A 111594-nucleotide genomic window follows, 5' to 3' on the forward strand; every position below is an offset into this window, starting at 1 on the left:
ATTAATCGATTAGTTGAAAGTCGATTTAGTTATCCCTAGTATTTTGTTGGAAGAGTGGTGAGAGAAATCAAATGAAAATTTTTTGGTGAAGGAAATAACAATTTGATTTTTTTAATTCTATAAAAGGTAAATAATTAAGAAAAAATATATCGAAAAAAAGAAAGAAATGTCACCTTTCGATAAGCAGCAGTGTATTGTGTATGAAATTATCAACGAATTTTTTTCGTGTGGATAAAGTTATGTATATGAATTGTGTGCTTTTGTTGTCCGCCGTCGTTTGTTGTGCTGCATAGCCGTCTCATCTCATGGGCGAAACATAATTTCACATGAATCCAGTTACAAATTCATTGCCTAATTTTGGTTATAAACCAAAATAGCAAGGGAAAATAATAAGTAATTAAAGAAAATAATAATTAAAAGTATTTAATAAATTAAAATAAAAGAAATCAAATAAAAAAATATAGTGTGAATATTTGATGCAACCTAAACCTAACCTTATCAACAAAACTCCACCAAACTCACGAAAAAAAACGCGTCTCGTTTTCGGTCTCATAACATAACAAAAAAAAGAATTCGTTCGTCCAGAAAGAAGATGAGAAAAATGTACCGATATCCTCCTTGTGTGTATGAATGGTATGGTGATGATGATGAGATGGTGAAAAGAAAATAAACAAACGACAAAATGAATGAAGATAATAAAATGCTGCTGCTTCTTCTTCTTAGTTTTGTGTGATATACATACAAATAAGAAATCAGGAATGACAACAAAACAAACTAAATTTTGTTGATGTTGTTGTTGCTGTTGATTTGTTCCGTCTCTCCACCATTTCTTAGTTGCGCTCTTCTTCGTCTCTCTCTCTCTCCTAATGTTGTATCTCGTAAGAGCGAGCCATCGCCGTTGTTGTCATCGTGCAGTGTTGTGTTGAGCAGGCGGCCGGCCGGCTGTAGTTGTTTTGTTACGCGACGAATGTTTATTTCTCAATTTCAAAAAAAAAAAAAAAAAGAAAAATATTTTCAAATACCAAAAAAAGAAGCAAACAAAAATCTACAAAGTAACTAAAAATAAATACAAGTGTTTGTTGGTGTTTAGTCATTAGTCAAATTTGGCTATTGATCACCACGAAATGAAATGAAAGAAAAAAAAAATAACACGAAAATGTTTCTTGTACAACAGTCGTAAAGCAGGCGGTCAGACAGACATCGACCAAATGTGTTTGCAGTGAATGTGTGTAAGATTAAAGTGTATGTATGTGTGTGTTTATACCACCAACCAACAAAAGGAGACAAGTCGATAAACCAACCGACCTATACCTCGCCTTCCGTTTTGCCTTTTGAAATTATTTTCGGTAACATTTTAAACTATGTCCCGACCGACCATTTAAAAAATATTTGACCACAAATTGTCATGTTCGCCGGCGCTGCTGCCGCTGTCGCCGCCGTTATTTGTGTGTTTGTGTAACGAACGAACGTCCTTCTATTGGCGTTAGTGTGTGTGTGTGTGTTTGGTGGCCGTAGTGTAGTATTTTGCAACCGGACTTAGCCTAATTAGATTTTGTGTTGTGTGCACAGCAAAGAGAAAACACATGTGAGATAATTGATTGAAAAAGAAGAGGAAGAAATAATAATGATTTGAGAAAAATTATACACGAGAATTATGTGAAAGAAAACAAAATTGTGTTTGAATTGGAAAGTTAATTTAATTGTGTATTTTAAAGTCTGCAAAAAATATTTGAATAAAATTATTTTAAAATGTTTATGTGTAAAATAAACAAATCATATGGTTGCAAATTTACATAAGGAATGGTAAATTAAGGAACAACTCTAGTTTAGTAAAAACGATCAAATTTTTCTGAAATTTTTTCCAGAGGTAGGTATTTTTACCCTAATTATGGGGATATCTTTTTTTCTTGGGGGACGTACCCGGTTACCCGGTTATTTGACCCGGAAGTTCGGGTACGGGTACCCGGTTATATCCGGTTCTACGGATCCGGTTAATATAATATGGGTATCATTTTAAAGGTTATAAAAATACCTTTCCATTGAGTGGTAATATGATGGGGTTATCTCAAACCATTTTGGGGATATAGTCAAAAAACTGGGTTTTGGTCCCCGATTTTTTTGAAAAACTCCCTAAAAGTCGAACTTGGGTCCATTATAGTCCCTCTCCAAATAGGACTCAAATGATAGACCACAATTTGCCCTTTCCAAAATGGTGCGATATGTGGCTGTATCTGTTGTGGATCAAAAGATATGGGCCTTAGAACCCTATAAAACAAGGAAAATCTTTCTACATGACAGAATCTCCTTTTAAATAGCATGGTGTTTTTTGGGTGACCGGCCTTCGGCCGGGGATTTAAGACTTTCTCCTATGGACAGATGCCGACACCGGCTAACGCGGCAGAAACTCCTTCAAAATAGAATATTTTTTTGTGTAGCCGGCCTTCGGCCGGGTATTTAAGACTTTCTCCTATGGACAGATACCAACACCGGCTACGCGACAGAATCTCTTGTTAAATGGAATATTTTTTTGGGTGACCGGCCTTCGGCCGGGGACTTAAGACTTTCTCCTATGGACAGATGCCAACACCGGCTAGCGCGGCAGAAAATCCTTCTAAATGGAATATTTTTTGTGAAGCCGGCCTTCGGCCGGGGATTTAAGACTTTTTCCTATGGACAGATACCAACACCGGCTACCCGACAGAATTTTCTTGTTTTTGTAGGGTTCTAAGGCCCATATCTTTTGATCCACAACAGATACAGCCATATATCGCACCATTTTGGAAAGGGCAAATTGTGGTCTATCATTTGAGTTTGGGTTAGAGAGGTACTATAATGGGCCCAAGTTCGACTTCTAGGGAGTTTTTCAAAAAAATCGGGGACCAAAACCCAGTTTTTTGACTATATCTCCAAAATGGTTTGAGATAACCCCATCATATTACCACTCAATGGAAAGGTATTTTTATAACCTTTAAAATGATACCCATATTATATTAACCGGATCCGTAGAACCGGATATAACCGGGTACCCGTACCCGAACTTCCGGGTCAAATAACCGGGTAACCGGGTACGTCCCCCAAGAAAAAAAGATATCCCTATAATTAGGGTAAAAATATCTACCTCTGGAAAAATTTTCAGAAAAATCTGATCGTTTTTACTAAACTAGAGTTAAGCCTAAATTAATGTACATATTATTTTCGATCGCAACTTTTTTGTGGATAAAACTCCATGTACATTAGAACTTTTTACCGGGTTAACCTACTTTATTAGGATTTATTTGACATATATGCAAAGGAAATGACAATTGAAACCCACTGGGTTAACGAAATCCGGTTAAATGTAAACGTACTGTAAGGTGTGAACGAAGGAAATAAAAAAAAAAATTAATTAATAAAATAATAATTAATGAAAAGTAGAAATGTAATAATTCAGATATCCCATTAGGTATGTTTAACATAATTATGGGGATATATTTTTTTCAGTGGGTTGTGGAACCGATTTTTTATTGATAAACTCCCTAAAACTCGATACCATTTCTGTTATCTGTCCTTGGGGATATTTTCAAATCCCTGGCAGATGACCGGCTAGCCAAAAAACGATTCCATTTAACAGGAGATTCTGTTAAGTAGTCGGTGTTGGATTCTGTCCATAGGAGAAAGTCATTTAATAGGCGGCCGTAGGCCTGCCACCCAAATAAACTATTCTATTCCTTGATTTTGTGGGATTCTAAGGCCCATATCTTTTGAGCCAAAACATACCGCACCATTTTGGAAAGGGCAAATTGTGGATGATAGACCACAATTTGCCCTTTTCATAATTTTTCCGGATTGGTGAGGTACTATAATGGACGCAAGTTCAACTTTTTGGAAGATTCTCAAAAAAAAAAAAAAAAAGAGGTGTCCATAACCAAGTTTTTAGACTGTATTTCTAAACGGTCTGAGATACCCCCTCATATCACCACTCATTGGAAAGGTATTTTCATAAATAAATATAAATTAAATACAATACCCATTTACATTTGTATAACCGGGTAACCGTACCTGAACTTCCAAATATCAAATATCCGGATAACCGGGTATGTCCCCAAAGATAAAAATATCCCCATAGTTAGGTTAAAAATACCTACCTCTCTAAACAAATTTCGGAAAAATCAGATCGTGACCGAATTTAACAGTTGTTGTAAAATTCGGTCATGTGTTCTTAATCTCCGAATTCGGAAGTTCAGAGACTCTTATCATTGAATGAATGGACTGCTAGCAATTATATATGCTCCTCAACATACAATTAGTTAGCCAATTGAAAAGAGAGGAATAGTTTGGAAATTTGTAACTCTGTTGTAAAAAAAATGAGTATAATTACGCCCTCAGCCATATGACCTTCATTGGCCATAAGGCTGATATGGCAAAAATGTGCCTCATCGAAATATTAGTTTTAGAACCCATGTTTCCTTGGACCAAATCAGACAATTTTGAGTCGATTTACAAATGTCGGTCTGTCTGTCTGGTCGTTGTTGGTGCATGTTCCTGACCAGCATCTGACCACCGGTCTTGAATAGTTCGTATGGTAACCCATCGGCACCATGTGCACATATCTATAGGAATTTATTACATAAGTCTGTGCTTAAACAAACTTAATATGACTTTGACGTTAAATATATGTAGACACTTTCCTCTACAATAACATCAATGCAAGATTCGTGGATACCAATTTCGGTGTAACTTTGTTACAGATCCCTGAAGATGATGGTTGCAATGACAATCGTAATAATAAAAAACAAATTTAAAAAATAAACAAAAAAAAAATTTCATTGGCCTTCAGCCGAACGAACCATCATCAACAAGAATTAGAATTTTCCATATCAACTATAAACGACAAAAGCGTTATACGGCATATTAAAATCTTTGCAATTTTTTATACGCTTTGAGAGGACTTCGCCTTGAGATTTTTTTTAAATGTCTACGTCTTGAGAAGGGTCCTTTGACTTTTCTTAAATCATCTATGCCCTGTGAAAGTGCTATAAAAATAATCCTTAAACATGTCTTCTAATAGAACTTTCGAATCGTTTTTTAATCCCGAACTGTGAAATTTTGTCGATGACACAAAGCTCCTATTCAAGGCCTTTTTTTCTTGAACAAAAAAAGAACTGCCTAAAATCCAAACAAATCCACATTCAACCAAGCAACCCTTACCACCTAAACTAGAATGACATTGGTAAAGCAATAGAAATGCTATACAACTACAAAAAAAACTATTATTATTTGTTTACCAATGTCATTATGACTGATTTTCGTTGTTTCTCGTTTCACTGCTGCTCAGTCAAACAAATCGTAATAAGAGCGATTGTGGTCCCAGCCAAAAAAAAAAAATCTACTATAACTCAAACTTTGAAACGCCAGCAGCAACAATCGCTTTCGACAAAAAATAACTGTACAATCAACAACTTTACTACGACGACGACGAAAAAGACGAAAAAAAGCACTCATCAATGAAAACAACCCTTCGTTCTCTATTTTCTCTCGCTCTGTAAGTTAAACTCGCCATAGAACATTTTACGACGTTGTAGGAAAAACGTATTTTGTTCGATGTGCAGCAGATGGTTTGTCAGCACTGTACCACCATTACCACCACCTCGGGTATTACCAACAACAACATTGGTTGTACTCTACTATTTGGCCATAAAAAAGTCATTATTATTATTACTATTGTTATTGTTGTTATTCTATTTTCGTTGGTTGGTATTATTATCATCATTAGCAACAGCAGCGGCAGCAACACTATGCCGTACCGCATCGCACCTCACCCGAGGGCTAACACTACCTTACAGTTTTTACCATCAACACCTTAAAATATATGCCGGATTAATATTCCATTTACCGACAGGGTAATAGAAACTTAGCTGTAGCAGCTGTTAATAGAAACTTATACCGCCTTAATTTTGAAGGTCCGATCCTAATTTGCAAAATTGTTCAATATACGTCAATGTTTTGTCATAGTCTTAATTTTGAAGGTCCGATCCTAATTTGCAAAATTGTTCAATATACGTCAATGTTTTGACATAGTCCCTAAGGTCCCACCGATGTTAGATATTTCGAGGCTCATCTCATGTTGGTGTACATGACTACTTCAACATTGGCCGAACTAAGTGACGTTTTTAATTTGTCTTACATCCTTAGCCATAACAATTTCAAGGCTATCAGTAATTCGATATTTCGTTTTCTCAGAGGATAAAAAAGTTGACTATGAAAGTCATTGATATAGCCGAAACATAAAAGTCAACAGGCCGATTTTGTGTATTTAGAGTCGTGAAAAATTCAATACTGAGTAACCTTACTGACGTTTTTATACCCTCCACCATAGTATGGAGGGTATATTAATTTTGTCATTCCGTTTGTAACTCATCGAAATATTCATTTCCGACCCTATAAAGTATATATATTCTTGATCAGGGTAAAATTCTAAGACGATCTAGCCATATCCGACCGTACGTCTGTTGTAATCACGCTATCTTCTGAAGGAATTGAGATAGGGTGCTGAAATTTTGCATAGTGTTGTCTTTTGTCTGCAGGCAGCTCAAGTTCGAAAATGGGATATATCGGTCCACGTTTAGGCATAGCTCCCATATAACAGTACCCCTAATTTTCGGTATTTTGGGGTTCTTGAGCGCGTTTTTCTACCGAATACGCTGAAATTTGGTACATTGGGTTCTTATTGGGTACTAAATGTCCCCACAAAAAATTATAAATATAGGTCCACTTTTTCTGGTAGCCCCCATATAACGGTACCTCCTAATTTTCAGTATTTTGGGGGTTTTGATCGTATTTTTCCACCGAATTGGCCGTAATTTAGTATTTCGAGTTCTTAATAGGTACCAAATATCTCCACAAAAAATTATGAATATAGGCCAATTTTTCGGGTATCCCCCATATAAGGGTACCCCCCAATTTTCGGTATTTTGGGGTTCTTGAGCGCCCCCTTTTTTATATTAAAAATGTTATCTGATTTGTGCGGCGTTTTGAGTTTGGTTCTAAGACTCTTTTGTAATCATTTCACCTGCGGAGGATAGAGAGATAAAAATTAGAACGTAAGGTTCGATAATGAACTATAGCCGCATTTAGACCTAGCCCCTGATTGGATGTTCCAGAAGGAGGGGACCGATATTCCCCATCTTCGAATTTGAACTAAGCTTGGAAGAAATAATGAGATAGACAAAGTATGGATGAAGTCTAAATTTTCTGAAACGGATTTGTTCCAAAGAAACATGGGGTCTAAAACCAATATTTCGATGAGGCACATTTTCATCGTCGTTAGCTGAGGGTGAGGGTATAATTATCCTTTAAAATTTTCTAAAATTTTTATTATGGTTTACATAATCCGTTTTTTAGAAATGTCTGTATAGGTCCACTTTTTAGTATGTTCACTATATTTTCATTTCTAGTACCTGTCAATATATCTATGGTGGAGGGGATCCAAAGTTCGGCCCGACCGAACTTACCGCTTTTTCACTCGTTAAATTTTATATGTATGGAAGGAACCTTTCATACATAGAGTACGGGAATGATTCGACCAAATCCCCTAGTTTGAAATGCAAAGTTTCCCAAGGTGGGGATATATCCTTAGATGTTCAAACATCTACTGTACAAATTTCCAAAACCGACTTATCTCAACGTTATACGCTAATTTCAAAACCAGCAAATTTTTTTAAAAAAATTTCCCTCCCTCTTCCTGTAGTATCACGCCCTCCAGGCGGCATTGTTATTCTTGGGTTTAGCAACGACGGCCTCCTTTTTGAAATTGCACCACAAATTTTCAATTGAATTTAGATCCGGTGACTTCCATAATATCAATATTTTTGTCTTGGACAAATCTTGGCTTAACTCTACTTTAGTAAAAAGGATCAGATATTTCTGAAATTTTTTCCAGAGGTATGTATTTTTACCCTAATTATGGGGATATCTTTTTTTCTTGGGGGGTCGTACCCGGTTACCCGGCTATTTGACCCGGAAGTTCGGGTACGGGTACCCGGTTATATCCGGTTTTATCATTTTGAAGGTTATAAAAATACCTTTCCATTGAGTGGTAATACGATGGGGTTATCTCAAATTATTTTGGAGATATAGTCAACTCCCTAAAAGTCGAACTTGGGTCCATTATAGTCCCTCTCCAACCCAGACTCAAATGATAGACCACAATTTGCCCTTTCCAAAATGGAGCGATATGCGGCTGTATCTGTTGTGGATCAAAAGAAAAAATATATCCCCATAATTAGAAAAAATCTGATCGTTTTTACTAAACTAGAGTTGTTCCCAAATCTTTTACTAATCGACTGGTTTCTTTTGGATCTTTGTTCTGTTCCATTTTATATGTATTTCACTTGGGTTGCAGATAAAGAAACCCTTTTACAAAACGATATGGTGGTCTGTGACCAGTTAGTGTGATCTGCAAATACTAGTGTAAAACTCCCCCACCCACGCGTGTCAGAAAGAATCTGCATGATCTATAGAGCGTAAAAAATTCGGTTCTCACCCATTTATCTTTGTGTGTGCGTCAATGGTTTTCCAGTTGGTTCAGTTGAATGTTGAGCATGCATCTTCGAGAAGAAAATCAAACGAGCTCAGAGATCTATGAAACATGTATAGCTCAGAGATCTATGAAACATCCACTGAAGTAGAGATTATTATTATTATCTCGCAATCTAAGCCTTCAAAAAACATTGATTCATTCGACATTTTATGTTCATGGAATTATCTGTTAGAAAAAAGATGTCAGAATTATTCCAATTATAAACCATCCATCTTCGCCGGAGAGATTCTAGCGAGCACCTATAGCATAGGTGTAAATATTATCCAATGACCTTGGTTCAGACGGAATTTCTATGTTTATGTTAATGAAACCTGGTACAACAGGGCTGGGTTATTTGACCAAAGTCCTAGAATTATCTGTTTCATAGTTGATAGTTCCAGATATTTGGAAAGTTGTCCGGATTATTCGAATTATAATACCTGATATCTTGATTTCTCTTCTTTCGCCAAATTTCTGTTACTTTCGTTTCTAAAATCGTATTTCGTACATCAACTTGATTTCAGGGAAACATATAGCAGAATATGTTCAGCTACGAACACCTGAACGGTACATTATGGTAGCCTTAGATGTGTTCAATGTGTTCGACACGGTCAAACACGATCGATCCGACATTACGATTTTTCCACACTTTCGTATAACATTGTTTAGTTTAAAAAAAAAGCAAATATCACAAAATAAAAATTAAAGTCCCGCAAAGCGATGTCCTACCACCTATTTTGTCCTACATGCATATTGTGAAACTCCCCGCTGCTATGGTTTCAGGGAAACGTAGATCACAACTACGACTTTGCAACGAGGTAATTTCAAATGGCCCTTACCAGCGACGACTATTTGAGTGGACCATTATGGCAGCCTTTAATCTGTTAAAGGCGTTTGATACATCACCAATTCCATCCTTCCGTATGATGTGAAGGCCAACATATGCTACTATGGTCCGCGTAAGCAACTTAAAAGCAAGGCCAGCTCTCGCTAGCCCAAACTGACACTCTCCCGTGCCGTTGTATGGATCTGAAGTGTTTGAGCGAAAAATTATCCGGAAGGTCTATATACCATCTATTCTCGGACATCGACATAGACGGATCGAGCTGCAGCGACTATGTTGGCTAGGTCATGTTGTGAGAATGGGTGAGGATTTCACCACTCAAAAGGGATATATATGTGAGCCACACAGAAGGGGAAGGCCATGAAATTGATGAAAAGATCAACATTTCCGAAAATGGTCTTTCAAAAAGTCTTTAAAAATTATTTAGGGTTTTTTTTTTAATTTTTATTATTCCATAGTGAGCATTAACAAATAGCCAATATATTTTTCCCACATTGTAAGGCATAAACGATTCGGTTCGATCGAACCTTAACCCCACTCTTTATTTTTCTATCTATATCTCTATTTTCTTTTTTCGGTTACGACGTAGAAAAGGTTTTGAGTTATTAGAACAACGCATAATGACGTTTTAGGACTTGATGCATACTTTTGTGTGTGTGTGTGTGAGTTCCCATTTCTTCTGAGCTTTCAGTCATCAACATTTCTTCCTTTTTTTGTCTTCTCTGGCTGATGTTTGATTCATAGTGTCACAACCAACAATACCTACAACCAACCCATTTTATTTGATGTATTCCCCCTTCTGAATTGTGAAGCTAAATGAAAATGACTGAATACTACTATGAAATAGTAGCAACAACAACTCAACGAATTTTACTATTTTGTGGCATTATATTTTTTACTATAACGTATTTTTTTTTTTTTTGCTCGTCCATTGGTAGTAGTGCTGTAGTTTTTTTTTAGTTTGGTGTTGCACATCTACATTTGCATGATAAGTTTTGAAGAAAAACAATTGCAAATGGTGGTTAGAGAGCTAAGCTGTAATACAAATCAACATAGGATAGAAAAAATATTTATATTCTTGAAAAAAATATTCTTTAAGAAATCCACGACTGGTATGGTTTGGAAAAAATGTTCTTTAAAAAATTCCACGCCTTGTATGGCTTTGGAACCATGAAAAAAATATTCTGAAAAAAATTCCACGCCTTGTATGAAACCGTGAAAAAATATTCTTAACAAAATTCCACGCCTTGTAGGAACCATGAAAAAAAAATATTCATTAAATATTCCACGGAAAAAAATATTCTTTAAAAAATCCACGGAAAAAATATTCTTTAAAAAATCCACGGAAAAATAATCTTTAAAAAATCCACGGAAAAAATATTCTTTAAAAAATCCACGGAAAAAATATTCTTTAGAAAATCCACGGAAAAAATATTCTTTAAAAAATCCACGGAAAAAATATTCTTTAGAAAATCCACGGAAAAAATATTCTTTAAAAAATCCACGGAAAAATAGTCTTTACAAAATCCACACCTTGTATGGCTTGGGAAAAAAGTCTTCTTTAAAAAATCCACACCTTGTATGGCTTGGGAAAAAAGTCTTCTTTAAAAAATCCACACCTTGTATGTCTTTGGAAAAAAGTCTTCTTTAAAAAATCGACACCTTGTATGGCTTGGGAAAAAAGTCTTCTTTAAAAAATCCACGCCTTGTATGGCTTTGGAAAAAAGTCTTCTTTAAAAAATCCACGCCTTGTATGGCTTTGGAAAAAAGTCTTCTTTAAAAAATCCACGCCTTGTATGGCTTTGGAAAAAAGTCTTCTTTAAAAAATCCACGCCTTGTATGGGTTTGGAAAAAAGTCTTCTTTAAAAAATCCACGCCTTGTATGGCTTTGGAAAAAAGTCTTCTTTAAAAAATCCACGCCTAGTATGGCTTTGGAAAAAAGTCTTCTTTAAAAAATCCACGCCTAGTATGGCTTTGGAAAAAAGTCTTCTTTAAAAAATCCACGCCTAGTATGGCTTTGAAAAAAATTTCTTCTTTAAAAAATACACGCCTTGTATGGCTTTGAAAAAAATTTCTTCTTTAAAAAATACACGCCTTGTATGGCTTTGGAAAAAAGTCTTCTTTAAAAAATTCCACGCCTTTTAAGGGCTTTGAAAAAAATTTCTTCTTTAAAAAATCCACGCCTTTTATAGTCCACACCTTGTATTGTATGGCTTTGCAAAAATGGTTTCTTTACAAAATTTTCTTCTTTAAAAAATCCACTCCTTTTACAGGCTTTGAAAAAATATTCTTAAAAAAATCCACGCTTTGAAAAATATTCATTCCAATAAGAAAACGAACCCTCTATTATTTATTTCACCATAATTTGCAATTCCTCCTTCATGCGTGCATATCTGCCAACAGACAATAACAACCACGGCAGATTATCTATTTTATATCACTAATAAAAAGATAATATGGTATGGCAACCCTAACAAATAGTTGTTTTCATTTGACGTTATTACGGTACATATTTATATTCTACGCAATATTGTGAGAAGAGACTTCTTCTTCTCTCATACCACATAAATATGTGTAAATAGAGAATGAGAGAGAGAGTGTGTAGTTTTGTTTTCGTTTGTTTGCCTTCATAGAGAAAGTGCAATACGAAGCAGCAGCTGAGTGGTGAGCAAATCAACGAACGAACATAAACTGTCAAAATAACGGCGTACACAAAAACCAAAACAATAACAACATAAAACCGAACCGCCCGAATGACTGGATGGATGGGGATGGTTCGCGTTTCGGCTTGCTTGCTGGCTGTTTGACTGAATGCCGCTAAAGAAGCAGAAGCAGCAGCATATGATGATATGATAATAGTAGACAAGCGCAAGAGAGAGAGAGAATGCGAGAATATAGAAAGAAAACTACTACGTCGTAGTAGTATTGTATGGTGAAACAAGTGTTGAACAAGTGCGAAAATAACAATACGGAAAAAATAGAGTAACAACGTCCGACGAAGGCGACGACATAATGGAGAAAACATAGGAAAAACATATAATATATTTTTCCTGACGATATATACATGCGAAGATTTCCTCGATTTATGTGTGTTACAACGTTTGGTCCTTCGGTACATTTTTTTTTTGACTATTTGCATCCCGATTGTGACTAACGTAAGCAGAGATAATATAAAAATAATATATTTGAATAATCTTTGGAGAATAGTTGAAAAAATTAATGAATTAGTCTCGGAATATAAACAAAAGTGCTTGACCCATATTTGAAAAAAAGATTGCAGTTTTCCTCCATCCTTTCCAAAAAATTATAAAATCTATGTGAAGTGTTGAGTGTGTCTGCGTTTGTGTTGCATATGAAGGTGTCATGGTCGTAAGGACATTTCATAGAAGAAATTGTGGAAAATCGTTATATGTTCTAGAATAAGGCAAAAAACTATGTAGGGCATATTGTACTACATCAAATCAGCTGATGTCAATTTTACCAGCAATACCAACACACATACTTCTAAAAAAGTTCTGTGAATCTGTGTTTTATATCTTTTTAACTTTGAAAATGGAAAATAAATATATATGTACGGAAACATATTAATATGTTGCAAAGTTTCGATAAAATTGGATATTCCGTTCGCTTGATATAAGATTAACAAATTAAAAACGATTTCCAAGCGCGCTCCGAGATTTTGTCTTCCACCTGATTCTTTCAATCGGACGACGGTATTCGCCGTCGATGCAGATCGGCCCATAGATATCATCTGCTTACACCAGGTTCTAAATTGCTTACTTTGACCATTATGACGTCGACGAGTAACATATGCTGTTTGGTGTACAGAGTGCAATTTCTTTTGCCTTTGCCTCTCGCATGACCTTTGTCAGCATGATGTCAAAATAGGACACACGACAAACTGTCACCTTTTCTGAATCCTCGTTCGGTATTGAAAGGCTCCGAGAGGTCCTTTGCGACTTTAACTGCTGACCTTGTGTCACTTAACGGTTGCCAGACTACTGCGAAAGGGAATACGTTGTCTCAGGGAGTCTTCGGCCACGACGTCATTCTTCGGAGTACGGAACCCCACCGCATTCTCCTCAACATCAACCCAATATACAGCATTTAACATCGTACGTTCCTACTCCTGATAGTGCATCGTTTCAGCAATTTAATTGCAACGGTCTTCGAGGAAAAATTGGCGAGATAGTGGACGTCATGATTAGGAAGAATATCTTGGTCGCGGGGGTGTAGGAAACCAAGCTCAATGAAAATTGTAGTCTACAGCGCTGTAATGGTTACAACGTTCTGCGGAAGGACCGCACCATTCCTTATGCACCACTCTGTTCAATACTCGCATGAGCTAGACTCTTGTGAACCATACATGGTCAGAAAACTGACATTTTGTCGAGTATCCCGAGAGCAACAGGACGAAGTGAATGGTACTACATCGTATAAGATCTCTCAGGGACACATTCGACAGCATGTTCAAATCGTCCCGCAAACCACACATATCTGCGATAAGTTTAAAAATAGGAACAAGGTCCTCAAGTCGCTTGCCGGCAGCACTTGGAGCGCAGATAAGGAAACAAAGCGATAGGTCGGTCTATGACGAGCTATGTGGTACCAGAGTGGTGTGCGAATACTACTGTTACACGATAGAGAAGTATTCAGACCTGTCAGAACGCCGTCCTAAGAACTACGACAAGTTTCCTCCTCATGACACCAGTGGGCCATCTCCATGAGGAGACGTAGAACCTTCCCTTACGTCAGCATGGCAATATGCTTTCGTTGCAGTACCAGGCCTAAGTGGGTAAGAATTCCCCACCTAGACGTGTCAGGATCTGCATTATCTAGAGAGAGGGGTTTGTCCAACGTTATAAAGGGGAACCTCTAGATAAAGCTGCCTATCGAGTAGGTCTGAATAGCATTCATACTGATGCAGTAGCCGTCGTGTACTACTCAGAATTCCTTACTATTATATGCATAGATCTATGCTTCGGCGGCTGCGACCATCTTATTGAAGTATTTTTAAAGATTGCAATCATGTTTTTTTATAGGATCAATTTATCCGAGGAATTCTTGTAAAAAATTAGGGGGTCTATCACTCACACTTGAACGTCCCATGACCAGTTTTGAAGTAGAAACATGAAAATATTTGCTTCGAAGTGATTTTCATAAATGTTGCCATCATAATGATATTGGGTTCCATCCACAATATGGTGTTTCGCGACTAATACAGATTTCATTTTATTGAAGATGGTCCTTCGAAACGAATACACATATATGTTAAAATTGTTTACATGTGGATCTGATCGGTACATTCAACGGCAGTTTGATGCAATAAATATGGATCTCAATATAAATGTACTCGTCATAATAACAATTGTTCCACAAAAGGGTCTCTTGAGTGAAATACAAAACTCAAAAATTCAGCTTGAGCCCGGCTGGGATTTGAACCCTGGTTCCCATGGCATCTGTTGGTGTCCGGCGCCTTGGCGTTCAAAGCCACATCCTTATCTTCCTAAGGTTGCACAATATGCAGTTGCATACCATTGAAGAAAAAATGTTGTAGTCTGTATGAAAAAAGTCCGTCACTACAAGAAAAATCTGCTCTGAAAAGGAATGTTCCAGTGTGATGCCAAATGTCCGAACCTTGACACGGTTGAATTTAATTCGTAGATGCAATTTCGCAACAATAGTCGAAATAAATACAACTTATCAAGTAAAGACATTTGTAAGCCACATTGCCCAAAATGCCTGATGAGCCGCTTAACCAACGGCGAAACGCGTCGCATAGTGGTGTATCTCTCTGGCTTTCCTTTTCATTGCAACTCCGATCATGTAGCTCATCTCGAAAGAGAAATTAACAAAAAACAGTTTTTAATGTTTAGAGATGGTCCTTCGAGTTGAAAGCAGGCTTGTTTCACAATATGGTCCTTCGAGAAAAATGCAGATTATCATCCTAGTTAAGGTTAGAGACAGTACTTCCAGACAAATACATATTTGTTCTATAATGTGGTTGCGATTGCAAATTTCAAAAATTTTAATAATTGTTGGAGATGCTCTGTAAATTGGTCAGCAGTCTGGCGATGAGACGAATACGGATTTTGTAAATGTTGGAGATGGTCCTTCCAGACAAATGCAGATTTCCATATATATTTTTAAATATTGCAGCTGGTCCGTAATGTCGTGGTAATGAGTTTACAATAGGTAATGAGGCGAATACAAATTTCGATTTTGCTTTAATCGTTGGAAATGGTCCTTCGAGACGAATTCAGTTTTAAATATATTTTTAAATGTTGGAAATGATCTGCAAATTGTTTTTAATGTTGGTGATGGTACTCGATTTGAATACCGATATCTTTCACAATATGATCTTTCGAGATGAATGCAGATTTAAATTCTTGTTTATGTTTGGATATGGCATTCGAGACAAATATTCATCAGCAGTCTGTTGATATCCATCCTCTATAAGACACATAAGAACATAACTCAGATGTGCCCCTTTTTTTAAGGTTAAATATGGTCCTTCGAGTCTAATACTTATTTGTTTGCTGCTTTGTAAAGTCGTGGTTATGACTTTACAGAGACATCTGCATGATATAATTAGACGAATATAAATTTCGATGTATTTTAATGTTGCAAATGGTCCTTCGAGAGTAATGCAAATTTGTTCCAGAATATGGTCCTTCGAGATGAATACAGATTTTAATTTTTTTTTTGTAAATTTTAAGTGATGATGTTTTAAAGTTATCAAATCTTTGAAATGGTCCTTCGAGACTTGCAGGAATTTATTGCACAATATGGTCCTTCGAGATGAAATATTTTGAACCACAAATTAACGTGAGATAATTATTAATATGTATTTCTTTTTTTTTTTCTCATTACAGGTTTACACCCTCTACAAAATTGGAAAAAAATATTTTTAAATAAAGTGAAATAAATAAATAAAATAAAAGTATATATAAAAAATACAAAATGGATGTAATATCGCTAAATTGAATTTCAACAATCTTTTAGTGCTTCACGAATTGTTTTTGTAATAAAAAATATATCTATACAAAAAATCTATCATTTTTATATAACAAAAAATAAAATAAATAATATTTGTGATTTCGAATCATCGCGGAGTTATTTTAACACCAAAAATTAATTAAAAAAATAAATACACCCAACACAGCATCATATATCCATTGTCGTCCAATCTATAAGCAATACTAATATATAAATTACAAAAATATATATATTTATTTTATAATCTAATAATATATAAAGCGCGATAATGATATATATAATAAAATATACGAAATTAATAAATATCAAATATCTAAAGATATTCGCTGGAAAAAGTTTCAAGCAAACAAATAATAATAACGTGTAATCGATTACCAAATTTGAAAATAAAAATAACGGAGCATTTATTCAAACAATTTTATAAACAAAAAATATAAAAAAAAAATAATAATTATTCATATAAATCTTAAAAATATTACATGATTATTTTGGTGTTGTGTTCCTTTTGATTTTTTCAGAAAAAAAATAATAAAATAAAAATATATTGTTCCTTTCTTTCTTGCAAAAAATATATAAATATAAAATAATAATTAAAAAATTATAAATAAAAAAATATCGCTTAGATATCTAACAAAAATATATATAAATATGTGCTTAATACATAATCTTAAATGATATATATAATTAATTAAAGAAGTGAATTATAAACCAAAAAATAAAAATTGTGAAAAAATCATTTAAAATAAATATTCAATAATATTTTGTTTCAAAACAAATAAAATATGCGAACCAAAAAGTATTTCGAAATTTAAAGAAAAAATAATACAAAGAATCAAATCAATTTATATAACAAGCATTTAGATATACAAAAAAAAAAAAAATTAAAAATTTTGGCATTAAAAATTAAGAAAAAAATAAAATTTAAATTTTATAAAAAATAAATATATTTAAGAATAAAAATTAAAAAAATAAATCACTTAAAAACACCAACAATCAACCTCATCACAACAACAACTCAGCATTTCAACAAAAATAGAAGAAAAAATATCATTTAGAAATTCATTGCGGAATTTCTAAGCCCCGGCGCTTTTTGTCTCCCCCAACACAAACCCCTTCAACGCTGTCGTTTACATTATAGCCTGTCGTTTCTACCCCTCGATATTTTTCCTATTTAAAAGAAATCATATTTTCTGCAAATTGAAATTAATGCAGCTATGGCCTACAATTGTCGTTACGGCAAGCGCAGCAATTTTCGACCCAAAGGTAAGACCCCCTTTTGAGTTGATTTCGATCTTCAAGTATTTAATAAAAATATATATTTTTTATTTTTATGTAACATTTTTTTTAATTTTTGAACAACATTTGTTTGGTTCTTCATATTAAAAACTTCTCATAAAGACTTAAAAGATTTGTTTCACAAAATGGTCCTTCGATGCGAATACGGACATTAACCATTTTTTTAATGTGGGAGATGGTCCTTCGGGCCGAATATAGAGCTTTAATTTTCAATTATCTATAAATTCATCAACAGTGAGATGATGAGTCGAATTCAGATTTCAACCTTTCTTTAAGGTTGGAGATGGTCATTCGAGACTAGATGCGTTTCACAATATGGTACTTCGAGACGATTACAGATTTAAATTTGTTTAATTTTGGGGCTGTTCTTCGTATTTTAAATTTTGTTTGCATACTTGAGGACAAAAGACTTGTCCTCAAGTATTTGTAAGTAATCTGAAATTTATCAACCAGGATAATTCTGCAATCATTTAATGTTTGCTCTTTGAGTTTCATTTTCATACGTAAAAAGAACAAAAATTAATAACCCGAAAATGTACTGTACAAATAATTTTGGTGCACTTTTTTCTAAAGTAGATTTAAGCACCAACAATTGAGCAAAGCTGTGTAAATTAGGGTTACCGTATGCGTATTCAGTGCTGTACTGAATCGTACTAGCCTTCTTCGGGAAATGTTACTAGCCCTTTTCCAACATTTGAGAGATTTTGGGTTGTCATTCAGAGTCACTGATAGTCCTTCGAAAAATTTCAGCGCGGAATAACTGACTTCTGAACCATTTATCTACCTAACGATCGAAAAGCCTTTTCCGGTTTTCAGGCATAAGAATAGTCGTAAGGAGAGCTAGAATGGCACGAGAGTTCCAGCGAACATTGCAGATGTTTGGGATAAGCTTGGACTACTCAGAAAAAAAATCTCCCCTTGCCATCTTATCTCAGCTTTTAATTGATTATAATTGTACATCCAGAAATACTCTATGTTTTTTGATTTAGTGGTCAGGAAAAATATGTTGAGTGTACTAACCCTGTTACAGGACAGTCAAGAAAGTTGCACAGCCTTTTGGCCGTGTTTACTGTGGCATTTTTGGGCATTCTGCCAACGTACCTGAAGGCACAAGAAAAGGCCAACCTCCATGCCAAAATTTAAGCGCGTTCCGCACGATTGTCCAATAATCACTCTGGCATCTTGTATGCCGCAGCCTGTGCTGGTCGTGCCCACCCAGAGCCCCATCGCCTACTCTTGCTAGTAGCGCACCCCGCTCTCGTAACACCCTACCATAACATCCTTGCAGGCAATGTGGTCCAGTTTTTCGGAGTTGACTTTAGCCAAACATGTGAGAAAGCTAAGACCTTTGACCCAATCTTTCAACAAATTCTGAGCACCTCAGGTATCGAAGCAGCAATGTCCAATTTTAAGGTGATTTTTGTAAATGTTAGCTCTTTAGTTTCCCTAACAAAAAGGTATTATTAAAAATAGACTAGCATCGACTCGCTGTGATCGAATACAAATTAATTTAATCCTGTGGGGTGAGGGTATGGAAAGATATGGCTTCGTTCTCAGGTTAGGGCGCAAAAATTGCGGTATGTTTTTAGACTTTATGAAGGTGGAGACGTTCGGATCGGAGCGGATCTGAACGTTTTTCGTGGGGAGGCAATGAGAGAAAGACGATTGGAGGAATCTTGGGCAGACTATTACAACATTGTTCCAATTTCATTGCATAAGGTCGGATGTTTCGACTAGGTCGAATGAGACCGCACACTAGGACTCCAGAATTTGGGTTATGTTTTTAGTCTTTATGAAGATCGGTGCTGATCTGAACGCGAAACCCTTTTCGTGGAGAGGCATTGTTAAAAACGCCAGTGGATGAATCATGGACAGATTACTACAAGACTTTTCCCGATTTCATTGCAATAAGGTCGGATGTTCCGGGTAGGCCGAATGAGACAACAGACTCGATTCCCGATTTCATTGCAATAAGGTTGGATGTTCCGGCTAGGCCGAATGAGACAACAGACTCGATTCTTGATTTCTTTCTAAGTACACCAGGACTCCTTCTGGTTGGCAATGGAAGTATTAAGCAGCTTTTGATTTCGGTCGGATTCAAATTTAAATATTAATGAGGATGTTGCCAGACATTTCTGAACTTTAATCGCCTAATGGAGAGGTTTTATATGAGATCGCATAAGCAGCTAATAGATACGTCTCTGTAGAGGAGGTGGTTAGTTGTGTAGAAAATTTAGGAGAACTTTTTCGTCACGCTATAGAAACATATGTACCTAAGCAGAGAGTTAGAGACCGAATTCTTGGAGAACACCTTCTTCCACAAGTTCAAGGATATTGCCAGACATCAATGTCAGATATTTCTGAACTTTAATCGCAGAGAGTTAGAGGCCGAGAACGACTCAAAAATGATCTAGGGAGAATCAGAATAGGTCGTAAAACTTTTGGCAGAGTCAAAGGGCTTTTAGACTGAAATGAACGAACCTGTAGTTCAGTTTATCGATCTTTCAGGGAGGCTTTTAACGGTTGACGGTGAAAAGGCTGAAGCCTTGACAAACCATGTGCAATGTGTTTCGCTGACCAATAGTGGACTGGCTGAGAATTTCATAGGTGACCCAGATAATCGGGCCCCTGGGGAATTTGACTACTTCCACGGCTCCCTAATCGAGCTGCAGAGGGGATCAACAGTCGGTCTCCTTTGATTAATTTCAGCGAGGAAGGAATTGCTACCATAACAGAACCCAATGTTGGATTTATATTTTTAGAATTCGCAAAAAATGTCTGTCTTCTATAGATATAATACGTTTTATAGGTCATCTATAGGCTTTCTTCAGGTCTTCCATAGGTGGAAGATCCTTCACTGGTCTTCTATAATGATAATACCTCCTATCGGTATTCTACATATAGAAGACTCTTTTTATATTGATGAAAGGTCTCCTAAAGGCAGAAGACCTACAACAGGACTTCTAGGCATTTAAAATCTCTTCAGATCTTCCTAAAAGTCTTCTTTAATAAACCTTTAATAAATACTTTTAATAAATCAAAATCTTCCATAAGCCTTTAATAGCTGGAATACTTCAAATATGTTTTCATTCTATAGATTCTTGATTCTATAGATGGAAGGCCTTCTATAGATAGACTTTTTAAACGTATTCAAAATCCTCAAATATGTTTTCTCATACCGACAAGGTCTTCTATATACGAAAGGCTTCCTATAGACAGAGGAGAACGTCGACAGGACTTCTACGGACTATACTACTACCAACTATAGGTCTTCAGTTGCCATACAACCTCAAATACGTGTTGTATAGATATCTATCCTTAAAAAAGTTTTGCTATATATCCATAACCTCTTATATATCTTCTTAAAGATCTTAAATAGGCAGAGGAACTCAAATATACATAGGAGACCTCTTAAGGGTATTTTATAGATTAGATACTTTTAAAAAGAACTCCTGTAAATAGGAAATTTCTTAGTGTCTTTCTATAGAAAGATAGAGGTCTTCTATAGCTAGGAGGCCTTCTATAGAATCTACGGATAGGAGACCTCTTAGAGTACTTCTATAGAAGTCTGTTTAGTTGCCTTCTATAGAAAGAATACCTTTTAAAGACCTTCTATACATTATATAGATAGGAGACCTTCTAGAGACTGTCTATGGATAGGAGATCCCTTTGAGAACGTCTATAGTTAAAAGACTTCTTAATGGCCTTCTATGGAAAGGATAACTTTTAGAGGCCTACTATAGATAGGAGACCTTTTAGAGGCCTTCTATAGATTCTACAGATACGAGACCTCCTAGAGGCCTTCTATATATAGATAACTTTTGTGGATAGAAGACTTATTTTAGTGGGCTTCTATAGAAAGGTGACCTCTTGAGGCTTGTTATCGATAGGAGACCTTTTAGAGGCCTTCTATGGATAGAATACCTCCAACAGGTGTACTACGGATAGATCTTCTACAGATAGGAGATCTTTACTATAATTATTTTATATATCTAGAGGTAGTGTGGTGGGACCATATTGGAAAATTAAATAACAATAACAACTACAGCAACAATTCGCAATATCCACATACATACAACAACAAAAAAATGTGTACCATATTTACACACACACAAAACCTATTTTGTTGTAGAAATTGCGTTGTTTTCGTATTTTCTGTGTGTTTTTAGTATGACTTCGTCTTTTACTTTCTTTGCTGGTCTCCGGCGTCCCGTTCCGCCCAACATATTAACTGTTTGTGTTTTTATTTTCGTCATTCTATTTGTTTTTTATATTTTTATGCTATGGCGCATAACATCGATCGACGGCGGATTTTGCTTTTGGGTTTTGAAATTCTCTTCATTCAACGTTGCTGCTATGTGGGGATTTTTCGGGAGGGAGTTCATTCGGTTGTTTGTTATGTTTTGATATTGCTTCTGCTATTGTTGTTGTTAATTTTCTAATGTTTTTATTTTTTTTGCGATGTTGTTGTTGATTCCACCGTCGTTGTTGTTCCATTTACGTCGTTTGAAATCATTTCATTTGTCTATTTGCCGATTCTATATTTAATTTATGCTAAATTAAATGACACCAACAGAAAGATGAAGAAGATGGGCAGCAGCAACATAAATGTTTTATTTATTCGATGAAATATTCAGATTAAAATTTTATTTATTTGTTTTTTTTTTTTTTGGAGGGGGAATTCTCTGTTTGATGTTTAGAAGTATAATTTTGGAAATATTTGGGGATATTCATGGTGTGCAAATGAAGACATATTTTTAAAATAAAAAATTTACTACGTCTCTCCAAGTTCCCATAGAGGTGGGTGAGTTAAAAAAACTGCAAAAAAGTCAAACGCCATAATTTTTACATTTTTTTTTTCAATTTTATTGAATGAAAGCAAAAAATGTTTAATGAAACCAAATTGGTAAATTGGTATGGATTATGGCCTTCAAACTTCCAATGAAACCGTCACACGCTGCCCGAAACTTTGCTCCGGTATTTTGGCTCATTCCAGGCGAAGCGCTTGCTTGAGGTGATCGACACTTTAGTGCCAACCTTGCTTTCCAAAATACTCCAGATACAATAGTCCAACGGATTGGTATCAAGAGATTTTGGTGGCCATTGTGCGCTGGAAATGAAGCGAGGAACCTCATTTTATAATCAGTCTTGGGTGGCGCGTTCTTGAGTGCGATGGTGCTGAGTCCTGTTTGAATGCTCAAATATTTGCGTGTCCAAGGCTTTAAAACACTCTCCAGAATATGTTCGCGATAATATTCGACATTTACTCTGATGCCACGTTCGATTAATACGAGCGGCCGGCTGTTATGGCCGGCGCTTGAATTCTGGTGGCCAACCGAACGTGCACATTTTCAGCTGACCTCTTTGGCACGATCATTTTGTTTGTTTACATTTGTTTGATTACAAACTGCTGGACAACGAACGTTTTCTCATCGGAGAAAATCAAATTCGGCAGTTCACCACTTTCGGCCAAGCGAAGCAACTCTTAAGCTCTTTTGGGTCTATTTTTTCTGTTGCGTTCTAAGTTTTTGGATTTGCAATGACTTTACCCCGAGCTCATTTTTCAATATTTGCCGAATGGAAAATTGTGATATGTTCAACTTACGAGCCATTTTTCGGCCACAGCGACACGGGATTCGATAAAGTCGCTTCTTTACTTTTCGAACATTTTCTGCTGATGTTGCTATTTTCTTCCGTCCACTTTCTTGACTTATGTCTATCGAAGACCTGTTAGAAGCCTTCTGTCTATACAAGACCCGTTAGAGGTCTTCTATATAATATCCGTTATCCGGCGGCGACAGCGAGACATTTTCGCGAGGAGGTTTCAGTTTTGCAGGAGCTACAGAACGAAGTCACACAAAGGCTCGGCAGCGACCAAAGACATAAAGGCTCTATTAGAAAATATTGACATGATGGTAGAAATTATTCAATGTAGATAGGAGACCTAGTAGGGAGCACATCCTTTGGAATGAAATACGGAGAAGAGATCAAAAATGGCAGGAGGGGTTATGCCAGCTCTAATCTTCCTGGAAGATTATGCCATTTGATGCTGTCGGTCGTTGCAGGCAAAGGTTAAAGGCAAATGCCGCGAATTAGAAAAACAAGTTAGCGAACTTAAAAATGAATTGGTTGCGACTGTAGAGAATGCTCAGACAGCAGGAAAATCGTGGGAAAAGAGGAAAGTAGACTTTTGAATGAAGTGGTTCCTTCGGAGGAACGCGAACGCGATAAGTGGACCAGACTAATGGTCGCCAATGCCATTAAGGAGCGGGAAATGATTATTGAAATTCCATTTGGGCACATTTCTAATTCACAGAAATTAACTCCAGTCGAGTTGGCGATTAAAAACGACGATTTTGTGGCTGAAGCTTGAATCTTGAAGCCGGTGAACATGTAGCATGTCAATAAGCGAATCATGCTAAGAAGTGTGAGCCGCCAAGGGATAATTGTTTTGCCGGTAGGAAGATGAAGCCGACGGACAATTGCTGTGAATAAACAGAGGGGACGGGACCGAAGAGAAACAGCCTTTAATAACGACCTTAACGGCCAGGAAAATTAGGCCCCCAGACAAAGGCACAATAAAAACGCCTGGAACTGCGACTCGAATTTGAAGGTGGATGTCACGGCTGCTAAGCAAATAACGTTCAATGGTGTGGCCAATACGAAGGCAGCGTTAAAAAGTGCGGAGCTGCCAAGGAAGAGCGAATATATTGCCGAAATTAAGTGATTTATGGCTGAACCGCCCTGCAGGATGAAGTTGGCGGACGAAGATGAACGTACCGAGCAGTTAATGGAATATGATGTGGTCGGTGAGATGCTGAAGGAGAGAATTGCCGATGATCCAGGCTTGAAGATGAGGTTAACGACCAAATATGTGGAGAAGCCAATTGGAAATCTTGTGACCGAGAATCTAAAGAATACATTTGCCAATAAATCAGCCTGGAAGAGGAAACCTGCAGATAATGATGGAGGTGACAACATAAGAAACTGGTTGGAGATATGGCGGTGGTAACTGGATGACAAAGACGATCTTTGGACAAACAAAGGCGATCTTTAGAAGGTGTAAGAGGTTCTATCTATAGAATACGGGTCTATCCACTGAGGCCTATAAATGGTCTTAAATCTATCGAAAACCTGTAAGAAGTCTTCTGTTTATAGTAGACTTAGCAGACATATAGAACCTATCCAAACTTTAGAAGACCTATATGAGATCTTCTATTTAGAGAAGGCGTATATGGGAGGTGTATATATTATATAGAATACGCCTCCCATACGCCTTCTCTAAATGGAAGATCTTTTTTGGGCATAATTACAAATAATTGTCCATTATAAAATGTTAAGCGTGTCTGATTGTGTGTTATTTCAATATTATCTAATATTTTGTTACCTCGTCCAATCCACTCTGCACGTATCGATAATTATCTGTAAACGGCAAGTCTTTATTTTATAGTCGTATCATATGGCGGAAATATGTGGGTGTAAATATTATTGAGTACTTCCGGAAACCAAAAAAAAGTTATGACTATTTGGTTTGTTTGTTTTTTGGCCATCGAAAATAGAAAAAGCCCAACACCAGCAATGAGTCAGTGGGAAAGTAAACAATGTGTGTGTTCGTATACATATATCCAAATATAAATATATGTGTGTGGGAAATACAAGGTACCATGTAAATAAAATAAAAATAACAAATTTGTTGTTTCTATTGTGGATTTGTTTCTCTGCTATTTTTGTAACTCAAGGAAAGTGATTTTGTTTTTGGAAACATTTAAAATTCAATAAAAGCTCATCAACCTCTGTAAAGAGAGAGAGATACGGGAGGTATTAAATTCTAAAAGATAAAACATTTTCTGAATGCGTCACGTGTTAATTTCTGTGTGGGTGGATTGAAATTTGTTTTATATAAATATTCACACTAATAGCAGCACATACAAATCACTAGAAAATTATTAGCTTTGTGGTAGAATGAAATGCGAAATAAAAAATAGAAATAACTCGGACAAAAATAGTTTTGATTTCGTATAGTGTAACAGTGAGTATACGAGGGGTCTAGAAGCAGATGAATGAGAAGAAAAAAATGGAAAATGTATAAAAAATGTATTTACATACCTTTTCCATAAAACGAACTTAAAAATGTTATCCATGACTGTCGATCTTGTGCACAGTATTTCTAATTTGAAAGACCATACTTTGAGATATTATTTTCAAATGTATCTTTCCATCGAATTTTCGGCCTTCCCCATCTGCGTGAACCACTACTTGGCTCACTTTTATATGCATTTTGAGCTGGGACATCCTCATCCATTCTCACAACATGACTTAGCTAATATATCGCTGCTGTTCGATGTCGACTTCCGAGTATAGAAGATACAACTCGTGGTTCTTGGTTTTAGACGCCATGTTTCTTTGGATCAAATCATTTTCAGACAATTTTGAGGTGAGTTACAAATGTCCGTTCGCCTTTCTGATAGGATGTTGCTCACTATATATCTCGAAGGATGTAATCGATTTCCTCCAAACCTTGGAAGTCGCGTTATTACATATTATTATTGTTCCATAAGCCGAGCTTAAAAAAATTTCCAGGCGCGTCGATCTTGTGAGCAGCTCCACGCCTATTGGTTTTAAGAAATTTTGAAAGACCATGTTTAAAAAAGTATTCTCTTTCACTTGATCTTCCCATCGAATTCGTGACCTACCCCTTCTGCGTGAGGCTCGCTTTTATATGGCTTTTGAGCTGGGACATCTTCATCCATTCTCACAACACGGCCTAGCCAATGTAATCGCTGCAGCTCGATACGTCTGACTATAAAGATGTCCGAGAATATATGGTACAACTCATGGCTCATTCGACGGCGATATTAACCAACGACGCATATCGGCTCATAGATCTATATCGGAGAATCTCTCAAACACTCCAAGAGCTGCCTCATTTGCTTGTGCAAGTACCCGTGGACGCCTGACGGCATGTGCAAGATAGCCTGAGCGGGTAAAATTCCAAATATGTCCTTAGCATATTTGTGGATTTTAAAGGCGCATTTGACTTCCTTTTATGGGATAGTGTGCTCACAAGGTTGTCAGAGATCGGGTGTAGGAGATTGCTCTTTGGACGAGTTTTTTCCGAGATAGGAAGGCTTGTGTCGTGGGATCCAGTGCTTCGGTCTGGAGGGATGTGCAGCGTGGTTGCCCACAGGGTTCCATATGCGGTCCATGTATATGGAATCTAATGACGGATCCTCTGTTGCGGGAGCTAGTTGCCTCCTTTAAGGTTTGTACATATGCGGACGACTTGTTCATCTTGATTGAAGGGGATAGTCACCTTGAACTGGAAAATCATGGTGTGCAAGCTATGCAGACGGTTCAGGCCTAGAGTGATCGAATTGAAGGTGGCAACCGTGCTAATGCTGCTGAAAGGTAGGTTGGCACGCAGCCCTCCTCCCTTCATTCGAGCAAGGATAGTCGCCTTGAACTGGAAAATCATGGTGGGCAAGTTATGCAGATTGTTCAGGCCTGGAGTGACCGAATTGGAGTTGAGGTGGAAACCGAGAAGACGGTGCTAATGCTGCTGAAAGGTAGGTTGGCACGCAGCCCTCCTCCCTTCATTCAAGCTGGTGAACGTGGCATAAGGTATTTGAGTAATGTTAAATATCTTGGAATAACGGTGTCCGAGCGGATGAATTTCCTCTCGCACTTCGATCGGTTGAAGGAGAAGCTGACAATTGTCATTGGGACTATCAAGCTTGTGATTGTGGCTTGAGTAGGCGTTCTGTGCGTATCATATATGGTGGGAGAACTGCCTCTTCAGTCTTAGGGCAGAAGAAGCTCCTTTCGTGTCAGCGGGTCGTCATGTTAGCATGTTTGCCAGTGTGTCGCACTGTTTCCACAGAGGCGTTGCAGGTGCTGCTTGGCACCGCATCGCTTGATCTTGAGGTGAGATGTAGGGCTATCAAGTATAAGCTTAAGCGTGGCTTGCAATTGTATGAAGATGATTGGCTCAGGCCTTCTGATCTGGTGGATGGGGATAGGCGGTACAGCACAATCCTTCGAGAGTGTGTTGTTGACGAACGAATTTATTCATGACGCAACGTTCGTAGTGGACCGGCCAGACTTTCGCTTTGGCTTAAGTACTGGTTTCTTACTGACAGCGTATGGTTCTCTCAATGCGTTTCTGCATAAAATACGCCTGTCCCGGACGGATTTATGTAGGTGCGGGATGACTGACGACTGGAAACATATACTGACGGAATGCTGTTACTATGAAGACATTAGATAATTAGCAAATATGGGTATATCGAATGGAGCGGCGGGATGGGATTTAACTAGTTTTGCTCGTGAAACGGGTGGTGTGTTCGTGAACCGGGTGACGAGGAGCTAGTTGTGGTTGCTGTTGCATCGTGGGGTTTTCCTGGTTTCGCATCTTTCACGAGGTTCACAACTTCACTCATATTGATGTCGTGAAGGCTGTCCATGAGGGCGGTTTCGTGAAATGTTTGTGTTGTGAGGTTCGTTGGCGCGGTCTTTTGGACCCTTGGTGCAGTCCGTGAGGACCGTATGTTAATTGTTTGTGTTCTATGTTGTTGTGCTTCATCATTGTTGTTACTAGTGCGTTAACCGTACTCAAAATGCTGTCAGGCAACACTTAGTGGTGTCTAGGTCAAAAATATATATAGTAGGCCTCGGATTTTACATATTATGACGCACCGGGACACCACACATAATTACTGTTTTTCCTTGGATTTTTCTCCGCTCATTAGTTACTCAGGAGGTCAATTTTATTCTAGCTCATTTTTGTTGTTGGGTATTTAAATAAAACAAAATATGTTTCCTTCCTCTATAGTTGTGGTTCGAATGTTTGCAAATATTTTGGCAGCAGCAAACATATTATTGTTGTGTTTACTTCAGCAGCAGCAACAACAATAACAAAATCTAAACGCAGAGAAAAAAACATAAATCATCACACCAAAAAATTGCCGAAAAAATCTAAAACAGCGAAATTGCTAAACAATAAGAGCCGTTCGTATGTTTACCTTTTGAAAATGCGGTGTTGATGGTGTTTTTTATTGCTTGTTGTTAGTGGTCCTACTTTTTATTTAAGTTTCAGATGTTTTGGTTTTTATTTTTTTGCGAATTTGACCCAGAAAATCAAATCGACAACATGTGTTTAATTTTATTCGCAATTCGCAATGTATTCTCTTGAACAAAAAATCGTAACACAAAAAATATTATTGGGGTCACTTTCAATGTATTGGTTTCGTGTTTTTTGTGCGTATTGAGGTTGTGTGTGTGTCGGTAAAGACGAGTTAAGATGATTGTTACCGTATGTTCCATTAACATAAAAAAATAAAAAAAGTTTGTTTATGGTAATTAGGAAATATGTTACCACAAAATCTAAGGTATTCAGATTTCCGCTAAAAGTTCAAAATGCAGTTAGATTCTAGTTAGATTCTTATACCCAAGTCTTGCTTTGTATATATGAATTGCATTTTTCAAGCAGAAAAATGCAATTCATATATACATATATACTTCGAAATGCTGTTTGCAGCATTTCGAAGTCAAGTTTCCTTTCCATGATGATGTTGCTATCTGATGCTCGAATCTGATGCTGTTAACCACTAGAATAGGGTCGTTGCTGAACGATTAAGTTCAAAAGAAGTATTCTCCATAAGGAATGATCGGGACCAGCTCCGTTTCTTTGGTTCATCGAGTTCGTATTGCTTCAGTCGTTTTATTTTGTTATCGTTCACCTAGTTCCGTTATACAATCATTCATTGAGCGTATTAACTAACATGTCCCAATTAACGATTGAACTAAATGTACATGTCCGGAGCGAACCTAATAATATCGAAACGAATCAGAAACGAGATCCTTTCTCCTTTCCTTTGTGTATATCGTGATGCTTGATGAACTAGTTCAATGGGGTTATTCCGCAAATGAAACGATTGATACGGTTCTTTCGTTCATATTCTTCCCTTTACTCCAGGCGTGGATTTTATGTCTAGTTCCTTTCACGACCACGAAGCCAATCAACCTCAAGCCCTTGTCCGATGTTACCTCATGGAAACTAAATTTTCCATTTGATCGAATGTGGTGCTGCCAACTACTAGAGTTGGGTCGTTCTGGAAAAACTAGTTTAAACCAAATATTACCCAAAAGAAACAATACACAATATGTCCGCTTCTTTATTTAATCTAGTTCCTTTAGCTCCAATCGTTCCTTTTATACAGAATGATGTGACGTGTACCAATAAACGATTCAACTAAAAGGAAACTATGGAACTAACTAATAGCACGAAGACCCAATAACTGCCGCGAAGTCATTGAAACTCATGCCGTTGTCCGACGTTTCTTCATCGACTGTAAATTTTCTAACAGTGGGCACTAGTTCAAAGGAACTATTCCGAAAAAGGAACGATCGGTACTAGGTTCTTCATTCTTCGTTAACTAGTTCCGTTTGCACTCATCCTTTCTTATTTGATCATGTTTAATTGCTCATCGTTCTTCTCGATCTTCTCGTTCATTGACCGAATTAACAATAATATACTAAACAAAAATGAATCATGGAACTAAATGAATGATCTAGTTCCTTTTGCAGAGCGAACATAATAATATCGAACAAATTCAGTTACGAGGTTAATGAATATCATGCCGTTGTCCGATGTGCCTTTATGGATAATACATTTTCCGAAAACGGCACTAAAGATATTCTCCCTGAACTATTGTATATCGAAATGCTTGATTCTGGTAGTGTTGCCGGAACAAACATGTTTCAAAAGAACTATTCCACAAATGGAACGATCGGATATGAGGTTTTCTTTCTTCTAGTTCGTTCTTCTAGTTCTTCTCGATCATTGGCCGAAGTAACAGACGTGTACTAATGAACGATTGAACTAAAAGGAACTCAATGAATGGCATATCTCATTTTGTGGATCGAATCGAAAAAGATCAAACAGATTCAGAAACGAGATTATATTACCTTACAAACTACCACATGTTTTGGTGCCACGAAGTGAACAAAACGCCGTTGTCCGATGTTTCTTCATGAAATCTGAATTTTCTGAAAGTGGCGCTTAAGATATTCGCCCTTTTTTGTATATAAATCTGCTTGAATTTGATATTGCTGCCGGAAAAAAAAATTGTTTCAAAGAAACTATTTCGCAAATGGAACGATCGGTTGTAGGTGCAGTTCTTTGTTATCCAGTTTCTTTGACACCCATCGTTCCTTATTGGATCTCGTTTGAGGGTTCCTCTCGTTCATTGACCGAATGAACTATTGAACTAAAATGAACTACAGAACTAAATGAATGACATAGTTCATTTTGTGGAGCAAACCCAAAAAGATCGCACAATTTCCTGAACGAGATTTCATAATCTCACAAACTATCACATATTTTCATGTTACGAAATAAATCAACCTCACACCGTTGCCGGATGTTTCTTCGTGTCGACTGAATTTTCCGAAAGTGACGCTTATGATGTTCTCCCTTATTTTTTATATACCGGAATTCTTGAATCTGATATTATCGGAAGAAATTTGTTTCAAAGGAACTATGCCGCAAAATGAAAATGATCGGTACTAGGTTCAGTTAATTCGTTATCAGTGCCCTTGGGAACTCATCCTTCCTTATTTGCCTCGTTTGAAAGTTCCTATGGAGCAAACGGAAATGGATCGAATAGATTCAGAAACGAGATTGCGTTGCCCCAAAACTCATAATAAAATTAATCGGGTTTTGGCACAGAAATACTACAGTATGTCAAAAATGAGTTTACACATTGAATAAATAAGAACTTTTTTCTACATTGTTAGTAATAAACATAGCAAAGATATATCAAAAATAATATAGTATTACTTCGACATACCACAGTATGTCAAAAATGAGTTTTTACCTTAAATAAATTAGAGCTTTTTTCAATATTATTTGTAATAAACACAAAAAAAAAAAAAATATCAAAAATAAAATAGTGTTACATTTGAAAATGTTTAATAATTATCCATGTTTAAACTCATTCTTGACATACTGTACATTTACATTTAAGCAGTTAAAACGGTTTAGGAAAATCATGAACAAATACATGAACAATACATTTTTACGTTCAGAACCTTTCACATTTTCAGTTTTTTCTTTCCATTTTTTTATATCTCGAAAAAAGAAAGTTCGTAAGAAAAATTTGAAAATATTTGTCCATAAACAATTTTAATTTTTTACCATCGAAAAGAAAAAAAATTTAACTATTTTCTTCTTTTTTGTGTTTCTATTTTCTTTCTCTTTCCCTATATATGTTTCTGATTCTATATTCTATATCTTTTTGTGTATGTGTCTGGCTGTGTATCTATGAGTTCTGTATTTGTATTTTTTCTGTGTCTCTTTCTTTTTTTGTTTTGTCTTACAGAAAATCAACCAGAATTTTTAAAAGTAATAAGAAAACGTTATGGTTTATTATTACACGACAAAGGTTAGTAGCCGACGCCGCTTTTTCTTCTTCAGTAGTAGTTGGGTTGAGCAGCAGTTCTTAATTGCCACTCACTCAACAAATTCAAACTATTTTTTGGCTTTTATTTCACTTCAGTTTTTTTCTTCTTCTATCTTTTACTTCTTAAACACGTTATCTTACCAGTTTCTTTCATTATACGATTTTTTTCTTCTTTTTCTATTTTTATAATGTTATTATAGTTATTACTTGCCTTGTTCCACATATATTTCATTTTTTTCACATTCAACACTTGAATTCTATTTTTAAAATATAGTTTTTTTTCTACTTACACCACATGTACTCCTCACATTTTTAAAAATAGATTTGATTTCTTAGAAATTGATAAAAAGAAACGTTTTTTTCTCTTTTTGGGGTTAATGACTTGTGAACACGTTTTCTGTTTAAATTATTGTCACATAGAGTTTTTAATTAGTCGTTTTTTAATATTTATAATACGTACGTTCCCTTAAAATAAGGAGACAATTTTTCTAAATATTGTAGGAAGAGATGGGAATGCAGATCTAACCAAATAGGCAAGATTTAATCTTTATATCACTTTCATCATTAACATATAAAAAATCGAATACCGTAGTCTATGTTAAAACCCATAAAACAAAGCATTATAGTCGAACGGGGCGGACCATGTGATACCCTACACAAATACCACTGAATTTACATTTAGCGGATTGAAATCCAGATTCTATGCAAAAATTCTCGACTGCCTGTCTCATATTGGCAACTATAACACATAAGTATTGGCAGATTTGACTATATTTTGGGCGATCATAATGAAAACAAACAAGTTAATTGAATTGTGGCCAGGGTGCGAAGAATGATTAAAGTACGCTCTTTCTCAAGAATGCTCAAGGCGAGAATTAGAATGTTTCCAATTTATCGTTACAATGAATGAACAAGCATTTGCAATCTCTCGCGAATGTTCGGATTGTACGAAACATACACGCTGCAAGCGTCGTCGATTCGTTCGTACGCGAGCATTTGATGCTTAATAACATTCTTTTGAAAAACTCAAAAAACTAGAGTTCGGCAATCTAGTTCACTTAGCGGATCGATCTTTCTCGTTCCTTTTTTTAAAAAGGAACTAGTTCCTTAATGTAGTTACTTTGCTCCATGTAGTTCCTTTACTCCATTCATTTCCTTCGCTCCAAATAGATCCTTTGCTCCAAATAGACCCTTTGCTCCATATAGTTCCGACTTCTACATTGTTCCTTTGAATCTCTCTCGTTCATCGTTTTTTTGTTTTTTCGTTTTTTTTCATATAGTTCCTTTGCTCCATATAGTTCTATTGTTTCATATAGTTCCTTTACTCCATACAGTTCCTTTGTTCTTTACAGTTCCTTTGCTCCAAATAGTTCTTTTTCTCCATATAGTTCCGACTTCTACATAGTTCCTTTGAATCTCTCTCTTTCATCGTTCTTTTTGTTTTTTTTTTTCGCTCACATAGTTCCGTCTTGATCTGTTAATAAATGCAAAAATTGAAAATTGTGCACAAATGAAAAAAATGAAATAAAGCAACAAAATTCGAACGAGATCAAAAAGGAACGAGATCAGAGAAAGGAACTATATTAATTAAAGAGCTGGAACTAGTTCCGATCATTCCTTTCTCGAAATAGTTCCAACGAACTAGCTCGTTCCGGAACCACCCAACTCTACAAAAAACAAATGTTCGCGAATGCTCGCGAGCTCTGTTATGTGTTTCTGAACTTTCTTTGCCGAATGCTCCTTTGGTAAAGAATTTATCGCCATAAATTCATTCATGAAATGAGCAGAAAACGAAATAAATGTATTTTAATTCATTCGCGAGCGAATTTTTGCGCACCCTGATAATTATCCATGTGTGAATTCTTGACATACTGTAGTTTGAATGCCCCCTCTTGGTGGCGGGTTTTAATAATTCGGCCGTGAGGAAACATTTCTATAGAAAGTTTTTCTATAACGATTTAAATTCTTTGTGATTAGTTTTAAAATTAATAATTTATAAATTTTGTCTTTTTCATATTATCGATTGCAAAGCTGGCGGGAATTTTTAATAATTTCATTAAATTCCGAATAATTCCTCAAATCACACCAATAAATTGTTGTAAATTAAATACAGCTATTAATAACCGATATATCAGCTGTCGCTATAAATTAAGTAACAATAAATGTGATTTTCCTTCCCCACATCCCTCCTCCCTCCTCCTCCATCCTCCCATCAACTCATCAATAAACCGCGTGCTAAAAAAATATTTAGAAATACAACAACAACAAAATCAAATCATTTTACAATAATAGCACTGAAATGTGTTTTAAAAATAAAACGAAATAGTTTTATTCGAGAGCACGAGTATAGACGGGAACAACAATAACAACAGCAGCAACACGAGCTGCAGCTACAATCAAAAATAACATGATAGTCATTTGTTGTAAACAACAACAACAGCAACAACAACCACATCATTGCATCAAAATGACATTTCAAAACAAAACAGTCACGTGTCCCAGCTGCCCCGTTTGATTTATGGCGAGTGTGAGGGGGATGGATGAGCCCGATGGGGGGGAAGGAGGCTGATGTAAAATCATCATCACCATTGGCAGCTACACAACACGACTAGGGCGCGAATGACAAGACAGCTGCCTTGCATTTTTACAATAACAACAACAACGGCAGAACACCAATAACAACAACAGCACACAACTTCATTATTATCACCAACAACAGCGCCATAGAGCAGCAGTAGCATCTCATCTTTGGGTGTTTTCGTTGGTTGGTTGGATGCTGTTTCAGATGTGTGGATTTGACTGGGTTCTGCATTTCTTGTAATACAGCGGAAATATTTCTCCCAAAAAAAAAAAAAAAATCCTATTTCCATTACAAAATCGAGTTGTCATTTTTTCTTTAAATAGCATTTACATTTGACAGTTCTCAAAATGGATTTGACAGTTAGACATTCAGCTGGACAGACAGACAAGCGGGCATGCCTATTTAATCTCTTTTCCTTATGTTTACTCACATAATGTCCTCTTCTCTCCACTCACTCACAAAAAAATTTAGTTATTTTTGGGTCACATTAATGTCGGTCTGTCATTCCATTTTCACAGCTTTTCTTTTCCATTCCCTTCTAATTTATTGCAATGGGTGCTATTTCCCAATTGTTTTTTTTTAGATTTTTGTAACTTCCTGCATATTAAATTTGTCATTCTGTTTGAAAAATATCGAAATCATTTTTGGTTAACTTCAAGGGCTATAAGGAATGGAACATCTAGGGACTGTATATTTTTTCCTATTAAAAGGTGTTCTCTCAGAGGACTATAGTGTTTTTCTATAGAAGGACTCCGCGGACTGAGGAAATTTTTTTCTATAGAACAAAAAGTAATCAGAAGGCTGAGAAAGATTCCTCAGAAGGTTGAAGATAAGTTCTCAGAAGGCTTAGGAAGAGTCCTCAGAAGGCTGAATAAATGTTTCTCTATAGAAAAAAGTGTAATCATAAGGATGAGTATTTTTATTTTATAGAAAAATGTCAGAAATTTTTTTCAATAGAAAAAAAAACTCGAGTTGTTGGAGAATATTTTCTACAGAAAAAAATCTTCTGGGTCCTGAGTATTTTTTCCATAGAAATAAGAACTCCTGAGGGATGTTTAACTATAGAAATAAGAGTCTTAGATAACAGAGGATTTTTTCTGCAGGAGGATATTTTCTATAGAAAAAAAGTCTTAGAGAACATAAGTTTTTTCTGTAGAAAAAACGATTCATTAGGTATTTTTTCTATATAAAAAATATTGAGAGATATGAGGAATTATTTTCTGTAAAAAGTCCATTTTATAAATGAGGATTTTTTCTATAGAAAAAGAGTCCTCCGTGGGCCCAGAAACTTTTATTTAAAAAAAGTGACCTCCAAGGACGGAGCGATTATTTTCTTTAAAAAAAAAAAATCCACTGTTCAATAGAAAAAAGAATCCTAAGAGGACTGATGATGTTTTATTTTTTAGAAACAAGCACTAGTGTGGAGTGATGATTTTTTTTCTATAAAAAGGAATCCTCAGAGAACATAGGAAGTCTTTTTTCTATAAAAAAGACTCCTCAGATGGCTAAGGAATTGTTGCTGTAGAAAAAAAGGAGTTCTTAGTGAGCTGAGTATTTTTTTAATATAAAAGAGACACCTCAGAAGACTAGGGAATTTTTATACAAAGAAGCCAGCTCAGAGGACTGAGGAATTTTTTCTATAGGAAAAAGAATCCTCAGAGGCCTTAGTCTTTTTTTTAATAGAAAAACGAATCCTCTGAGGGCTTTGGAATTGTTTTCTATAGCAAAAAAATACCTCAGTGGTGTGAGGATTTTTTCTATGGGGAAAAGACGTCTCAGTTGGGACTGAAGATTTTTTTCTTTAGGAAAAAGACACCTCAGCTACGACTGATAAATGTTCTTCTATAAAGATACCCCAGTGGTCTAAGGAATTTTTTCTATAGAGCATTTCTCTATAGAAAAAATTCCTCAGAGGACTTTGGAATTTTTTATATAAAAAAAAGTTATCTCAATTTTCTGAGGATTTTTTTTTTTGTATAGAAAAGGGACACCTTTGAGGAAGGACACCTCAGTAGCCAGAAGAATTTTTTTCTATAGAAAAAATAAAATAGTGGTCTGAGGAATTTTTTTCTACAGGAAAAAAAATGCCCAGAGGGCTGAAAATTTTTTTATAGAAAAATAGTCCTCAGTGGTCTGAAGATTTGTTTCTATAGAAAAAATAGTCCTCAGAGGGCTATGAAGTTTTTTCTATAGAAAAAAGAGTCCTCAGAGAACAGATGATTTATTCTACAGAAAAAGGAATCTTCATAGGGTGAGAATTTTTATCCATAGAAAAAAGAGTGCTCTGGGAACTGAGGAAAAAAGTCCTCAGGGACTGAGGACTTGGTCTGAGGAGAAAAAGAATATACTTGGTCTGAGGAAAAAAAGAATACCCAGACGTCTGAGGAATTTTTTCTATAGAAAAATAGTCCTCAATGGTATGAAGATTTGTTTCTTTAGAAAAAATAGTCCTCAGGGGGCTATGGATTTTGTCCTATAGAAAAAAGAGTCCTCAGAGATTAGATGATTTTTTTTTCTACAGAAAAAGGAATCTTCATAGGGCTGAGGATTTTTTTCATAGAAAAAAGAGTGCTCAGGGAACTGAGGAAAAGAGTCCTCAGGGAACTGATTATTTTTTTCCATAGAAAAAAGAGTGCTCATAGATCTGAGGAATTTGTTTCAGAGAACAGAGAAATATGTATTTATAGAAAACGTCCTTCGTAAGCCTGAGGTATGAAGCTTTTTTAATAAAAAATAGTCATCCGGGTCTGAAGAATTTTTTCTATAGAAAAAATAGTCGTCAGTGGATTGAGGACTTTTTTTAAAAAAGAGTCCTTAGGTGTCTGAGGAATTTTTTGTATAGAAAAAAAAAATAAGTCTCTGGGGGACTAAGGAATTTTTCTATAGAAAAAAGAGTCCTTTGGGAGCTAAGGATTATCTTCTATAGAAAAAAGCGCCCTCGAAGAACAGAGTAAAAAAAATTCTTAGTCCTCTGTGCTGTCTTTTTTCTATAGAAAAAAAAAATCTCAACCCGCTGAGGTGTCTTTTTCTATAGAAAAAAATCATCAAACCCCTGAGATGTTTTTTTTTCTACAGAATAAAAATGCATAAGAACTCTGAGGTGTTTTTTTTTTTCTATAGAAAAAAATCCCTCAGTTCACTGAGGTGTCTTTATTCTATAGAAAAAATTTCCTCAGTTATCTGAGGAAGTCGATTCAATTTTTTGTTTGATTATTTAAATATTTTTTTTCGCTTAGCATTTTGTTACCATTTATTTTCTTAACTTCTAATTTTATTTACCACTTATTTCATTTTTAATATTTAAAATTATTTTGACAAAATAATAATTAATTCTTATTTTTTATTTACAGGTAATTAAATATTTTCATAGATATACACTTTTTTATGTGAGTAAGTAATATCTATAAAATGATACTTTTCATTACAAATAAATCAATAATTGGGCCCCTTCTCCCGAGAGCTGATCTTTCCTGCATAAAATCATATTCCCCATAGACAGATACCAGTGCGCCTCAATTCTTCATTTGCAAGATAATATTGTTATTTGAAATGCAATCAGCCTGTCTGTCAGGCTGTCTGTCTGTCCGACTGACAGACAAATATGTATATGCCCCGCCACTTATTTACGGAAAAAGTAATACTTTTGGCATTTCCGTAAACATTGTTGCTCTACTTCGATCGTCACAAGTCTACAAAAATTCATTTCTCGGTGTCTCGGTGTGTCTTTTCCCAGAATCTAATCTGTATGCATGCATGGGCAGAAGTGGCGGGACCGGCCACCAATGCCTAAGAATGTGTATGCTTTTTGGTGGAACTTTGGCTCAATTCATTTTTTTACAGAACAGGAATGGGGTTTGTTATTTCGAAGATTTTTTTTATTTGTCGGATTTTTATTTGTCGATTTTAAAGAAGAGATAATGGAATGGCTTTTTATTAGTGAGGTATAAGATTGTGAAATTAAAAATAATAAAAATATTATTATGAAAGCAAATTTGCGGACACAAAACTTAGCAAGTCAAGGTATTTAAAATCGGACAAACATTTGTAATTGATCCAAGAAAGTGTACTTTGACATTATCGGCTCTCTTTTGAAATTTTTTGGGTGCATCTAAGACCAACTTCCCATAAAGGGAAGGTTCACAAATAGGCCAGTGAACTAGCCTAACAAAATCCTCCCCCTAAGAAATGCTAACACCAAAAATCTACACCAAATTCAAGACGATGGCACAAATCTGCACCCCAAAAGAAAAATAAAGAAAGAAAACAAAGACCAACGTCACAAGTTCAAAGAACTTAGACGAAAGCATAATAAAATAAAAAGTTTCAAATGTTTTGGGTGAAAGGTTGCCTCAAACTGTATTTGGTTATATGGCGAGGGTGGGGGGATAGGTGGATATCTTTTGTTAAGAAGTCGTGATCTCCACCACCACCACCACCAACCACTTAATAGATGAATATTTTGCCTTTCGCAAAATATTCGAGTTTTGAAAATAATTTATTAGTAATAACAAAAAGCAAGAGAAAATTATTTTTTGCTAATTTTTTGTTTACACAAACCATTTTTTTTTGTCTTTAACCAGTTTTTCTTTTTTATTTTGTTAACGTTTATTGTTATTTCCGTTTGAAGAAGTCGTAATAATAACAGTCATTGTGGTTGTGTTTGTGTGTGACTGTGTCTGTGTTTGTTAAGCGACCATAAAATAACAAAATTTAAAAATTTTAAATACTGGCAACATACTGCGATTATGACGCTAATTAGTTACACCTTTAAACTAGGGTCTAGGTGCCGGGAATTTATTAAATACTGGTCTGAGGATTTTTTTTCATTAGAAATATAATCTTTTATAGAAAAAAGTGTACTCAGAGGCCTTAAAAATTGTTTTTCTATACGAAACAGAAACCTGAGAATTTTTTCTATAGGAAAAAGACACCTCACCGAGGATTTTTTTCTATAGGAAAAAAGAATCCTCAGAGGTCTGAAGGTTTTTTTCTATTGAAAAAAATAATCCTCAGTGGTCTGAGAAAATTTTTCCTATCCTCAGAAGACTGAGGACTCTTATTTCTATAGAAATAAGGAGACTATTTTTTTCTATAGAAAAAAATCCTCAGACAACTCAGGACACTTTTATAGAAAAAATTCCTCAGACCTCTGAGTGTTCTTCTTTCTATAAAAAAACCTCAGACCTCCGAAGACTTTTTTCTATAGAAAAAAATCCTCAGACCTCTGAGGTCTCTTTTTCTATAGAAAAAAATTCCTCAGACGTCTGAGGACTCTTTTTTCTATAGAAAAATATTCCTCAGACTTCTGAGGACTCTTTTTTCTATAGAAAAATATTCCTCTGTCCTCTGAGGACTCTTTTTTCTATAGAAAAATATTCCTCAGTCCTCTGAGGACTCTTTTTTCTATAGAAAAAATATTTCTCCGTCCTCTGAGGACTCTTTTTTCTATAGAAAAAAATTGCTCAGACCTCTGAGGACTCTTTTTTTCTATAGAAAAAAATTCCTCAGACCTCTGAGGACTCTTTTTTTCTATAGAAAAAAATTCCTCAGACCTCTGAGGACTCCTTTTTTCTATAGAAAAATATTCCTCAGTCCTCTGGAGACTTTTTCTATAGAAAAAAATTCCTCAGTCCTCTGGGGACTCTTTTTTTTCTACAGAAAAAAATTCCTCAGACCTCTGAGGACTCTTTTTTCTATAGAAAAAAATTCCTCAGACCTCTGAGGACTCTTTTTTCTATAGAAAAAAATTCCTCAGACCTCTGAGGACTCTTTTTTCTATAGAAAAATATTCCTCCGACCTCTGAGGACTCTTTTTTCTATAGAAAAAAATTGCTCAGACCTCTGAGGACTCTTTTGTTTCTATAGAAAAATTTCTTCAGATCTCTGAGGACTCTTTTGTTTCTATAGAAAAAAATCTTCAGTCCTTTGAGGGCTCTTTTCTATAGAAAAATATTCCTCAGTCCTCTGGAGACTTTTTCTATAGAAAAAAATTCCTCAGTCCTCTGGGGACTCTTTTTTTTCTACAGAAAAAAATTCCTCAGACCTCTGAGGACTCTTTTTTCTATAGAAAAAATTCCTCAGACCTCTGAGGACTCTTTTTTCAATAGAAAAAAAATTCCTCAGACCTCTGAGGACTCGTTTTTCTATAGAAAAATATTCCTCCGACCTCTGAGGACTCTTTTTTATAGAAAAATATTCCTCAGACCTCTGAGGACTCTTTTCTATAAAAAAAAATCCTCAGACCTGTGAAGACTCTTTTTTTCTATAGAAAAAAATTCCTCAGACCTCTGAGGACTCTTTTCTATAGAAAAAAATCCTCAGACCTCTGAAGACTCTTTTTCCTACAGAAAAAAATCCTCAGACCTCTGAGGACTCTTTTTTCTATAGAAAAAAATTCCTTAGACCTCTGAGGACTCTTTTTTTCTATAGAAAAAAAATCCTCAGACCTCTGAGGACTCTTTTTTCTATAGAAAAAAAATCCTCAGACCTCTGAGGACTTTTTTCTATAGAAAAAATTCCTCATGCCACTGAGGACTCTTCTTTCCTCAAAAATAAAAAAAAAAAATCCTCAGAACTCTGAGGACTTATTTTTCTATAGAAAAAAAGTTCTTCAGACCTTTGAGGACTCCTTTTGCTATAGAAAAAAAGTTCCCCAGACCTATGAGGACTCCTTCTGAGGACTCTTTTCTATAGAAAAATATTCCTCAGACCTCTGAGGACTTGTTTGTTTCTATAGAAAAAAAAAAACGATGTCTGAGAAGTAGTCCTCAGTGACAAACGAGGTTTGATGTTGACTTAGAAGCCAGAAATCCAACCATTATCGCTTAATATCGTTATGACTGTTGATCCCATCTAGCCACATCCTGAATTAGCCCTGCGAACAAAAATATAAACATTTTGCTCTCTTCCTCTCGAGAAACCTTCACTTATGGTTTATTGTTTTTTTGTACTGGTCGGTGTATTTTTATTCGACTAGACTTTGGGTTTTATTGTTTGTGGTTAACCGACCGTTATAATAAGTACCCATTCGTGTGTGCATGTGTGTGTGCGTTATTCTTTTATGTGTTTGAGAGTAAATTTTTTTTATTATTAGTCACTTGGTTTTTGGTATTTCTTAGTCATAATTTTTGAATAATGTTCAAAGTACAGTATAAATATTTTATGGCTTTTTAATAACTGACAGCAAACCAGGGGCTCAAATTGTTTTGCAAAAAACAAAGACTGTCCAAAATGTGTAGTATAAACCACTGTGCATCAATTTTTTCTCACATAACTTTCCTCCTTGCTGGCTGACGGGTTGGTTGACTAACTGGCAATAACTGTCACCATTATGACAATGTCGGATTTTCTTGTCATCATTGTCATTACCATCGTCATCATCATCGCGGTAGTGCCGCCTAACAACGACAGTCATAAAAAAGTTGTTAAGTGGTACCGCTGCTGATCGTTTGTGGAGAAGTTCTTTGACTTGGCTGACTAGTTTGCAGGCAGGCAGGCTGGCTGGATGGCTGGCAATGTCAATAGCAACCAACCAACAAAGACTGTGGCATTCTTTGTGGTATTTTCCTGTCGTTGTTGTTGTTTCTTGCTGATTTTTGCAGCATCCAGTTAGTTGTTCTTCTTAGTCATGAACCGTTAAGGTGATGGTGATTCACAAATTCAGGTTTCTTGAGGTTTTTACTCTCCTCCACCTATCCAGCGCATGGAGCGGATTTTCCGTTCAGCAACAGCCTGTTGACATTCTTTTATGGGATTTAACATTTTGCTCTGTTGCAAGAGTTATTGTTGTTGCTGCAGCTTTTGCAACATCAACATCTGAGTTAATGTCACCATCATTTATTTATTTAAAATTTAATTCTTTCGACGACAAGTTTCACCGGCAACAGACGACATTCTTTGCATATTTTCTAAACAGATTGTTAGGAAAAAAAAAAAAAAAAACAAAACACTGTGGACTTTCCTTTCTATAGCAAAAAAATCTTCAGAACAATGAGGTGAATTTTGGAGAATTTTTTCTATGGAAAAAGGACACCTCAAATGCATGACGATTTTTTTATAGAATAATGTTGCCTCAGTGAACTGGGGATTTTTTTTTTATAGAAAAAAATACACATCAGTGTATTGAGGAATTTTTTTCTATGGAAAAAAGACATCTGAGCATGGGTGAAGATTTTTTATAGAAAAAAAAAGACACCTCAGCAGAGGAATTTTTTTCTATAGAAAAAAGACACCTCAACAGAGGATTTTTTTCTATAGAAAAGACACTTCAGACAACTCAGCTGGGGCTGAGGAATTTTTTTCTATAGAAAAAAGACTACTGACTAATTTTTTCTTTAGAAAAAAGACACCTCAGGGCACTGAGGATTTTTTTCTATAGAAAAAAGACACCTCAGTGAACTGAGGAATTTTTTTCTATAGAAAAAAGATACCTCAGTGAACTGAGGAATTTTTTTCTATAGAAAAAAGATACCTCAGTGAACTGAGGAATTTTTTTCTATAGAAAAAAGATACCTCAGTGAACTGAGGAATTTTTTTCTATAGAAAAAAGATACCTCAGTGAACTGAGGAATTTTTTTCTATAGAAAAAAGATACCTCAGTGAACTGAGGAATTTTTTTCTATAGAAAAAAGATACCTCAGTGAACTGAGGAATTTTTTTCTATAGAAAAAAGATACCTCAGTGAACTGAGGAATTTTTTTCTATAGAAAAAAGATACCTCAGTGAACTGAAGAATTTTTTTCTATAGAAAAAAGACACCTCAGTGAACTGAGGAATTTTTTTCTATAGAAAAAAGACACTTCAGAGATCTGAGGATTTTTTTTCTATAGAAAAAGACACCTCAGTGAACTGAGGAATTTTTTTCTATAGAAAAAGGACACCTCAGTGAACTAAGGAATTTTTTTTTCTAAAGCAAAAAAGACACGTCAGCTTGTATGGGGAATTTGCTTATGTTATCATTGTTTGAATATTTTCCCTATAGCAAGTATTATTCTCAAACATTTGAGAGGCAATAAATCCAATTCCAATGGGATCATGCTACTAGACAAGTTAAGTGTCAAGAAAAGATTTGTATAAATAATTATCAGTCAAATAATGTATACAGAAAAACAACAACAACATAAACACAAAATTACAAAATAAAATAGAAAATAACAAATATAGAAAACAAAAATAAATGAAATGAAATAAAATCATTGCCTGATCTATGACCATTAGGCAGCCAGTCAGTCCGCCAGCTAGCCAAGCAATCAACGACAACCATTCATTATTCATTCATAAAAACTGTTCGGCAAAATACGATCCAATCGAATTGAAATCTACAACGACAGCACAAACAAATGGCCATTTGATAATTTCAGAGGAAGGTGGGTAGGGGTGAGGTGGCTGAAAAAGTTATTGGGATATTTTGATATTTCACTATGAGGTTGTTGAATTGATAGTAAACAAACCAAAAATAAATGAGCAACGATGTGGTTGTTGTTGCTGTTGTTAGTGGTAAATGTGGGCCACCCAAGGAACACATAAGGTGTGTTCGTTTGGTAACAATTATTGGTGCTGAGATAATGTGAACGTAGAAAATGGGATTTCCATGGGATCCAAGATATAGGAAAAGTAGTGACCACTGTATCGTGATTTTTTGGCCTGAATGATGGGTGGTATGGGGAGTGAGGGTGAACTACTTTTGGCTGCAGCCATGTGCCCCAAAAGTAATTCACCCTCACTCCAGTAATTCACCCTCACTCCACAGTACATTTATACGTTGTTATTGTAGTTCCTTTGTTTTAAAAATACTAAATTGTAGTCATCATCAATAGCAACAATAATAAAAACATGGTGTCAACAACACGTATACAGATACTTAATCCAAATCACATGAGTTCTGATATTTTATTTTAGATTTTTTTTTCGGTATTTCTGTTTTTAATTTATTTCGTTCAGGGTTAAAAGACATGGATGACGATATCGGTTTTTAATGTTTCGATTTTTTGTTAGGTCGGATGATTTGATCACGATGCGAAATTGTCACCAAATATATTTAAAAAAAAATGATACAATTTATATTTTAAAAATAAATTAGAACATATTTCGCTATATAAAAACATGCTGCGTGACTGAGGAAAAAATTCTTCGATGTCTTTTTTCTATAGAAAAAAATTCCTCAGCACCAGCTAAGGTGTCTTTTTTATATAGAAAAAAAATCCTCAACCCCAGTTGAGGTGTCTTTTTTCTATAGAAAAAAATTCCTCAGCCCCCAGCTGAGGTGTCTTTTTTCTATAGAAAAAAATTCCTCAGCCCCCAGCTGAGGTGTCTTTTTTCTATAGAAAAAAATTCCTCAGCCCCCAGCTGAGGTGTCTTTTTTCTATAGAAAAAAATTCCTCAGCCCCCAGCTGAGGTGTCTTTTTTCCTCAGCCCCCAGCTGAGGTGTCTTTTTTCTATAGAAAAAAATTCCTCAGCCCCCAGCTGAGGTGTCTTTTTTCTATAGAAAAAAATTCCTCAGCCCCCAGCTGAGGTGTCTTTTTTCCTCAGCCCCCAGCTGAGGTGTCTTTTTTCCTCAGCCCCCAGCTGAGGTGTCTTTTTTCTATAGAAAAAAATTCCTCAGCCCCCAGCTGAGGTGTCTTTTTTCTATAGAAAAAAATTCCTCAGCCCCCAGCTGAGGTGTCTTTTTTCTATAGAAAAAAATTCCTCAGCCCCCAGCTGAGGTGTCTTTTTTCTATAGAAAAAAATTCCTCAGCCCCCAGCTGAGGTTCTTTTTTCTATAGAAAAAAATTCCTCAGCCCCCAGCTGAGGTGTCTTTTTTCTATAGAAAAAAATTCCTCAGCCCCCAGCTGAGGTGTCTTTTTTCTATAGAAAAAAATTCCTCAGCCCCCAGCTGAGGTGTCTTTTTTCTATAGAAAAAAATTCCTCAGCCCCCAGCTGAGGTGTCTTTTTTCTATAGAAAAAAATTCCTCAGCCCCCAGCTGAGGTGTCTTTTTTCTATAGAAAAAAATTCCTCAGCCCCCAGCTGAGGTGTCTTTTTTCTATAGAAAAAAATTCCTCAGCCCCCAGCTGAGGTGTCTTTTTTCTATAGAAAAAAATTCCTCAGCCCCCAGCTGAGGTGTCTTTTTTCTATAGAAAAAAATTCCTCAGCCCCCAGCTTAGGTGTCTTTTTTCTATAGAAAAAAATTCCTCAGCCCCCAGCTGAGGTGTCTTTTTTCTATAGAAAAAAAATCCTCAGCCCCCAGCTGAGGTGTCTTTTTTCTATAGAAAAAAATTCCTCAGCCCCCAGCTGAGGTGTCTTTTTTTCTATAGAAAAAAATTCCTCAGCCCCCAGCTGAGGTGTCTTTTTTTCTATAGAAAAAAATTCCTCAGCCCCCAGCTGTCTTTTTTTCTATAGAAAAAAATTCCTCAGCCCCCAGCTGAGGTGTCTTTTTTCCTCAGCCCCCAGCTGAGGTGTCTTTTCTATAGAAAAAAATTCCTCAGCCCCCAGCTGAGGTGTCTTTTTTCCTATAGAAAAAAATTCCTCAGCCCCCAGCTGAGGTGTCTTTTTTCCTATAGAAAAAAATTCCTCAGCCCCCAGCTGAGGTGTCTTTTTTCCTATAGAAAAAAATTCCTCAGCCCCCAGCTGAGGTGTCTTTTTTCTATAGAAAAAAATTCCTCAGCCCCCAGCTGAGGTGTCTTTTTTCTATAGAAAAAAATTCCTCAGCCCCCAGCTGAGGTGTCTTTTTTCTATAGAAAAAAATTCCTCAGCCCCCAGCTGAGGTGTCTTTTTTCTATAGAAAAAAATTCCTCAGCCCCCAGCTGAGGTGTCTTTTTTCTATAGAAAAAAATTCCTCAGCCCCCAGCTGAGGTGTCTTTTTTCTATAGAAAAAAATTCCTCAGCCCCCAGCTGAGGTGTCTTTTTTCTATAGAAAAAAATTCCTCAGCCCCCAGCTGAGGTGTCTTTTTTCTATAGAAAAAAATTCCTCAGACCCCAGCTGAGGTGTCTTTTTTCTATAGAAAAAAATTCCTCAGCCCCCAGCTGAGGTGTCTTTTTTCTATAGAAAAAAATTCCTCAGCCCCCAGCTGAGGTGTCTTTTTTCTATAGAAAAAAATTCCTCAGCCCCCAGCTGAGGTGTCTTTTTTCTATAGAAAAAAATTCATCAGCCCCCAGCTGAGGTGTCTTTTTTCTATAGAAAAAAATTCCTCAGCCCCCAGCTGAGGTGTCTTTTTTCTATAGAAAAAAAAAATTCCTCAGTTCACTTAGGTATCTTTTTTCTATAGAAAAAAAATTCCTCAGTTCACTGAGGTATCTTTTTTCTATAGAAAAAAAATTCCTCAGTTCACTGAGGTATCTTTTTTCTATAGAAAAAAAATTCCTCAGTTCACTGAGGTATCTTTTTTCTATAGAAAAAAAAATTCCTCAGTTCACTGAGGTATCTTTTTTCTATAGAAAAAAAATTCCTCAGTCCACTGAGCTATCTTTTTTCTATAGAAAAAAAAATTCCTCAGTTCACTGAGGTATCTTTTTTCTATAGAAAAAAAATCCTCACGCCCCACCTGAGGTATCTTTTTTCTATAGAAAAAAAATCCTCACGCCCCACCTGAGGTGTCTTTTTTCTGTAGAAAAAAAATTCCTCAGGCCCATCTGAGGTATTTTTTTTCTATAGAAAAAAAAAATTCCTCAGTTCACTGAGGTATCTTTTTTCTTTAGAAAAAAAAATTCCTCAGTGAACTGAGGTATCTTTTTTCTATAGAAAAAAAAATTCCTCAGTGAACTGAGGTGTCTTTTTTCTATAGAAAAAAATTCCTCAGCCCCAGCTGAAGTGTCTTTTTTCTATAGAAAAAAATTCCTCAGACCCAGCTGAGGTGTCTTTTTTCTATAGAAAAAAATTCCACAGCCCACAAGCTCTGTCCTTGACCATAACTGGAACCCCATGGAAAATGTCAAATCGATCAGCGTTATATTTCCGCCCTCCAGTGTGGTAAGGGTTACTATATAATATCTGAATACGTAAGCACCTGTAAATATTTAAGTGTAACTCCCTCATCCGAGAACATACGACAATATAATTGGTATCAATTTACAGGTCAGCCACTCCTCTTGACTAAATATTAACCAATAAATATTAACCAATCTTTACCAAAGATATAGGGGTCTTCATTGGCCAGAAACCATCCTACACGCAAATTTTCGTGAAGATTGATCCATAACTTACAAGTTATAATGGACAGACGGACGGACACACATGTCTGGATCGACTCAGCTAGTCGAGATAAAGGTGGGTCTAGGACCAATATTTCGCGGCGTTACAAACTCTTGGGGCTGCACAAAGCTATAATACCCTGACAACATAGTTATGTAGGGTATAAAAATCCTCATTTCACTGAGGTGTCTATTTTGGGCTTGAAAAAATATTTTTAAAAAATCTTATTTGTTTTTTATTAATTTTTTACAAATAAATCAATAATAATTATCCGTCAAAAATGTGTGATCATTTCCACTCTACCATAATATCGATGTCAACAAAATTCCAATGAAAATAACGATATTTGAAATTAACGTTTCGAACGGCGCGTGATTGTTTATTTTTGTTGGGGTTGTTGTTGTTTATTTTATTTTCAACTTATGTCTGGACAAATAAGTAAATATAAGTGTAATGTAAATTCCATATTAATCATACGTAAGCATGTGACACTAACAAAAACATCAACAACAACAGCACCTGCACACCGATCGACAAATACATTCATAAATCTTGGGGTACGTTGAAAAATTCATTCACTCTTTACGATCAAGCCAAGCGAGTGACTGGCTTGACTATAGGCATTCCAATGCCAGTGACGAAGATAATTCTCATTACCAAATGGGGACATTATCAGCGGTGTTGGCCAACAATAACAACCTCAACACGAGTATTAACAACAACAACAGCCGCCGCAGTCTGATACTGTTGTTCAGACGTCATCATCGCTTAGAGGAGTTCTTCACACTCAATATACGTTACTAAACAAAAAATTAAGCGTGTTTAGCCTATGCCTGTTCTTCTCGGCCCCAACTGCTACCACCATATTCGTCGTGGTCGTAAACCGGTAAATTCTTTGGAATTTTGCAACAAAAATGTCAATAAATTGAATTCCTTGGCTTGTTTTCCTTCTCAGGTATTTTGTTGTTTTGCCCACTCGCCCAACCTCCTAACCCCCCTCCCTGCCGCTACAGCTAAGCGTGTAGTCCCCAATAACGCTGAAGATTGCACTATTTTTTATTATTAAATGTTGTTTTGTTTATATTTCTGGTGTCGCTTGTAATTGATAAGTTAAGAAAATAATAAAAATAACAACGACAACAACAACACGAACAACTACATTTTTTCACTGTATTAAAAAATAACGTCACATCCGAGAGCGTGTGTGAGTTGCTTGGCAGAAAACATCAGCCACCACATGAAAGACCTTCAATTGTTTTGGACTTTTTGTTGTTACTGTTATTTTTTCTGATAACAATTTTTTATGAAAGCCAGGTGTGCGTGTTGCCTTCCCCCCTCTGAATGAATGCTATAAAAAAGCCCCCGCATTCCACATAGATAACAAAATTGGGTTATTTCTTCGGGCCTGATTTATTATTGGGGCACATGATCCCAAGAAAAAAATATTCTTTAAAAAATCTATGACATGGACTTGGCATTGAAAAAGTATTTAAAAAAAAATCTAGGCCTTAAACTTTGCTGGCTTGTGACCGAATTTTCGTTCCATAAGCCGAGCTTACAAAAATTTCCTGGCGCGTCGGCCTTTTTTTTATAAAAGCCAGGTGTGCGTTTTTCCAGTTTGAAAAATCATATTTGGCAATATTGTCTTCTACTTGATCTTTTCATCTTATACGTGGCCCTCCCCTACAGCGTGAACCATCACTTTGTTCGCTTTTATATGCCTTCTGAGCTGGGGCTGCAGCAGAATTTTTCTCTCAAACACTCCAAGAGCTGCCTCATCTGCTTGCGTAAGTACTCATGCTTCAGATCCATATAATAGCACGGGTAGTATCAGCGTCTTATAGAGTGTGAGTTTGGTCTGGCGGGAGGTGGCCTTGTTTCTAAACTATTTCCTTACATCATAGTAGCATTTGTTGTCCAACACTATCCTCTTCGAATTTCAAAACTGATGTCATTCCTTTTATTTACGGCGGTGCCAAGTCTTGCACGTTGATACCATCAGCTTGGTCTTCTCGCCGTTTACTGCCACACCCACTTTGGCTGACTCCTTCTCAATTTGTTGAAAGGAGGCTGTTACCGCTCTCAGTGTTCTACCCATTATGTCGATGTCATTGGCGTAGGTGAGTGACATGTGTTGTTTGGTGTTCACTTTTGCCTCTCGTATGACCTTTTCCAGCAGAATGTTAAAAAGTTTACAAGACAAACTGTCACCTTGTCTGAATCCTCGTTCGTTATTGAAGGGTTCCGATAGGTCCTCTCCGACTTTAACTGCTGATCTTGTGCCGCTTAAAGTTATCCTGCAAAGCCGTATTAATTTTGCAGGAATGCCGAACGTAGACATTGCTTTAAACACCTCTGGACGGTTAGGGCTGTCGAATGCAGCTTTATAGTCGACGAAGAGGTTGTATAGGTCGATGTGTTTTTCGTGGGTCTTTTCCAGGATTTGTCGCAGTGTAAAAATCTGGTCAATGGTGGATTTACCAGGTTTGAAGCCGCATTGGTATGGTCCAATAATGTCATTGACCATTGGTTTTAATCGTTCACACAGCACGCTGGATATGCGATGGGAAGGATACTTATTTCTCTATTATTGGCACATATTGTCTTGCCGATTTTTTGCTGACTTCATCTTGGAGGGTGGTATATACTCTATACCATCATCTATTAACGCACTGTCTGTATCTGTCACTAGCTTTTCGTACCTGCACCAAAATCTTCGGTTTTGTGTTTTACTCGTTCGTAAAATTTCCGGACTTCGTTCGGCTCCTGTACATCTCGAATTGCTCCCGCTCACGTTTTTCTTGTTCTTTCTTCTTTTTTCTGAAAACACGTTTCTCCTCTCCCATTTTTCCCGATAATTTTCCATCGCATTTCATGTTGCTACTGTCTGCAGGGTTGCCCTATACGCTGCATTTTTCACATCAGTATAATTACGACACTCCTGATCGTATCATGGTTTTGTTGATGGTGGTTTTTGGTACCCAAGTGTTGCTTTTGCTGCAGTTTTTAGGGAGTGGGCAATACTTTACCATTGTGCTTCTATACTACTATCGGGACAAGAAGTGTTTTAGTCAATCAGGTGGGTAAGTTGTGCGGAGTAGGCCTCGGCTACCTGTTCTGTTTGCAGCATTTCGACATTAGGAAAAGTGCGAACCTTGCCTGCTACAAGGTAGTGGTCCGAATCGATATTCGCTCCTCGGATCCATAAACGTTTAATACACTGGATGAATGCCTTCCGTCTATCACATCATGATCAATTTGATTTCTCGTTGTTCGATCGGGAGAAATCCAAGTGGGCTTGTGTATATCGTGTTGCTTGAATCTGGTGCTACTAACTACCATGTTTTTTATTGCCGCGAAGTCAATCAACCTCATGCCGTTGTCGGATGTTTCTTCGTGGAGGCTGAATTTTCCGATGGTGGGACCAAACCTGTACCTTTCCATTGCATTTCCTGTAATGCAATAATATTTTTCTTTGTACTTCTTGCGTACATCCGCCAAAGCGAGCACTGCGCCTGTTCTATACAACGTGCGCACACTGCAAGTGCATATTCGCATATCATGGTCCTTTACGTTTGCGGGGGTCGTCAACATTAGAGGGGGTTTGGTTTTCTTTTTCTTTACTTTTTCATAGTAGGTAGGGTTTTCCGAGTGTGGGCAACTAACCCGACGCCTCAACCCATTTTTTTCATAGTTCTTATGGATGAACTCGCGGCACATATTACCTCATTATTTCATCGGGTGATAAAAATAGCTAGCCAGGTGACACCGCGGGGAGGTCAGTGTCCACAATTGAGATGAAAGAGGGACCAAGATAAGCCTGGACTTCGCCATGTTAAAGCCAATCAGAGCCGTTGCTTGGTATCTATCATCCCCTACGCCACCCGTTTCTTTGTCATCATTATAGAGTTTATTGCTCCCGTGAGCTGTGTTTTTTGTTTGATATTATCCATTATTGTCTAACACCATTTGCAGTCATTGTTATTTTTATTCTATATAAAAAAATTCATATAAAATTGCTATTAAAAAAACTGTCAGGAAAAACAAGTCTACATTCTTTGCGTTCTAACCAAGAAAAAAAGAACAGAACAGAACAGAGAACGGCTGTGAATGCAGACATCTTCGTTTTCTAGTCCCGCTGCTGCTGCTTCTGCTTCACCGCCATCGTCACCGTTTTCTTTATAAGGAAATGACGTCAATGGCAGAGAATTTTGTATTTCGAATCGGTTTGGTGGTAGCTGTTGTGATGTCGGTCTGGTTATTTATGGTTGGTTGTTCGACTGCAAAAAAAAAATGTGACAAAAATTCCAAATGACTGCAAAGAAATTCCCCAAAAAATAAATAAAGAATAAAATAACAAAATACGAAAAAACCAGGCCAAAAATAAACTGTGGAGGAATGTTCGGTAGCCCGAATGAAAGGTGACTGAAGCACGGGGGATAATATGTGTAGGGGGCGAGACTTTTGTTTTTATTACCAATTAAAATTGTAACCATGACAACAAAGACGGAGGTCATCAATAACCAGAGGGTGTTTTCCTACGCCATGGAAAAATACCCACACGGCATGTTAAGTCTTGCTCAAGAAAGACGAATTTTTCCACTGGAAAACTAATTACTGCCGAACAATGTTATCAACACATGAACCGTTAGGCAGTCAGTCAGTCTGTCACTCAGTCCGTACCACTTTGTAAACAAATATATAGCCCCAACCATAATCAATAGCCAACCGCTAACTACCACCCGAACACCAACATCGTATTTTAACTAATCGGCAAAAAAACATATCTCTACGATGGAGGCTCATTTCGAAAAACCATCCTCCCTCCTCCTCCTCCACCATCATACCTACAACAAATGCATAAATAAACAAATAACAAAACGACTTGGAATAATTTAAATGGTAGCTAAATGACTGACTCGAAGTTGGTCTACATATTCAATGTATTGGCCGACCCACAGCCATATTTGCCACTATTTGTCGTCAGCAAGACAGCAACAACAAGCAGTCAGGCAGTTCAATGAATTTTCTGACTTGACGTAGTAGTGCCTGGTCAAGACTATGGTGTTGTTGCTACTAAAACACAAACGATCGATGGCGTCAAACTTGTCCAGATATAATCGACTTCTTCTTCATCAATATTCATATCATAATCATCAACAGAAGTTGACTGCTGCTGCTGTTGCTGTCTGATGGCCTGTCTTGCCGGCCCGGCCTGCCATCACATTCATAATTTCCATCATAATGTCCATAAATCGCAAATCGAATCGAATGGAATGCATTGTGTTGTTGATAAACAAATTTTGATGTTTATGTTTTTTTATATTTTTGGTCAGTATTTTTTTTTTTTTTTTGTGGAGCGGACACCATTTCCAAAATTTAAAATATTGAAATTTAATATGGAGAATGCGGAATAAAGAACCGTTTTCGAAAAAAAAATAATTTTTCAATACTCAAAAGAAACGTGGTTTTTTATTTAAAAATATTTTTCTAATGCCTAATCCAAGGCCTAGGGGATGATAGATACCAAGCAACGTCTCTGATTGGTTTTAACATGGCGAAGTCCAGGCTTATCTTGGTCCCTCTTTCATCTCAATTGTGGACACTGACCTCCCCGTGGTGTCACCTGTGGTAGCTATTTTCATCACCCGATGAAATAGTGAGCTAATATGTGCCGCGATTTCACCCATAAGAACTATAAACAAAAACAATGGGTTGAGGCGTCGGGTTAGTTAGTTGCCCACTCTCGGAAAACCCAACCTACTATGAAAAAGATAAGAAAAATAAAACCAAACCCCCATAATGTTGACACCCCCGCAAACGTATAAAGGACCACGATCTGCGAATCTGCACTTGGAATGTGCACCCGTTGTACAGAACAGGTGCAGTGTTCGCTTTGGCGGATGTACTCAAGTAGTACAAAACCGATATTATTGGCTTACAGGAAATGCGATGGAAAGGGACAGGCGTAAGTAAATCAGATGATTACGCCTTATATTATAGCTGCCATGAAACGAGACATAAATTTGGCTGCGTATTTATGGTTAACAGGAGAATAAAATACCTCGTCATCTAGCGAATTGATATAATCCGTATAAATGCGAAGTTCTTCTACATCAGTCTCATTTGAGCCCATGTTCCGACCGAAAATAAAAATTAACAGACCAAAGACATATTTTACGAGCGCCTAGAAACAACATATGACCGTTGCCCTGGCCATGACATTAAAATTCTGCTGAGAGATTTTAATGCAAAAATCGAAGGAAAATATTTTTGGTCCCACCGTCGGAAAATTCAGCCTCCATGAAAAAACATCCGACAACGGCATGAGGTTGATTGACTTCGCGGCAGCAAAAAACATGGTAGTTAGCAGCATCAGATTCAAGCATCTCGATATACACAAGGCCACCTGGATTTCTCCTGATCACGCAACGAGAAATCAAATGCATCATATTGTGATAGACGGAAGGCATTCATCCAGGAGGAGCGAATATCGATTCGGACCATTACATTGTGGCAGCCAAGGTACGCACCCGACTTAATGTAGCAGCAATGGTGCGATCTAATGTAACACGGAAAGTTGACGTCGAAAAGCTTCAAACACAACAGGTAGCCGAGGCCTACTCCGCTCAACTTACCCACTTGCTTGACGAAAGTATTGCCCACTCCCTACAAACTGCAGCAAAAGCAACACTTGGGTACCAAAAACCACCATCAAGAAATCCGTGGTACGATCAGGAGTGTCGTAATGCTACTGATATGAAAAACGCAGCGTATAGGGCAACCCTACGGACAGTAGCAACACATAATGCGATGGAGAACTATCGGGAGAAAAGGAGAGAGAAGACACGTGTTTTCAGAAAAAAGAAGAAAGAACAAGAAAAACGTCAGCGTGAGCAAATCGAGATGTACATCAGTCAGAAGGAAGTCCGAAAATTCTACCAACGGGTAAAACACCAAACCGAAGGCTTTAGTGCAGGCACATCCTCCTGTAGAGATAAAGAAGGAAATCTGGTGACAGAAGATACAGACAGCGTGCTGAGGATCTGGAAGGAGCATTTTGAAATCCTTCTGGTATCAAATAGTATCGGTGAAGAGGATACCCCAGAACCAATAATAGATGACGGTATAGAGTGCATACCACCTAGCCAAGTTGAAGTCAGAATAGCAATCAATCGACTGAAGAATAATAAAGCAGCAGGAGCCGAACTATTCAAGACTGGTGGTCAGATGCTGGTAAGGAGCATGTACCAGCTGATTAGTACAATTTGTGCAAACTATAGAGGAATAAGTTTCCTTCCCATCGTACATACAGTGCTATCCAGCATACTGTGTGAACGACTGAAGCCAATGGTCAATGACATTATTGGACCATACCGATGTGGCTTCAGACCTGGCAAATCCACCATTGACCAGATTTTCACTCTGCGCCAAATACTAGAAAAAAACCCACAAAAAAATACATCGACACATTCCACCTATTCGTCGACAATAACCCGCATTCGGCAGCCCTATCCGTTCAAAGGTGTATTAAGCCATGTCTGCATTTGGCATTCCTGCAAAATTAATTCGGCTATGCAGTATAACTTTAACTGGCAAAAAATCAGCAGTTAAAGTCGGAAAGGACCTCTCGGAGCCCCTTTATACCGAACGAGGATTCAGACAAGGTGACAGTTTGTGGTGTGATTTTTGAACATCCTGCTGGACAAGGTCGCACGAGATGCAAAGGTGAACAGAAATGGCACTCTGTACACCAAACAATACATGTTACTCGCCTACGCCGATGTCATCGATATAATGCGTCGAACATTGCGAGCGGTAACAGTCACCCTTGAACAAATTGAGAAGGAGTCTGCCAAAGTGGGTCTGGCAGTAAAAGGCGAGAAGACCAAGCTAATGGTATCAACGCGCAAGACGTCCAGTAGACCAAGGACCAAGTGTGGAACTTGAGAACTACAGCTTCGAGGTTGTCAAAGATTTTATATACCTTGGTACCGCCATAAATAAAACGAATGCCATCAGTTTTGAAATTCGGGGAAGGATAGTGATGGCCAACTGGTGCTACTATGGTCTGAGCAAACAACTCAAAAGCAAGGTCACCTCTCGACAGACCAAACTCACACTCTACAAGATGCTGTTACTATCCGTGCTGTTATTTGGATCTGAAGCATAGGTAATTACGCAAGCAGATGAGGCAGCTCTTGGGGTGTTTGAGAGAAAAATTCTCCGAAAGATCTATGGGCCGATCTGCGACGGCGATGAATGTCGCCGTCGTATGAACCATGAGTTGTACCAGCTATTCTCGTATATCGACATTGTTAGACGTATTGAGCTGCAGCAACTACGTTGGCTAGGTCATGTTATGAGAATGGATGAAGATGCTCCAGCCCAGAAGGCATATAAAAGCGAACCAGCTGATGCCTCACGCAGAAGGGTAAGGCCACGAATACAATGGAAAGGCCAAGTCGAAGACAACATTGCCGAAAATGGTCTTTCAAATTGGAAAAAACTGCGCAAAAGACTGACGCGCCTGGTAATCTTTTCTAAGCTCGGCTTATGGAACGAAAGTTCTGTCACAAGGCAGCTAAGTAAGGTCTAACCGTTCACTTGCTACGAAATTGTATCAAATTTAGTACTTTTCGGATATTTATAGTTAGAATTTCCAAAAACCCTTTGGTACATCTATCCTACACTTCATCAATGACCCACAATCCAAATTTGCCGAGTTCTAGCTGTACCGGTTCCCCAATAAAACATTTAGTACTTTTCGTGCCATTCTAGTACGAATTTCCAAAAACCCAGCCTTATCTGATACCTTTGTGCCAAGAGTGACCCTCAGCTCAAATTTCAAGAATCTAGCTTCAACCGTTTCGTCCGGGCGTTGATGAATCGTTGAGTCAGTCAGTCAATCACTTTACTCTTCAAGCCCAATCCTTTTTATTAAAAAAATTCTGTTGTAAATTGTTGTTATATGGAAATACCCATATACAATTTTCATTGTTTACCACTTGACACATTTTTGTTATTTAAAATTGGATTCCGTTGTATTTTCATGGTGCTGTCGGTGTTGTTGTTGTTGTTTTTCCTGTTATTGTTAATATTATTTTTCACAAAACAAACAAACAAATGAATAACTCAGAGCTGTTATTTGCACTCTTCTGTAAAATGTGGAATTATTAGCACCCTATTGTTATTTACAACCTAGCATTCCTTAAAGATGTAAATTGGGGGAATACATATATATGTTTGTGTGAATGAAAGATGGGAGATTATCAATATATAGGAGAAAAAAATGCCTACAAAAATATCCAATTTGAACACTTTTCGTGTTACCACCCGATTTCCTGATTTTGTTGTTGTTGATTTTGCTTATCTTAGAAGATCCAAAATCCCAAAGATCTCCTTTAGATGACGACAATTCATATCTTGAAATATTTATTTATTCAATTTCTCAAAATTTTTTATCATCTGCATTTGCAGATGGATTACCTTTTTAGTCTCTTAGGTGTTTATTTTTGCGGCATTTATTTGTGATGGAATTATAGGCTTTGTTGCACCTTTCTCTTAAGCAGATTCATAAATGTATTTTTCAAACATCTGTAGATTTTCTATAAAATAATTTTCGGTGCCTGTTCAGAGGCGTAGAGGTTTATAGTTTTTAAAATCCTAATATAGAGAAAATATTTTTAAAACCAGTGAGCGGAGCAGTATAGTCAGTATATTATACCCTACACAACTTCCACGAACCACAGAAAGTTCGATTTTCATGGAAGTTGTGTAGGGTATCATATGGTCGGCCCCGTCCGACTATACTGCTCCGCTCACTGGTTTAAAATATTTTTTTCATTGCCTAATCGAAGGCGTTGATTTTTTAAAAATATTTTTTCATTGAATATTTTCCCTGTCTAATCGAAGGCGTTGTCAATACCTAATAGGAGGAGTTTATTTTGTAAGTTATATTTTTTCCTCTTGTCTATACTTTTTTTTTTGACAATAACAAATAATTATTTGTTTTTCTCGGAACACAAAATCGAATCAATCAGTGTACAAAAATTACGTTTGAAATTTTTGCACATTTCAAAACAATACGAATTTGATGTGTAATTGTGGCAGCAATTGCCACAACATTTCCATGGAAGTAATTTTGCAACAAAAAAAAAAAAAAAAAAAACGTTATTGCGGTTTTAATGGTTGATTACAAAAATTTGGAATTTCCACATTTTCGGTTAAAAAAAAAAAAAATAAATAAAAATAACAACTCAAATGCCAACATAACAAGAGCGATTAAATAGTGGTGTAATTTTGATTTATATAATGATAAGAAATTTATTTATCAAAATAATCAAAACCAGTGAGCGGAGCAGTATAGTCGGACGGGGCCGACCATATGATACCCGTCAATATTTCGTGATATTTGCATCCTCCTGACCGAATAGAGGTCAATACATATTACTAATATTCAGTACAGTTCTTCTAATTACTTGTGCCGATTCCTTTCACCGTGGGTTGTGATGTTCGGCTTTCAATTGTGGCCTATGGACTCGAAAAAATACACAAAAAATCAAGTTTTCGGTCCACTTCATCCCAATATTATTATCTGACCATCACCAAAAATTATAGACGTTGTCCTTCACCATAACTGGAACCTCATGAAAAATTTCAAAGCGATCAGTGCTATATTTCCACCTTCTAGTGCGGAAATGGGTAACTAAATAATTTATGAATACGTAAACACCTGTAAACTTTTAAGGGAACCCCCCCATTCCCGATTTTAATTTTTCAAGATTTTCAATGGGCTGGTAAATGAATACAAATGCTTGTTAAGGTTTGTAACTTTGCACATATATATTTGAAGATTTAAAAGAGAAGAAAACTAATTTCAAAAAAATTTTGTAATTGTTTTGTTGTTGTTTTTTGTAATTAAAGAAAAGTCCTTATTTTTGATGGCGGGCATGATAACTCCTCACTGGAACATCGGAATCCGAAAATTCCAACGGTGTTAGAAAGAATACATGTCTGGCTCTCGTATGAACTAGGATTATTTTCTTCGCGCTAAAATTAACAAAATGATGGACATTTGAAAAAATATTTTTGGAAAATCGCCGATTTTTTACCAAAAACCGAGTTAAAAAATAAGGAAGATCTTGACCGATTGGCTGTATCCTAGTTCATACGAGAGCTATACACTCCCAGAGAAACGTTGCAAAATTTGGAACCGATTGGATTATTAGTTTTTGAGTTATCGTGCCCGCCATTCGCAAAAAAATGTTTAGAGAAAAACGCGTTTAAAGTTTGAGAAGCCCTTCAGCCGTCACTTGATGCTGACACAATAAATCGGCTATATCTTCAAGAGTTCTTGAGATTTTCATTTGAAATATTGTAGAGACATTCTTTAATCAGTGTAGATTCGAATTATATCAACAAAAAGTTTGACCCCGTGAATGAGGGGGAGGGGGGGTCCCCTTAAGTGTAACACCCACATTAGAGTATATACGATAATATATACTGGATATACTGTCAACTTCTCGGGTCTATGTTGTTCAGGAGTAAATATATATGCCATCGAATACAAAATTTTTAATTTTTCACACAAAAGTCAGGGTCCATTTGACCGGCTAAATATTGACCGATCTTTATCAAAACAAGCATGCTTTTTCTTTAGCCCGATCCTCTTCTCCATGTAAAAATTCACGATGTTCGGGCCATAATTGTGGCCTCTGGAGAGACCAGAAAATCAGACAAAAATTAAGTTTTTGGTCCATTTCACCCCCTAAATATTAACCGATCTTTACCAAAAACAATAGGGTAAAGATCATTGGCCAGAACCCATCCTACATGCAAAATTTCGAGAAGATTGGTCAATAATTGTGGCCTGTATCGTGTTTACAAATTATAATGGACAGACGGACGGACGACACACATGTCTAGATCGACTCAGCTAGTCGAGATATGACGATCGGTATACTTAAAGGTGGGTCTAGGACCAATATTTCGCGGCGTTACAAACTCTTGGGGCTACACAAAGCTATAATACCCTGACAACATAGTTGTGTAGGGTATAATAATAAACCAGTGGGTCAATTCACTATCAAATTTAATCAATTCTCAAATCGATAAAATATTATAACAACAAAATAAACAATATTTCAATTCTGTAAAAGTTTTTAACAACATTTGTTAAAAATGTTGTTAATAAACAACACCAAAATATTCGAAGGTAACTTATCGACAAATATTTTTAAAAATTTCAATTTGTATGTATTTTGTTTTCAAAATGTTCAAAATTAAAAGCTTTTTAAATTGTTGTCTACATTTTTACAGAATAGCACTTTCGTTACTGCAAACGATTTTATGTGTAGACAAAATTGTCGATTGTCGGATCGCCATAAGTTACTGAATCGACCTACAGGCCAACTGAGGTTATGATAAAAATTTAATGTATGAAAAATTAAATATAAATTGTTGGTAAATTCTATTTCTTCCTCAACCCTAAAACATCCGACAAAATAAACTCCGGTAGTTTTCGCATTATTTCACAACATTTTCCGCATATTACTAAGAGTATTATTTGAGTCACCTTTTGGAATCGCATTGCATACACATTTCGCATTTCTTCTCTTTACCCGGCGCTGCTATTGTTGTTGTTGTGAAATTTCGAAATTTTGCGATATGCAAATTGTTGAAATGTGCAAAATGCACATTTACTCAAACCCAAAAATGTTTTCATTTCTCGGTTTCCTTCAGTTAAAAATATACAACAATTTCGATTGTTGTTTACACCAAAGCGGCAGCAACAACAACGATAACAACAAAACGTCAACAATAACAAATTGTTGTTATTGTTGTGGTGGTGTTGCTGTTGTTGTTATTGTTGTGTGGCGGCAATGGGGCCATGTAATTCGAAAACAAAATTTCATCATCAAAAATCCAATGCAAATAAATCGGCAGTGGCGGCGGCAACCCCAACCAAGCAATGAGTTCGAACCTTCCAACCAAAATTCAACTACAACAACAACAACATAACAAAAAGAGCCACAAATTTGAAATGAGTTCGCTAAAACAAAATAAACACAGCAATGTTGTTGCTCCTCAGCCATGGTTACATAGACGATCGGACCGACCTATTAGCAGGATAGCTGTTTGGTTGGCAGGCAGGTCTAATTCTGTGACCACATTAACAGCCAACATCGGTAGTTGCTGACTGAGATGCAGCAGCCTCCTCTCAACTCAACTGCATGACTGACTGACTGATATGAATCGAACAAAACACACACACAGACAGACACACTCACACACATCTTAACAACATCAGCCACAATTCCAATAAATTTTCCGTCCATCCAATCTGTCCTCCATCCGTCCGTCCGTCTGTTTTGTTTACAAGTCTGGTGTTATTGTTGTTGTCTATATTTATTTTTGTGTAAAAAATTCATTCATTAGCAACCGACGATTCATTCATTCATACAATCGGTGGCTCGGTTGGTCCGAGGTATGGATGTTGGTCGTTGTTGTCGTCGTTGTTGTTGCTGATTCCAATGAATTTGGCATTTCAATGGATGACGATTGTTGTTGCAGTTGCTGTGGATGGTTTTTACGTCGATTACTGCTACCCCTTAAATGTTCTTTTTACAAAAAAAGTGCAGTGTGTGTTGTTAGGACCACCACAACACTAAATGATGGCGTTGCAATTGCCGTCACCAACATCATCACCATTGGTCATGATGATGATGTCGGGTTGTTGTTTGTCGGACTGGTTGGCTGGCTCACTGGGCTGGCTGTTTGGTTTGTAAATTATATGGACGACACAACAAGTACATTTGTAGTCAAAGTTGACGTCAACATGTGTTGTAGGCACCACACAACAACAACAACGGCAGCAACAAGAACAACGACAGCCAAAGACGAAAACAATTTAATTGAAAACCAAACAACAACAAAAGATAACAATTACAATGTTGTAAAAATTTGCACAAAATTAAAATTAAAGGCCTGCAATAGGCCCAGAAAACAATTCGAAAATGTTTTAAAATAGGCACAAATACAACCAAAAAAATCTACTCCTCAGATTAGGCAATGAAAAAATGTTTTCAAAAAATCGACGCCTCGTACTAGGCAATACAAAACTAATTCTAAAAAAATATTAAAAAATTTTACGCGTACGATAATTTAAAAAAATCTACGCCACAGATTAGGTATTGAAAAAAGTCTTTGTAAAAAATCTACGCCTCTAATTAGTACTTACTTACTTAGATGGCTTGTGACAGACCTTTCGTTCCATAAGCCGAGCTTAAAAAAAGATTTCAAGGCGCGTCGGTCTTTTGCGCAGTTTTTCCAATTTGAAAGACCATTTTCGGCAATATTGCCCTCCACTTGGTCTTTCCATCTTGTTCGTGACCTTCCTCTTCTGCGCGAACCATCAGCTGGTTCGCTTTTATATGCCTTCTGGGCTGGGGCATCTTCATCCATTTTCACAACATGACGTAGCCAACGTAGTCGCTGCAGCTCAATACGTCGATTTCCGAGAATAGCTGGTACAACTCATAGTTCATTCGACGGCGATATGCACCGTCAACGCAGATCGTCCCATAGATCTTTCAGAGAATTTTTCTCTCAAATACTCTCAAGAGCTGTCTCAACTGCTTGCGCAAGTACCCATGCTTGAGATACATATAACAGCACGTGTAGTATCAGCGTCTTGTAAAGTGTGAGTTTAGTCTGGCGGGAGGGGGCCTTGTTTCTAATCGGCTTACTTAGACTATAGTAGCATCTATTGGCCATCACAATCCTCCGAATTTCAAAACTGATGTCATTCGTTTTATTTATGGCGGTACCAAGGTATATAAAGTCTTTAACTACCTCGAAGCTGTAGTTCTCAAGTTCCACAGTTGGTCCGAGTCTACTGGACGTTTTGATACCATCAGCTTGGTCTTCTCGCCGTTTACTGCCAGACCCACTTTGCAGACTCCTTCTCAATTGGTTCAAAGGTGACTGTTACCGCTCTCAGTGTTCGACCCATTACGTCGATGTCATCGGTATAGGCGAGTAACATGTGTTGTTTGGTGTACAGAGTACCATTTCTGTTTACCTTTGCACCTCGTATGACCTTGTCCAGCAGGATGTTAAAAAGATCACACGATAAACTGTCACCTTGTCTGAATCCTCGTTTGGTATTGAAGGGCTCCGAGAGGTCCTTTCCGACTTTAACTGCTGACCTTGTACCACTTACAGTTATCCTGCATAGTCGTATTAATTTTGCAGGAATGCCAAAAGCAGACATGGCTTTAAACACCTCTGAACGGATTGGGCGGTCGAATGCGGCTTTATAGTCGAAGATCACACGATAAACTGTCACCTTGTCTGAATCCTCGTTTGGTATTGAAGAGCTCCGAGAGGTCCTTTCCGACTTTAACTGCTGACCTTGTACCACTTACAGTTATCCTGCATAGTCGTATTAATTTTGCAGGAATGCCAAAAGCAGACATGGCTTTAAACACCTCTGAACGGATTGGGCGGTCGAATGCGGCTTTATAGTCGAAAAATAGGTGGTATGTGTCGATGTGTTTTTCGTGGGTCTTTTCCAGGATTTGGCGCAGAGTGAAAATCTGGTCAGTGGTGGATTTGCCAGGTCTGAAGCCGCATTGGTATGATCCATTAATGTCATTGACCATTAACTTCAGTCGTTCACACAGCACGCTGGATAGCACTTTATATACGATGGGAAGAAGGCTGGTTCCTCTATAGTTGGCACACACATAGGGTTCTTAGGTTCCAATCATTGGGCATGCATTTCTCTAGCCAAATTGTGCTAATCAGCTGGTGCATGCTCCTGAACAGCATCTGGCCAACAGTCTTCAATAGTTCGGCTGGTAACCCATCGGTTCATGCTGCTTTGTTGTTCTTGAGCCGATTAATTGCTTTTATGACCTCATCTTGGCTAGGGGTATACACTCTATACCATCATCTCTTATTGGTTCTGAGGTATCCTCTTCACCGCTACAACTTGATACCAGAAGTTTTCAAAATGCTCCTTCCAGATCCTCAACACGCTGTCTGTATCTGTCACCAGGTTTCCTTCTTCATCTCTACAAGAGGATGTGCCTGCACCAAAACCTTCGGTTTGGTGTTTTACTCGTTGGTAAAATTTAAGGACTTCATTCTGACTATTGTACATCTCGATTTGCTCACGCTTACGTTTTTCTTGTTGCCCTATATGCTGCGTTTTTCAGATCAGTAGCATTACGACACTCCTGATCGTACCATCGGTTTCTTGGTGGTGGGTTTTGGTAGCTTTTGCTGCAGTTTGTAGGGAGTGGGCACTACTTTGCCATTGTGCTTTTATCGGGACAAGAAGTGCTTCGTCAAGTAGGTGGGTACGTTGAGCGGAGTAGGCCTCGGCTATCTGTTGTGTTTCCAGCTTTTCGGCGTCGAGTTTCCGTGTTGCGTTAGATCGCATATTTGCCGCAACGTTAAGACGAGTGCGAATCTTGGCTGCTACAAGGTAGTGGTCCGAATCGATATTCGCTCCTCGGATCGATCGAACGGCTAATACAATGGATGAATGACTTCCGTCTATCACAACATGATCAATTTGATTACAGGAGAAATCCAAAAGGCCTTATGTATATCGAGATGCTTGAATCTGGTGCTGCTAACTACCATGTTTTTTGCTACCACGACGTCAATCAACATCATGCCGTTGTCGGATGTTTCTTCATGAAGGCTGAATTTTCCGACGTTGAGGCCCTTCCGATTTTTGCATTAAAATCTCTTAGCAGAATTTTATTGTCATGGCCAGGGCAGCGGTCATTTGCTGTTTCTAGGCGCTCGTAAAATAGGTGTTTTGTCTGCTCATCTTCGGTCGGAGCATGTGCGCAAATGAGACTGATGTAGAAGAACTTCGCTTTTATACGGATTATAGCAATTCGCACATCTACTGGAGAGAATATGGAGACGAGGTCTTTTATTCTCCTGTTAACCATAAATCCGCAGCCAAATTCATGTCTCGTTTCATGGCATATAATACAGTGCGTAGTTGTCTGATTTACTTACGACTGTCCCTTTCCATCGCATTTCCTGTAAGACAATAATATCGGCTTTGTACTTCTTGAGTACATCCGCCAAAGCGAAAACTGCGCCTGCTATGTACAAAGTGCGCACATTCCAAGTGCAGATTCGCAGATCGTGGTACTTTATACGTTTGCGGGGGTCGTCAACATTAGGTGCTTTGGTTTTCTTTTTCTTTGCTTTTTCATAGTAGGAGTGGTTTTCCGAGTGTGGGCAGCTAACCCGATGTCTCAACCCATTTTTTTATAGTTCTTTTGTGTGAACTCGCGGCACATATCAGCTCACTATTTCAACGTGTTGATGAAAATAGCTACCCCAGGTGACACCGCGGGGAGGTCAGTGTTCACAATTGAGATGAAAGAGGGACCATGATATGCCTGCACTTTGGCATGTTAAAGCCAATTAGAGCCGTTGCTTGGTATCTATCATCCCCTACGCCATCCATGCCTAGGCAATGAAAAAATATTTAAAAAAAATCTACGCCTCCAATTAGGCAACGAAAAAATATTTTTTAAAAAATCGATTAGGCACTGAAAAAATATTTTTAAAAAATGCCTAATTGACGGCATCGATTTTTTTAGAAATATTTCTTTCATTGCCAAATTTGAGGCGTAGATTTTTTTACAAAATATTTTTTATTGCCGAATTGGAGGCGTAGAATTGCCCAATTTGAGGCGCATATTTTTAAAAAAAATTTCTGACTTTTAATGGTGATAGCTTGGACATATTTTCGCTCTGCTTTAATTAAAGTGTTTAAATAAATTACATTTTTATTGCCCTCTTTTTTATAAATTACACCAATTAGAGCGTCTAGTCTGGAGGTGGTGGTGGCACATTTTTTATAATATATTCATTAGATGTATATATTAGGTTTGTTTGTTCTTTTCTATATCTCACTCACCTATTGACAACTTAATTGAATATTTTGTCGGCATTGAACGGTGTCGGCGGCGGTGGTTAAGTGCTATGAATTGAATTTGACGGGGAATTGAAATATTTACTTAGTGTAGTATATGACCGGCGGGCAAACCAACCAACCAACCCGTCGACAGGTGTCGAAACAGAGATTTGTTTATACATTCAAATCACATATAATACAATGTTGTTGATATTGTTCGTTGGCGGGGAAATACCCTCTCAGATCCGAACTGACTGGTGAATAGGTGAAGAAAGTCAATTCACACAAACACATCATTTATAGGCACTTTAATTATAATTTATGATGTTAATTGCAGAATGAAATGAAGTTCACACAAATTAAAATGCGAAATACAGGTGGCTGCTATGACAGACAGGTGTCTGTGTTCTCCATAGTAATATTTAAAAATGATTTTGAAAATTGTATATCGTGTTTTTTTATTGTATACACACCAATAAATTAAAATATTATTTATTAATAAAATTGTCTTTCTTCTTTTATTGCAGGAAAAAAATTGCGTAAGTATTAACGAATCCTTGCCCACTTTATTAGGTCGCTTGGGTGCAAACACGATGTTCATAATTTACCCAAAATCCTCTTATACCAAATTTGTCAACCACTATATCTCTAACCTCCATGACCCCATACTCCATTATAATATGCATCTCCATGTCGATGTCCTTTCGACCACAAACTGTAGTCGGTGTATGACCAACATGTGTTAAATTTACCATTTAAACATGTTTGGTTGTTCGGTTTTCCGGTTACCTTGGTTTTGTGTGCCATGTAGTCTTCATGTTTGTCATATTTCGATGTTGTTGTTATTGTGCAGATTTTTGTTTTTTTTTTCTGTTCATCGAACACACACGACCTTCCGCAACAAATATCGAATTGCGACCAAAAACAAACTCATTTTTATTTTGCCAATCCTGACTCTTCATATGAAATTTGAGTACAGCCAAGTTTGGGGGGTTCTCATTCCAACACTCACTTGCCAGAGGAAGGATAATCATGTAAACTGTGTAATTGGATATTTTACAAATGGTGTGACGAAGAGTGGGGGAATGACATGATTCAAGTGAAATTGTTATTTCGGGAAAACAAAACCGGGGGGAGAAGAGTGGGCGATATGTGTTATATGTTGTAAACAAATATTACATGCAAATACCAAAAGGATTAAATTCCACTTGTAACATGGTAAATTTGAATCCTGCAGTGGAATTTTTGTGAGGATAAATATAAGTCCTGCTATTTTTTTCCAGAGGTTTTGCGAATTTTTTACTGTTGAGGTTTTTTTTTTGGTAAAATTGAGAATATTTCTAAATAAAAGAAGTCAATTCCGAGGGTCCTACCATTGTTTTTACCTGCGAAACAAATCTGTCGCGAACGATTTTATATTAAAGAAGAATGAGTTGTGTCTATTGAAAATTTCTGTCAATCTGCTAACATTTCGCATTTTTTCCTATAGGAACAACCTTTTCTGCAATTTTTTTATGTATACAATTTATCCAAAAAAGGTCCTAAGGTTCCCAAATGTTCTCCGAATTAAAAAAAAAAAAAATAATCCGTCCCAAATGGTGCCTCAATGTTTTTCTTTAAAAATGGTTCTGAGGTTTTTTAAATCAGTTTGTTTCTAAAAGATCCTCCGATTTTTTTCTATAAAAAATTTAAGTCCTAAGATTCTATAGAGAGAAATTAGACCTCAGCGTCCACCAAATTTTATTTCTTGCGATATTTTTCAGCAAAAAAATGTACTAAGATTTTTTCTGTAGAAAAAAAATCCCAAGGTACTGTAATTTTTATCTTTGTAAAAATTTCAGCCCTAAATGAAAATCAATAGATTTACTGTGTTCTAAGCAAAATTCAGTTCTTTTTCTTAAAAAAAAAATGTACCCAGGGCTACTGCGATTTTGTTTCTATATGAAAAAAATAGGCCCAAGACTGTTGCGAATTGTTATCTATCAATAAAAACCCTGTTCCAAGGGATCTGAAATGTTTGTTCTATATAAAAAATAGAACCAATATTAATGGAAATTCTATAAGTAAAAATCAGTGCCAAGAGTACTGCGATTTTTTCCTATAAAAATAGATTTAATGGCCCTGCGATCTTTTATAGCAAAATAGTCAGTCCCAATTTCAGTCGAAATTCACAAATTCTGCGATTAAAAAAACAAATTAATTTTTTTTTACAAAAAATAGACTTAAAAAAATATCCCCAAGGGTCTTGCAAATTATTTTCTATAGGAAAAACATCTATCACGAATGATCCAGCAAAATATTTTCTATAGAAAAAACAGTCCTAAGGGTACTGTAAATATTTTTCTATAGAAAAAATCGGTCCCTAGCGTTCAGCAAATTTTTCTGTAGGATCAAACCTAAGGATCAAACTATTATTTTCTATAGAAAAAGTCAGTCCTAAGGGTCCTGCGATTTTCTTTCCATAGAAAAAAAATCAGTCCCAATGGTCATACGCTTGGACCAAATGATCTCACGATTTTCTTCCTAGAGAAAAAATTGGTCCAAGGGTAAAAAAAGTTGACCCAAGGGTCCTGAGATTTTTTTTCATAAAAAAAATATAATGGGAAAAATCAGTCCCAAGGCAAAAATATCAGTTCCAAGGGACCTGCGATTTTTTTCAGGCCGATTTTCGAAGTGACTTCAATGTTGTATTCCAGGTTCTTGGTGGGTGAAAAACCTCTGCAGAAAAGTTCAGTCCATGTTATCGCATAGTCTGGCCACTTTAGGTCTTTCGAATTTATCGAAAAATACAGTCCTGATAAAATAGTATTAGTTCCAGGTGTCCTACGAATTTTTCTATCAATTTTTTTATATAAAAAATGAGTCTTCGATATTTTTAAGATTATGGAAACAAATCAATACCGAAGATCCTGCGAATTTAGCAAAAAATTAAGCCTCCTATCAAAGGAACTGAAATTTGGTATTACGGTTTATTCCGTACCATTATGGTATTATGAGATTCCGTAACATTTTCTTTATATTTAAAGGTTTTAGCCCCCCTCGAATTAATTGTAATTTGGCATTCCGGATTCGTGGAGGGTAAAAAACTTTGCAAAGTGCGGCCCGACCGAACATAACAACGCCCTAACTTGTTTTCTGAAAAAAATGGTCCTGATGGTCCTGAGGATGTGTTTATAATGAAAACAACTCAGACTAGGTTTTGAGGTTTGAGTTTTCTATCAAAAAGCTAAACGTCTCAGAAACCAAAACTGAGTTTTTTGCAACATAAAAAAGTTGAAGGATAGAGTTTTGTTATCTTAAAAAATGTTTTTTTTTTTGGGTTTTCAAAAAAAAAAAAAAAAAAAAAAGATCTGTCATCAGATCTTTTGTTTTCCTTTAAAAAAATCACAGCCTTAGTTCCGAATTTTTTTTTGATTTTTTTTTCTATAGGCAGAATATCCTCAGACCCATAACTATGGTTTTTCTATAGGAAAACATTTATGAACCTTGAAATGACGATGAGTTTTCTATACCAAAAATTCCTTAGACCTCAGAACATGGCTATTTTCTTTTTGTCCCTAAAAATGAGTTTTTTTTAGAAAATACAATTGTTGCCAGGATCATATTTTTTTTAATAAACATCTGTCCCCAGAACTGAGTTGTTTCTTTTTTTTTGTAAAAAAACGCTCTGTCTCCAGAACGGAGTTTTTCTGACCCTTTATTTCATCTCTTAAAGTGTCAGTACACCAAGTAATTCAATACTTTTGACACAAAAGACCAGTAATATCTTCGTTCCCCAATTTACATTCGAAACCGACGACCCCACACACAAACATTTGCCCAGGGAATGACATGCAATGACATACTTTTTTGTTTGAGAAGGGGGAACAACGAAAGATGAAGAAGAAGATGAAGTGTAAAAGGTTACAGTGTGAAGTGTAAAAAATCACAAAATAAAGAAGAGACAAAAAAAGGAGGAGGTATCCTGTTTCTCAAACACATATCGATGGCTTACGACGATGTCATTGCAACTTGACAATGCCAAATGGAGCGAATAAAAAGAAAATTAACACGCACAATTACAAACATACACATACATAAAATGGATGGTACAGTTTCATGAACTCCTCACCCGATATATACACTGTAAAAAATTATGCTTGAAAAACTCCAAAAATCCTACAGGACTAAAATATTTCAAAAAAAAAAAAAAAAAAAAAAAAAATCAGATATGTTCATAAATAATCTTCTCCACTAATTTACTTTGCATATTTTCCTCTTGCCTGAAGCTGCTTCGATCCGAAAATTTGTTGTGGCCAATAAGTATCATTCAATGTCGTCATTATCGCCATCGTAATTGCAACGCAAGCAATATTACCCTAAGCTTCGTAAACGCATTCGACCCTTTAGGTCTGCTGCATACACGTTTGCCCTCGGCACCACTTTAACAACAGTTTATGTGCGTGCGTTAACCACTACCTCTCCTCACCATCAGTCCAATACACATCCTTCCATCCATTTCTGTTGGGCCCTCCAACCAAGTGCGTGTCCGCATCGACACTTGTAAGGCTATTACACCTTATTACGATGTAATTCACTGAAATTCAATACGAATAAGAGCATGTAAGTAGGTAAACTGAACATGTGTGCTACGACGATAGCTGCTGACGCTGATGTTCTGGTATGATGGATGTTTGGTACGCAATGTAATCTCTTAAGTACATTTATATACAAAAGATATATAATTTACACAAGAAGAAATTTGTAATTGGGAAAATAAATTGCACATTGAAAAAATATTTAAGCTGCAGTTTAGATTTTTCAAAAATATAATTGGAGGCGTAGTTTTTTAAAAATGTTTTCAATGCCTATTTGGAGGCGAAGATTTTTAAAAATATTTTTAATTGCCTATTTGGAGGCGTAGATTTTTTAAATATATTTTACAATGTCTAAAAAAAACATTTTTCAAAGTCTTATAAAAAACAATTAAAAATGTACGCTGTGGTCCTGAGCCATTTTTACAAAAAAAAAAAAAAATAAATAAATAAATAAAAATAAAAACATCCCTCAGTCCTTGGGTCCTGAGCGATTTTTTTCTATAGAAAAAAGTGTCCCTCAGTCTTTGGGTCCTGAGCTATGTTTTTCTATAGAAAATAGCGTCCCTCAGTTCTTGGGTCCTGAGCGTTTTTTTCTATAGAAAAAACCAGTCCCTCATTCCTGTGGTCCTGAGCGAAAATATTTTTTCTATAGAAAAGAATCAATCAAGTGAAGAACAAATTTCCTCAGATCCCAGTTCTGAGTTTTTTCCATTGTTTTTCTGCCACCACCCTGTCCGTCAGTGTCTCCAGCTCTGTATGCCTTCTGACATGCGTGCGTGTGTTTAAATTCTGTTTACATTTTTGTTACCTTTTGTTTGACCTCAGGTGGTATTTGACTTGCAACTTGTTATTATTGTCGTTGTTGCTGTCGTTGGTGTTGTTGTTTACATTTGACGTAGTTGTGCTGTTGTTGTCTTCAATGGTTCACTTGGGTTTTTTGTTTTTGTCTTGGGGTGTTGCAATTTTTCTTTATGTCGATGTTGTTGTTGTGTGTGATATTTTCACACCTTCTGTTATTGTTTTACTTTGTCCTCTACTTTGGGTTCGTATGTCTGTAAGTGTTCCTGCAAGTGTTGCCGCTGCCGCCGATTTTATACAATGTGTCATTGGTGCTCGTGTTATTGTAATTATTTTTGCTGTCGTTGTTGTTGCTGTTGTTTTTAAGGTGTTTACGCTCGTCGTTTTCAATTTCATTGACCGGAGACTTTAGTGGAAATGTTTTTGTCACCGCCGTGCGCTAATCAGCAACTACGCACACGGTCGGTTTTTCATTACAATTTCTTTTGGCGTCAAGTCTATGTTTTTATTTATAATTAATTTATTTTTTAATTTAATTTTGTAATTTTTCCATTGCGTATTTGTTGTAATTACAACAAAATTGGAATAAGTAGGAAGTAAGTGAAGGGTATTATTGGGTACATTCATCCCAGATTTTTTGGGTTAGTTGCAGAGCACCAATTTTATTTTTCGTTGAAAGATAGAAAAACCTTTTCCGCAGAAAATTTATATTTTTTTCTGTATATTCTGAAGACACGCTTTTTTCTATAGAAAAAAATCGCTCAAGACCCAAGGACTGAGGAACGCTTTTTTCTATAGAAAAAAAATGCTCAGGATCCCAGAAAAAAAATCGCTCAGAACCCAAGGACTGAGGGACGCTTTTTTCTATAGAAAAAATAGCTCAGGACACAAGGACTGAGGGACGCTTTTTTCTATAGAAAAAAATCGCTCAGGACCCAAGGACTGAGGGACGTTTTTTCTATAGAAACAAAAATCGCTCAGGACCACAAGAAAAATGTCTCAATTATGTGGCCCTGAATATATTACCAGGTCTCAGCGCCACAGGACTGAGACTTTGTTCTATTTAGACCACTTAGACTTTGTTCTCAGGACCACATAACGGTAAAAAAATTTCCAGACTCCAAGACGCTTCTATATAAAAAATCACAAGAACCCAAGACTGAGATTTTTCTATAGAAAAAAAGCGTAGACTAAGACTTTTTTCTATTGAAAAAAATCCGCAAACTCCAGAATTTATAAAAAAAAATCCGCAGACCCCGAACTGAAAATATCTCAGTCCTCAGGTCAGTGGAATTTTTCTGTACAATCCCGTCTCAATCCTGGGTTTTTTTCTGTAGAAAGAATCTGAGATTTTTTTCGGACTAAGACTTTTTCCATAAAAAACTCAGACCCAAGGACTGACACTTTTCTACTTTTCGCAGACCCCAATGACTAATAGCCCAGGCCACGGGACTGAGGTTTTTTTTATAGAGTAAATTAGCCAAACCTTGAATTTAGGTTTTTTTTTTATAAAAGACTGAATCTTTTGGACAATAATCAGTAGACCTCAGGACTGAAATTTCTTCTATAGGAAAAAATCCGCAGATGTCAGGACTGTGGTTCATTATATAGAAACAAACCAGACCCCAGGATTAATGTTTTTCTGCTCGAAACAAAATTCGGACTGAGGTTCTTTATATAGAAAAAAACCGCAGAAAGCAGTACTGAGATAATTTTCTGTAGAAAAAAATCCGCAGAAACCAACATTGAATCTTTTATCTATATCCTCTCCCAGGACAGAGGCTTTTTATAGAAAAATCAGCAGATCAGACCCTTTTTTCTACAGACTGAGGATTATTTCTATAAAATTCCACAAAAATGGGGGTCTGCAGAAATTTTCAATTTTGACTGAGGCCATTTTCTGTAGAAAAAAAAAATCCCCCCGAAAACAGACTTGAGGTTTTTCTCTATACAAAAATTGGCAGACCCTAGGGCTGAGGCATTTCAGACCCAGATTTTTTTTCTTTGGGGAAAATTATCTGTCCCTCCTTTAATTCATGTTGTCCCTTAAATTGTTGAATGACTATTAAAACTGAACGGTACGGAAATACCACACCCGAAACAACTTGACATTAAAATTGCTTATTTGTTGTAATAGTGGAAAACAGCAGTTTGTGTGGCGGTGTGATATGTTGCATGCAATTGCCTGCCGCCTGTGGCATTATGAGAGATTTAAATCTGTTTTCTTCTTTATTTTATTGTAATCATATTATCGTGTTGGCAATTTGTATGGAGGAGCATAATTTGTTGCCAACTTTTTTTTATGAGGTGTACATAAGTGGTTATTGTAGTTTTGTTTTTCAGCCCTGCTGGTCCGCTATTATCATGGTAAGGGAACAACCTAAAAAAACGATTCCCTTTTATTCAAGTGTCATTCACTGTCGCTGTTAATTTGTTTTATTTTTCCACTAGAGTTTCTTTCTGAGGAAAAATCATCTAAACAATTGTTTGGATTTTTCCCTCTAAAGTCCAATTGTTTCATCCATGCCATGCCATGAAACAACTTGTATTTGAATACCATTTTTCGGGGGAGGGGATTTGACTTTTTCTAAAATGAAATTCCCTCGAGACAAAGTGCCCTCTCCTCTTTGGTTTTTAGCATGCATGACCGACGAACGAACCACTCTTCTTGGCCCATCCATTCTTTCCTTTCGTGTTTGATGACTGACTACACTTGGCTAGTTATCCACTCATCTAGTCACTCATCCATCCATCATTTGGTGTTTTAGTGTGGAAATGTAGTCAGTCAGTCATTCATCAGGAGCAGCAGCAGCACCAACACACACCTATCACCACCAGCCAGGCAGCTAACCAGACAGTCAGTCAGCCACCCTGCCTGCCTGCCAGTCACCTCCATTAGCCACATTCATGTTAAAAAGTTTCAAGAGTTTACCGCCACCAAATTGGACGGCCATGAGTTTCTGACTACTGCCTTTGAGCTGACCATCATCGCATTTCTGCGTCCACCGTTTATCGTCTTCGTCCTCACCGTCCTCATCATGGTCGTTGTTGTTAATGATTTTGTTAAAATTCAATTAAGTGCAATTTGTGGCGCTTATCCATCCCCTCTCTATCTTAATGGTTTTTAATTGATTAATTACTCTATAATGCTTTTCAACAGCTTTGTGTTTCCTTTTCTTTGGTATTGTTCTATTCTTAATCTAAAGAAATTTATTTATTGTTGTTGTACTTCCATGCGGCTTACATTGTTGCAACTTTTCCCCATTCGACAGAAATGCAAAGGGTTGGCGGCATTTGTGTTCGTTGCTGGCAAACATTATGGAAATAATTTGGTCAAGTTTCGTGACAACTGTCAGTACTGTTGTAAATTAATAAATGGAAAATATATACAACATTTTCTCAGCTATATAAAACGATTATATGCAGGGGAAAAAAACTTCAGCCGGGGAAACATAGAACACAAAATAAAAGGGGATACTATACAGAAATTCACCCTAAAACTATGCTCCAAAATTCGCTTCTATGTCTCATATATTCTAATATTTTCTTCTGAAAATATAACACGAAATTTACATTTATGGCTAAAATATTTGTTCCTAAAAATATGCATTTATATTCTTATAGAATTATCAAAAAAAAAAAATCACAATTATGTCTGATCTCCAAAAATCATAATCATACATCATCCTAAAAATAGACTTATATTTCCTCTCAAAATATGCTTATATTTTTTTCTCAAACATATTTTTATATTTCATTCAACAAATATCCCTATATTTCCACCCAAAATATGCTTATATTTTTCCTAAAAAATAGGCTTATATTTCTCCAAAAAATATACATATAAACCCCCCTTCATGCCTCCGACATTTGCTCCTAAAAGTATTCTTTATGATTCCCAAATGGTCTCCTGAAAATATTCTTTACCAAATACACACGCTTATGATTCTGAAATGTTCCCCACGCTTTTTCTCATAAAAATATTCCATAATTATGTCCAAAAAATGTTCATGAAAAATCCACACTTTCCTGCCTAAAATATTTTCTAAAATCCACGCTTTTTCTCCTAAAAATATTCATTAAAATCCACCAAATAGTACTTACTTAGCTGGCTTATTACAGAACAGTTGTTCCATAAGCCGAGTTTAAAAAAAAATTTACAAGTGCGTCGGTATTGTGCGCATCTTCTCCAATTTGAAAGACCATGTTCCGAGATGTTGTCTTCTACTTGGTCTTTCCATCTAATTCGTGGCCTTCCTCTTCTGCGTGAACCATCAGTAGGCTCGCTTTTATATGCCTTTTGAGCTGGGGCATTCTCACTCAGCTCAATACGACTGACTATGTCGATGTCCGCGTGTAGATTGTAATGCTCGTGGTTCATTGGACGTCGATATTTACCGTCGACGTCCGTAAATCTTTGGGAGAATTTTTCTCTCTAACTCCCCAAGAGCTGCTTCATCTGCTTGCGCAAGTACCCATGCTTCAGATACATATAACAGCACGGGTAGTATCAGCGTCTTGTAAAGTGTGAGTTTGGTCTGGCGGAGGTGGCCTTGTTTCTTAACTGCTTACTCAGACCATAGTAGAATCTGTTGGCAGATTCTGGGCTGGGCTGTTGAATGCGGATTTATAGTCGACGGATAGATGGAATGTGTAGATGTGTTTTTCGTGGGCCTTTTCCAGGATTTGAAAATCTGGTCAATGGTGGAATTGCCAGGTCTGAAGCCGCATTGGTATGGTCCAATAATGTCATTGACCATTGGCTTCAAACGTTCACACAGCACGCTGGATAGCACTTTATATGCGATGGAAGGAGACTGTTTCCTCTATAGTTGACACATATCGTCTTGTTTCCTTTTTTGCACGGGACACAGGATGCTGGGGTTCCAATCATTGGGCATGCATTCGTCTACCCAAATTGTACTAATCAGCTGGTGAATGCTCCTTACCAGCATCTGACCACCAGTCTTGAATAGTTCGGCTTGTAAGCCATCGGCACCTGCTGCTTTACTATTCTTCAGCCGATTTATTGCTATTCTGACCTCATCTCATCTAGGCTAGGTGGTATACTCTCTATACCGTCATCTGTTATTGGTTCTGAGGTATCCTCTATCCTACTATTTGATACCATACGTTTTTCAAAATGCTCATTCCAGATCCTCAGCACGCTGTCTGTATCTGTTACCAGGTTTCCCTTTTCATTTCTACAGGAGGATATGCCTGCCCCAAAGCCTTCGGTTTGGTGTTTTACTCGTTGGTAAAATATTCGGACTTCATTCTGACTCCTGTACATCTCGATTTGCTCACGCTCACGTTTTTCTTGTTCTTTCTTCTTTTTTTCTGAAAATACGTTTCTCCTCTCTCCTTTTCCCCCGATAATTCTCCATCGGGTTACATTAGATCGCACCATTGCTGCTACATTAAGACGGGTGCGAACCTTGGCTGCCACAAGATAATGGTCCGAATCGATATTCGCTTCCCGTATCTATCGAACGTCTAAAACATTGGACAAATGCCTTCCGTCTATCACAACATGGTCAATTTGATTTCTCGTTGTCTGATCAGGAGAAATTCAGGTGGCCTTGTGTACATCGAGATGTTTGAATATGGTGCTGCTAACTACCATGTTTTTTGCTGCCGCGAAACCAATCAACCTCATGCCGTTGTCGGATGTTTCTTCATGGAGGCTTTTCCTAGCAGAATTTCAATGTCATGGCCAGGGCAGCGGTCATATGCAGTTTCTAGGCGCTCGTAAAATATGTCTTTGGTCGGATATTTACACTAAGTACTCCAGAAAGTATGCTTCATAAATTCACGATTGTTAATCTGGCATTTTCTCCTAAAATTATGCTTCATATATTTCTCAATATTACTCTGGAATTTCCTCCTAAAATTATGCTTCATAAATTTCTGAATATTACTCTGGTATTTACTCCTTAAATTATGCCGCATTAATTTATGAATAGACCCTGACATTTCTTTCTAAAAGTATGCTTCATAAATTCACGATTATGAATCTGATATTTCCTCCTAAAAATATGCTGCAGCATCCACGCCTTGTGTTGGTCCTTGAAAAAAGTTTTCTTTAAAGAATCCAAGCCTTGTGCTGGTCTTCGTGGCTTTGAAAAAAATATTTTAAAAAATCAACGCCTTGTGCTGGTCTTCATGGCTTTTGAAAAATATTTTTTAAAAAATCCACGCCTTGTGCTGGTGTTCGTGGCTTTGGAAAAAATATTTTTTAAAAAATCCACGCCTTGTATGGAAAGAATATTCTTTCAAAAATGGGTTTTTAATATATTATATATTCCTAAAAAATTCACTTCATTTGGTCCTTGAAGAAGTAGTTGGTCCTTGAAAAAAGTTTTCTTTAAAGAATCCAAGCCTTGTGCTGGTCTTCGTGGCTTTGAAAAAAATATTTTAAAAAATCAACGCCTTGTGCTGCTCTTCATGGCTTTTGAAAAATATTTTTTAAAAAATCCACGCCTTGTGCTGGTGTTCGTGGCTTTGGAAAAAATATTTTTTAAAAAATCCACGCCTTGTATGGAAAGAATATTCTTTCAAAAATGGGTTTTTAATATATTATATATTCCTAAAAAATTCACTTCATTTGGTTCTTGAAGAAGTAGTTTGGAAAAAATCAAACATTTTCTTCAAAAATCCAATTTTTTATTATTCCGAATATATCGTCATGTTTGAGCTTTAGACCCTGTTTTCATCATTTAATTTTCTTCTAAAAACTTTATAATTTGTTTGACTAATTTTTTTCTTTTGTTTTATTATTCCACCTTCCTCTCTTATTTTATAGTTCCACAAGACACGGAAAAATATTATCGCTTGGATCCAACAAAATCTGCTGCCGAGAATTGCTATGATATCTATGCGGCATTGTGTTGTCGTGAGACACGCGATAGCAAACGTCTCGATCTGCTCAATGAATTGGCCACATTATGCCAGCAACAACAGCAGCTGCTGCAGAAGCAACAAAAAACACAACAACAGCAGCACCACCATCCATCGCACCATCATCACCAACAGCACACAACAACAACAACGTCACCATCGTCATCATCAACGAACACAACATCAGGCGGAGCAGCAACAGCAGCCGGCGGCGGCGGGGGCATTGGAGTCGGTGGCGGTCCTACCACGTTTCCTTCTTTGGCTACAACATCAACGTCATTGGCGACCTCGTCGTCGGCGGCATCAATATACAAAAATAATTTGGGATTTAGCACGGAAGAGTTACTCTACTGGTAAGTGCAACAACAAACAACAACAACATCGCCAAAGTTGTTGGTATGGATATTAATTTAAAATAAACACCAACTGAATCATTTCACAAAGCCAACAAACAAACAACAACAACAAAATAGCAATAACAATAAAAAATGTAAAAAATAACATTAACAACAACAGCAACAACAAACTTACATTATGAAAACAAATTATTAAATTCCAGACAGTCATAAAAGTTGTCTGCACGTGTTTGTTTTGTTTGTTATTTTTGTTGCTTTTAGCTTAATTTATATTTATTTTGTTAAGGTGCGGTGAGGAGGGTGGTAGTTAGTTTATGACTTCACTATATCGTCAATATAATCCATGATTAATTTAGAAGGAGTTGTAAGTTCATCCTGAACTTGTTCCCATCTCCATTTTATGGCCGCTTATATAGATTGACAGAGCATTCAGAGAATTTGGGCCACTCGTCCATGATTTCTGTTAGGAATTTTTTATATCAAAATCCACGTGTTCAGAATGAAGTACAGCGTGATCCCTTTTACTTGGGCCTAATTGTACTTCTGGTTGCCTGAATCCGAATTAAAAAAATCAAAGGGTAGCAGAATTATGATCGCATATAAATCAGTCTTAAAAGTGCTATTAAACGCACACGAAATAAGAAGCTATACAAAGACAACCACAGGCTATAACACTTGCATTTATTGATTTGTCTGCTCTGGCCGAAGTTTTCAATCGAGTCAATCCGGTGTACCCAACCAGCTGCCGAGGGATTAACATTTTTTCAAGTGCGGCGCCAGTATGTTGATTCGTAGTGAAAGAATATTCAGACCTGCCAGAAGCTACCCTTAGGTTAGGTTATAGGATGTGCAGCCGTTCACTTGGAGACATTTGTCCATTGTACTCATCCTGGGTACCTGAAAAGAAAGGAGTAAAGGAAAGTGGAAAAGGAGATGGAGAAAGTTCAAAGAGTGTCCTGGAACCCAACACAATGTAACTATCTGGGATTTCACTTTCTAGTGAATAGCACCATTTCTGTCTTCGCAGGATTTACTACAAGACCATTGGCCTTGGATAAGGCACTCGCATGATATCAGAAGTAATCGACAGAAATTTCCCGCTGACTATCATAACTAGCAATACTAAATAATCGGCATAGACTACAACCTTTATCTAAGGTGATCGAATTTCAACAGTATATCATTAATCACCAGAAGCCATAATAGAGGAGATAATACTCCTCCCTGCCGTGTTCCTCTGTTGGCAGATTTTCTCACCGAACTCTCTCCAATAGGCAAATTGATAATTCTGCTTTCCAGCATTCCTAAAGTCGAAAGCAGAATGGAAAGCTTCCAGTTGCACTTTGTTGAAGGCTCATTCAATGTCAAAGAACGCAGCCAATGTGTTTCCGGAGGTCTCCATATTCTTCTCGATGTGTCCGACCACCTCATGTAAGGTAGTGTCGACAGATTTGGCTTTGGTGTAGGCATTTTGAGATTTGCGAATTTCATTAGGGTTAATAGTGTTCCTAATTTCGAGGTCTACTAACCTTTCTAAAGTCTTAAGTAGAAAGGAAAAAGGTTAATTGGTATGTAGTCCTTAGTTAGCGTATGATTCGGCATCTTAGCCTTCGGGATGAAGGTTACAACTTTTCATAGCCGCGGTATGTACGCTAAAAACAAACAAGTTCTAAAAATCCTATCAACTTCTTCTTTTCCTTGGTTTGAACCGTAAGCCGACGAGCACACCGCACTTCGTCATTGTGGCCAGGGAAGTAGGTTGATAATAAAAGATCAAAACTCCTCTGCCGAAGTTTGTCCACGTTCCATCATTTCGCTCTGCGAAATCTGGCCGGTTCGTTTACTCCTATGATTGACTGTAGCAGACCGAGACTTACGTTTAGCCATATTGATTTCATTTCGTTCTGAGATCTTTGCGACCAAAGAACGGGGATGCTGTTTTGGCCAGTCTGACTGTCGTTATACTATGGCTTTGATATCTTTCAAATTTAGAACTGAATTAAAAATCCATGCCTTGTATGACCCATGTATGACTTTTAAAAATTATTCTTTAAATAAAATCCGACTTGTATGACTATTGAAAAAATTCAAGTCTTGTATGACCAAATATCTATATGAGCAGGCCAATCAGACAGGTCTGAATAGCAGCAGTCATACATATGAATTCGCCCAGGCAGTACAACATGTATAAATGCTACACTCGGAGACCATTCATCATGAATAGCAGCATAGGAGAGGCAGCTGCGGAGACACAGCTAAAATCTTCTCTTCCTCCCTTCAGAAACATGTTTTCTGACTTGTCCTTGGCGTATTTGACGACCCGTCCCCAAAGGCATTAGCTAGCACGAACCATGTGAAGACCTCGTCCGTTAGAAAAAGGTCTTTTGATTCCGGTTTATTAGTAACCAAAAGCTTACCCCGTTTTCCGATTTTTGTCTTCCCGGTGGAAGTCTTCTCAATATATTTCTTATCCGTCTGTAGAGACAATGGCTTGTTTGCACCAAGTTACCAACGTGCTTTGAGGGTGGTTCGATTTCTTTCTTTTGATTACGAGTTTCCTACACTGCCTATGAAAAAGTAGGCCATTGTATATTTGGAGCATTCAAACTTGCCCTCCGTTGCTATTTTCCTCAAGAGCACTGATTTATTCGCTACTGTCAAGCAGTTTCCACCTTAGAAAAGTCGACATCCTTCTGTGCCGGATGCCGAAGCCGTCAGCTTGTTTTCTTTGGATCAACAACCGTTGCCGATTTTTGTCCTCCGACATTGTTGTTCTCATTGTTCTCTACCATATTTGGCGGCCTCTTTTGACTAAAGTACGAGACTTTGATAATGGTTGTTAGTATCAGTCGAAAAGGTAGTTGTTTGTTTAATTGTTTTATTTTTCTGTTCTGAGAGACACGAGGTCTTAGCGTTAGCAAATCATATTTCAGGGTGGAAGTCCGCAAGTTTTAACTCCCATTTATTATCTATCCAATGAATATATTGGGCCTACCACTATACGCGTTTTGAGGACGCGTATAATCATAATAGAATTTGATAAACCGCATCGTATAGAACCCGTTTGTCTGCCTTTGTTAAAAGCCTGCTGTGCTTATCTGATCTTATTTAGTTCGAACGAATTTCATGACCTTATAACATGTTCTTACTGAATAGAAAAGTACATATTATGATCGTTAGGTCTTGTGTAAAATGTAACTCAGTTCACCAGCTTTGCAGGTCTTAACGATCGCCGATCGAAATATCAGCTTAGACTCGAATACGCTTTAGACAATTTTGGAGTAGATTATGATATCTCTGGCTGGATTGTCTCCACTGTAACTTTTGAAGCGATATGCTCTGGAACCTCAAAAAATTAAGGTGCACATTGCCAGTACCCCGAAATATATTAACCAAAATCATGATACATGTGTTCAACACAAAAAATCGGAATCTACTTATTTACTACCCTATATAATAATTGTAACTTCTTTCTTCTTTCATTTTCAGTTTGAGTGCATCCCTAATACGATCATTTACACAAGTGAGAGCGGCTGCATTGCGTACGATACGTTATGTGTTGACCACAACCAAGGATATCAAAATATTCAATTCAATGCAATTGCCGCATTTATTATGTCGATCGATTGACATTATGCTGAAGAACAATGATGAACGTGTTCAGGCCTTGAAATTGGTAAACAATTCCCATTAAATTAATATTCCACATTAGAAACCTAAAATTATTTTCTACTTCTATTTACAGATACGCAAAATGCTGGCAATATCACCGGAAAATATAAGTCCGGTATTGGTTCGCTGTCTAGTTTCATTGGCCGATACGGGCCTTGAGGAAAAAGATAAATTACTGAGGGTTTGTCTGGCAACACTGTGTGAATTTGCCGTATTGAATCCAACATTGCTGATATGTTGCGGTGGGGTGACTTCAATCACCCGCAATGTGGTGGAATGTCACAATCCTCGAATAGCCGAAAGTTTAAGTGGTGTACTGCTGTATCTATTGGAATGGCCGCATACACGTAATATATCGGGAGTGCGTTTGGATTGTTTGGCGGCACCCTATTGCGATTTTACATATCGTCTGGGGATTATGGATAAGAATAAGTAAGTTGAGAGGCTATACATTGGATATTTAAAGGTTCTTTAATAATGTGTCGTTGTATTTTTTCTTTCAGAGATGCTCATGAACTACGTTACACAAGTTGTCGTTTAGCTTTATTATCTGTTCTGCGCAGCTGGACTGGGACCATTGAATTCTGTGATCCAAGTAAACCATCCGGTTTAAAAGCAATAGTTGATGCTTTATATTTAAATCAAATTGAAGTTAGAGTAAGTCTTAAAAATTGCCTTAAAAATTATAGTTTTCCTGATGATTATTTTTTTATATTTCTAGAAAGCAATATTGGAATTGCTCTACGAACTATTGGGTCTTCCACAACCTACTTGGACGACTGAAGATTATGCTGTGGCTTTACAGGCGGTTGATCCGTCTGATTTCCAAGCCAATTGGCTATTAAAGAATGGCTTCGTTGCTGCCGAGGGTCGCAGCATATTGCCGAGTTTGGCAGCACGCGCCCCCAATATCTGTGAACAACACTTGGCCTTACAATTGTACTGTTTTCTAGAGACTGGTCTTCTCAATGCCTTGGTCGAGGTTATAATATCGAGTGAAGTTTCCGTATCAGTGGCAGCCACGGTTCTAATTGGCAAGCTATTGCATTTAATGCATACCCATTTGCCGCCGGACATTTGCAGTACAAGTCCGGCACTGCCGACACTAATAAAGCATGCCACCAAGGGTAATATAAATGCATGTGCCGCCATATCAGCACTGGAATGTTATCAGAAAATGTTAAGGAATCGTCCAGCGTCGAGTAGTTTATTTTTGGATAGCATTATACAAGAAGGAAGTAAGGACACATACCATAAACCTTCCAATACAACTGTATTATAATTATAATTCTCTTTCAGCCCTCATACACACAAGACTTTTTCGCCGTGAAATCAATGCTCAGGATATCCCCTACGCTAGCAGCAGTCTACAATCACCACCCCCTGATCCAAATAGCACCAATGCCACCACATATCCTGGTGTTGGCCAATATAGTTCCATTGGTGGTGTTGGTACGCTGGATAGACCCCGTCTGGACTCTGTCTCCAGTGACGATTCAAATTCTCAGTCATCATCATCACGTCGTGCAAGTTTTCGCTTGAAATGTAAATTTTTACCGTTCCTAGAGAATATGAAAGTGAATCGTTTAATCAAAGACTCGAATGTATTAAATTCCAAGGATGGCACCGGCTGGGATTGGGAAGTTATATCAACGATAATAAGAGTAAGTGTGAAATTTTTCTTTTTTATAAATATATGTCATTTACATTCATCGCAAAGAACGCGAACATGTTTTTTAATTGAAAACCAGTAAGCAATAGAAAGACCATTGAATGTGTATGTTTGACGGAAATTCATAATACCCGGAAGCGTATTTTTTCTCATTATGATAAGCATTCTCAATGATTATATCCTAGAGCATCACTACCGGACACAGTCGATGAGATGTAATGTGTCCAGGAACAATTCCGGTTTGGGTCGGTTGTGAAACTACAACGAACGCCGGTAGCTGCTACCGTGTAATCTACTGGCAGTGTCTCACCAACCATTGTTTCAGAGAACTTTCCATGATTTCTGATGTTCGGTTAGGAGAAAGGAAATCCCGGGAAAACCTCTAGACTGGCAAAACGCATGATCAGGGAATTCACATTGGGTTAACGGATTAATAACATAACATATGTGTAAGGGGTTTGGACGTCTGAAGTTAAAACGGTCCGAATAAACTGTGGATAACGGCCAAATTTAACGACGTCATTTTGTCGAGTATCCTGAAAGTGACAGATGGAAGAATACTGGTTAATATAATATCCTTTCCGACGAGGAAAGCATTACGCCCGGGCAGAATCTCCATGGTAGTGCTGAATCAAAGGTTGTCAGCAATGGTGAATCGTCGATCTTACTTTTGTTGCTCATTTGCTGCAAGTCCGGTATAAATAAAAAAGTATGAATACGGTCCTCAAGTCCCTTGGCGACAACACTTGTTTCGCAAACCTCTTATAAAGCAATTGGTCGGTCTATAGCCAGCTATGGGAATACTAGTGCTAGGCAATAGAGAAGTATTCAGATTTGTCAGAACGCCACAATGACAGCAGCATTTCATGACACCGATGGACCATCTGCTAAGAAATATAAAAAATTTTGATGTGGTGGTGTGTGAGGAACGATCTAGAGAGGTCTTAAGATTAAAAAGAGCTTGAAGGTCAAGAAGTTTATCAGAGGAGTCCCATCTTTCCGAAACGACCCGCGACATACTTGTCCAACAACAACAAAGGTCACCTTAAATGACCAACAACAGCTTTGTCGGCCATTTACATACATAATGCGGAAGGATTCAACCAGAAAAGACCATGTAATAGGATAGTTATAAGAGGTCGAAGTACCATAGAGTTATACCGTGAGTTCCCTTAGAGGGTGATATCACAGGAACCACCTTTCTGAAATTTCACTTCTAGGGATCACATTCGATAGTATTTACAAGACGTCCGTGCATGCCTCAGTTATTCGCACCAAAGTCAGGAGCAGAAACAATTTTCTCAAGCCGCTAACCGGCAGTTTTTCTGAAGCTGACAAAGAAACCTTAAAAAATGTGCGGCCCAGTGTGGTCCGCCAAGGTTAGTGCCACGCAATGGAAAAATATTCAATCCTGAAGGAATGCCGCCCTGAGGACTGTACAGGTTGCCTCCTTATGACTCCAACGCCTGTCACCTCTGCTCATCGTGTTAAAGCAATGGGGCTGCTACAACAACAACAACGAACTAGAGTGGTCATAACTGTATGTTGTAGCCTCCTCAATACTTATTGGGCACGAATCGATGACACGGTGGACAATATCTGCCCGGCATGTAGTAATGTCCACATGACACGCTACACCTCTTCATCTGCACAGCCTTTAACTCCACTTCACTTTGAACACAACAGGCACATGTCGCATCTTTTTGATCCTGGAGTTAGAGGCAGAGGATTTTTATACAAAATAAAGTTTAATCCAATTTACTACGAACTCTACACAACTTTATATATATACTGAACTTATATTTAATGGACTATAGGCCCATTTCTTTTATAATTCCCTCCAATGGAAACCCTTATAAAATGAGAAATGAGTTTGCGAAATTGATTGATCTCAATAAAAAAACTTTGAGGAGATTTTTTATTTTCATCCTGGAGGGAACTATAAAGGAGCCACCGTTTCAAGATGGTGCCTGATATCATTGTATACCCATTCACTGCCATAAAAGGGGCAGGTTGGAAAATCATATTATCTCCCGTTCAGATACAAATCAATATAGTGTCGGTAATGAATTATTTAAGTGTAATCCTATGGCAATCGTGTACCTATAAGCATTCGGGTATATTAATATTTCTAATATGTAATCTTAAGCGTTCGACTGTATTAATTATTAAATATATATATTTATTTACATTTTCTTTCCAGTCAAATCTAATCCGTAAAATGGAAGAGCCAAGTTTAACGTTCCTCAAAAATCTCATTGATTTCTTTAAGCCAAGTAAAAATTGTTTTTCCCATCAAGAACTGGTGCAGGGTAAAACATTGCCGCCATTTGTTCAAGTCGGTTTAGATTTAATCGATTGGCTTTTGGCCATCTATCCACTGGAAAGTGTTCGCCTACTAACTGATTTCTTTACCGATGTGGCCTCCCAGCTATTGGCCATAACAACACCAAATCGTGCACACGATTGTCTATTTAGTCCAAAGCATATGGAGACTACAATGTGTCAACAGTATTTTTTATTTATTGGTCGGATGTGTCGGGCACAAAAGGGCATTACGATATTAACGAATACGGCGGTGTTTGAACAGTGAGTAGACACTTTCCCCTAATATGTTTGGAATTTTTGTTAATGTTTTCCCCGCATCTTCATTTTAGCCTTGTCAATCTCGTACGCAACACCGATTACGAATGTTATGTAAAATTAATTGTATCGGGTTTGGATTATAGTCTAGAATCTGTTCCCCGTAAAGTTTTGGAAAAAGCTTTAACGGCCGCCAAGGATACGGGTAGTCGTCTGTATGCCACACAATTTCTGGTGGTATTATTAAGAGCTCGCATACCAAACTTTGAGGTATGGGGTATACCTTTAATTATACAACAAACTAAAGATCCAGATCGTAGTGTCGTTTTGGCGGCAATGGATGTCCTGGAAGAGGCTTGTCATGAAAAGGTAACAGAGTTATACAATATTTTGCCTCTTAAAAAATTAAAAATAACGTTATTTTTGAATTTTAGTATTATTTGGAAGAAATTGTTAGTCTATGGCCAAATCTTAAAACCCTGGGCGATGTGGGACGTCTACTAATGGCACGCTACTATTCTCTGTCGCGTGGTCTTAACCAACCCAAAGCAAAAGTCAAAGAAGAAATTGAATATTGGAAAAATGGCTACAATAAGAGGCGAGCGTGAAATCCCAAATAGAAAAAGTCCAACAAAAAGTGAACAGCAACAAAAAAAAAAACCTACCTACCTACCAAATTTTGTTCTTGACTTTTTGTTTGACTTTATCTGGTACCCCACTGGAATAAAATTAATAATTTCCCATTTTTCTCTTTTTCTTCCCACAGATACGTTTTATTGGTCGAGGCTGATACGCATGCCAGCCTAACATTGCATGTGCGCAATGAAGAAGGCGGTTATAGTCGTCGTAATTGTAATACCCGACCCATTATTATACCACCAAATATACCAGCCCATTTATATGGGCAAATGGTTCAAACAACACAGGGAACAACAGCCTTAAGAAAATTCGGTGATCTGCCACAGCTTTTAGAGGTTATTAGCAGCGGAAAGTGTTCCGATGAAGCGGAATGTTTGGAATTGAAATCGGCAATATGGGCTATTGGTCATGCATCGACCCATTCAAATGGCATTGAATATTTTTTGGAAACGGGAACGAGGTGAGTTTGTTGAAAAGCTCTTCAGATATTTGAATATAAAAAAATGTTTTTAAAAATTCATGATCAAATAAAATACCTCGTATATTTATTTAATTCATTGTTATTGTTATTATTATTTTTTTTTGTATTTTAGGGTCTATGAAAAATTGGTTATATTGGCTACAAAGTGTGATATTTACTCGATACGATCAACATGCTTCAGTGTATTGGGTCTAATTGGAAGCACAAAGGATGGGGCGAATCTCCTCTTCAATCTAAGTGAGTTATTTTTTAACTTTAAAATGTCAGAATAGTTTTCAAATATACCTTCCCTTTCAGATTGGTTATGTGTACGACACGATCGTAATACCATATGGCCGGTACATCAACCCGAAGATTGGATGTTGGGCAATTACACACCATTGCGACATCATTTCGACGATGTACCACCGTATAATTATACGGGTATGGAAGATCAAATCGATGGTTCCTACTATACGGGTAGCTATTCGAATTTATTATTGAGTAGTACCAGTACGAATCGTGATGCTATTGGTGGTGGTGCGGCAAGTGCAAGTTCGGAAGCGCAAGATGCTAATACCACCACCGATAGTATTAAGACATCGGGTGAAGAGGTTAGTGTAGATAATCTTCTGACAACACAACCATATAAATTTAGTTCACCGAGAGCTAAACTAGAGAAGACATCATCTTCTTCTTGTTCACGACAGATGGGTGGTGGTGGTGTGGCAACACCCACAACTACAGCAGGTGGTATTGCTAGTAGTAGTACGGCAAGTGGCAGTAGTAGTAGTGTATTACCGGCATCCGTAAAATGGAAAACACTGCCAGAAGGTTCATGTCTACGGCATGGTCGGCATCAACGTTCATTGTCCGAATCGAAAACGACCGATGTTATAAGTCTTTTGAGTGGCGGAGGAACAGGAGGACATCCGGGTGTTATGCCGCCAACAGCAGGTGGTCCAGGAATGTATTATTCACATCGAACGCGTTACAATTCATGTACAGATTCCAATACATCAGGTGTTAGTAGTTGTGAATCGGTTACGGGAAGAACAGCGGGAGTGGGGTAAGTTGCTCTTTACAGAAAATAGCTTATTTGATTGCATATTAATTTGTACTTTCTGTTTCAAAATTTAGTGATCTCCAACAGTTTCCCCTCAGTCCTATACCCTCAATGTCAAATCTGCTGGAAATACCATTGGGTCAATCGTCTCTGTTACGTCGCACCTCATTAGTTACCGGCTCCTATTTGCATAATGCCATTAGTCCAGTGGACATAAAAGGTTATGCTCAATTACGTTCCTTGCGACGCCATTGTCGCCCAGTTCTATCTGAATCCGGTGCTGAGTTATATGATATTGTTGATCGTATCGATTTGTTGTCATACGCCTCATTTCGACCACGTAAATCTTCCTTTGGAGATTCGCGCAAGAATAAAGTGCGTAGCTTAGATCGCCAGACATCACTGAGAATGTATGCGTAAGTATTATTGATTTAGTTTTAATAAATCGGTAACTATATATTTTTTTATTTGTTGTTTTAGGCATCTGGATTCGGAAGAGCTGCAAGTACCATTGCCAACGCTAAATGCACCCAAATTTTTATCACAAAATGATTCCAAAGGTCCTTGTTATGTCGGTAAGTTGCACATCATAACTATTAGGTTCTGGTTTAGCTGTCTACTAATTTTCGTGGAAGTGACGTGCAATTCCGTGCATTTACGAAATCCATATTAATTTTGGGGTTTTGAAAATGTGTGTCCTCAAGTGTCTTTGCTACTGGCAACAGAAATAAAACAGGACTCTACGAATTTACCTCTGTTGGCATCATTGCCAGGCTTTAATTGCAGGACCACCCTGCTTACATTCCATGTTGAGGGATGCTGTTAAATACTCGGTTCCGGTTCCATCCAGTTTGCATAAGCATATTCTTTGTGGAACTGTAGTCGTTTTAATTTGGGCCACCTTTAAAAAATTTCTATTTTTAGATAATTTGAAAATTTCAACAACCCAATTTTTTTGTCCTACACCCAACAATTAATCTATAATACTAATTTAATTAATTTTTCTCTCCTTTCAGGCATTTCATTACCAAAAAATCTTTTGGATATATTCCCAACCCGCAACCAGCTGAGAACTTATGTTTCACAAGATATTCAAGATCAGGATTTAATGGATATTAATTTGTTGACAGCTAAGCAGCAATTCCTAAATGATTCCCTAAATAATGAAGGTGGTGATGAATCATCAATAATTTCATCACTTTCCGATGTATCATCGGTGAGCAAACGATCCAAATGGGTGGGCGGTAAACATGGACGCAGTAATTGTCTGTACTGCTCAAGGCAAAGGAAACGTTCTCAACGGTTAGATGGTAGTGGCTCTGGAGATGTTTCCACTTCGACATTATGTGAAATGTATACGAATGCCTCAGCGGCACTGGTTGCAGCGGGCATACAGGCCACTGTGGCATTGTCACGCAAAGGTGGAGGAACGACAAATACTTCCACTACGAATACCGATAATAAAACGGCGACTGGTGCTACAGCAAATAAACCTCCCTTACAACAACAACAGTACAGCAATGCCTCATCAATACAATTTTCCGAATTCCATTCGCCGGAAAGTATATTGAGTGAGGATAGTTTGCCGGATCGTTTGACCGCCAATATTCTATATAATGTTCAACGTTTGGCCAATCCCGTCAGTGCCAAACAATCGAAAATGGCACTGCTCGAATTGAAACAAAAACATCCAGCCTCATTTCAAGATATATGCCTTTATTCCGAGGTTTGTCGAACATTGGGTCGTTGTTCGTATCGCATGAATGCTCGACGATTTTTGCAGGAATTGTTTTTGGATTTAGATTTTGATTCGTTCTACAATGAGCCATTGGATATCTTGAGTAAAAAGGATAAAGACTCGTTTAAGAAAGTCGACGGAGGAGCCAAAGAGAGGTTGATGGTGGCAGGAAGTGATAAAGTCATTATGCGCAAGGATAGGACTAGTGGAGGACGTGGTGGCATAGAAGCTGGTGATACAAAAAACGATAATGGAACGGCGGCGAATAATAGCTCTAGCTCGTTGAAACCGCATTTAAAGTCCCAACCCTTGGCTAGTGTATATGAGGCCAGCTGTGAAAATCTGGTATTGGATCCATCTCCACGAATGAAAAATGCACCGGCGATAACAACAACGTCGTCGTCGACGGCCACAACATCAACAACAAAATCATCGAATTTAAAACAGAATTGTAAAAATTTTACCAAAGCTCCGCCACCTGCAGCACCGCCACCTCATCCCACCACCAACCTAAGCGAATACAATACCGAACTTAGAATAACATCTGACGATGATGATGATGATGACGACGACGATGATCATGATGATGACGATGATGAGAGGGGCGAGGAGGATGATATCAGCTATCGTCGTAGTCGTTATAGGCAACAACAAAATTGTGATGAAATCGATGGTGTACCACGCTCTTCGGTCACATCATCATCAACCATATACAGTGTAAATCCCGCCTCTTCCAATTCAATGCAAGCAATGGGTGGTGGTGGTGGATCTAACCAGAATGCTGCCACACAAAACTCTTTGCAGTTAAGCGCCGCCAGTGGTGGTGCGAATAGCAGTGCCGGAGGAGGAGGCGGCGGCGGTAGTGCTAGCACACCCATTAGTAGTAGTAATTGTAGTGATCAAACCTCTACCAGTAATCGCAGTAGTATTTGTACCATTTCCCATCAGCCGATGAATAGCAGTCGTCTGAACTCCTCAACACCCCTGACATCACCGCCCCTGACCACAAAACCCATAGAAAATGAAAATACCAAATATCGTAGAGGACGTTTTTATACGCTGGAATTGGATTTGAGCTGTACAAAAAATAAGTTTCCCATAACCGATAGAACTAAACAGCAAAGTGGCAGCGGCAACATCAGCAATACTTTCAAATTGATGGCTAATGAGAAAACGAATGCCACACCCACAACTGCCACCAATGCCACCTCCCCCACACAACTGACATCACCGACGAAATTCAACACCACCACTAACGGTGGTACTTCTTCATTGCTACGGCAACATTCGTTGGGCTCCGACACTTCAACGAATTATCGTTTGCCAGTTTCAAGATTTTCCTATACGGCGGGTATGACGCCGTCGACGACGGTAACATCACCCACTAGCCAAAATTATCCTGCAAGTTTACAGTTCCAAAATAACAACACCACCACCACTGCCACAACACCAAGTTCAAACCATCCCCCTACCTCTGTCGCCAACACCAGCATCGCATCATCCTCCACTTCCAACACAAACAATCAAAGATATTTCATAACCAAAAGCTTGGCCGCATCATTGGCCCAGCCAATTGGCACCCTGTACTGTGAGAAACGTTTGCAATCTTCCAAATCGGAAGCGGTGTTAATGCAACAAGCTTGCAATAGTACCACCACAGCATCAACAGCCTCGTTTTCATCCTGCTCCACAACATCATCATCGATAACTTCGAAGGCCCCGTATTCGATGGCGGCAACGTCAACGGCCTTGGATAGTTGTGATGGCGGCAATCATGCTGGTAAATATTCCATGATTGCCGCCAACACCAACACCTCGACCACCACAAACACCAATGCAAATACCAATAACATAACTCATCCCCCACCCAACAACTCCACCACCACCACCACAACAACCATTATAATCACCTCAAAAAACGCCGCCCCCTCCTCCTCATCCACCATTTCATCAGCATCATCAAGTATTGTTGGTTCAAGTAAGCAATCATAAATGTATATGTATATTTATTATTATTACAACTACTACTACCTATATTACTATTATTATTACATAATTATTATTTTAGATGCTATAAAAAATAATAATAACAACAAAAACAAAACAGAAACACATTTCTTTATACACTACTATTCTCTAAAAGAAAAGAAAAAAAAACAAATAAAAAATAAATTAAAAAACCACAAGAAGAAACCCCTAAAACAAATGAAAGATGAAGATGAATAAAATAAAACCCTTGTATTTTTGTTATGAAAACGAAAAAGGCACAGATAAAAATAATAAAAAAGAAGAAAAAAAAAAACGATTTTTTATAAACCAAAAAAATAAACAATTTGTATTTTTAATTGATTTGGAAGGGGGTTATGTAATGGGCAAACGTATAGCTAATGATGGAAGCAGAACTAATGGACCTTTCTTCCAAAAATGGGTAGAGGAAAAGGACGAACTGCTGCTTTAAATGTCAATAACATTTGAAAAATCAAACATCCAAAATGTATGTGAAGTTTCTTTAATTTATTAATAAAGGTAGTGTATATTTTTATAATTACTCAAACATTTTGTTTAATATATATTTTTTATTTTATATATTATTTAATATAATATAAACTTTTTATACTATTCAATGTGTATATGTATGTATATCATAAGCTTTGCAATATGCAAAACAACATTCCACTTCATTGATTAAAAAAATATATATAAAATAATTTATTATTAGTAAAATTAACTGAATTAAATTTGCAGATTTATTTTAATTTAAAACGTAAAATTAAGAACTCAGTTGTTTATCTATGGATGATATTCCATGGAGACAAAAAGAAAACGGAGCGTACGATTGCTGTATATACCAATTACATATTACGTTTACGATGCTTGGACGTCATAATGCCATGAGACATTCAGGAAATGTGAGGAAGCACAGTGCCGGTCACCTAATTAGCATGAAGGGAAAATTATTAAGGGAATTTTTTTTATACCCTTCACTACACTGTGGTACATTGTCTTTGTGCATATGTTTGTAACAGGCAAAAGGAAACGAGATAGACACATGATTCCTTTTGAGAATATGCATAGAATCACTTTCTAAGTCGATTTATTCTGTCCGCCTGTAGATGTTAAATTGTAAACAAAGAACAGGTCGCATTTATGATTTGAATTGGATGAAATTTGGCACAGCTCATTTATTTGGTCCAAGGACGAACCCTTTTGAAATTGGGAAAAATCGGTTCAGATTTGGATATAGCTCCCTTATATATTTTCGTCCGATTTAAGGTAAATAGTGCACCTAATGTCCCATATATCTTTCGATTTGCACGAAATTTGGCTCAGGGTACTGAAATAAGCCCAGAAGGGTGTGCGTTAAGTTTTGTGAAAATCGGTTTAGATTTAAATATATCTCCCAAATATATTTTCGTCCGAAATTGTACACCAAAGTCCCTATATATCTTTCGATTTGCACAAAATTTGGCATAGGGTACTGAAATAAGTCTAAAATGATGTGTGTTAAGTTTCATGAAAATCGGTTTCGATTTAGATTAGCTCCCATATATATATATATATATTCGTCCGATTTAATGTAAATGGTGCACCAAAGTCCCTATATATAATTCGATTTACACGAAATTTGGCACAGTGTACTGAATTAAACCTAGAATGATGTGTGTTAAGTTTCATGAAAATCGGTTCAGATTTAGATATAGCTCCTATATATATTTTCGCCCTTTTAATGTAAATGGTGTACCAAAGACCCTATATATCTTTCGATTTGCACGAAATGGTGTGCGCTAAGTTTCATGAAAATCCGTTTAGATGTAGATATAGTTCCCATATATATTTTCGTCCGATTTGAGGTAAATGGTGCACCAAAGTCCCTATATATCTTCGATTTCCACCAAAATTGGCATAGAGTACTGAAGTGAGTCTAGAATGATGTGTGTTAAGTTTCGAGAATATCGGTTCAGTTTTATACATAGGTCCGATATATATTAGCCCGATTTTAGGTAAATGGTGCACAAAACACCTAATGTTTGTCCGATTAAAACGAAATTTTGCACTAACCACCCGTTCGTGCAAAAAACACAAAGTCCCATATCCCAAGAAGATTTTTTTCTTTTTATCCTAATGTGAAATATCAAAACCCAGCCACTTTGGTTGGAATACACGGCTAGAGCCTTCAAAATATCTAAAATCATTCGGGACACTTATTTATATAGAGACTACTCGAAAAAACATATACCCCATATATTAATAAATATCTGCCAATGGGAATAACATTTTATCAATTCAAATTATTTCCTATTGCTAAAATTGCACCACAACATGTTTACTTTATTTCCTACACATTTCCTTAATAGTCCTTATTTTTTCTCAAAATGAGTTATTTTTCAATTACAACAAATATTCAACGACAATCTAATATCAAAATTTTCTCAAATGCACCAATTTCCAGCCATTCAAAGATAATTTAACGTTTTTGCAAATGATCGTGATTTTCATAGTTGTCCGTTGTGAAAATACTTGTTTATCGATACCCATAACAACTACACAATCTCCCCTAACTAATGCTACCAATTTTATGTCAGTACGTTCATTCGTTACTGAGTTATAGCCATTTAAAGTTGATCTTCAGTCAAAATATAGCGGCTACACGATGCTGTTGGCCTGGTACCTCAAATTGGAAAAATGGTTGAAATTGGAATTTTCACAAAAGCGAAAAAGTACAAAACAGCAGCAGCATCATTGCCACATTGTTCGATTTTTCATTGATTTGATGGTTTGTTTACAAATTCTGAGCATACTTTCAGGCGCAGCATGCAAAATGTTATTTGCGTGAAATTTATATGGCTTGTGATTTTAATGTAACGCCTAAAAGTATGCTCAGAATTGTAAAAAATAAAAACGGACACGAACATATCAGTTTTAATGTTAGTTTATAAATTCTGAGCATATTTTCAGGCGTTACATTAAAATCACGACCCGGATCGTTTTGTATGATGCGCCTGAAAGTATGCTCAGAATTTAAAAATATACCATCTAATCAAAGAAAAAATCGAACAATGTGGCAATGATGCTGCTGCTGTTTTGTACTTTTTCTTCGCTTTTGTGAAAATGCCAATTTCAACCATTTTTCCAATTTTAGGTACCAGGCCAACAGAATCGAGTAGCCGCTATATTTTGACTGAAGGTCAACTTCAAATGGCTATAACTCAGTAACGAATGAACGTACTGACATAAAATTGGTAGCATTAGTTAGGGGAGATTGTGTAGATGTTATGTGTATCGTTGTAAGAAATATTTTCACAACGGAGAACTATGAAAATCATGATCATTTTCAAAAACGTTTAATTAGCTTTGAATGGCTGGAAATTGGTGTATTTGAGAAAATTTTGATATTTTTTGTTGTAATTGGAAAATAACTCATTTTGAGAAAAATAAGACCTATTATGGAAATCTGTAGGAAATAAAGTAAATATGTATATTGTGGTGCAACATGTGTTTAGCTATTGTTAAAATGCTATTCCCATTGGTAGATATTTATTAAAGTGATTGACTGACTGACTTAATGATTCATCAACGCCCAGACGAAACGGCTGAAGCTATAGTCTTGAAATATGGGGTAAAGATAACACTTAGTCCGAAGGTGTCAAATAAGACTGGGTTTTTGCAAATTCCAACTAGAACGACACGAAGAGTACAAAAAAGTATTCGAATCAAGGTTGAGACGTAGGGTCGCTCAATATAAGGAGGTGGTTTTGGTACAATTTGAATTAGGAGAAACGAATGGAACTGAAATCCCGTCGAAGTGTAGGATTGGGATATGTTGGTAGTTTTGGAAATTTGGTACAATTTGGATTTGGGTGATCCGATGGACAGTGAATGTTGGAAGTTTTAGAAGTTCATTCCTGAAATTAGAAAATAAGATTTACTTTCGCTTGTATGATGTAGTTAGTAATGAAAATTTGTACGTATGTGTACTATATGCTACTAAATTTGATACAAATTGAATTTAGGTTATCCGATAGTTGGAATCCTGAAAAGGTGGAATTAACATTACCGTTGGTATAGAATTGAGGTCTGGATGGTGTTTAAGAAATGTGTACTAAATAGTACTAAATTTGGTACAATTTGAATTTGGGTGCACTAAATGGTACTAAATTTGGTACAATTTGATTGGTAAAATTCGACTCGGATCGGGCCGAAAATCCTGAATATGATTTCTCTTGGATTTTTGAGGTACTAGAGTTCGAATCGTGAAATTAATTTTGGAAATAAGTACTGCAATAGTACAGACGGTAATACATAGTACCCAATTTAGTATAGAGCTAGCTGCTTTAAGTATGGTCGATATTGGTGATATGTGAAAATATAATATGTTAAAAAAACAGTCTTCGAAAATTGCATATACAAATTTTATAAAAAAAAATAAAATTAATTTTACTTTGTTTTTGCAAAATAGTCAGGCTGAATCCCAGTTTGTTGTTTTTATCCTGCCTTACCCCTCGGCAAACAATGCCATACATTCCCCACTAATAAATAGTTGTTTTTTATAAAAACAAGAACCTGGGATTCAGCCTGACTATTTTGCAAAAACAAAATACAAATGGTATCCCAAAATAAACACTACTGAAGTTGTTGACGCAGGCACGGTTAAACTGTTTGGTTTGTTGCTGTATACTAGCAACACCAACAAAGTCGTTGTGTGCATTTGTCGCGATGTGACAACACACAACAGTGGGAAAGGTGTGGTATTGTTTGTAAATGCCTTGTTAACCTCGAAGTGAGGCTCTAGCGAAATTCTCATGCAGTTTATTTCGTTGGTCAGCTAAGTACTTCGCTTTGTTTCAAGAGACATTTGGGAATGAAAGGTTTTTTGTATAGAAGCAATAGCTTCTGGGGAGAATATCCCAACAAAAAACTAAGGGAACTGATGAGGATCAGTGGCGTGATCCGAAACTATAGTCTTCCCTGCCTTACCCCTCGGCAAACAATGTCATACATTCCCCACTAATAAATAGTTGTTTTTTATATAAAAACAACAAACTGGGATTCAGCCTGACTATTTTGCAAAAACAAAATACAAATGGTATCCCAAAATAAACCCCCAACACTACTTAATTTTACTAGGATAGCATTCTAAAGACAAAAACGGAAAATATTAGTTCACTTTCAAGCAAATTTTTTGGTATTTTGTGTTTGTATGGTGTGGTACATATCGTTAGCTAAAATTCAAAAAGGCGTAACTAACAAAAGCATAATTGTGTAGAAGCAGAAAACTGTTTTGAATGAAAACTATAAACATGTCAAATGAAGATTTTTCTAAGTTAATAGAAGCTCCTTTTTTGACCGCAGACGTGTAAAACTTTGTCAACACATGTAGTTTATTGACATTCACAATATTCATTCAAAAAGTCAATTTTCAATTTTTTGTTAGTTACGCCTTTTTGCACTTTAGCTAACGATATTCTTACCAAAAAATTATAAGTTTTGGTCCACTATTTCCGGTAGCCCTACTGTAATAAGGGTGATTAACTTTAACACGCATCGGAATGCCCGATTTCGGGCAAATATTCACCGTTTTGTTGAATGAGTTTTTGCAATTTCAAAAAAACATTTTTCCGATTTTATCGACATTTTCGTCGACGAAAAATTCCTGAAGGGAATCTACAAAACCAAAATTGGCTTTTACAGTATCGGAACCATAAACACCATTCACAATTTCAGCAGCTTGGCTTGAATTTTCGCCTTTGTCTGTAAAATGTACAGAATTTTCTCTTTGTTCACTTCAATTTTAAACACCCTGTAACTCACAACTGAATGCACCAAACAAAAAACCGGAAAATATTTTTATACCCTCAGCAGCCTTTATGCTAATGAGGACATATACACTTTGATACGGTGAAAATGTGCCTCATCGAAATATTGGTTTTAGACCCCATGTTTCTTTGGAGCAAATCCGTTTCAGAAAATTTGGAATCGATTTATCCATGTCCGTCCGTGCTTTGTCTGTCTGGTTGACTGGCCGATGCGCCCGATAAATCTCTAAGGCAGCAAACGATTTCATTTAAACTTTCCGCCCAAAATTAGTTTAAGTTCGAAGATGGGGAATATCGGCCCACTCCTTCTGGTACCTCCCACAGAAAATGGTCAAAATTATATTCAACATTAATTTTAAAATAACATGCAAACGGTCTATCCGATGTTAATGAAACTTTGTACAGCCTATTATCTTTACCAAGCCTAGATCAAGTAGGAAGATGGGACCCATTGGTCAACTCCTTCTAGTACCACCCCCACAAATGATTAACATTTTCAATATTTGTTAATCCAATATCAGGCGAATGGAAGGTCCGATGTGAACCAAACTTTGCACAAACCAAATATCTTTACGATGTCTAGATTAAGTCCAAAGATGGGACCCAGTAGTCCACTCCTTCAGGTACCACCCTTACAAATGTTCAATATTTTATAAAATTTTATCAACATTAAGGGACCTCCCCCCCTATTCACGAATTTAATTTTTCAAGATTTTCAATGGCCTGGTACGAAGTAGGGGGCACTTTGGTAGTTTCTTATATAAAGCTAATAATAAAATCTGTGTCAAATTTGGAAGACCTTCGCAATCCATAGGCTGGGGCAACACCGACTGACACTTTTTTACTTGTTTTACTTCGAAATATCACCCTTCCAACGAGCATAAATCTGAAATTGTTTTGTCGATACTTTACGAGAAATCTATCAGTACAGCCATCTTCCGAAAAAATAATGGATTTATTTTTCCCCAACCTAATATTTAATTTATTGTAATACACGATCCGCTATTTTGGATCCATTCTATTGGATTTTCCAAATCTGATTTCACATTTGTAATCGGTGAGCTTAGAAATAAGTTGATTGGCAAATAGATCAATCAGGAAAACACGATTCGGAAAAAATGTCACGGCAAGAAAAGGGAGATCTTGACCTCTAACAGGTCAAGATAGTGTAAATATCAAGAAATATTGCCCAGGATCAGAATATAGGTCCGACTATACTGCTCCGCTCACTGTTTTTTAAAATATAATAAGTTGTGGAAAAATGTTTCTCTAAGTTTTGATGATAAATAATAATTTAATAAATAAATTTTTCATTTTTATAAAATTTCATTTAATTTTGTTATTGGAATGAAATTGTAACTGGTATTAACTTTACTACAAAATATGTGTTTTATTTTACTTTTGTAAGCTCCTGATTTTTAAGTTATAGTGTGCGTGTTCTATTTATAAATACGGTAGTAGAGAGAGAGTAGAGTTTAGTGTGAGTGGTGATGTTTTAGGAAAGAGAAATGATTGCAAGTGATTTCAGTTAAGATGATCTCTATATAAGATGCAAGAGGAACCTTTATTTATGATTATTTTGTAGTTTTGATTTTTTTGTTTAAATTTTTCTTCATTTGTGGGATTTTAAGCTACATGAAAAGTTGAGGGGGAGAGTGAGATAAGAGGTTAGTTTTGACCATAGTACGGGTGTTCATTTTATGTTTTTTCTTATATATTTTATAAATATATTGAAATATATATACTATATATATCAAAGTCTTGTTTTGGTTTATTTATATATTTTAGAATAGTTCTATAATACTAGTTAATATATGAGTATAATATTTTTTTCTTGTTTGGTTTTTGTATTATCAAATATATTAATATAAAGTAGAGTTGTATAAGTTCAAAGGATATATCATTTTATAAATGCTATTGGTATTTTGGATTCTATCTCTTCTTTTTGAATTCACAAGCTTGTTTTTACAAAGCCCGATTGTGCGTTGTTCTAGTTTAGTTTCGGTTTATTTATGATTTCAACATATTCTATTTCAAGTCTAAGTCAAATTCCATTAGATGGTTAAAAATACTCACAATAAGGTGAAAAACAACGAAGGGTCATAGAGGTCAAGATATTTAAATCGATTTTTCGAAATACTTAAAAATCCGGAAATTAGAACAAAATAATTATCAGTTCTCAGAACTAAATTATTTTACTTTTCTACGACCCTCCTCTATCTTCCCCTTCTTATTCAATTTTCGATTATTTAATTTTTGCCGCCTACATCCACCTAATTGAAAATGTCAATTTCATAATTTTTTGTAATTTTTTTTTATAAATATCACTAACTTGTCTTTCGAAATATTTCATTAAGAATATTAATAATTCAAACTTTCTACCAATTCCTATTCTATATAAAAAAGAAAAAAAACATTTGTATACCCTCCCTTTCCGTATGGTAACCATTTTATGGCCAGGCAAAATTAATTCCTGTCATTTCATAAAAACGATTATTAAATGGCCTATAAAAATCACGCAGTCTTTCAATGGCCGCCGCCTCAATATGAGGATGATTGCGACCTTTTGTCTTACCCAGACAATGGGGTGTGGAGCGGGCCTCCGATTTAAAGAGGCACGGAAATCCTTTGGTAGCATTAAAATAGAAATGTTTTTCGGTAACGACACGTTTGAGGCCCAAGAAATCTTGGACACGTCCAATTTCATAGGCTGGATCCATTATGAGACGCTCTCCGCTAATGAACAGCAATTGTGACAGTTGGAAATAGTGTAGCCATTTTTCCAAATATCTCGAGTAAATTCCAATTTTTACAGGTCCCCAATTTGTGTCCACAACAGCATAGGAACCATTGACAAAGGCCAAATCTTCAAAACGTTTCATATCGGCTTTTTTGCTAGCCGCTTGGGTATAATCGGATATGGCACGTGTAACAGGATCACGAACAACAACCAGGAGTCTAAAGGAGACAAACAAATTTAGTCTTGTTTGAGCCTTGAAAAAATTAATCTTTAAAAAATCCAAACCCTGTTTGAACCTTAAAATATTAATCTTTTAAAAAATTATTCTTTAAAAAAATCCACGCCTTGTTTGACCGACAATTGAAAAAATTATTCTTTAAAAAAATTCACGCCTTGTTTGACCGACCCTTGAAAAAATGATCCTTTAAAAAATCCACGCCTTTTTTGGCCGACCCTTGAAAAAATTATTCTTTAAAAAAATCCACGCCTTGTTTGACCGACCCTTGAAAAAAGTATTTAAAAAAAAATCCACTCCTTGTTTGACCAACCCTCGAAAAATGATTCTTTAAAAAATACACTCCTTGTTTGACAGACCCTTGAAAAAAGTATTTTTTAAAAAAAATCCACGCCTTGTTTGACCGACCCTTGAAAAAAAGTATTTTTTAAAAAAATCCACGCCTTGTTTGACCGACCCTTGAAAAAAAGTATTTTTTAAAAAAATCCACGCCTTGTTTGACCGACCCTTGAAAAAAAGTATTTTTTAAAAAAATCCACGCCTTGTTTGACCGAACCTTCAAAAAGTTATCCTTTAAAAAATCCACTCTTTGTTTGACCGACCCTTGAAACAATTATTCTTTAAAAAATCCACGCCTTGTTTGACCGACCCCTGAAAAATTGTTCTTTAAAAAATCCACGCCTTGAAAAAAGTCTTTTTTAAAAAATCCACGCCTTGAAAAAAGTCTTTTTTAAAAAATCCACGCCTTGAAAAAAGTCTTTTTTAAAAAATCCACGCCTTGAAAAAAGTCTTTTTTAAAAAATCCACGCCTTGAAAAAAGTCTTTTTTAAAAAATCCGCGCCTTGAAAAAAGTCTTTTTTAAAAAATCCACGCCTTGAAAAAAGTCTTTTTTAAAAAATCCACGCCTTGAAAAAAGTCTTTTTTAAAAAATCCACGCCTTGAAAAAAGTCTTTTTTAAAAAATCCACGCCTTGAAAAAAGTATTTTTTAAAAAATCCACGCCTTGAAAAAAGTCTTTTTTAAAAAATCCACGCCTTGAAAAAAGTCTTTTTTAAAAAATCCGCGCCTTGAAAAAAGTCTTTTTTAAAAAATCCACGCCTTGAAAAAAGTCTTTTTTAAAAAATCCACGCCTTGAAAAAAGTCTTTTTTAAAAAATCCACGCCTTGAAAAAAGTCTTTTTTAAAAAATCCACGCCTTGAAAAAAGTCTTTTTTAAAAAATCCACGCCTTGAAAAAAGTCTTTTTTAAAAAATCCGCGCCTTGAAAAAAGTCTTTTTTAAAAAATCCACGCCTTGAAAAAAGTCTTTTTTAAAAAATCCACGCCTTGAAAAAAGTCTTTTTTAAAAAATCCACGCCTTGAAAAAAGTCTTTTTTAAAAAATCCGCGCCTTGAAAAAAGTCTTTTTTAAAAAATCCACGCCTTGAAAAAAGTCTTTTTTAAAAAATCCACGCCTTGAAAAAAGTCTTTTTTAAAAAATCCACGCCTTGAAAAAAGTCTTTTTTAAAAAATCCACGCCTTGAAAAAAGTCTTTTTTAAAAAATCCACGCCTTGAAAAAAGTCTTTTTTAAAAAATCCACGCCTTGAAAAAAGTCTTTTTTAAAAAATCCACGCCTTGAAAAAAGTCTTTTTTAAAAAATCCACGCCTTGAAAAAAGTCTTTTTTAAAAAATCCACGCCTTGAAAAAAGTCTTTTTTAAAAAATCCACGCCTTGAAAAAAGTCATTTTTAAAAAATCCACGCCTTGAAAAAAGTCATTTTTAAAAAATCCACGCCTTGAAAAAAGTCATTTTTAAAAAATCCACGCCTTGAAAAAAGTCTTTTTTAAAAAATCCACGCCTTGAAAAAAGTCATTTTTAAAAAATCCACGCCTTGAAAAAAGTCATTTCTAAAAAATCCACGCCTTGAAAAAAGTCATTTTTAAAAAATCCACGCCTTGAAAAAAGTCATTTTTAAAAAATCCACGCCTTGAAAAAAGTCTTTTTTAAAAAATCCACGCCTTGAAAAAAGTCTTTTTTAAAAAATCCACGCCTTGAAAAAAGTCTTTTTTAAAAAATCCACGCCTTGAAAAAAGTCTTTTTTAAAAAATCCACGCCTTGAAAAAAGTCTTTTTTAAAAAATCCACGCCTTGAAAAAAGTCTTTTTTAAAAAATCCACGCCTTGAAAAAAGTCTTTTTTAAAAAATCCGCGCCTTGAAAAAAGTCTTTTTTAAAAAATCCACGCCTTGAAAAAAGTATTTTTTAAAAAATCCACGCCTTGAAAAAAGTCTTTTTTAAAAAATCCGCGCCTTGAAAAAAGTCTTTTTTAAAAAATCCACGCCTTGAAAAAAGTCTTTTTTAAAAAATCCACGCCTTGAAAAAAGTCTTTTTTAAAAAATCCACGCCTTGAAAAAAGTCTTTTTTAAAAAATCCACGCCTTGAAAAAAGTCTTTTTTAAAAAATCCACGCCTTGAAAAAAGTCTTTTTTAAAAAATCCACGCCTTGAAAAAAGTCTTTTTTAAAAAATCCACGCCTTGAAAAAAGTCTTTTTTAAAAAATCCGCGCCTTGAAAAAAGTCTTTTTTAAAAAATCCACGCCTTGAAAAAAGTCTTTTTTAAAAAATCCACGCCTTGAAAAAAGTCTTTTTTAAAAAATCCACGCCTTGAAAAAAGTCTTTTTTAAAAAATCCACGCCTTGAAAAAAGTCTTTTTTAAAAAATCCACGCCTTGAAAAAAGTCTTTTTTAAAAAATCCACGCCTTGAAAAAAGTCTTTTTTAAAAAATCCACGCCTTGAAAAAAGTCTTTTTTAAAAAATCCACGCCTTGAAAAAAGTCTTTTTTAAAAAATCCACGCCTTGAAAAAAGTCTTTTTTAAAAAATCCACGCCTTGAAAAAAGTCTTTTTTAAAAAATCCGCGCCTTGAAAAAAGTCTTTTTTAAAAAATCCACGCCTTGAAAAAAGTCTTTTTTAAAAAATCCACGCCTTGAAAAAAGTCTTTTTTAAAAAATCCACGCCTTGAAAAAAGTCTTTTTTAAAAAATCCACGCCTTGAAAAAAGTCTTTTTTAAAAAATCCACGCCTTGAAAAAAGTCTTTTTTAAAAAATCCACGCCTTGAAAAAAGTCTTTTTTAAAAAAATCCACGCCTTGAAAAAAGTCTTTTTTAAAAAATCCACGCCTTGAAAAAAGTCTTTTTTAAAAAATCCACGCCTTGAAAAAAGTCTTTTTTAAAAAATCCACGCCTTGAAAAAAGTCATTTTTAAAAAATCCACGCCTTGAAAAAAGTCATTTTTAAAAAATCCACGCCTTGAAAAAAGTCATTTTTAAAAAATCCACGCCTTGAAAAAAGTCATTTTTAAAAAATCCACGCCTTGAAAAAAGTCATTTTTAAAAAATCCACGCCTTGAAAAAAGTCATTTTTAAAAAATCCACGCCTTGAAAAGTCTTTTTTAAAAAATCCACGCCTTGAAAAAAGTCATTTTTAAAAAATCCACGCCTTGAAAAAAGTCTTTTTTAAAAAATCCACGCCTTGAAAAAAGTCTTTTTTAAAAAATCCACGCCTTGAAAAAAGTCTTTTTTAAAAAATCCACGCCTTGAAAAAAGTCTTTTTTAAAAAATCCACGCCTTGAAAAAAGTCTTTTTTAAAAAATCCAAGCCTTGAAAAAAGTCTTTTTTAAAAAATCCACGCCTTGAAAAAAGTCTTTTTTAAAAAATCCACGCCTTGAAAAAAGTCTTTTTTAAAAAATCCACGCCTTGAAAAAAGTCTTTTTTAAAAAATCCACGCCTTGAAAAAAGTCTTTTTTAAAAAATCCACGCCTTGAAAAAAGTCTTTTTTAAAAAATCCACGCCTTGAAAAAAGTTTTTTTTTTTTAAAAATCCACGCCTTGAAAAAAGTCTTTTTTAAAAAATCCACGCCTTGAAAAAAGTCTTTTTTAAAAAATCCACGCCTTGAAAAAAGTTTTTTTTAAAAATCCACGCCTTGAAAAAAGTTTTTTTTAAAAATCCACGCCTTGAAAAAAGTCTTTTTTAAAAAATCCACGCCTTGAAAAAAGTTTTTTTTAAAAATCCACGCCTTGAAAAAAGTCTTTTTTAAAAATCCACGCCTTGAAAAAAGTCTTTTTTAAAAAATCCACGCCTTGAAAAAAGTCTTTTTTTAAAAATCCACGCCTTGAAAAAAGTTTTTTTTAAAAATCCACGCCTTGAAAAAAGTCTTTTTTAAAAAATCCACGCCTTGAAAAAAGTTTTTTTTAAAAATCCACGCCTTGAAAAAAGTCTTTTTTAAAAATCCACGCCTTGAAAAAAGTCTTTTTTAAAAAATCCACGCCTTGAAAAAAGTTTTTTTTTTAAAAAATCCACGCCTTGAAAAAAGTTTTTTTTTTAAAAAATCCACGCCTTGAAAAAAGTCTTTTTTAAAAAATCCACGCCTTGAAAAAAGTTTTTTTTAAAAATCCACGCCTTAAAAAAAGTCTTCTTTAAAAAATCCACGCCTTAAAAAAAGTCTTCTTTAAAAAATCCACGCCTTGAAAAAGGTCTTCTTTAAAAAATCTACGCCTTGAAAAAGGTCTTCTTTAAAAAATCTACGCCTTGAAAAAGGTCTTCTTTAAAAAATCTACGCCTTGAAAAAGGTCTTCTTTAAAAAATCCACGCCTTGAAAAAAGTCTTCTTTAAAAAATCCACGCCTTGAAAAAAGTCTTCTTTAAAAAATCCACGCCTTGAAAAAAGTCTTCTTTAAAAAATCCACGCCTTGAAAAAAGTCTTCTTTAAAAAATCCACGCCTTGAAAAAAGTCTTCTTTAAAAAATCCACGCCTTGAAAAAAGTCTTCTTTAAAAAATCCACGCCTTGAAAAAAGTCTTCTTTAAAAAATCCACGCCTTGAAAAAAGTCTTCTTTAAAAAATCCACGCCTTGAAAAAAGTCTTCTTTAAAAAATCCACGCCTTGAAAAAAGTCTTCTTTAAAAAATCCACGCCTTGAAAAAAGTCTTCTTTAAAAAATCCACGCCTTGAAAAAAGTCTTCTTTAAAAAATCCACGCCTTGAAAAAAGTCTTCTTTAAAAAATCCACGCCTTGAAAAAAGTCTTCTTTAAAAAATCCACGCCTTGAAAAAAGTCTTCTTTAAAAAATCCACGCCTTGAAAAAAGTCTTCTTTAAAAAATCCACGCCTTGAAAAAAGTCTTCTTTAAAAAATCCACGCCTTGAAAAAAGTCTTCTTTAAAAAATCCACGCCTTGAAAAAAGTCTTCTTTAAAAAATCCACGCCTTGAAAAAAGTCTTCTTTAAAAAATCCACGCCTTGAAAAAAGTCTTCTTTAAAAAATCCACGCCTTGAAAAAAGTCTTCTTTAAAAAATCCACGCCTTGAAAAAAGTCTTCTTTAAAAAATCCACGCCTTGAAAAAAGTCTTCTTTAAAAAATCCACGCCTTGAAAAAAGTCTTCTTTAAAAAATCCACGCCTTGAAAAAAGTCTTCTTTAAAAAATCCACGCCTTGAAAAAAGTCTTCTTTAAAAAATCCACGCCTTGAAAAAAGTCTTCTTTAAAAAATCCACGCCTTGAAAAAAGTCTTCTTTAAAAAATCCACGCCTTGAAAAAAGTCTTCTTTAAAAAATCCACGCCTTGAAAAAAGTCTTCTTTAAAAAATCCACGCCTTGAAAAAAGTCTTCTTTAAAAAATCCACGCCTTGAAAAAAGTCTTCTTTAAAAAATCCACGCCTTGAAAAAAGTCTTCTTTAAAAAATCCACGCCTTGAAAAAAGTCTTCTTTAAAAAATCCACGCCTTGAAAAAAGTCTTCTTTAAAAAATCCACGCCTTGAAAAAAGTCTTCTTTAAAAAATCCACGCCTTGAAAAAAGTCTTCTTTAAAAAATCCACGCCTTGTTTGACCAACCCTTGAAAAAAGTCTTCTTTAAAAAATCCACGCTTTGTTTGACCAACCCTTGAAAAAAAGATTATTTAAAATCTCCACGCCTTGTTTGACCCTTGAAAGAAGATTTTTTTTCAATCCACGCCGTGTATGGCTTTAAAAAAAAATCGATTTGGACTTACTTCGTATTGGCATTCATATGATGCACCCTCTGCGGCACTTCTTTGGTAACAAAATAACTCGGTGTCTTCTCCATGGTTATCTGACCCTCAATGGTGTATGGCATGTGATGGCGATACCAGTGTAAACCCTTTTGATAGTGGCGATCGAAAAAATGCACCTCACAACCAGCAGCACGAACATCCGGATGAAGTCGTATAAATTCCAAAAGGGCACGAGTACCAGATTTCTTGACACCAATAATTAAGGTATCGGGTAAGTGGCGTGAGGGTCGTGAACCCTGCTGTCGCAGCAAACGATATTTTGGAGAACCATCTAAAATACGTGGAGCTGAGGCAGAGGTGGTGGAAGAGTTCATTTGGGCTCCCGACTTTTTCGCCATCAGTTTATTATTGTGTAAATGCGGATGGACAGAGTCCTTGGTGGAAGTATTACTGCTTCCATTGGTAAAATTGGTGGTATTATTATTGGCCACTGCCAATTTGGTGGCATTCTCAACGAGCATATTATCACCCGACCATAATGAGGTGGTAATAAAAAACTGCTTTAGGGAATTCTATGGAGAGGAAGACAAATTTTTCTCCAGGATAAAAAAATAAAAACAAATGTCTTACCTTGTTAAGGGTGCGTCCCAAATTTGTGATAAGACACGAATTAAATGTGTACGACACATAGATTAAGGATATGCAAATCAGGATCGTAATCACCAAACTGCGATTACTGAGATTATTGAACCAATTTATGGACATATTTACTGCCACTACCCCAGAGGTCTCGTTTCGTTTTGCGTTGCGTTGCGTTGGGAATTCGTTGTTGCTGTTGTTGATTTCCGACAAACAGGATGTAAATTTTACAATTCCTCACCAGTTTTTCTTCCACTGCCTTGATTTAGCAATGCCATTTCGTGATTGAGTTTTCCTCTTTGTTTTCCAAAGAAAAACCACACATTCTGTTTTTCGTCTTTTTTTAACTGCTGCACTTCTTAATTAATTTAAAACTTTTTCTTGCACCACACTTAACACTCCCTAATTTTTTCGTCCTTTCATTGTTTCAGAGTCAAGCAGAATAACAAGAAAGCCAGAAAATAAAAAAAGCACATCAGGCAGGTCGGGTCGTATGTCGTGTTGGTTGCATGGTTTTGTTCTTTCGCTCGTGTTATCCTTTACCATTGTGTTGTCAACAGCGCAACACAAACATATTCTGTTAAACCGGTTACAAAGAAGTTGAAGCGACGGAAAACGGAGTCACGGATAAAAGACGGGAAATGGCAACAAATGCCGTTAGGCAAATATTTCCCGCTATAATATGGCGGCATGTTTATGTGTTAGGCAGCAGAGAGAGCGCGGCAGGCAGCCGACAAGCCATCAGTAATGGTTAGTTGCAGATTTAAGCTCAGAGAAAAATGTAAGGAGAATTCCAAGAATCAAGGATATTTGTTTCATGGGCCAAACACACTCTTTAGAAATATATCCTCACACACACATAAGGAGTGAATATTTTAAGGAAGACTATTTTCAAGGCTCAAACAAGGCGTGGATTCTCTAAAGAATATTTTTCAAGGTCTAAACTGAGCGTAGATTTTTTAACAAAATATTTTCTTCAAGGTGTCCAACAAGGCGTGGATTTTTTTAAAGAAGACTTTTTCAAAGGCTATACAATGCGAGGATTTTTTAAAAAATATTTTTTAAAAAATATTTTTCAGGCGTGGATTTTTTAAAGCAGACTTTTTTCAAGGCTCAAACAAGGCGTGGATTTTTTAAAGCAGACTTTTTTCAAGGCTCAAACAAGGCGTGGATTTTTCAAAGAAGACTTTTTTCAAGGCTCAAACAAGGCGTAGATTTTTTAAAGAAGACTTTTTTCAAGGCTCAAACAAGGCGTGGATTTTTTAAAGAAGACTTTTTCAAGGCTCAAACATGGCGCGGATTTTTTAAAGAAGACTTTTTCAAGGCTCAAACAAGGCGCGGATTTTTTAAAGAAGACTTTTTTCAAGGCTCAAACAAGGCGTGGATTTTTTAAAGAAGACTTTTTTCAAGGCTCAAACAAGGCGTGGATTTTTTAAAGAAGACTTTTTTCAAGGAACAAACAAGGCGACGATAAATTAAAGAAGACTTTTTTCAAGGCTCAAACAAGGATTTTTTAAAGAAGACTTTTTTCAAGGCCGATCGAAGGCCTGGTTTTTTAAAGAAGACTTTTTTCAAGGCTCAAACAAGGCGTGGATTTTTTAAAGACTTTTTTCAAGGCTCAAACAAGGCGTGGATTTTTTAAAGAAGACTTTTTTCAAGGCTCAAACAAGGCGTGGATTTTTTAAAGAAGACTTTTTTCAAGGCTCAAACAAGGAGACTTTTTTCAAGGCTCAAACAAGGCGTGGATTTTTTAAAGAAGACTTTTTTCAAGGCTCAAACAAGGCGTGGATTTTTTAAAGAAGACTTTTTTCAAGGCTCAAACAAGGCGTGGATTTTTTAAAGAAGACTTTTTTCAAGGCTCAAACAAGGCGTGGATTTTTTAAAGAAGACTTTTTTAAATGCTCGAGTGGTTTTTTTAAAGAACTTTTTTCAAGGCTCAAACAAGGCGTGGATTTTTTAAAGAAGACTTTTTTCAAGGCTCAAACAAGGCGTGGATTTTTTAAAGCAGACTTTTTTCAAGGCTCAAACAAGGCGTGGATTTTTTAAAGATGACTTTTTTCAAGGCTCAAACAAGGCGTGGATTTTTTAAAGATGACTTTTTTCAAGGCTCAAACAAGGCGTGGATTTTTTTTTCAAGGCTCAAACAAGGCGTGGATTTTTTAAAGATGACTTTTTTCAAGGCTCAAACAAGGCGTGGATTTTTTAAAGATGACTTTTTTCAAGGCTCAAACAAGGCGTGGATTTTTTAAAGATGACTTTTTTCAAGGCTCAAACAAGGCGTGGATTTTTTAAAGATGACTTTTTTCAAGGCTCAAACAAGGCGTGGATTTTTTAAAGATGACTTTTTTCAAGGCTCAAACAAGGCGTGGATTTTTTAAAGATGACTTTTTTCAAGGCTCAAACAAGGCGTGGATTTTTTAAAGATGACTTTTTTCAAGGCTCAAACAAGGCGTGGATTTTTTAAAGATGACTTTTTTCAAGGCTCAAACAAGGCGTGGATTTTTTAAAGATGACTTTTTTCAAGGCTCAAACAAGGCGTGGATTTTTTAAAGATGACTTTTTTCAAGGCTCAAACAAGGCGTGGATTTTTTAAAGATGACTTTTTTCAAGGCTCAAACAAGGCGTGGATTTTTTAAAGAGGCGTGGATTTTTTAAAGAGGCGTGGATTTTTTAAAGATGACTTTTTTCAAGGCTCAAACAAGGCGTGGATTTTTTAAAGACTTTTTTCAAGGCTCAAACAAGGCGTGGATTTTTTAAAGAAAGAGGCTCAAACAAGGCGTGGATTTTTTAAAGATGACTTTTTTCAAGGCTCAAACAAGGCGTGGATTTTTTAAAGATGACTTTTTTCAAGGCTCAAACAAGGCGTGGATTTTTTAAAGATGACTTTTTTCAAGGCTCAAACAAGGCGTGGATTTTTTAAAGATGACTTTTTTCAAGGCTCAAACAAGGCGTGGATTTTTTAAAGATGACTTTTTTCAAGGCTCAAACAAGGCGTGGATTTTTTAAAGATGACTTTTTTCAAGGCTCAAACAAGGCGTGGATTTTTTAAAGATGACTTTTTTCAAGGCTCAAACAAGGCGTGGATTTTTTAAAGATGACTTTTTTCAAGGCTCAAACAAGGCGTGGATTTTTTAAAGATGACTTTTTTCAAGGCTCAAACAAGGCGTGGATTTTTTAAAGATGACTTTTTTCAAGGCTCAAACAAGGCGTGGATTTTTTAAAGATGACTTTTTTCAAGGCTCAAACAAGGCGTGGATTTTTTAAAGATGACTTTTTTCAAGGCTCAAACAAGGCGTGGATTTTTTAAAGATGACTTTTTTCAAGGCTCAAACAAGGCGTGGATTTTTTAAAGATGACTTTTTTCAAGGCTCAAACAAGGCGTGGATTTTTTAAAGATGACGTGGATTTTTTTTTTTCAAGGCTCAAACAAGGCGTGGATTTTTTAAAGATGACTTTTTTCAAGGCTCAAACAAGGCGTGGATTTTTTAAAGATGACTTTTTTCAAGGCTCAAACAAGGCGTGGATTTTTTAAAGATGACTTTTTTCAAGGCTCAAACAAGGCGTGGATTTTTTAAAGATGACTTTTTTCAAGGCTCAAACAAGGCGTGGATTTTTTAAAGATGACTTTTTTCAAGGCTCAAACAAGGCGTGGATTTTTTAAAGATGACTTTTTTCAAGGCTCAAACAAGGCGTGGATTTTTTAAAGATGACTTTTTTCAAGGCTCAAACAAGGCGTGGATTTTTTAAAGATGACTTTTTTCAAGGCTCAAACAAGGCGTGGATTTTTTAAAGATGACTTTTTTCAAGGCTCAAACAAGGCGTGGATTTTTTAAAGATGACTTTTTTCAAGGCTCAA

The 111594-nt window shown here is 36.5% G+C and overlaps 2 protein-coding genes across 2 annotated transcripts; one reads left to right on the forward strand and one right to left on the reverse strand.

The window, feature by feature from the left end:
• The first annotated feature begins 17599 nt into the window (after positions 1-17599).
• On the forward strand, positions 17600-92317 carry LOC133324733 (rapamycin-insensitive companion of mTOR-like). The gene is made up of 17 exons (XM_061533575.1): positions 17600-17663; positions 78045-78492; positions 81985-82171; positions 82241-82599; positions 82671-82824; positions 82889-83405; positions 83467-83831; positions 86043-86428; positions 86497-86791; positions 86857-87020; positions 87189-87521; positions 87655-87779; positions 87840-88590; positions 88662-89003; positions 89068-89162; positions 89604-90776; positions 91074-92317. The coding sequence occupies exons 1-17, from the start codon at positions 17615-17617 to the stop codon at positions 92315-92317; spliced, it is 6987 nt and encodes a 2328-aa protein (XP_061389559.1). The 5' UTR covers positions 17600-17614.
• Positions 92318-100589: 8272 nt separating this feature from the next.
• Positions 100590-107864, reverse strand: LOC133324743 (heparan sulfate glucosamine 3-O-sulfotransferase 6-like). Its single transcript, XM_061533586.1, has 3 exons — positions 107730-107864; positions 107118-107671; positions 100590-101097 (listed from the first exon to the last, which is right to left on the reverse strand). The coding sequence occupies exons 1-3, from the start codon at positions 107862-107864 to the stop codon at positions 100590-100592; spliced, it is 1197 nt and encodes a 398-aa protein (XP_061389570.1).
• Positions 107865-111594: the final 3730 nt, after the last annotated feature.

Source organism: Musca vetustissima, unplaced genomic scaffold (genome assembly GCF_032173495.1).
Source record: "Musca vetustissima isolate MV318-11 ecotype Yass unplaced genomic scaffold, APGP_CSIRO_Mvet_v1 utg10716, whole genome shotgun sequence".
Classification (NCBI taxonomy): Eukaryota; Metazoa; Arthropoda; class Insecta; order Diptera; family Muscidae; genus Musca; species Musca vetustissima.

What these genes read in the sequence shown, in the direction of transcription:
- LOC133324733 (XM_061533575.1), top strand. Translation starts at nt 17,615, where the DNA reads ATGGCCTACAATTGTCGTTACGGCAAGCGCAGCAATTTTCGACCCAAA. An exon ending in TTTTTGGAAACGGGAACGAG is followed by an intron (nt 87,522 to 87,654) that starts GTGAGTTTGTTG and finishes TTTGTATTTTAG; the next exon opens with GGTCTATGAAAAATTGGTTA. An exon ending in ATCGAATTTAAAACAGAATT is followed by an intron (nt 90,777 to 91,073) that starts GTAAAAATTTTA and finishes ATTCAATGCAAG; the next exon opens with CAATGGGTGGTGGTGGTGGA.
- LOC133324743 (XM_061533586.1), bottom strand. Translation starts at nt 107,864, where the DNA reads ATGTCCATAAATTGGTTCAATAATCTCAGTAATCGCAGTTTGGTGATT. An exon ending in TGGGACGCACCCTTAACAAG is followed by an intron (nt 107,672 to 107,729) that starts GTAAGACATTTG and finishes TCCTCTCCATAG; the next exon opens with AATTCCCTAAAGCAGTTTTT. An exon ending in CATATGAATGCCAATACGAA is followed by an intron (nt 101,098 to 107,117) that starts GTAAGTCCAAAT and finishes TGTCTCCTTTAG; the next exon opens with ACTCCTGGTTGTTGTTCGTG.